This window comes from Loxodonta africana, chromosome 18 (assembly GCF_030014295.1).
Source record: "Loxodonta africana isolate mLoxAfr1 chromosome 18, mLoxAfr1.hap2, whole genome shotgun sequence".
Classification (NCBI taxonomy): Eukaryota; Metazoa; Chordata; class Mammalia; order Proboscidea; family Elephantidae; genus Loxodonta; species Loxodonta africana.
Window position 1 is genome coordinate 16,938,527 of NC_087359.1, and position 137,293 is coordinate 17,075,819.

The following is a 137,293-nucleotide window of genomic DNA, read 5'->3' on the forward strand; positions in this document are numbered from 1 at the left end:
TTTGGCCTGGGTAACATCCCAACTCAGCTCCCTGGGACATTGCCATCACCTCCCAATCTCAAAGATGAAGGACCTGAGCTGACTCCTCGCTATTGTCGGGTCGGGTGTGCTGGCTCCGGGAGCCCAAGCAGCCCCTTTCTGGAAACAGCTGATTGCAGGCATGCTACTAGTAGAAGAAAATTGTTACCCAGGAATAAAGTGCAGAGGGGCTGGGGACGGGGGCTGAGTGGCCTCTCAACTCTGGCTTCATCTCCCGACTCACACGCGCCCAGCGCGGAGGACACTAGCAACCTTCCCCATTCAGGTGCTGGCCGACCACCCTACTTCTGTTCCTACTTGGCCAGGAACCGAGGGCCAAGTTCAGCAGCTTGTCCATGGGATGCAGCCCAAGGGGACTCAGGCCTTCTCTGTCTACTGGTGAAAGTGGTCAGGCCCAGGCCACTGTCCCTAGTCTCTCCCTTGCTGGGCCCTTCATCTCCCCCCTGGCCCCCAGCTGTGTTCTGTCCTCAGCGAGGCCTGCCAGGACAGCCCCAGGGTGCCCAGCCCCCTGCTGCCTCACTCTCCCCTCCCCTTGCTACCCCTTGAACCCTCTTCCACCAAAACCGCTTGCTTTTCACAAATGAGTCCAGCTCTGCAGAAGAGGCTTCTAGAGCTGAGACGGTGAAGAGTGCATGGGGACCCTGGGACCCTCATAGAAGGAAAAGGTCAAAAAGCTGCACCCACAGCCACAAAAGTCACTGGGGCCGTGTCCAAGGTGAGGGTGGGCTGGAGGGGAGGCAGGCAGTAAACCCAAGCACAGTGGCTTCCACGTAGGGTCAATCAAGCCCTCGGCATAGCAGCACCTGGTGTGCCTGGGGCAGGGATGGATGTGGGGGGTGGACCCCCTGGAGCTGGCCTGAGAATCTGAGGGTCCCTGCCACATTCGTCCTGCTGCGTCTGGCTCCAGAGCCACATACAGGTGTGCTGACACCTGGGGAGCCAGGCTGGGTGTGGTTGACTTTTAAAATCTTTCTTGTGCCATTAGTCTGAGGGTGTGTGATCCCTTATCCGCCCTATCATGTCAGTGAGAACACAGGGCAAAGAACTGGGCTCGGTAAGCAGGGAGCCTTGCTTTCCGCCTGCCTGGGGCTGCCAGGAGCTGCCCCACCTCTCCTGGTGTGGATGGGGGCCTGCCTGATAGTGGGGCCTCCCTGTGCGGCAGGAGGCATTCATTAACCCTGAGCCTGCGCTGGCTCTCCCTGGGGGCCTCCAGGGCTGAGCCAGTCTGTCCCTGGGCCTGCATGAGTCTGTCTGGGGCGCTGTCCCTTCCAGCCAGCTGTTTTTCCATCTGGGTGTGATCTCTGGGCATGTGGGTGTAACAAGCCTGGACCTTCCCTGGGAGGCGGCAGCCTGGCTGCCCCGCCTCTGGGTGCTGCCCTTTCCTCCCAAACTGGTTGTGCTGGAGTGGGCGGGGTAGGTGCGCCTGGGTGCATGCGCGCCAGCTCCAGGCTTTGCTCACCTGCAGAGGTGCCTCCCAGAAACTGCCTGGCCCCTGAGCCCGCACCCCACCTTGCCAGAGCCAACTGCCCAGCCAGCGAGGACACACGCCGCTGCCTGCCACACGAGCTGGCTGAGCCCAGCCTGAGCCAGCACTGACTTCGCCACCATGTTCAAGGGGTTGAGCAAAGGCTCCCAGGGGAAGGGGTCCCCCAAAGGCTCTCCGCCCAAGGGCTCCCCGGCCAAGGGCTCCCCCAAGGGCTCTCCCAGCAAGCACAGCCGGTGAGCAGGGCCGGGCAGGGAATGGCTGGGGCGGGGGTGGTGCAGGCACTTCAGCCACCTGAAGGCGGAGGCCGGGAGTCCAGGACCAGCCCAGCTTTGGCATTTGGTTTCCCCAGGCCAAAGGGCCTGAGGGTGGTGCTCCTCCAACAGGGAGCTGCTGGTCCAGGCAAAACTCCAGCCCTGGGCCTCCCTGCATTCTCCAGGGGGCCTGAGTCCCAAGGCTGAGGCCACTAGGAGAGAGGTGCTGGACAGGGCCTGAGCAGATGTCTGCCCCTGTGGGCAGCTGGGAGGCTGGGGTGGGTGTCTGGCTTCCTCCCCACAGTGCTGTCCCTGGGCTCAGCTTAACCTGGGGAATGCCCCGAGAGCCTCGGTGCGGGGTGGACCCAGAGAAGCTGAGAGGGGGCGCCCAGGGGCAGGGAGGCAGGGGCTGTGCTGCCCTCCTGCCTAAGCTGCAGCTTTTCCCAGAGTTCTCACTCTGGCCTTGGGATTTTGTTAGAGTTGCGGCAACTGCTTTACTGAGTGGGTATATAAAGGGGGTGCTGTAGTGCAAAGGGGAGGGTCCCGCGGCCTGGGACACCAGCAGAGCCTCCCTCAGCCCCACTTCCTGCTCATACTGAGGGCTTCTGGGCAGCTCTCTGCTGGGGCCCAGTCTGCATGACAGCTGGGGACCAGGGCCTTGGGCTCCTGGGAGTCCCCACCCAGGAGACTTGGTTGGTGTTCTTCCCACCCACTAGCCCCCAGGCCTCTCTGCAGAGTGTAGGTGGTAGGTCACCCGGGGTCTGAGATGAGAGCAGAGATGAAAAGCTGGAGTTGAGGGTGTGGAGAGCCCATTATCCTGATAGGGATCAGGGTGATGGCGCCCAGCTGGGCTTCTGGACAGATGGGAAAGATGGCAACTAAGACTCTCTGTGGAGTAACTTGTCCTCCCTGGGGCACCTGAGCACTGCCCACAGTGGGTCATGCCTCTCCCATGGGGCCAGACCCAGGACCAGGCACAAGGGCTTAGTGCTCAAAGGCTCCTCCCCAGGCAGGGCCACTGGGCAGGATTCCTGGCTAAGCCAATCGGTCCACACGGCCATGCTGACTCTGGCTGTAGCCGCCCAGAGAGGACTCGTCATCCCCCTCACATGCAACCCACTCATTCAACAAGCATTTATTGAGCACCTACTGTTCTAGGCACTGGGGGTACCACCGTAAACAGAACCAACAGCCTTTAAGGCACGTACTGGGTACCGGCTGTGCACCAGGACCTGCACTAAACACTTCAATGCATTAATTCTTTTAACGCAAAATAACCCTTTAAGGTAGGTATTGTTATTAAAGCCCTACTTTCCAAGTGAGGAAGCAGAGGCACAGAGAGGTTAGGTAACTTGCCCAAGGTCACACAGCAAGTAGCGAGGGAGAAGGCTCAAACTTGGGCCACTTGGCTACAGAGTTCCTTTGCTGGCTGTCCCTCTGCCTGGGAGGCCTGTCTTTTGACCCCTGATTCAAATCCCAGCCTTCCACCCTTCCCCCTACCCCAGGACAGGCCTGTGACCCCACAGGGCACTGTGTCTTTTATGAGGTCTGCTGGACCCCCTAACCAATGTAGCAGGCCTTCTGTAGAGAATCCAGAATGAATGTATAGAAAAGGACCCTGGGGCCCGGCCCAGGCACATGCTGACTCCTGAGAAGCTGTGCCACCCAGAGAAAGCCAGGACCAATCTGCACCTTGAACCCCAAATCTGGAGAAAGTTGGGGTGCCCCAGCAGTCTGTGGACTCCCCTTGCTCCAGCACCGTGTGGCTCTTCCAGATGGTTGCCAAGCCTGGGCAAAGCTTTTGGGGCACAGGGCTGGAGGTGCATGGGGGCCTGTGCTGCTGCTCCCCTGTCCCCAGCAAGCCCAGCCGCCTCCCCCAGGGCCCCGCCTTGCTGTCTTGGGTGTTAGTGGCTGAGCCAGTGATTCACTTGCTCCCTGGGCCACCAGCCCGCCAACCAGAAGAAGTGGATGGGGAGCTGGGGCGGAGGCTGGGGAGCTTTCTGCTCCACGTGACCCACACAGCTGGGACAGTGGTCCGAGCTTTCTGCTCCACGTGACCCACACAGCTGGGACAGTGGTCCTTGCTTTCTGAACTCTCCTGCTGGGGACAGTGCCCCCCACCCCAAGGACTCGGTGTCTCAGAGTCTCCTGCCAGGGAAGTACCACAGAGCACCCCCAGGTCATGGGCTCTACCCTCTCAGACAGTGAGCCTGGCTGTAGGGTGGCATGGGGCAGAGGTGGGCCAGGTGACTCACCTAGGTGGACAGACCTCCTTCCCAAGGGGACCAGAGAGGCCTTTTCTGACTGTGGTACCCTCTGTCCACCCCCACCCACCAGGGCTGCCGCCCAGGAGCTGGCCTTGCTCATCTCCCGCATGCAAGCCAATGCTGACCAAGTGGAGAGGGACATCTTGGAGACCCAGAAGAGGCTGCAGCAGGTGATGCTGCATAGCTAATGGCTGGTGCAGGGGCAGCCGGATGGCACCAGGAGGCCCAATGCTATGCCTGATGACCTCTGGGGGTGCACATGGGTTACTCCCTTCTCCTGCCCATTAGCGATAGGGGAGATGGTACAACAGCCCCTAGTTCACTGCCCACAATCCCTACTGCTCCTCAGACCGCATAGTTGAAGAGAGGGCTCAGCCTTCCTTCTCTATTGGGCTCGCAACATTGGGGGCCAAAGGGGTTTGCAGAGGTGGTCCAGGCCCACAGATGCCCTGGGTCTTGAGGTTGGTCAGTGTGGCTGAGATCCCCTCAGGGTGGGGTTCAGGCCTGCAGAGCCAGGCAACAAGGATGTGGGGGCCTCTGGGCCTTGACGAGAACCCCTCCTGTCCCGGCCACGCCCCCAGGACAGGCAGAACGGTGAGTGCAGCCAGCCTCTTCAGCACCAGCAGGTGACGGGCCGCAACCTGAAGGAGGCAGAGATGCTGCTCAAGGACCTCTTTCTGGATGTGGACAAAGCCCGGCGGCTCAAGCACCCACAGGCCGAGGAGATTGAGAAGGAGTGAGTGGGGTGGTGCCAGGAGGCAGCGGGGGGCCTGGGGAGACCCCCACTCCAACCTAACACCCCCCACCCACCTCCCTGCAGCATCAAGCAGCTGCACCAGCGGGTGACCCAGGAGTGTGCCGAGTACCGTGCCCTGTACGAGAAGGTGGTGCTGCCGCCCAACGTAGGGCCCAGGGTGGACTGGGCACGTGTGCTGGAGCAGAAGCAGGTAAGACCGCCCTCAGGTCTGAGCTGCCCTCTCAGAGCCCCAAGTCATTTCCTGCAGCAATTAGAGAACAGTCCAGAAGTAGCTGTCTTTAATCACTGGCCTGCTGGGACCTGTGGATGGTTTGGGGGTCTGAGAAGGCAGAGAGCAGAGGAGGCTGCAGTTAGGGAAGTCTTCCTGCAAGAGGAGGCCTGCAAAGAGGGGTGGAGTGGTGAGGAGAGAACATTCTAGAAAGAAGAAACCAAGGCTCCTGCTGGGAGGAAGCCTGGGGTGGGATGTGAAGTGGGGCTGTCTGAGCAGGTGGGCAAAGCTGGGTCACAGGGCACCCTGAACGTCAGGTAGGGACTTGCTCTTTGATGCCACAACAGAAGGGATGCCGTGGTGACAACGAAGGAACAGTGGGGGAGGGGAAGGGCGGAGCAGAGCGTGCACAGGTGGCTGGAGGTGTCCAGGCAGGAGGCACTGAGGAGGAGGCAGGGAGGGAGGGGGCTTTTCAGAGGCTGAGCCCCAGTCCTGAGACCAGTGGGACACAGGGAAGGCAGCTAGGGTCACTGCAAGGTAGCACGTCCCATGGATGAGCTGCAGGCCCCTCACCTGGCTGCTTACCTGGCCTCCCATCCTCTGCCCAGCTGATCCACTAGCTCCATTACTCCTGGTGAGGATGCGGGTGGGCAGGCAGCGTGGGCCCTGTAGCAGGGGTTCTCTGGACCCCGCACCCTGCCTGCCGAGCACTGGCTCCTTCTGCAGAAGCAAGTGTATGAGGGCCAGTATGGGCCGGGCATGGCGGAGCTGGAGCAGCAGGTGGCCGAGCACAACATCCTGCAGAAGGAAATCGAGGCCTACGGGCAGCAGCTGCGGAGCCTTGTGGGGCCGGTGGGTGCGCCAACCCTGCCCCTTCCAGCCCCTTGGCCCATCAGAGCCTGAGTTAGGCCCCGGATGGCCTCAGGGAGAGGGATGGGGAGGAGGGCCCCAGGGTGGGCTCTCTGTGCACCCTGCCTCTCACTGGGCCTGTGTTTTCTCTCCCTTGGTTGAGGCAGGATGCGGCTACCATCAGAAGCCAGTACAGGGACCTGCTGGTGAGCAGCGGAGAGGGCGGGGCCGGGGAGGCCGGGGTGACCACAGGCAGTCTGGTCTCGGAGACTTAGTATACAGGGTGACAGAGGGCAGGGTGAGCCGGGAGGCCGGAATGATGGGATGACCATGGCAGAGTGAGCTGGGCGTGAGGTGGACCCAGTGTTTCTGAGCCTGGCTGATGGTGCTTCTTGCCACCCCCTCTCTCCTTCTGCCCATCCTGAGCGCAGAAGGCAGCCTCGTGGCGCGGCCAGAGCCTGGGCAGCCTCTACACACACCTGCAGGGCTGCACACGGCAGCTGAGCGTCCTGGCCGAGCAGCAGCAGCGCATCCTGCAGCAGGACTGGAGCGACCTCATGGCGGACCCCGCAGGCGTGCGGAGGGAATATGAGGTCAGGGGGGTGTGAGGGGGTGGAATGAGTGTCAAGGACTGACCTGGTCCTGACTGCCCCCGCACGGTTTCACCCAGCACTTCAAGCAGCACGAGCTGCTGAGCCAGGAGCAGAGTGTGAACCAGCTGGAGGATGATGGGGAACGCATGATGGAGCTCAGGCACCCAGCCATGCGGCCCATCCAGGTGCAAAGCCAGACCCTCCCACTGCCTTGGGGACCTGAATGGGGCTTCCAGGAGACTGCTGGCAGGGAGAGGGATGGCTGGGTCGGGCACAGTGGGCAGGGGGCGGATGGACAGGGCATGGTCGAGGCTCTGTGCCACTGTCCCCAGGCCCACCAGGAGGCCCTGAAGATGGAGTGGCAGAACCTCCTGAACCTATGCATCTGCCAGGAGAGCCAGCTGCAGCACGTGGAGGCCTACCACCGGGTAAGCCCGAGGGCAGGGCGGGTGCCTGGAACAGGGCCAGGCCGGAGGGGCCTAAGGGACGCCACAGGACACCAGTACCAGCTGCCTTCGAGCAACTCCAACTCATGGTGACCCCATGTGTGTCAGAGTAGGACAGTGCTCCATAGGGTTTTCAGTGGCTGATTTTTCAGAAGGAGATTGCCAGGCCTTTCTTCCGAGGCACCTGTATGTGGACTTGATCCTCCAGCCTTTCAGATAGCAACCAAGCACAGTAACCATTTGTACCACCCAGGGACCACCTCTCATAAATAAAATAGCTGCGTCATTGTGACTCGGCCCCAGAAGGAGATGCTATCATGCAGGCAGTCTCACCACTATCATCCCCAGGGGTATGACAATCGGTTCTTGGAAGTGGAAAAAAATCTTACTCTTTTTCTGTATGAAGCACAGACACACATATAGTTGTGTGCCATTGAGTCAATTATGACTCATACCAACCCTATAGGACAGGGTAGAACTGTCCCATAGGGTTTTCTAGGCTGCCATCATTACAGGACCAGATCTCCTTTGAAACAGCTGGTGGATTTGAACCACTGACCTTTTGGTTAGCAGCCAACCACTTAACCACTGCCCCACCAGGGCTCCTTAAACATAGAGTACATAAACAGATATATAGTACACCTGCGATATTAGCACTTCATTGAAAGAGGGGAAATTAGGAAAAATCACATAAAGTCTCCTTTGGGGGGCAATAATGGAAAAAGGACTGAGAAACACTGATATAAGATACAACTGGGTTTTTTTTTTTTTTTTAATTTTCACCCAAAATGTTTCATATACTTTTGAGAGAGACAAAAGCCAAGGATTTCTCTCTCATTCTTGTTTTTTGTTTAGGGGCACCCACTCCCACTGACGATAATTCCAAAATACCATCCAATGGTGGGAGTCCCTTTAAGCAGTTTCCAGCTTCCGCCCTGAGGCAGGGACAAGTTAGCCCACAAACACGCACCCCACAAACAGCTCGTTTGGATTTAGCGTGGTTTGGTTTAGCTTGTTTGGATTTCATTGGGTTGGGTTCAGTCAGTTCGAGTTTAGGAGGTTTGGGCTTATCTGGTTTGGGTTTAGCTGGGTTGAGTTCAGGCTGTTTGGATTCAGCTCAGACTGGGTTCAGCTGGTTAGCAGGGTCAGCCTGGGTTGGGCTCGGCTGGTTAGCAGGGTTGGCCTGAGTTGTGTTCATCTGGTTAGAAGGGTCAGCCTGGGGGTTGGGTTCAGGATGTTTGTTTAGGTTTAGCTCAGGTTGGGTTCAGGTGATTAGCAGGGTCAGTGGGCAGCGGGCTGCCCTGGGCTCTTCCTTGACCACCTTATAACCTCAGTTCCAGGAAGAGGCCGACTCGATCAACCAGACCCTGGTGAAGCTCAACTCCAGCCTGGACACCAAGTACAGCCCTACTCCAGAGGGCCAACCCAGCGCCCGCACAGAGCTGCTGCGACAGCTGGAGGTGAGACGGCCCCACCCAGCCACCTTCCCCCCGACTGCACCCCACTGCTGGGGACCGGGAGCGTCTGTCTGTCTGAGCCTTCCCCTCCCCCTCCCAGGTACCCAGTCCTGCCCTGAGCCTGGGCCTGCAAGGCAGAAGGGAGTCCACTCCCAGCTCTGTAATCAGCAAAACCTACCCCCCGGGCCACAGTTTCCTCAACTGTAATGTGAGGGACGCGCCTGGGACACTCTGAGAGCTCTCCAACTTCCACTCCGGAGGCCTGCGTGCTGGGAAGCTCACACCTCAGTCACACCTGGGGAGGGGCTCCTTTCCCCTTGCCGGCCTAGGCACCTTGCCTTCATGGAGGCAAGGTGTGGGAAGGTGGGTCTGGGCTTCAGTGGAGCCTGAACCCCCGCTGTCTGGACTGGTAGGCAGAGGAGAAGCAGCTAGCAGTGGCCGAGAGGACCGTGGAAAACCTGCAGCGGCAGAGCCAGGAGGTGGCCCCTCTGCCCCTGCGCAGGACCCCACCCCAGCAGCCCCTGCACGTGGACAGCATCTGTGACTGGGACTCTGGAGAAGTACGGGTGGCTGCCCCAGCCTTGCCCCACCTCACCCAGCCCCACCCCTCTCCAAGCCCTGCCCTCCCCTGATTAGTCCCCATCCCACTGGCCTGGGCCCCTTCTGCCTGTGCCCCTGCCTGAGCCCCTTTCTACCTGCCCCCAGGTGCAGCTGCTTCGGGGTGAGCGGTACACGCTGCTGGACAACTCTCACCCACACACCTGGGTCGTCCAGGGCCCCAGTGGGGAGACCAAGCATGCCCCGGCTGCCTGTTTCTGTGTCCCAGCTCCAGATCCTGATTCTGTGGCCAGGGCCTCCAGGTGGGCCACCCTCAGGGTCCCCACAGTGACACTCAGGGACAGGAGGCAGGCCACGGGCCCAGGCTAGGCCTTGTGGTATCTGAGGCCCCCTGCCCAAATGCTGTCCCCATAGCCAGCAGAGAGTGCTGGGGTTGGGAGGGGGCAGGCCTTCCTCTGACCCCCTCCTCATTCCAGGTTGGCCTTGGAGCTGCAGGCCCTTAGGCAGAAATTGGCCACCATCCAGAGGGACCTGAAGATCAACATTGAGGAGCCCATGCAGCCAGGCCAGCAGGGTGCCAGGGACTGGCCAGGGTGTGGGGTCTGGGCATAGAATATATGTCTACTTCAGCCAGTGCTGGGGGCTGCAGTGGGCAAGGGGTGGCTCTGGGTTAGAGACAATATCTCCAGGGTTGGCAAGCCCCTGGGGCCGCCTCTCCCCTTCTCCACCACACCCCGCATATGCCCCTTGGGTAGATAGGGGGTAGGCCCCGAACCCTTACCATCACCCTCTGCTCCCAGCTCCTACCAGCTCGGCCCTGGCTGACCCGCAGGCCCAGAAACTCCTGACACAGATGACCCGGCTTTATGGGGACCTGGCACAGATAGAGAAGCAGGTGCTGGATTGGGCCCGGGCCCCACTGAGACGCACCTCGCCCCTGGAGGACCTGGAAGGCCGCATCTGCAGCAGTGAGGTGGGTGAAGGCAGGACAGGTGCACGCACTTTAGCAGGGGCTAAGGCACGGATGGGAACAGCACTGCCTTGGGCTGGAGCAGAGAGAGCCTAGGGCTCAGACAAGCTGGGTCCCACCCCAGCCTCGTAGCCTCTCTGGACCTCGGTATTCTTATCTCTGACACAGACATAATACTACCTAGCTCAGTTGTGCTGAGGATGAAATGTAGTAACATCTGGGAAGGTTCTAGAAGGGGCCAGGCCAGAGTAAGTGTGTCCTGACCAGGGCCCTGAGGAACCCGGAGCATCTAGGCTTGGGGAGGGGAAGGCTTCCATCCCAGAGAGGCCACTGCACCCCGTAGACACCGCTATGAAAGCTGAACGTGTTCTCTGCAGCTCCCTGCTCCTGAAGAGCTGAAAAGAAAGCCGCCCTTGCCCACACCTGGGGGAGCAATCTGGGTGATCTCTTCCAAATCGGTTTCTATTCAAGCCTATTGTCTGTGTTTGATTTTCAAAACAGTGAATCACGCTGTTCACGTTATTGTGCAACTTGTTTCTTCCACATACTCCACGGCGTACTGTCGATTTTAGGATATCGCCTTTCAGCTGGGCCAGGGCGCCGGGTGGGGGTGGAGGTGACTTCAGAGGTAGAAAAGGGTGAAGGTGGGTGTTGCAGGTTGGGTCCTGGGGTGCACATAAGCGAGTGGGGGAGGGATGCCTGTGGAGTAGGGTGGAGGCAGGACTGCAGAAGTAGACGCTGCCCCTTGAGACAGTCTCTGAGGCCAGCCCCAGGGAGCTATGGTAGGGCAGGGGCTGAGCCTTTACACCAGTGTTCCTGAGTCACTGTTGACAAGATGTCCCTCAGCCCGGCGAACCCCACAGCGAACAGAGTTAAGCACTGCTTCTCAGCAGCACCCGAAAGGAATACATCTTTGGGTCCTGAAGTCCCAGCATCTACCGCCTCAGGGGTGTTGAAGGACCATGAGAAGTTTGATGGGAGTTAGGCAGTGTCATAACTTGTGGAACAGATGAATGAATGAGTAGAGGAATGAGTACGGGTAGACAGCCAGGGCTTGGTTGCCTCATCCAGGAATGTTACCGTAGGGGCCTGAGGTTTTGCGACCAGGTGACAACAGTAGCTAACTGAGTGCCTGATGCTGCTAAGCTCCTGACATATAGGATCTCATTTACTCCCTCCATTCTGTAGATGAAGAGACTGAGGGTCAGAGAGGCTGACTTGCCCAGGGTCATCCACATGGTAACTAGCAGGGCCAGGACTGTACCTGGCTCTCTGGCCCTGAGCCCAAGCACAGTCACCAAGCTCTCCAGTCTCCATAGGGTGAAGAGGGGTTGACCTGGCAGGAGGGCTGGGTGGAGTCTGTCTCTCCCACGTGGACCAGAGCAGAGATCCTGACCCCCACCTGCCCCTGCCAGGGCACGGCGGAGCGCCTGCAGAGCCTGGGAGCTGAGAAGGAGGTGGCCCAGCAGGAGTGTGAGGCATTCCTGTCAGCGAGGCCCATGGGTCCTGCTGCCCTGCAGCTGCCCGTGGCCCTCAACAACGTCAAGAACAAGTACAGTGACATGCAGGTTCTGTGCAGCCTCTACAGGGACAAGTGAGTGCCAGGGACAGGGCTGCAGGCGGGCGGCGCCCTGTGGCTCAAGGCTTGCCTGACCCTGGCCTCCTCCATGCAGAGCCAAGGCTGCCCTGGGTCTGGAGCGGCAGATCCGGGACACGGACCACATCATCCGGGGCTTTGAGTCTGCCCTGGCCCAGGAGGCCCCCATCCCTGATGGCCCGGGCGCACTGCAGGAGAGGGTCAGCGAGCTGCAGGTGAGGCCCAGGCGGCGTCCTGCGGGAGGCTCAGCCTGGCCAGCCACCAGGGCAGGTGGAGGGCGGACAGGGCGGTTTGCCAAACCGCTCAGGGTGCGTCGCCGCTGTGTTCCCCCAGCGCCAGCGGAGGGCGCTGCTGGAGCAGCAGGCCTGCGTCCTGGGGCTGCACCGCAAGCTGAAGGCAGCTGAGCACGCGTGCGGCGCGCTGCAAAACAACTTCTGTGAGTTCTGCCAAGACCTGCCGCGCCAGCAGCGCCAGGTGCGAGCCCTCACCGACCGCTACCATGCTGTGGGGGACCAGCTGGACCTGCGGTGAGTGCTGGGCTGTCAGGCATGCGGCACAAACCCACGGTGGACAGGCTGGGTGCTGCTTCAAACTGTGTGACCTTGGGCTGGTGACTTAACTTCTCTGTGGCTCAGTTTCCCCACCTGTGAAATGGGATGATAGCAGTACCTGCCTCCCACAGTGGTTGGTACCAGGCAGAGGCTGTCAGGACACAGTAGGGAGAGCATGGCGGGTCACTGAGGCCTCCTGACCTATCCCAGGAACGGAGGCACCCCCTAGCCACCTCCCTACACCCCTCACCTGTTCCCAGAGAGCTGCTCACCTCTGGCCTCATCCCCCTGCAGGGAGAAGACAGTGCAGGACGCTGGCCTCACCTACCAGCAGTTCAAGAACTGCAGAGACAACCTGAGCTCTTGGCTGGAGCACCTACCTGAGAACCAGGTGGGGCCCCGCGACGGGTCCAGCCACATCGCCTACAAGCTGCAGGCGCAGAAGGTACAGTGCCTGGGCCGCAGGCGACCTGGGGACCCTGCCCAGACCTGGGTCTCAAGCCACCTCTCTTGCCGCCTCCTCCACATGGCAGCTGCCTGTGTGCGTGCTGCCCCCTAGTGACCAAGGCTCAAAAGTGCTCTATTGTTAGGTGCCTATGAGTCGGTTGTGGCTCATAGTGACCCTGTATGACAAATTAGAACTGCCCCATAGGGTTTCCTAGGCTGTAAAAAAATATATATATATATATATATTTTTTAATCTTTACAGAAGCAGATAACTAGGTCTTTCTCCCATTGAGCCGCTGGGTGGGTTCAAACCGCCAACCTCTTGATTAGCAGCTGAGTGCTTAATTGTTAAGCCACTGGGGCTCCTTAAAAGTCTGTAATGCATTGGCTGGGAATTGAACCCGGGCCTCCTGCGTGGCAGGCGAGAATTGTACCAATGTACCACCAATGCAAGCAGGGGGCTCTTCAAAGCTCAGACCACCAAGCCCTCATGTTCCCACACCCCTTCCTCCCACCCCAAAATGCTCTCCTTTTCCCACATAAGCCCCTAGCCCATCCGTCTGGTCTGAGGTGGGCAGCAAGCTTCAAGCTCAGGCCACAGAGTTGCTGTGACTTCCAGTCACTACTGTGTTCTCTTCCTCATACTTGTCAGGCCCCTACTTGGTGCTAGGGGCTGGACCAGCGATTGGGGGTACAGCCCTGCTCTCAGGCAGCTCCCAGTCTGGTGGGCGGGACTACAGGTCACAGGCCATGAGGGAAAAGCACTTCTGTGGATAAGCACCCACTGCCGAGCATGGCTGGGGGTAGAGAAAGTGGTAGGTGCCGGCTATCTACCAAAAACCTGAGGGATAAATGGAGTAGCTGTGGGGGTGGAGTGAAACGTCCCAGAGGGCACGGTGAGTCAGGGGACAGGACAGACCAGAGGCGAGGACCAGGTGGTATGGCCCTTGCAGGACACAAGATGACACTGGACATCTCCGAGGGCACTCGGATGCTGCTAGGAGGGGACCCTTCAGATTTGTGTGTACTAAGCTCGCTCTGGCTGCCCAGTGGACCTGGCTAAGGGGTGCGGGGCTGAAGACAGGGAGACGTATAAGAGCCAGGGTAAAAATCCAGGGGAAAGAATGGTGCCTGGATGAGTGGGAAAGGGGCCTTAGGGTAGGAAGAGGTGGGGGGATTTGAGATATGCAGATGGCTGTACTGAAAAGTCCCAGGGTGCCCAAGGTTCTGTCTGGGACACTCGGGAAGAGGGGGTACCCCCACCTGAGGTGGGGAACACAGTGCATTCGGGGAGAAGGAATGAAGTTAGCTGGGGTCATGCTGAGCGTGAGGTGCCGGGGGAGGTGGGGAGTTGAGTTGGATCTGTGAGAGGAAGGTGTGGGCCGGGAGTTCCCATGGGGAGGCCTGAGGGCAACAGGCTGGGTCCCAGGGCTGCAGGAGACCGAGAGCGTTTAGGGAGAGAGTAGCAGGTAATGCCAGGAAGAGGGCCTGGCTGCAGATTAGAATCACCTGGGAGCTTTCAAAACACCCCCATGCCAGGAGCCCACCCCAGACCAATTAAGTGGGAATCGCTGGGGCTGGAGTATCGACATTTTTTAAAAGTTTCCCAGGCAACTATAAGGATAGTGATTCTCAGAGAGTGGTTCCCAGACCAGCAACATCAGCATCACCAGAGAACAAGTCAGAAATGCAAGTTCCCAGGCCCACCCCAGACCTCCTGAATCAGAAACTCCGAGGGTGGGCCCAGCAATCTGTGCTTTAACAAACCCTCCAGGTGCTCCCGACGCAGGCTAAAGTTTGAGAGCCACTGTGCTAGGACAGAACTCTGAGGGGCACCAGGCAGAACAGGACTCTGCTAAAGAGAGGAAGGAGGAAAACTAGGAGAATGAGGTCAGGGAAAGAAAGACTGCCAACCAGGCCTCCGGTCCCACCATTCCTGTCCTGGGCCACACTGGTTGCCTGTGCCTGGCTGGAGGGGAGTCAGGGGGAGTGGCTTCCTAGACTCCTGCTTCTTCCCTTGCAGAGGTTGGTGCAGGAGATCCAGGACCGAGAGCAGGACAGGGCCATGGCATTCCGCCTCTCCCAGGACCTGCAGACAGCTCTCCAGGTAAGCAGTTCTATGTCAGTTCGTCCATCTCCCTCCCTCCCTCCCTCTTCCACTCCCCTGCTCCTGCACACCCAGCTTCCCCCACTGACTTCCAGTCTGTTGTCTTTTCCTCCCTGCTTAGGACTATGAGCTGCAGGCAGACACCTACCGCTGCTCCCTGGAGGCCACCCTGGCAGTGTCAGCCCCCAAGAGACCCCGAGTGGCTCCTCTGCAGGAGAGCATCCAGGCCCAGGTGAGGCAGAACCCAGCAGGGCTCAGCGTCCCTCAGCGCCAGCTCCGCAGCCTCTGAGGCAGAACCTGACTGCCTCCTTCTCCCTCTCTTTGACCTCTCCAGGAGAAGGATTTGACCAAGGCCTATACTGAGGCTGCAGCTGCACACCGGCAGCAGCTGCACCAGCTGGAGTTTGCCAGAAGGATGCTGGAGAAGGTAAAGAGACAATGCCCACTCCACTCCCCTAATAGCCAGCCTGGCCTGGTCGTTAACCTGGGAGTCTTCCCTCCCGTCAGTCTGCAGCATCCAGCCTCTGGGCAGGCTCAGCAGACAGAAGGTGCTGCCTCTCTCTGCCCCCCCATCCCATCTCTCCCCATCAGTTCTAACAGGCTGGTATCCATCCCAGAGGTAGGCCCTGGGGACGTCATTCAGCGTGACCACAGCTTAGCCACTGGGAAGTCCTCCAATGGGGCCAGGACCTCTTACCCAAGAAAGCAGAGAAAATCCTCAAACTGGGCAAGAGGCCACCAAGGTCTCCATCCTTGGGAGACCAGGAGCCAGGAGCTCTCTTGGTGACTGACCAGAGGACTTGCCAGCCTTCTATGACCCTCAGCCATATTTCAGCGCCCCCAGAGGAGTATGGGGCCCATTTCTGGGAAGGGTTTGGAAGGGAGAACCTGCACTATCTGCACGTTCTAGTGCAAGCTTGGCCTGAACACCGTCTTGGGTCCTAGCCTCATGGACATTTACCAGATCCTCTCCAAGTCCTGCGACCAAGCGTCTCAGGTCTTCAGAGCCATCTCCTAGGACCTACCAGACAGTCTCAGGAAGCAGGGAGAGGTCTCTGATATCAGAGGGGGCTGGAAAGATGGGGCCCATCCATTTCCTCCACCTCACCCCAGTACCCTCCCCTCTTCCACTCTCTCGGCAGAAGGAGCTCAATGAGGACATTCAGGTGGCCCAAGATGCAAAGCAGGGGTCTGAGAGCCAGGCGAGAGCCAGGCAGGAGTCAGAGGTGCTGATGTCCCAGCTGGAGGAGGAGAGGAAGCGGGTGGCCCAGGTGCAGTGCGAGCTAGAGAAACAGAGGGACCAGCTGCTACAGCTAAGGACCCAGCGGCCCTTGGAGAGGCTGGAGGAGAAGGAGGTGGTGGAGTTCTACCGGGACCCTCAGCTTGAGACCAGCCTGTCCAAGGTCAAGTCCCAGGTAGAGGACGAGAATAAGAAACGAGCTGGCCTGCAGGCAGACCTGGAGACCGTGGCCCAGAAAGTTGTCCAGCTGGAGAGCAAGAGGAAGACCATGGAGCCTCATCTGCTGACCAAGGAGGTCACCCAAATCGAGCGGGACCCTGGCCTTGACAGCCAGGCGGCCCAGCTCAGCAGCGAGATTGGGCACCTCCGGGGGGAGAACACCACCATCTCTGCCCGGCTGGAGGAGCTGAAGAAGGAGCTGCTGGCCCTTGAGCAGAAAGAGCCAAACGTGAAGGAGAAGGTGGTGGTGAAGGAAGTGGTCAAGGTGGAGAAGGATCTGGAGATGGTCAAGGCAGCCCAGGCCCTGAGGCTGCAGATCAAAGAGGACGCCGCACAGAGGAAGGCGGCTGAGGAGGCCGGGGCTAAGCTACAGGCTCGCGTAGAAGAGCTGGAGCGAATGATCAGCTCTGTGGAGCCGAAGGTCATCGTGAAGGAGCTGAAGAAAGTGGAGCAGGACCCTGGCCTTCTCAAGGAATCCTCCAAGCTGAGAAGCCTCCTGGAGGAGGAGAGGAGCAGGAATGCAGTGCTGGCCCGGGAGCTGAAGGAGCTGCGTGGAAAGCACCACGAGGTGGAGAAGCAGAAGCCCAAAGTGGAGCTCCAGGAGCGCGTCCTCCAGATCTTCCAGGTGGACCCAGAGACAGAGCAGGAGATCGCACGGCTCCGGGTGCAGCTGCAGGAGACCGCTGGCAAGCGGAGCAGCGTCGAGAAGGAGGTGGAGAAGCTGCTGGCCGACCTGGCTGTGCTGCGGGCCCAGAAGCCCACCGTAGAGTACAAGGAGGTGACACAGGAGGTGGTGAGGCACGAAAGGAGCCCCGAGGTGCTGCGGGAAATCGACCGGCTGAAGGCCCAGCTCAATGAGCTGGTCAACAGCAGCGGCCGCTCCCAGGAGCAGCTCATCCGGCTGCAGGGTGAGCGTGACGAGTGGAAGCGGGAGCGCTCCAAGGTGGAGACAAAGACGGTGAACAAGGAAGTGGTGCGCCACGAGAAGGACCCCGTCCTGGAGAAGGAGGCCGAGCGGCTGCGCCAGGAGGTTCGAGAAGCGGCCCAGAAGAGGCGGGCCACGGAAGACGTGCTCTATGAACTGCAGAACAAGTTCCTGCTGCTGGAGAGAAGGCGGCCTGAGGAGAAGGTGGTGGTGCAGGAGGTGGTGGTCACCCAGAAGGATCCGAAGCTCCGTGAAGAGCACAGCCGGCTGGGCTGCAGCCTGGATGAGGAGGTGGGTCGGCGGCGGCAGCTGGAGCGGGAGGTACAGCAGCTGCGGGCCAGCGTGGAGGAACAGGAGGGCCTGCTCAGCTTCCAGGAGGACCGCAGCAAGAAGCTGGCTGCGGAGAGGGAGCTGCGGCAGCTGAGCTTGAGGATCCAGGAGCTGGAGACGAAGCCACCTGCAGTGCAGGAGAAGATCATCATGGAGGAGGTACTCAAGCTGGAGAAGGACCCGGACCTGGAGAAGTCCACGGGTGCCCTGCGGCGGGACCTGGAGCAGGAGAAGGCCCGGGTGATGGAATTGAATCGGGAATGCAAGAACCTGCAGGTCCAGATTGACGTCCTGCAGACCACCAAGTCTCAAGAGAAGACCATCTACAAGGAAGTGATCCGGGTGGAGAAGGACCGAGCACTGGAGAGCGAGCGGTCGCGTGTGTGGGAGCTGCTCCACAGGGAGCGGGCAGCGCGGCAGGGCCGGGAAGAGGAGGCGCGGCGGCTCCGGGAGCGCATTGACAAGGCGGAGGCGCTGGGCAGAACCTGGGCCCGGGAGGAGGCCGAGCTGCAGAAGGCACGGGAACAGGCGAGCCAGGAGCGCAGGCAGCTGCAGCAGGAGCTGCAGGAGCTGGAGCGACAGAAGCAGCAGAAGGTGCTGCACCTGGAGGAGGAGTCGCGGCTGGTCAGCCAGAAGACAGAGAGCGAGCGGCAACAAGCAGCCCAGTGTGGCCAGGCACTCTCGCAGCTCGAGGCGGCCATCCTCCGTGAGAAGGACCAGATCTACGAGAAGGAGCGGGCCCTGCGGGCCCTGCACACCAAGGTCAGCAAAGAGGAGCTCAGCCAGGAGACCCAGACGCGCGAGACCAACCTGTCCACCAAGATCTCCATCCTGGAGCCTGAGACAGGGAAGGACATGTCCCCATATGAAGCCTACAAACGGGGTATCATTGACCGGGGCCAGTACCTCCAGCTGCAGGAACTCGAGTGTGACTGGGAGGAGGTCACCACCTCGGGGCCCTGTGGAGAGGAGTCAGTGCTCCTGGACCGCAAGAGCGGGAAGCAGTACTCCATCGAGGCTGCCCTCCGCTGCCGGCGCATCTCCAAGGAGGAGTACCACCGGTACAGGGACGGCCGGCTGCCCATCTCTGAGTTCGCCCTGCTCGTGGCAGGTGAGACCAAGCCCTGCTCCTCGCTATCCATTGGCTCCATCATCTCCAAGTCCCCAATCGCCTCTCCCACCCCCCAGAGCACCAGTTTCTTCTCACCCGGCTTCTCCCTCGGGCTCGGCGATGACAGCTTCCCCATCGCCGGTGTCTACGACATGACCACAGACAACAAGTGCAGCATCAAGACGGCCGTGGCCAAGAACATGCTGGACCCCATCACTGGGCAGAAGCTGTTGGAGGCGCAGGCAGCCACAGGCGGCATCGTGGACCTGCTCAGCCGGGAGCGCTACTCGGTGCACAAGGCTATGGAGCGCGGACTGATCGAGAACATCTCAATGCAGAGGCTGCTCAACGCCCAGAAGGCCTTCACAGGCATCGAGGACCCAGTCACCAGGAAGAGGCTGTCGGTGGGCGAGGCTGTGCAGAAGGGCTGGATGCCCCGTGAGAGCGTGCTCCCCCACCTGCAGGTGCAGCACCTGACCGGCGGGCTCATCGACCCCAAGCGGACCGGCCGCATCCCTGTGGCCCAGGCCGTGCTCTCTGGGATGATCAGCGATGAGCTGGCCCAGCTCCTGCAGGATGAGGCCAGCTATGAGAAGGATCTGACTGACCCCCTCTCCAAGGAGCGGCTGAGCTACAAGGAGGCCATGGGATGCTGCCGCAGGGACCCCCTGAGCGGTCTGCTCCTGCTCCCAGCTGCGCTGGAGGGGTACTGCTGCTATCGCTCTGCCTCCCCCACGGTGCCGCGCTGCCTGCGCTAATGGGCCCAGCAGTCAAGGGTGCGTGTGTGTGTGTGTGTGTGTGTGTGTGTGTGTATATGAGGGCCAGGGTGGGGTGACGTACCCCTCCCCGCAACAGGCTGATCAATCCCAGGGAGTGGGCTTCCCACTGTGTGACCGCTGTCTCATTATTCAGCCGTTCTTGGTGTTGGGCTTCCTCCCTGATTCTGGTGCCCAATCCATCCCTGGATGCAGGCTCAAACCTATTCTTCCTTCTTCCTCCCCCACCCGGTGCTTCCAATAAACGCATCCACCAAGCCTCTCATTCCCATCTGGGGACATGGAGTCAGTTTGTCTGGGGATGGGCACTGGGCAGCACTTCTGGGCGTGAACATGCCCAGCTCTCTGTGCAGGCACCTGGAGAGGCTGTGGTTCTCTTGACTCTGGGAGGTCAAGGAAAAAGATTGTGGGGCATGACACAAACCCTCCCATAAGCCCTCCCTCCACCCTTCCTCCCCGGTTTGCCCACTGTCTCTATTCTGTTCTGGGTCTCTTGGGTCAGGAACTGCCTCGAGCCCTCTTGTCAGTCTCCCCCTTATTGGCAAGTCCCTGCATCCTCCACAGTGGAACAACCCCAGGAAATTCAGAAAGGTGTCACTTTTATTTCCTGTTCTTAAAGCCAGAGGCAAACTAACATAAGCATATCGTAGGTGAACAGACAATTCCTTGGATCAGCCACATGCTCCCTGACCCCCTCTGGGTCAGGAACACATCCTCTCCTCTCCAACACCCCGCTTCCTGTTAACTTGGGACTCACTCAACTGGAACTCAACTCTTCCCCCAAACAGTTTAAATCCAAAAAGACCTGCAGGGGTCACCCTTTCCCTCGCATCTGGATCTGCAGCTGAGGGCTGGGGCAGGTGAGAGGTGCTTGGCTACAGCCCAGGCAGCTTCCTGCCCTCTCTCTGGCTCCTGAGCCTGGGGGTACAGGCTCTAACACAAGCCCCTTCTGCATGGAGCGTCTGTGCCTCATCTTCAAGCAGCGCTGCCAGACCCAACAAACAACACAGGAACTCGCTAACCTGCTGGCGGGACTAACCCAAACTCAGCCCTCTCCTGGCTGATGCCAAATTCTTCAGAGCTTTTCTATCTCCCCAGATTCATTCTTTTTCTTGGGTAGTGGGTGGGACAGCAGCTGGAGAGAGGGCTGCAGGTGGTGAGCCTCATATTCTCAACGACAAAACCGCTCCAGCACACACTGGCGGGGGGCCAGGGAGGGCTCCGCAGAGGAGAAGTACGGGTGGGCCAGGGCCGCCTTGGCTGAGATCCGCCGACTAGGGTCGTACTGCAGGAGTTGCTGTGGAGAAGGAGATCAGGCCTGAGCGCAGTCACGGCAGAGAGGAATCAACCTCCTAGGTACCAGCTGGAGGGCCCCGAGCCCCCAAGCGGCTGCCCTCAAACCCACACCTGCACGCAGCCACCACCTCCTACCTCATGAGCCAGCTCTGGACACTCTCAGAACCTGGGGACAAAGAGCCAGTTCTGGTCCACCCCGACTGAGTAAGGCCCAGTCTCCTTCAGGCCTTCAGGCCACTGAAGCTGAGTCAACTCTCCCCTCCTTTTTGAGGGTTCCAGATCCCAGTCTGCTTCTGGTTGAGACAGACTTCTCTCTGTGCACTCGTCAGGGATTCTGGAAGCCGAGGGCCAGAGCTGGCCTAGAAGCACCCGGGAGGGTGGGGACAGGAATGTAAAGAGCAGGGAGGAGGATGGAGAAGCCCAGGCCATGCCCAGCTCTCACGTTCCCATCCCGCTGTTGTCAAGTTGATCCTGACTCACAGTGACCCCACAGCACAAGGTAGAACTGCCACATAGGGTTTCCAAGGCTGTAATCTTAATGAAGCAGATTGCCACATCTTTCTCCCGCAGCGTTGCTGGTGCGTGCCCACTGCCGACCTATTGGTTGGCAGCTGAGCGTTTAACCACTGTGCCACCAGGGCTTCTTGCTCTAGTGCTAGAGTCTCTAAATCTAGCCAGGATGTGGAGTCCCCAGGATGAGTGCTAAGTGGGAAGTCCATGCCATTCCAATGATGAAAATCCTGCCTGCTTTTCCCAGATCCAACACCAGATTCAAGAGAGAATGTGGCTTCGGGGCCTTTGTGAGCACAGACTCGGGGCTCTGCTTGACACCTCCTGGGCAATTTGGCCTGGGGCTAGCCCAAGGGGTCACGATGGGCAGCAGAAGGGGTGGGTGAGGACTGTAGCGGAGGCCCAGGCAGCAGCGACAGCCTGTTGTGCACAGACGAGCCACCGTGGAAGGCACCGAGGGGAATACCGAAAAAGGAGGAGACGGTCCCCTGCCAGGAAAAGCTGACAGCGTAGATGGGGTCATAACCTCCCCAGGGGAAAAGCACCAGAAACACAAGACAACTAGGAACAAAAGGCAATTCTCATAGTGCAAACACAAAGCTAAGTCGGAGAGAGGAGTTTTCAAAGATGAACACTGGACTCACGGGGAGAGGCTTCCAGGTTGAAGAATCAGTACAGGGGCAGAGACAAGCCAGTTGTGTACAGGGATGAGAAAAGTGATTAGCTTGGACTTACAGAAGGAGCCAGGGTTACGTAAGAGGTTGGAGGGCAAAGGGCCACTGGCTGGAGCAGCAGCTAGCCGAGAAGGCCCTTCCTGCCCTCCCCTCCCGGCCTCCTCTCCCGCCCACCTGTACCTACCATGAGCAGGTCCCTGCCCTCTGGCTCCAGACTGGGCACAATCTCCTCCAGCCCCTTCCTGGTCCACTTGGGGAAGCTGCCCTTATAGTCTGGCAGCTGGGTGACTCCTGGCCACGTGGCTTCACTGGGTGTCCCCAGGGTCCGAAAAATACGAAAGAGCTGGTCAATCTCAGAGTCGCCAGGAAACAGGGGTCTGCGAGTTACCTGGAATGGAGAAGAGGCTGTGTGGAGTCCACAGCTCTGTCAGGCCCATTCTAATGCCAGACAAACAGCCGGAACTGGAGGGGGGCCTTCAAGATCTCTTTCCAAAGGCTGTACGAAGAATCCTGGCTTTTCCTGGGATAAAGCCCACTTTATCAGTCCTTTAGCCGGTCCCAAACACCCCTTAAAACCAGCTGCCTTTGAGTCAATTCAGACTCATGGCGACCCCACGGGTGTCGGAGTAGAACTGGGCTCCACAGGGATTGCAGTGGCTGATTTTTTGGGAAGTAGGTCACCAGGCCTTTCTTCTGAGGCCCCTCTGGGAAGACTCAAACCTCCAACCTTTCGGTTAGTAGCCAAGTACGTTAGCCGTTTGCACCACCCACAGACTCCTAAGTACCCCTTAATCCACTTCTAGTAGGAATATCCAGGAGCCCTGGGGGTGCAGTGGTTAAGCACTCAGCTGCTAATCGAAAGGTCCACAGTTTGAACCCACTGGTTGCTCCATGGGAGAAAAATATGTGACAGCCTGCTTCTTTAAATATCTTAGCCTGGTCATCTCTGGAGACACCTAGGTCAACTGGGGTAACATAGCTCACAAAGAAAATGTTCTACATCCTACTTTTGTGAGTAGCGTCTGAGGTCTTAAAAGCTTGCGTGCGGTCACCTAAGATACATCTATTCGTTCCATCACGTCCAGAGCAAAGGAGAATGAAGAAAAACAAGGACTAAAGGACTACATGAACCAGAGCCTCCATCAGCCTAAGCCCAGAAGAACTAGATGGTGCCTGGCTACCACCATGGACCATTCTAACAGGAATCACAATAGAGGGTCCCAGACAAAGCCGAAGAAAAATGTAGAACAAAATTCAAATGCACAGAAAAAGACCAGACTTACTGGTCTAACAGAGACTGGAGGAACCCCTGAGGCTATGGCTGCTAGACACCCTACTAACTCAGTACTGAAGCCCTCCTGAAGTCCACCTTTCAGCCAAAGATTAAACAACACACGTTAAAACAAACAACACACGTGAGGAACATGCTTCTTAGTCCAATCAAGTATACGAGACCAAATGGGCGACACCTGCCCAAAAGCAAAGACGAGAAGGCGGGAAGGGAGTGGAAAACTGGACAAATGGACAAGGGGAACCTGGGATGGAAAGGGGGAAAGTGCTGACACATTGCAGGGGTTGTAACCACTGTCACAAAATAGTTTGCATATAAATTTTTGAATGAGAAAATAATTTGCACTGTAAATTTTCACCTAAAGCACAATAAAATTAAAAAAAAAAGATTACAGTCTGGGAAACACTATAGGTCAGTTCTACTCTGTCTATAGGGTCACCATAGTTGGAATAGGCTCAAGAACAATGGGTTTGGTTTGTTTTTTTTTTTGGTTTAGTTGGAGTAGCAGGGTGCCCCACCCCCCAACCCAGCAGGACACTGCCTGTGGCCTCCCTGTGGCCATGCTTTGTCCCTCCCTCTACCATCTCTGCAAAGATGCAACCAATGCTCCAGACATCCACAGCAGTGGAATAGAACTTGCAGCCCAAGAGGATTTCAGGGGCACGATACCACAGTGTCACCACCTATGGGGACAAGAAAACAGTATCAGTCAGGGGGACTGAGTGTGTGGGTGACATTCCTTCAGCTGCCCTTCTCCCCCCTTTGCCCCAGCAGTACCTCGTGGGTGTAGGTGCGCAAGGGTACCCCGAAAGCTCGAGCCAGCCCAAAGTCCGCCAGCTTGATGGCTCCCAACTCATTAATGAGCAGATTCTGGGGTTTCAGGTCTCGGTGGATGACCCGGTGAGAGTGGCAGAAATTCACCCCTTGCAGTAGCTGGTAGAGGTAGCTCTGGAATAGTGAGCATGAAAAGGAGGTGGCTAAGCAGAAGGGGCCTGGCTGAGAGAGGTGTTAGCTTATCTTCCCCATCAGTCCCTTGGTACCTTGACTAAGTGCAGGGGGAGCTCAGAGGCCGGGGTGGAGTCCATGTACTTCTTCAGGTCCTGGCTGAGGAACTCAAAAACCAGGTAAAGCTTCTTCTCACTATGCACCACGTCCAGCAGCCTGGCAGGGAGATGCTGGTGAAAACATGGCTCTCAGCAAGACTGAGATGGGTACAGGGTTCACTGTCTCAGCTTCCCTTTCTCCTTCCCCAACTCACCTGACAATGTTGGGGTGCTTAAGTTCTTTGAGAAGGGAGATCTCCCTGATGGCGGTGCTTGGGACACCCTCGGTCTCCCTGTAGGAAAGGAGGGTATAGAACAAGCATGGACTCAGGGAGCAAGTAACACTCTGGAGGCAGAAGGGTGTTTCTGGGGGGGGATCGTCACTTCCATGTGCCTTATTCCCTAAGGGTAGCTCATCTCCTAACGACGGGGACCCTGTGCTCCTCAGCCCATATTTATAGCTCACAGAACAGGGCCCAGGGGCAGCCCCTAGTCAGTGTGAGGAAGGGGGCAGTGAGATGGGGTAAGGATGAGGAAGGGCTGCACCTTTGCGACTGTCCCGGTATAACCGGGCAGCACTCAGAAAAGGAGCTGGATGGAAAATTCTGAGGTGAAGGAACGGACATGGCAGCCCCTGGGCTGTGGCTTGCTCCTGGGCCCAGGCGTCTCAGGGGCCATCCCAGCACTCACAGGTCCAGCCTGATCTTTTTGAGGGCCACCAGCTGCCCAGTCTCCTTGTTTTTGGCCTTATACACCACTCCATAGGTGCCCTCTCCGATCTTCTCTACCTTCTGGAACACATCCATGACCGCAGAGCTGCCCGGGAAACAGACAGCACCTGGGGCATTCGCCCCCATGCCCAGCACCCCAGCTCCCCTCTCTAGCACCCATATAACACCCCTGCCCAACTCCCAACCATATTTCCCCAGCTCCCAAGGCCTGTGGCCCAGCTCCCCTCCCCCTGCCCCCAGCCCATCCCTGGGAACCTGGCTTGCAGCCCCTGGCCTAGCCCAGGCAGGAACCCTAGTCCTCAGGCCCTGCACCCCGGGGGGGCCTGGAAGCCTGCTGCACCTGTGCCTGCTACGGCACGCAGGAGGGCCCAAACTTCCAGTGCGGCCTCCTTCTGCGCTGGCTGCCAGACTCAGGTTCTGGGGACGGGAAGGCAGCCCAGAGGGCCTGCCCAGGGGCCAAGGCCAACTCGGGTCAGAGATCAGGGATCGGAAAGAGTTTCTGAAGCCACCATCCTGTCCTAGGCTGCAATCAGGGCTGAGGGGATAGGCCCGGCCTGTTTGGCGACGCCTGGCCTCCTCTGAGGCCAGAACTTCGGTGGGGCAGCCCGCCTGCCTCCTGAGCCCCCCACCCGGCTCCTCTGCCCGCTGCACCCTCCCCTCAGGCCCCCAGCCCAGAGTTCACCAGAAACCCAGCGTTCCCTGCAGCCTCAAGGCCAGGCAGACTGCCTGTTCCACAGCTCCCCCTCCTGGCCCCAGCCGGCGCTGCACCACGTGCACACATTGAAAGGTCATGCCCCGAGGCCTTTATTCAGGAGGACCTTCTGGAACTCTCCATGACTCCACACAAGGTACAGGATGTCTGTGGCCCTGAGGGCCCCAGAGCGCGGCCTGCGGGAGTAGGGGTGCCAGGCTTTGATGACTGTTCTCCGGGCTCTCGTTGCTGGCACAATTGCAAATTAGGGGAAGGGCTGGTTTAACAAGCCCTCCTCTCTACTCTCAGGTCTCAGCCAAAGGCTGTCACTCTGGGGAGAGCTCCAGCACCTTCTGAGCAGCACACCAGAATCTCCTGTGGAGCATGTGACAAAGGAGGGAGCTGTCATTTCCTATCGGCTGCTGTCCCTCTCCTGCTGGTACATCCTCTGCTCCCGGATGGCTTGTTCCAACAAGGGTAGATTCATTCCTTCCACACAAGTCAGCACCCGGGCCTTCACCATGGCACCTCCGTCTGAAAGACAAATGCCAAGGCCACAGCAGTGATTGACTGGAGTGTCAGCGACACACTCTACAGATGCATTCTAGCTGTTTTCCCTCAATTGGCTTAGTCCTGAGTTTTGACAGGAAGGGGTGAAGGCAGAAAGGATGGCATTCAGGGTAACAGCAACTTGTCTACTTGGGCCTCAGAATGGTGGGCCTCCCACTATGTGCCTGGAACTTATGGAGTGGCCTGAAAATTCTACTTTTCCAGGGAGGGAGGGCAGGAAGTAGTACAGGATTCCTGGGCATGTCCCTCCATTGTCACCTTAATTCCTGCCATTTTCTCCTTAGGCCCCAAGAGCCCAGGGTTGAGGAGAGGGGTCTCAATCACCATCCTAGCTCTCCATTTACACTGAGGGAACGGTCCCCTTTGGCATCCTGGAACCTACTGGCATTGAACATTGGGGCAAAGAGAAACACCCATTTAATTATTTTTTTTAAGGGGCTGAGCTCAGGAGAGCTTGGCCTTATAGGGGTAACTCATCCCCACTCTGGGTGAGGGGGCTGGGGGGGCTTCTAGCAATTAGCAGGACCTGATGGATTATGGGAAGGTCTGTCAATGTTCACGTGACAGCATCTGGGGTTTGCCCTAATATACTTTTTCTTTTCTTTTAAACTCATCTTCTCTTTTGCTCTCTGGGCACTTCAACAAACACACTCACTGTTCTAGGACATTTAGTCTGTCTTCTTTTGATGCAGTTTGGAGATAAAAGCTCTCTGAAGAGATAAAGTGTACACCTGGATTTTCTTCTAGTCTAGGCCATCTCATGGATTTAACACAGCTGGGGGCCAGTCTTCAGAATGTCAGGCTGGCTAGGTCCCAGCTTTCAACACATGCTTCCCTTGGAAGATGAAGTCATTTGAATATGAGGTTGTCCATGTGTCTTCAGCTTCTTTTAGCACTACAGCCAGGCCGCAGTGACTGACAACATGGCCTTGAGTGGGTGGGCGTGGCACAGTATCTGGATCAACTGATCAGGGCAGATTGTTGATTCTCATCACTCAGGCCTCTTCAGGAATAGCTGCGTTATCTATACGATCAATCAAACAAATATTTGCCTCATCTTCCCTTAGAACTGAGAGGCCTAAATCTTCCCTTGTCGCATGTAGCCCTAAGTAATTTTCACAGAGCAGCCATAGATGCTCAGGACAACACAGAGGGAACAAGGACAAAATCTAATCGCAGTTGGAGCTGTTACAAACCTCAAAAATTGGATCCTATGTCAAATGTTTCCAAACTTCCTGTACAGAAATTTTCTTGACCTGACTAAAGTTCATAAAACTTCCCTTCCTTTGTGTACACCAGTTCCTTGTTTCTTTCTTCCCCTCATCCTGGGGAAACCCACCCCTCTAGATTTAAATTGTGGAACACGTTCCATCACTCTATGAATGGCAGAAGTTACTAAATATGAAAGCAAGCTTCAGAAACATGATTATTGTATGGGGCAAATTAATAATACAATAATTATATTTCTGAAGCTCTAATGACTGAAGACCTGATGAGTTGTGGGATGACATCAAGAACATCATATATGAAGAAAGCAAAAGGTCATTAAAAAGACAAGAAAGAAAGAAAAGACCAAAATCGATGTCAGAAGAGACTCTGAAACTTGTTCTTGAACACAGAGTAGCTAAAGTGAATGAAAGAAATGATGAAGTAAAAGAGGTGAAGATTTCAAAGGGCAGTTTGAGAAGACAAAGTATAATGAAATGTGCGAAGACCTGGAATTAGCAAACCAAAAGGAAGAACCCACTTAGCATTTCTCAAGCTGAAAGCAGTGAAGAGAAAATTCAAGCCTCCAGTTGCAATATTGAAGGATTCTATGCACAAAATATTGAACGACACAGAAAGCATCAAAAGAAGATGGAAGGAATACACAGAGTTACTGTCCCAAAAAGAATTGGTTGATGTTCATCTGTTTCAGGAGGCAGCAATGGTACAGAAGAAGTCCAAGCTGCATTGAAGGCACTGGCAAAAAACAAGGCTCCAGTGACTGACAGGATACTAATTGAGATGTTTCAAAAAACAGATGCAATGCTAGAAGTGTTTACTTGTCTATGCCAAGAAATTTCAAAGACTGCAACCTGGCCAGCCAACTGGAAGAGATGCATCCATATTTGTGCCCATTTCAAAGAAATGCAGAAATTATTGAACAATGTCATTAATATCACGCACAAGTAAAATTTTGCTGAAGATAATACAAAAATGGTTGCAGCAGTACATCGACAAAGAACTGCCAGAAATTCAAGCTGGATTCAGAAGAGGATGTGGAATGAGGGATATCATTACTGATGTCAGATGAATCTTGGCTGAAAGCAGAGAATACCAGAAAGATGTTTACCTGTGTTTTATTGACTATGCAAAGTCAGGGACTGAATTGTGTCCCCCCAAAATATGTGGCAACTTGGTTAGGCCATGATTCCCAGTATTGTGTGGTTATCCTCCGTTTTGTAATTTTCCTATGTGTTATAAATCATAGTCTTTGCCTGTGGTTAAAAAGGATTACGGTGGAATGTAACACCCTTGCTCCAGTCACAACCCTGATCCAATGTGAAGAGAGTTTCCCTGGGATGTAGCCTGCACCACCTTTTATCTCACAAGAGATAAAAGGAAAGGAAAGTAAGCAGACAGAGTTGGGGACCTCATACCATCAAGAAAGCAGTGCCAGGAGCAGAGTACATCCTTTAGACCTGAGGTTTCTGTGCTGAGATGCTCCCAGACCAAGGGAAGACTGATGATAAAGGACCTTCCTCCAGAGCCGACAGAGAAAGAAAGCCTTCCCCTGGAGCTGACGCCCTGAATTTGGACTTGTAGCCTCTAGACTGTGAGAGGATAAATCTATTAATGCCATCCACTTAGGGTATTTCTGTTATAGCAGCACTAGATGACTAAAACAGCATTCAACTGTGTGGATCATAACAAATTATGGATAACACTGCAAAGAACGGGAATTCCTGAACACTAAACTGTGCTCATGAGGAACCTGTACACAGACCAAGAGGCAGCTGTTCAAATAGAACAAGGGGATACTGCATGGTTTAAAGTTAGGAAAGGTATGCATCAGGGTTGTATCCTTTCACCGTATTTACTCAATCTGTATGCTGAGCAAATATCTGAGAAGCTGGACTATATGAAGAATAATGGGGTATCAGGATTGGAGGGAGATCATTAACAACTTGCCATATGCAGATGATAAACCTTGCTTGCTGAAAGCCAAGAGGACTTGAAGCACTTACTTATGAAGATCAAAGACTGCAGTCTTCAGCATGGATTATAGCTCAACATAAAACAAAAATCCTCACAACTGGACTAATAAATAACATCATAATAAACAGCAAAAAGATTGAAGTTGTCAAGAATTTCATTTAACTTGGATCCACAATCAACGCCCATGGAAGCAGCAATCAAGAAATCAAAGGATGCATTGCATTGGGCAGGTTTGCTGCAGAAGACCTCTTTAAAGTTTTAAAAAGCAAAGATGTCATTTTAAGGACTAAGGTACGTGTCACGGACTGAATTGTGTCCCCCGAGAAGTATGTGTCAACTTGGTTAGGTCATGATTCCCAGTATTGTGTGGTTGTCCTCCATTTTGTGATTGTAATTTTATGTTAAAAGAATTAGGGTGGGATTGTAATACCACCCTTGCTCAGGTTACCTCCCTGATCCAGGGTAAAGGGAATTTCCCTGGGGTGTGGCCCACACCACCTTTTACCTCTCGAGAGATAAACGGAAAGGGAAGCGAGCAGAGAGTTGGGGACCTCACACCACCAAAAAAGCAGCACCAGGAGCAGAGTGCATCCTTTAGACTTGGGGTTCCTGATCAGAGAAGCTCCTAGTCCAGGTGAAGACTGAAAGAAAGACCTTCCTCCAGAGCCAGCAGAGAGAGAAAGCCTTCCCTGGAACTGACGCCCTGAATTTGGACTTCCAGCCTACTAGCCTATGAGAAAATACATTTCTCTTTGTTAAAGCCATCTACTTGTGGTATCTCAGTTATAGCAGCACTAGATAACTAAGACAGTGGCCCTGACCCAAGCCAAGGTATTTTCACTCTCCTCATATGCATGTGAAAGCTGGACAATGAAGAAGGAAGACTGAAGAAGAATTGATGCGTTTGAATTATGGTGTTGGCAAAGAATACCGAATATACCATGGACTTCCAGGACAATTAATAAATCTGTCTTGGAAGAAATGCAGCCAGAATGGTCCTTAGGAGCCAGGATGGCGATACTTCATCTCCCACACTTTGGACATGTTATCAGGAGGGACCAGTCTCTGGAGAAGGACATCATGCTTGGTAGAGCATCAGTGAAAGAGAGCAAGACTGTTTACAAGATGGATTGACATAGTGGCTGCAACGGTGGGCTCAAACAGTGAGGATGGCACGGGACTGGACAGTGCTTTGTTCTGTTGTCCACAGGGTCACTGTGAGTTGGAACCAACTTGATGGCACCTAACAACAACATGGGGCGAACTGGACCGTGGTGCTGGTCCATCTGTGAAAGGCCGGTGTAAACAGAACTAAAAGGACAGCATTTGAAGAAGGGCTGCAGGGAAGTGGGAAAGGAGTTTCTGGGCAAGACAGGAAGAAAAACTATATAGATGGGGAAATGGTCATTTGGGGGATTTCTTTTTGCACGAACAATCTAGAGCAGAGGAGAAGGCACTGAGGTCAACAGTGCCGAGCAGAAGCTAAGGAAGGGCCGAGGAGGACAGGTATCCTTTTGGGAAGCTGATTGTGCAGGGAAGGAGAGCCAAAGCTAGGGGGCATATAGAGTGAAGATGACATTACTGCTGCTATTTTCAGTTTAAGATCAAAGAGGCTTGGGTGCATTATATGCTGAGAGGAAAGAACCAGTTGCGAACATTAAGGACACAGTAGAGAGAGCAAAGCCCCTGCAGGAGGGTAGGCTAGGATTGGAAGCACAAGGCATGGGCTCGGATGCCCCCCCTTCCTCTCAGACTGAAGAGGACTTAACCATGGGTGTGGGTGGATGCATATACTTTTAGGATCAGGTTCTGCTGCCTGAGGTGTCAATCTTACTTGGGATGTAAGAGGTGAGTTAATTTGCTGAGGGGAGGCAGGTGATGAAGTCAGCTGTTTTACATAACAGGTAAACGCCTAAACACACTGCTCTGGAGCCTGGAGAGGGGGTTGACTGGGACACACTGAAGGATTTCTAGGCAGTGCTGAAGGCCCAATAAGATTGAAAACACAGTTGCTGTTGACTCTGACTCATGGCAACCCCATTTGTGTCCAAGTAGAACTGTGCTCCATAGGGTCTTCTATAGCTGAATTTTCAGAAGTAGATTGCCAGGCCTTTCTTTTGAGGTGCCTCTGGGTGAACTCTAACCTCCAACCCTTCAGTTAGTGGTTGAACATGTTAACCATTTGTATTACTCAGGGCCTCCTCCAAGAGATTTAAAAACAAACAAACAAAAAACCTCTTGCCTTTGAGTTGATCTGACTCATAGCGACCCTATAGAACACAGAACTGTCCCACAGGGTTTCCAAGATTGTAATCCAAATGGAAGCAGAGTGCCTCATCTTTCTCCCGAGGAGCGGCTGGTAGGTTTGAGCTGACGACCTTTTGGTTAGTAGCTGAGCTCTTTAACCACTGTGCCACCGGGGCTCCCTTTAGAGATTGAGAAATCATTGTGCTAGGAATCCATCGAGCTTTGTGCTTCCTCCCCACTCTCTGGTGAAGGGCGGAATCAGAGAAGGTGGAGGCTGGGGTTCAATCAGGCAGGAGAGAGGGAAGGAAGGGCACAGGCTTGAGACTTCTGCCAAGAAAATGATTGAAATGATGAGCCCTAGCTGAAGAGAAGGAAAGTAAACAAGAGTGAAGCTTCAAGAGAACCAAGAAGTTAGTCCAAAGCCGACAGGTTCAGATAAGGCTGAAGGAAGATGCCTGGAGGGGAGTGAGAAAGCAGAAGGAATGCCGTCAGGTCTGGTATCGGAGGTGGGGCGGTTCCAGGGAAGAGGAGGCCTGAGGTGTGGCGAGGGTGAGGAGCAAATGGGGCAGAGGGTCTGTGGTGGAACCACTTGGCCTCAGAGGAGAAGGAGAAAGGTCTGCAACGACAAACCTGAGGAGCCAGCAGGACTCTGGAACCCCGCCTCTGGGTTCTGGGGTGTGTGTGGCTTGGAGGCTGAACAGGCTCCACATAGAAGGATGGGAGGGCAACTGCTGTCCTGGGGGAAAGCCAGATTTCAGGAAAGTTCCAGTGAAGGCAGGAGGATAATAAGGCTGGAAGGCATGGAGCAAAGGTTCCAGAGGACCCAGGAGAAAGGTTTAGGCGGGCAGGCAACAGGGCTCAGACGGGAGGAAATGAATGCAGATGATTTATGGTGAGAAGTGGGGGGCAGCCACTTGTAATCAAGTCGTCTACAGTGTGGGTATTAGGCATTACAGCAAGGACTCCAAGCAGAGCTGGGCAAAGGCTATCCCCACGGTTAGTCCCTAGACAGGAAGTCCTGCAGCCCTTGGATGGTGCCAGAAGGCTTCACAGGGCTGGCACAGCTCCACCTTCTCAGTCTCACTTAGCTCCATATGCAAAAATCTCAGAAAGGTGGCTTGAAGTAGCCTCTCTGTCCTCAGAACTGTCCAGGATTCACATCTGACAGACCTTTGCACCCCACAGGGCTTGGGGTCAGACACGCAGACTGGGAGACTCAAGGCAGCCCCACTTCCTACTGGAGCCCACACTCTGCTCTCCCCCCCACCGTCTTAGTCCATGTTCAGGTTGTGAATGATGAGCAGGTATTACTTAGAAAATCAAGGAAAAATGTTTAAGAAGGAAAAATACAGGTTGTAGTGCAAACAATGATAAGCAGTGAGGTGCAGGGCAGTTAAGAAAGCTGTTTGACCTGAGGCTGTATTAGGTTCAGATTCAAATTTTTTGGGGGGGGGCGGGGGCAGGAGAAAACTTCAAAGGAGGTGCTGGGTACTTCCAGGTGGATCAAGGCAGAGGCACGTGCCGTCCACTCTTTGCAAGGTTGGCAGTGATCAGGCAGGTCCAAGGGGGTGGCCTGACTCCTGCTTTATCCACATTCCCATCAACCTTTCACCTACTGATGTTAGTACCATCAAGGATCCTCTCCTGGGTTTATGACTTCATGAGGGCTTTTAAAGTGGCAGTGCTCTAACGTAATAATTTCTCCTGCATTTGTTCACTGTGATTCTTCTAGAAGGGATGCTCTCTTCAACTATTCGGTTTCCCTGAGACACATCCATTCAGGAAAGACAGAATAAACTCAAGGGAAATGTAAACTTTCACCGAAAACACAATAAAACATTATTTAAAAGAAAAGAATAGAAAACCCAGTGGTCCCGTCTGCAACTGGTCATGGGGATAGCACACGACCAGTCCACGTTTAGTTCCGTTGTGCAAGGTGTCGCCATGAGTTGGTGTCAACTTGAAGGCAGCTAGCAACAATAATGAATTCCAAGGGACCAGGAAAAAAAAAATAAGTAAGAGAAAGAGAAGCATGTTTAATGCAATCAGGAGGAAAACTGCCAATTCCAGGCTCCAGCAAATGCAATAGGACAAATGGCCCCGGTTCTCCAACAAATAAATGACATTTAAAAAATAAAAACAAAAATGAAGGCAGAGCTGTGAGAGCTTAATAAATTGAGAGACATGTAAACCAAACACAATGCCTGGACCCTGTCTGGACCCTGATTTAAACCAGCCAACTGTCAAAAGCTATTTTGTTTTTGCTGGCGATTGAGGGAAACTGAATATGGACAAGGTATTAGATTTTATGCTAAGTAGCTGCTATTCATTTTCTTGGGTGTGATAATGGCAGTGGGACTATGTTAGAGATACATATTGAGGTGCTTATGGGCAAAATGAAATGATGTCTTAGATTTACTTTAAAATACACCAGCAAAAAAACAAATAGGTGAGGGTGGTGTGAAGCAGAAGAGCAGGAGGGGGTCACTGTTGAACTTGGGTGATGCACATGGAGGTTCCTTATATCACTCTCTCTACTTTTATGTAGTTTGAGAGGAAAACATTAAATTAAAAAAAATACGTATTTGGGTTGAATTTATACTTGAAAGTTTTTTTGTTCTTTCTCCATTTTTCTTCCCATAAATAACCCCATATGTCTACTTCAGCCCCTGCCCATCCCCTTGCCTTCAATCCATCCCCCGTGTTTGCAACTGGGCTTAAAGTTGTAGACTTAGGGCAACTGGTTCCTCAGGGCTCCCAGCCTCACTGTAGGAGCCAGAGGGCCAGGGGAGGGCCACAGCTGATTCTGACCCATAGTGCAACGGTCCTTTGTACTCACTCTTATCCTTCCCCCTGATGCTGCTCTCAAATCAATTGTGAGGACTGGGACTCTGTGAGCTCAAAGGTTTAAGCCTGAATAAAGATTAACTTTTATTAAATAAAATTTAATTAAAGTACCTTGGAATTAAAGTAAGTACCATCTAATCACTTTTCTTTTTCTTGGTGCATTTCATCCAGAGTTAAAAACCACTGTGACTTTTAGAAACCAAATTGTTGTGTAAATCAAAAAACTTATACATGTTCGTATCTTTTAATCTAGCAATTCTACTTTTAGGAAACTACCCTAAAGAAATAATCAGAAAATGAGCTTTAAGATTAGTGAGTGAGGATGCTAATTACAGCATTAAAAAAAAAATTTTTTTTTCTCCCCATTGGCTGTAAAGGCCCCATCCTATATGAGCCTTGGTTTCTTCATCTCTAAACCAGCAGTAATAAGACTTGGATTAGGGTTACTATGCAGAGTCAAGAAGATCCAAGCAAGCCATCTAGCACCAGGCCTGTCATGTTGTAGGCCTTCAGAAATTATTGGTTTCTCTCCCCCTTTTTGCTTACCCTGGGGACCATCTCTTCACTGTCCATCCGCTTAACTTGGTACCACATGGTAGGTCCACTCTGAGTCCCTCAGTAGAGCAGATCTCTCCCCATGAGTCTATGAACTTCTACGCCACGGCGTGGTGCAAGTCAGACCCTTCCTAACAGAGTCGCCCAAAAGACTGCCCCAACTCAGGACCCAGGGTGAGAAAGGGGGTATGAGACTCTGGCTTACCCTTCTGGTGCTCAAGCTCCCCAAGAACAATGTACAGGGAGCCCACCTGGGCTTGGAATGGCTCCACCAGCTTGGTACAGACCAGGATGTGGTGCTGATCCGATCCGTGCTGAGCCATCAGGGTCACTCTGGACTGGGCCATGTCGTAGAGGCCCAACCTGGAAATCAGGGAAAATGCAGTAATTTCTGTCTATAAAAAGGTCTTGGGAAAATGTTCAGTCTCATTCTGATAGAGAAATAGAAATTGCAATAACAAATCAGGAATAATTTTTCAGTCCTCGTTATTGAGGTATAATTTACATGCAATAAAAAGCACCTGTTTTAAGTGTACAGTTCAATGACTGTTGACAAACATACAGACATCTGTAACCACCACTCCAATCAAGATGTAGTTTATTTCTTAATTACCTCCATGAACAACTGTCTCCTTTGCCACAAGACCAGAGCTGGATGGTGCCTGGCTACCATTACGGAATCTTTTAATCAAAGATTCTATAGAAGAATCCTGATAAAAAAGGAGAAAATGTAGAAGAGGATTTCAAATCCTCATGGAATCCAGACTTTCTGGAGCCGTGGAGGCTGTATGAACCCCCAAAACTATTGCCCTGAGATAATCTTTAAATGTTATACCAAAAATTATCTTCTTAAAGCCCCAAAATAGTTTAGCTTAACTAGTAAAGAACATTTGCCTTGAGCATTGTTCTCTTTCAAGAACTATCTATACAGGATAAAACTGACAACAGCCAACTCAAGAGATTAGGTAGGAAACTTAGGGGACAGTGAGTTATGTTAATAGGGGAGGAACAATTTGGAAGAGGAAGGTGAGAATGGTTGCACAACTTGAAGAATGTAATCAATGTCACTGAACTGTACATGTACAAATTGTTTAACTGGTGTATATTTTCAACAACAAAAAATAAATTACATATACGAAAAAAATGTACTATATTTCCATCACCCCCAAAAGTTCCACTGTGCCTGTTTGAAGTCAATATCCCACCCAAGGTAACCACTGATCTGCTTTTGGTCTCTATAGATGAGTTTTTCCACTTGAGAACTTCATATAAAATGGAATCATAATAAAGTGTATCCTTTTGTGTCTTGCTTCTTTCACTCAGCAAAATAATTTTGAGATTTTCAGTAGTACTTCATTGAAGGGATAAAGCACAATTTGTTTATCCATTCACCAGCTGATCTGAGCTGCTTCATGAATTTTGGAATGTAAGTTTTTGTGTAGACATATGTTTTCATTTCTCTTGGGTAAATACTTAGGAGTGGGATTGCTAGGTCATATGGTAACTGTCTGTTTAACTCTAAAAAAAACTTCCAAATTGTTTTTCAAAATAGTTGTGCCGTTTTACACTCCCACTAGCGATGTATGAAGGTTCCAGTTGCTCCACAATCTTTGTCAACACTTGGTATTGTCAGTCTTTTTTATTTTAGCTATTCTAGTGGGTGTGTGATGGTATCTCATTGTGGTTTTTAGATTTCCCTAACGAGTAATGATGCTGGACAAATTCTCATGTGTTTATTTGTTATATGTATATTTTCTTTGGCAGTATCTGTTAAAATCTTTTGCCCACTTTTAAATTGTTTTTCTTGTTATTGAAGTATAAGAGTTCTTTGCGCACTGTAGATACAAGTCAAATGTTTTCTCCTAACTCGTGGCTTGCCTTTTAATTTTCTTAATGATATCTTTTAACGAGTAGAAATTTTAAATTTTGTTGAAGTCCAGTTTATTCATTTTTTTTTCGTGGTTATTGCTTTCTGTGTCTTATCTAAGAAATCTTTGCATACCCGAAGGTTATTAAGATTTTATCCTGTTTTCTTCTAGCCATTTTATAGATTTAGCTTATACATACATCTGTGATCCTGTTCAAAATTTTTTGGTGAGGTGTGAGGTAGGGATCAAGGTTTTTGCCCCCTACACCATAAGTATATACAATAGTTTCAGCACCATTTGTTGAAATGACTATTCTTTTCCCACTGAATTACACTGATATTTTTGTCAAAAATCAATAGAAGAAAGGTAAATAAATAATGGTATATCTGCACAAATAAAGCGCACCTATTAAAAGTGATGATATAAAAAAAAAAATTTAGCATGGAACTAGGTCTACGATATACAGTTAAATAAATAAATAAATGGTACAAAATGGTAAGACAATTGTTGTTGTTGTGTGCCACTGAGCTGATTCCAACTCATAGCAACCCTATGGGACAGTTGAACTGTCCCATAGGGTTTCCAAGGCTGTAATTGTTACAGAAGCAGATTGCCACACGTTTCTCCCAAAGAGTGGCTAGTGGATTCAAACCAACAACCTCTCAATTAGCAGCTGAGTGCTTAACCACTGTGCCATCAGGGCTCCTTAATAAGACAATATGATCAAAAAATTTAACATAGGTTAGAATACCTCTATGTTATGTACTTATATGTAGTAGCCAGTCCCCAAGACGGCCCCCAGTGATTCTCTTCCCCTGGTATTCACATCCTTGTATAATGCCTACCACATTGAATAGGGTGAACCTGTGTAATCAACAGGATATTGCAGAAATGACAGAGGACAGTTTCAAGACTAGGTCATAAAAGACATAGTGGCTTTCACTTTGTTCTTTCTCTTGGATCACTTGCTCTGGGGAAAGCTACAATATTATGAGGCCCTGTGGTGCAATCCACATCGTGAAGAACTGAGGCCTCTTGGTAATAACTGGCATAAACCTGCCAAACACATGATTGAGTCACTTTATAAACAGACCCTCCAGTCTCAGTCAAACCTTTAGAAGCTGGCAGCCCCAGATGACATCTTGACTGCAACCTCATGAGTGAACCTGAGCCAGAACCACCCTGCCAAACAACCTCCAAATTCCTGACCCACAGCAAAGATGAGGTAATAAACATTCATTGTCATTTTAAGCCACTAAGTTTGGGGGTAATTTGTTATACCGCAATAAACAACAAACATAGTATATATGTCTATGCATATATTGTATGTATACACAACCACCCACATGTGCATATATACATACATATACACATGAAAAAGTCTGTAAAGATAATCACCAAAAGGTTAGCAGTGATTGGATAGTGGGATTAGAGGTGATTTTTGCTTTCTTTCTTTGCACCTTTATGGATGGTCCACATTTTTTACAATGAATACATAGTAATTGTTCAGCCTTTTTTAAATAATTAGACAAAATTATAATAAAACTATTTTAACTGTTTTTTGGGGTGGAGAAAGCCACTTAAACGTCCCCTCACCATGTGGGAAAACCACGATTCTCACCTGCCAAATGTTCTCAGTGAGCCCCCATCAGGAACTTGGCCACCACTGACCTCCCAGGGGAAGTAATAGATCCCAGGTTCAGGCAGCATCATTGGCTCCTGTAATCAAAGAGTTGAGATGGATTTTTAAAGACTCCTGATAACCTGTGAAGACCATATGACCTTGGAGATTAGCAGATCACTGAGACCAGCAGCATCTAAAAGCCTAGTTCTAGCGGGTGGCTTTTTACAGTAAAATAATATTTTAATTGGAACACAGCCATACTCATTTGTTTATGTATTGTCTATGGCTGTTTTTGCACTATGGTGGCAAAGTTGAGTACTTGAGACAGAAACCATATGGCCTGCAAGCTTAAAACTATTTACTATGTGCCCTTTACAGACCCCTGCTCTAGAGGGCTGGGGACGGAATGGGCTCCACGGGGACTGGAGTGGGAACAACACTTCTCAATGTAGATTTTACATCTTGTTTTGGGCTCAGAAGCCTTAGGGAAGGTTCACTCTTTGAGGTGAGGAAGAACATTCCAACCAAGACGCCTCATCCTTTGGCTGACCGTCCTCTGCGCAGGAAGAGGCACCTCAAGGCCTAACAGGAGGAGACGCAATGCGAACAGAAAGGCACTGGTAGGGCCACTGTCTACTGACCCACATGATCAAAGGCAGAAAAACAAACAAATGTTTTTGAAACGGAGCCTGTTCGCTGGGATGAATGACCCCTCAAAGAAGAAAAAAAGGACACGTGGCTGTTTTCTAACCAAAACCAAACCAGTTGTCAGCAACTCGATTCCAACTTGTGGCAACCATGGATCACCAGGCCTTTCTTCTGAGAAGGTTCTGGGTAGGTTCCGACCAACCTGTTGGTTAGTGGTCAAATACTTAACTGGTTGTACCACCCAAGGGCTCCTCTAACAATTAACAACCATACACTGAACAGCCCCTTGCCACAAAGCAGAGTACACTGAAGCTGCCCAGAAGGGTGGTTCCTACCACTCTCTTAGGGACACCTGGCTTTTTTGTGTCTGTATGTGTGCTTTAGGTGAAAGTTTACAGAGCAGACTAGTTTCTCATTAGACAATGAATACACATGTTGTTTTGTGACACTGGTTGCCAACCCCGTGACCTGTGAACACTCACCCCTAGGTTACCCATTTCCATTCGTGCAGCTTCCTGTCTGCTCCTGCTTTCTCGTCTCGCCCCTGGGCTGGTGTGCCCAGTTCCTAGTCTCGTATACATGGTTGTTATTGTTTGGTTTATAGACCTGTCTAATCTTTGGCTGAAAGGTGAACCTCAAGAGTGACTTCAGTACTGAGATAAAAGGGTATCTGGGGGCACCTGCCATTTTTAATGAAATAAAACATAACTAACATACCAGAGAAAGGACCTACATAAAGAATCTCTGTAGAAGTCCCTCCCTTTTTTGTAATACCCCCAAATACTGTCTCACCACATCAGTTTTCCTATACTAGATCTTCTTTAAAATACTAGAGAACTGGGGTTTGGGGAAAATTGTTCAATGAAGAAAGAAACCTGGAAGTGATAACCTTCAACCACTCCTGGAAAGGATAAACAAGTGGAGATATGAAGAAAGATAAATGGTGATTAGATAACCCTAAGTAAGATCCTCCTAGGAAGAGATGACACAGCTTCAGTCCCCAAGTTTACTATAACCTAGAATCTCAAACAATTGGTTGCCGTGTCCTCTAGCAAAGAAGTCATTGAGCAGTGCTGCAGGTCCATGTATGGTGGCCATTCCAAGAAGGAGTGCGAGAACAGGCCTGGCTTGTGCAGCTCAGGACTGGCTGGCTGAGGCTAAGCTGCCGCCCTTCTCTCAAAGCTATCCTGTACTGCTGTGACCAGGGAGAGGAGCTGTTTCTGGCACCAGAATTGAGACAGCCCCCTAGTCATTTCTGGCATGACAGAGAAGAAATAAACAAAGAAATTAAATCAATGCAGTGGTTCCTGTTTCGGATCATGGGGGCAATCCCATTCAGTTGAACAAAAAGCTAAAGCTTTAGAATCTTTTTTTAAAAGTAATTTTGCTTCCCTCAAGTGCCATCTATATTAGAAGTTAAGCTATAAGTAATTACCATGCTCTTATTTTTATTTTTTAAATTATCATACAATAAACTCCTTGCTGTTGAGTTCATTCTGACTTACAGCAACCCTTTATGGAAGCAGACTACCACATCTTTCTCCTGCGAAGTGGCTGGTGGGTTCAAATTGCCGACCTTTCAGTTAGCAGCCTAATGCTTAACCACTGCACCACATGAAAAAAACCCAAACCCATTGCCATGGAGCCGATTCTAACTCACAGTGACCCTACAGGACAGAGTTGAACTGCCCCACAGGGTTTCCAAGGAGCAGCTGGTTGATCTGAACTGCCAACCTTTTGGTTAGCAGTCAAGCTCTTAACCACAGCACCACCAGGGCTCCTTTATCACATAATAGAATTAACTTTTTTGGGTTGTGTACATTTTTATGAATTCTAACCTTATTAATTCCTTGTTAGCCTATATTGCTAAAGGCTAACAATGAATCTTTAACATTAAAACAAGTTATACCATATGTTTTCAGCTACGACCTCAAAAGGTCCCATCATACGGGAATTACCACAAATTTTAAATATAATCTCAAATAAATAAATGCCAAAGAAACCAAATAAAAGGATCATTTTTAATCCTTTAAAAAGTTTTGCAATCAACAGAGTGAAAATGAATTCAGGGAAGAATCATCAATGAATGTTAGAAATACTGGGTAAAAACTTGATGAGGAATAGGATATTTACATGGTCTCAACATACATGCCCACAGATTACTTATTAATTATAAAGGGAAAAACGGTGCATTTCCCAGTGGAGAAACCTACTGAACATGACCTTCCGGTATCTCCACTGAGAAGGACACATCACTTCTGTGGTATTCCTGCCAAAAATGCATCATCTCCCCAGATAAGTAAAGGACTATTGAAGAAGAAGAATAAAGTAGGAGGACTCACACTACCTGACTTCAGAACTATATACAGCTATAGTAGTCAGAACAGCCTGGCACTGGTACAATGACAGACACGTTGACCGATGGAATAGAATTGAGAACCCATATGTAAATCCATCCACCTATGGTCACCTGATCTTTGAAAAAGACCCAAAGTCCATCAAATGGGGAAAAGACAGTCTTTTTAACAAATGGTGCTGGCAAAACTGGATGTCTGCCTGCAAAAAAATGAAACAGGACCCCTACCTCACAGCATACACAAAAACTAATTCAAAATGGATGAAAGACCTAAATATAAAACCAAAAACTATAAAGATCACAGAAGAAAAAATAAGGTCAATGCTAGAGGACCTAATACATGGCATTAACAGGATATAAACCATAACTAAGGATACACAAACACCAGAATATAAGCTAGATAACTGAGATCTTCTAAAAATTAGACACGGTCATCAAAAGACTTTATCAAAAGAGTACTTTATCAAAAGACTAAAAAGAGAAACTACAGACTGGGGAAAAATTTTTGGCTATGACAAATCTGACAAAGGTCCAATCTTTAAAATCTCCAGGGAAATACCACACAGCTACAACAAAAAGACAGATAATCCAATTAAAAAATGGGCAAATGATATGAACAGACACTTCACTGAAGAAAACACTGAAGTGGCTGACAGATACATGAGGAAATGCTCAAGATCACTAGCGATTAGAGAAATGCAAATCAAAACCACAATGTCACCCTGTCATTACTGGCACAAATCAAAACATCAGAAAATAAATGTTGGAGAGGCTGCAGGGAGACTGGAACTCTTAAACACTGCTGGTGGGAATCTAATTTGGTTCAGCCATTTTGGAAAACGATACGCTGCTTCCTTAAAAAGCTAAAAATAGAAATACCATATAATCCAGCAATTCCACTCCTAGGAATGTACAAAGAGCCATCACACAAATAAACATATGCATACCCTTGTTCGTTACAACATTGTTCACAATAGCAAAAAGATGAAAACAGCCTAGGTGACCATCAACAGATGAATGGATAAACAAACTATGGTACAAACATACAATGGAATACTATGCAACAATAAAGAATGATGACAAATCTGTGAAGCACCTCACAACATGGATGAATCTGGAGGGTAGTATGCTTAGTAAAATAAGTCAATCACAAAAGGACAAATATTATATGAGACCACTACTATAAAAACTCATGAAAAGGTTTACACACAAAAACAAACAGTCTTTGATGGTTACGAAGGAGGGGAGGGTTGGGATAGAAAAACACTAAATAGACAACAGATAAGTGGTAACTCTGGTAAAGGGTAAAACAGTACACAATATTGGGGAAGCCAGCACAATTTGTCCAAGGCAAAGTCATGGAAGGTCCATAGACACATCCAAATTACCGGAGGGACCAATTTTCTGGGCTGAGGGCTGTGGGGACCATGGTTTCAGGGAACATCTAGCTCGATTGGTATAACATATTTTATAAAGAATATGTTCTACATTCTACTTTGGTGAGTAGCGTCTGGGGTCTTAAAAGCTTGTAACCAGCCATCTTAGATACTCGACTGGCTTTACCCCATCTGGAGCAAGGGAGAATGAAGGAAACCAAATACAAAAGGGGAAGATTAGCCCAAAGGACTAATGGACCACAACTACCACAGCCTCCACCAGACTGAGTCCAGCACAACTAGATGGTGCCTGGCTACCACCACAGACTGCTCTGACAGGGATCACAATAGAGGGTCCTGGACAGAGCTGGATAAAAATGTAAAACAAAATTCTAACTCACACACATAAAAAACAGACCAGACTTGCTGGTTTGATAGGGACTGGAAAAACCCAGAGAATATGGCCCCTGGACACTCTTACAGCTCAGTAATGAAGTCACTTCTGAGGTTCACCCTTCAGCCAAAGATTAGACAGGCCCATAAAACAAAAGTAGACCAAATGGGCACACCAGCCCAGGGATAAGGATGAGAAGGCAGAAGGGGACAGGAAAGCTGGTAATGGGGAACCCAAGGTCGAGAGGGAGAGAATGTTGACATGTCATGGGGTTGGCAACTGTCATGGATTGAATCGTGTCCCCCAAAAACATGTGTATCAATTTGGCTAGGCCGTGATTCCCAGTATTGTGTGATTCCCAGTATTGTGTGATTATCCACCATTTTGTCATCTGATGTGATTTTCCTATGTGTTGTAAATCCTATCACTATGATGTTAATGAGATGGATTAGTGGCAGTTATGTTGATGAGACCTACAAGATTAGATTGTATCTTAAGCTAATCTCTTCTGAGATATAAGAGAGAAAGGAGCAGAGAGACATGGGTACCTCATACCACCAAGAAAGCAGCTCCAGGAGCAGAGTGTGTCCTTTGGACATGAGGTTCCTGCTCGGAGAAGCTCCTAGACCAAGGGAAGATTGATGACAAGGACCTTCCTCCAGAACCAACAGAGAGAAAGCCTTCCCCTAGAGCTGGTGCTCTGAATTTGGACTTCTAGCCTCCTAAACTGTGAGAGAATAAATTTCTCTTCATTAAAGCCATCCACTTGTGGTATTTCTGTTACAGCAGCACTAGATAACCAAGACAGCAACCAATGTCACAAAACAGTATGTGTACTGTTTAATGAGAAAATAGTTAGCTTTGTAAACCTTCATCTAAAGAACAATAAAAATTTTTTTAACGCATAGTCTGCATATAATTATGAAGAAACAACTGATCAATCCAAATTAAGGGACATGCTAAAAAGCTGATGCACTTTAAAAGAGTCAAAATCATGGAAAACAATCTGTTAAGACAAAGAAGAGACTAAAGCAAAACTAAATGTAACTCATGATCCCATACTGGATACTAGATTGAGGGAAAAGATTGTGATAAAGAAATTAATGCACAATTGGCAAATGATGAAAAGATCTGTAGATTAGCCGATAGTATTGTCACAGTGTTAAATTTCTTTAATTTGATAATTGAACTGTATATAAGAGAATGTCCTTGTTTTTAGGAAATACACTTAAGCATTTAAGGGAAAGGGGCATGACTTCTGCAATGTGCTCTCAAATGGTTCAGGAAAAAAAGCCAATATACAGGGTTGACTGGCATGAGACAAAGTAAATGCAGCAAAAGGTTAACAATTGGGGGATCTGGGTGAAAGGTGTACAGATTTCTCGTTCTAGTCTGCCAATTCTTGTGTAAAATTGAAATTATTTCAAAACAAGAAGAAAAAACTCCCTAAGTCCAGGTCTTTGTCTGAGCCTATTCTACTTAATGCTGAGTATACCCATCGTTATTAGATTTGAGAGCAACTGATTTTCAAGAATGTTGGAACTAGAAAAGTCTTTGTCAATTAGCCATTCGTTAATTCAATAAAGATTTGTTGAGCATCTTCTTTGGGAAAGGCACTGGGCACTGTGCCAGGAGGGGGGAATTAACAAGACCCCATCTCTACTTATAACCCAACCCACTGCCATTGACTTGATTCCAACTCATAGTGACCCTATAGGACAGAGTAGAACTGCCCCATAAGGTTTTCAAGGAGCGGGTGGTGGATTTGAACTGCTGACCTTTTCGTCGGCAGCCGAAGGCTTAACCACTGTACCATCTCTACTTATGAAGGGTCCCAAACTGACACCTTAACATAACAAATGAGGACCCGGAGGCTTGAGTTGTCACAGTTAAAGGCAGAGCCAAAACTAGAGCCAAGTATTAAAAAATATGTTCCTGTAGAGCTCATACTCCATTTAGCTTTGGAATGTGTTGTTTTATTTCATATGATAAGAATGCTCATTTGAGATTTAGCAACAGTGGAGGGTGGAGGGGCGAAGTGCAGTGGGAGGTCCCAAACATACCTAGAGTCACCTCAGGAGCACGGGTGCTGTCTGTAAATGCCACTATTGGTGTTTCTGATGATGGTCTCTCCTTTTATCAGTTTTATTGCCAAACCACTAAAACAATATTGACACAAAGGAAATATTTACTGCAGGGAGAAATCACTTTAAAAAAAAAAAAAAAAAAGCAGGAGAAGCTATGCTACACCAAATGAAAAAACCAAACCCATTGCCGTCGGCTTGATTCTGACTCATAGTGACTCCATAGGACAAAGTAGCACTGTGCCAAAGGGTTTCCAAGGAGTGGCTGATAGATTTGAACTGCCAGTCTTTTGGTTAGCAGCCAAGCTCATAACCACTGTGCCACCAAGGCTTTCCTATGCTACACACATATTTTTAATGACATCATCCACTTTTAAATCATTGACTTTTATCAAAGGCATTGAGAAGTGGGAGTATGAAACCTACACCCTATTCCCAGCTCAGTCACTTAATAGCTATGAAATTACCTTACCTCTCTGGGACTCAGGTTCTTCTTTTACAAATTAAAGGTGCTAGTTCAAGACAGAGAATTTGACACATTGAATTGTCTACTTCTCTCTATCTCCAAGATCGCAACCCAAGCTTCATCATCTCTTCCCCTGAATTAGGGCAACAGCTTAGTAACTGGTCTCCTTATTTCCAGTCTCACCCCCTCTATATTCCTTTTTTTTTTTTGTAACAACCACAGTGATAGTTTAAAATGGAAAATATGTCATAGGAGGTATTTTTGGCAAAAATTCAAATCTATAATAAAGACTCTAGATCTATCCAATAAAAAAATAGCTTATGGAAAATACAGAAAGAGGAACATGTTAAGCATACCACCCAAAACCAAACCAAACCCAATGCCGTCGAGTCAATTCCAACTCATAGCGACCCTATAGGACAGAGTAGAACTGCCCCATAGAGTTTCCAAGGAGCGCCTAGTGGATTCTAACTGCTGACCTTCTGGTTAGCAGATGTAGCTCTTAACCACTACGCCACCAGGGTTTCCAAGGACACCACAGAGAAGGTAAAATCCAAATGTGCGAAATTCCACAGGAAAATGATCTAGTTTCTTCAACAAATAAATTGGAGAAAAAAATATATAGGGGAAATCTATACATTAAAAGAAGCTTAAAATTTGTATCAACTCCCTGAGGGACCAAGTTACTGGGCTTAGGGCTGGAGACCATGGTCTTGGGGGATATCTAGCTCAATTGGCATAACACAGTTTATAAAGAAAATGTTCTACATCCAACTGTGGTGAGTAGTGTCTGGGATCTTAGAAGACTGTGAGCGGCCATCTAAGGTACATTTACTGGTCCCATCCTGGCTGGAGCAAAGGAGAATGAAGAAAGCCAAAGACATAAGGGAAAGATTAGTCCAAAGGCTTAATGGACCACAACTACACAGCCTCCACCAGACTGAGCCCAGAATAACTAGATGGTGCCCAGCTACCACCACTGACTGCTCTGACAGGGATCATAATAGAGGGTCCAGGACAGAGCGGGAGAAAAATGTAGAACAAAATTCAAATTCACACACACACACACAAAAACCCTGGTTGGTCTGACAGACTAGAGAAACTCCAAGAGTATGGCCCCCAGACATTCTTTTAACGCAGTACAGAAGTCACTCCTGAGGTTCACCCCTCAGCCAAAGACTAGACAGGTGTTTAGGGCAAACAATAACACACGTGAGGAATGTGCTTCGTAGTTCGATCACATATATGAAACTAAATGGGCACACTAGCCCAAAAACAAAGACAAGAAGGCAGGAAGTGACAGGAAAACTAGACAAATGGAAACAGAATGCAGGGTGGAGAAGGGGAGAGAGCTGACACATTGCAGGGTTGGCGACCAATGTCACAAAACAATTTGTGTATTCATTGTTTAATGAGAAACTAATTTGCTCTGTAAGCTTTCACCTAAACCACAATTAAAAAAAAAAAAAAGATACATATCAATGGCAATGCGTGGACCTTGTTTGGGTCCTGATTTGAACAAATCAACGGTAGAACAACTTTTCAATGAAACAATTGGGGAAACTCAAATATGGACTGAATTCCATGATGATATTAAGAAATTTCTGCTAACATTTCCAGGCGTCATTATGGTATTTTGATTATGTTAAAGGTATTTTAAAGATGCATAATGAAAGTATTTATGGATGGTATGATATGGGTTTGCTTAAAGTTAATGCTGTGGGTGGGTGGGTGGATGTATAGCTGATAATTGCTGGTGTTGCGTGATGAGTACGTTGGGGCTCATTGCATTATTCGCTCTACCTTTTACACTGTTGAAATATTTCAAAACGAAGTGTTTAAAATTATAAATCAGATCACCTATTTCCCTGCTTATAATTTAATAAAAGCTTCTTTGCATTATACCTATTAAAACCCACTGTGTTTACCGTGGCCCACAACACCATGTAGGGTCTGCCCTTGCTTCCCGTCATTTTACTTTATCCTCACCTGAAGACCTGTACAGTTCCTTTCCCTCAGGCTTGGACAGTCTTCCCCTAGACCTTCACGTGGTTGGTTTGTTCACAATCAAGTCAAACACCTTTTCCTCAGCAAGGCCTTGCTTCTCTACCCCACCTAAAATGTCATTCTCCACCATGCCCTTACCTTTATTTATTTTCCCTTACCTTGATTTATTTTCTTTATAGCATTGTGATAAATAATACACAGTGTGATTCGTTTTCTTGTTTAATGTCTACGTCTCCCACTAGACTATCAGCTCTATGAGGGCAGGGATTCTGACTTATTCCCACTTTATCCTCTGTGCCTAACACACCGTCTGTCATTGCAGTGCTTAGTTAAGTTTTTATTGAATGGATGAATGGATTCATGAACAAGAGAGAAACAAAAGTGTCTACCCCTACACTCAGCCTAGACAGGAAGAATCAAAATCACATCAGACCCTATGTTAACGTGACTTCACTGTTGCTCTGCCCTCATTTGCATTTCTGTTCTTCCTGGACTGTCCTGCTCAAGCAAACGGGCAGCATCAGTAAGGGCCTTGTTGAGTATTGAAGCCTGAGACAAATACTGATCCTGTCTTACTAAAAAATTTGGTATTTTGCTCACCGTGGATTGTTTTTGCATTTTTTATTTTTAAAATGTTGCCTTGAAATACTATTTATCTTGATTCTTCTTTTTTTTTTTTTTTTGGCACTCCCTTAAATTTTGAGCCCGAGGTGGATGTCTCACTCACCTCACCCTATCCCGGCACTGGTTTTACTAAAAACCGATGCCAATCAAACGGAGGACTAAGCATTTAGTTTAAAAAACCGGGAATTTAGTACATTGACTAAAGTTACAAAGGCAAATGAGGGAGGGCTAAAGAAGGGATTAGAGTGCTGTATCTTTATTATCGTGGCATGAAGGGAAAAGATAAAACTAACAAATCGAAAGAGAGCATATAAGCATATTGTTTATCAATTACTGAGCAACTGGTTAAAAACGGCTGCCTCTGAGGATGAGGCACTGTAGGTTTTCATTGCAAACCCTCCTGTACTGAGTTTTTTAAAATACTGGATCTTATTACTTTGATGATAACGATGATAATCGTGAAAGCAAACGAAAACGTCTGGATTCCAAGACCTTTAAACACACTTCCCGCTCAGTCACATTCTAAGTCCACGCCCATCCCAAAAACAGGGGGGAGCGCCACAATCCCACACCCAGGTCCCCACAGCCAATGCCCCTAGGAGGAGGAGTGCCAGTATCTTAACAGTTCACTGGAGCCTGTCTCCATTGAGCCTCTGTCCCCGTCCCTTTTTTTCCAGTCTAGTAGGGTTTGGGGGAATTCCACGACCGCCCCATGCAATTCCGCAAAGCCCGAAGGCTCACCACCCCCAGGTCCTTCAATGTCCTTTCCCGTCTCATTTCCGGGGGAGGGGCGGGGCGAGAGAGTCCCAGAGCGCAGGCGCAGCCCTCCCACCCTCGCCCCGCCCCTCCCCGGCATCCCGCCAACCTGGTCCTGGCGTCGCCGGCCGACCGGCCTCCCGACCTGGTTTTCCGCCCCGCGCGGTCACGTGACCCACAGCGCCCGGCTTCCCTGTGCCCCCCACCCCTTGCCCGGCAATTTCTTGACCCCGCTCCTGGGTCCTCCCCGCAGGCGGCCGCTCGGAGGCCTCCGTTGGCCAAGAGCAGAGGATTGGCCGGCCGCGGGCCACGGCGCCGACGTCGGACCGCGTCCGCCTCGGCCGGTCACGCGCCGAGGCCCCGGTGAAGGAGAAGGGGCGGGCCGGGCCGGCCGGGGGCGGGGACTCCGCTGGGCCGGGCTGCTCTAAGGGCCCAGCCTGGGGTGGGCCTGCGGATAGCAGTCGTCGCCGCCAGCGCCCCCGCCACTGGCCGTCACCATGAACCCGGACCTGCGCAGGGAGCGGGCCGCCGCCAGCTTCGACCCGGAGCTGCTCACGAACATACTGGACGGCAGCGCCGAAAACACCCGGCGCCGGCGCGAGATCGGTGAGGGCGGCGGGCCCGGCCTCACGCCTTCCCTCCCTCGATGGGGGGTCGGGGGTGCTGTAGGGTGCAGCCCCCAGCCCCTCGCCCGGCTTTAGGGGAGCTGAGATCCCCCACTGGGAGGGGCGGTGGAGGGCGGGGGAGCACATCACCGCATCCCGAGAGGGGAACCTCTGCGCGCACCTGAGAATCAGCCCCTGATCCAGGGAGCCCTGAATTTGTCTTCCTCTTGGGTGCTTCAATCTCTTCCAGAGAACTTGATTCTGAACGACCCCGACTTCCAGCACGAGGACCCGAACTTCCTCACTCGCAGCCAGCGGTACGAGGTGGCGGTCAGGAAGAGCGCCATCATGGTGCAGAAGATGCGGGAGTTTGCCATCGCAGACCCTGAAGAAATCATGTGGTTTAAAAAGTAGGTGTCTTAGCATAGAACAAGTGCATATTTTCACGCCTCTTGAAAGCCATATGTGTGGAAAGTAAGATGACATGTTTGTAGAATGCTGGTAATGAATGGAAATGCTTGAGTTTTGCTTCTCAAAGATCTTACCCTGCAAAAAAAAAAATTCTGTAGTCTCAATGTAAAAGGACTTTGCTCTTTGTAAGAAGGAGGCCTGCCAAACTCAGAAGCTGAGTGTCGAAGAATTTTTGTTGTATGTTTACGTAAGTCCAGACATTTAAACATTTTGGAGCAGTAATGGATTCTATTTTCATTTGATAGTGTAGATCTTGAATTTAAAATAATGGAAAATATGGGGGTGGGTGAAGAAACATCACTCAGAACTCAGAATGAGTGTATTCTAAGAACCTAGCATTGTTGAATCTGGTGGCAGTGTTTAAACGACACTCTTGTCCATAGGAGACCGGAGAAAAACATGCCTTAGTCCTGAAGCTGAAGATAGTGTTTTTTTAGGTCATCCGTTTCTTATTAGTTTTTTAATTAAAAACAAAACGTGCAGTTTTTGCCTTAATCTAAACAACCAAAACCAAACCATACCCACTGATGTCGAGTGGATTAATCTAAACAGACATGCCATTATTACCTGATTTTAGTACAGGCTTATAGCATTTCTTTTACTTTTCATTTATTCCTGGGCATTTCCTCTTTGAAGTTTCTGCATTTTAGAAGAACTCCAGTGTTTTCATCAGTAAAGATTAAATTTTAAGAGTGGTATATATTAAAGAACCAAGAAAAGTGACGCTTATTACAAGTTCTGTTTTTATGTAGCAGTAGCCATTCTTTTGTGATAGTAGTGGTTCTATTACATTTGGTATCTAATTATTTGCAATTTGACTTGGTTATTATTAAGATAAAATAAAATGTTTTTCTTTTGGGGGTAGCCCAAATCAGAGTACTCAACCAATTTGTAGATGCTGTTTTTAAAGTTTGTAACTCCTGGCTGTGGAAGTATAGAGGTCGGGTAACTTCCTGAAGCCTGCATTTCTAAATTACCTGAGCTGATTTTTGTAAACGTTTTAAAAATAGTGAGATTTGGTCTCTCCTGAAAATGACACTCAAGAAGAGGTTTTTTCGTTTGTTTGTCTTTTAAACGTTGATAGAATATGTTGTTTCGGAGTTCTGGAGAAGATTTTCTAACCTGTAGTGATCGATGTTGTGTAACCAGACTCCAGTGATGTCACAATGAAGTAGAACAAAGTCCTTTATGCGGGTTAAAGATGAACAGATACTGGCCAGTTTGTTTTGTATATCATCTGTATGTGTGTTTGTGTGTGAAATAATGTGCAAACTTGATCACACCATTTGACACCCTTCCAATTTCACTAGGATTTGACAGGGAGATCAGTTTAGGTTAAAGAAAACCAAAAGCCAAACCCAGTGCCGTCGAGTCGATCCCAACTCATAGCAACCCTATAGGACAGAGTAGAACTGCCCCATAGAGTTTGCAAGGAACGCCTGGCGGATTCAAACTGCCAACCCTTTAGTTAGCAGCCGTAGCACTTAACCACTATGCCACCAGGGTTTCCAAGGGGATTGAAAGTTAATCTTGCCAATCAATGAATGCCATGGAGTTTAAGACTTCCATTGATTATGACTCACACCAGTGTTTTATTAAGAAAGAGAAAATGCTGCCAGTTGACTATCATAATGCCATCAATTGTGGGCTGCTTCAGGATTTCTTAAACCCTAAAACATACAGTGAAAAAGAGGGTAGAATCTAGATACGGTAATATTTCCCTTTCTGGAGATTTTTGGCATTTACTGGTCTCTCACGTTTAGTTTTCCTGTCCCAAGATAAAACTCATTTATAAGAACACTTTGAAATTGATCCAATATTAGTAAAATATTTTGAGATTCTCAACTTGAATATGAAAGAACTGTTTCCTCCAGTCCTTGAGAAAACAGACCTTGTGTTTGGGGAATATTAAGGTTTTCTTAAATCTTCTCCTTTCTTGTAAATTTTATCTATTAACTATATTGTTTACTTTGTCTTTAACTCTGTTGTTAGGAAAAAAAACTAGAATGTTCTTAAGAGTAATTTAAAATTCTGATGAAAATCAGTCATGGTTTTTGTTATCCTTTTTTAAAGCTGCTTGGGAAAAAAAAAGACTTACAGGTGATAGATATTTTTCCATCAGGAGGCATATAATGTTCTTGAAAAAAATTTTTTTAATTCTTTTTTTGAAAAGCATCTCCAGGAGGGATTAAACATAGCTGTGAAACTAGCTCTCAGATTTCGTTCTTGAATTGATTTTCAAGTGGCCTGAAAAAAATTCAGTGCATTAAAAACATAGATGTTTGACAGTCTTTATTTTGTGTCACATTTTCATTCTCAGTTTTTTAGAATTCTTTTTGTATTAGCATCATGATTTTATTATAAACCTCAGAATACTTTCCTGAGTTGCTCAGCCTTCTCAGTTCCACCACGGGTATAAGTGTCTTGTATTTCCACCATTTTTAGCACTTAAATTTCTGCTTTTATTTCTCGGAAATTCTAATGTATTTATTTCCCCTTTATAAACTTATGCAAAGAAATAGGAAAAGTGTTAAGTACTTGCTGGTTTAGTGAGACGTGATTGCTGGGGGATGCTGTGTTACTGTTGCCTTTGAGGGGGTGATTCGTACCTGCATCTGCCTACTCAGGCTCTTGGCTCCCACTGCAGCGAGGCATGGTGCGTTTGATGAAGTGGGTTACTTCCAAACCAGGGTACTGAGCTGCTGCTAATCTGAATTACTTGGAAGCTAATTAATTCACCTCTTCTTATAGTCCTCCTTTCTCTTATTTCTGTCCATTCAGTTTAAATGAACTTCTTCGTATTCAAACCAAACCCATTGCCACTGAGTCAGTTCCAACTCATGGCAGCCCTGTGTGTTTAAAGTAGAGTTGCACTCCATAGTATTTTCAAGGCTGTGACCTTTTGGAAGCAGATGGCCAGGGCACCTTTGTTCCAAGGCACCTCCACATGGGTTTGAACCACCAACCTTTTGGTTAGTATATAGTCGAGCACCTGACCATTTGCACCACCAAGGAACTAGAATCTCAGGGTTGAAAAAGGATTTTAGGCGTTAGCCAGTCCAGGCATTCCTTTGATAAATTTAAATAAGTCTGTCCCCAGCATTCCCAAAAAGTGATCTTCCACTCTAAACCTATGCCCGAACACTGTCAGCAGCAGCAGACATTTTCCACTGATGCTAATGAGCCTCTTCTGTTGAGTTTTACACATGATTTAGGACACAAGTCATTATGGAATCCATAATTATTACGTTAATTCACTTTGGTTGATTAGCAGTATCCTATATCTAAGAGCATATGTGGGGAGAGTTATTTCCAAGTGGATAATGGTAGAAGGTAGAAAAGGAAATGAGCATAGTGTGTGTTTAGGAATAGGAAAATAAGATGCTGTGTTGTGTTTACTGTTGTTTCTTTTAGGCAGTGGGATGGTTTCAGGGCCTCCCCAAAAGTGAATTGGCAGCCTGCCCTTCCTCCCCTTAATTTGTGCCCTGCTCGTTATACAGAGCAGGGTAAGCTGGCAGTGCCACCCTTCCTATTCATCCCTGAGATGTCACGAAGATCAGTTAGAAGCTTATTTTGTACCTTAAGCTCTTTGGGTAGACACTGTGTTGATACATAAAATAGACCCTGTAAAGCCTGTAATTCGACATAGCTGCTGGGTTTGTTTTAAGGCATTCTAGCCTGTGTAATTTTTGTTTTGACTGTTTCACAGATTCCGTTTTATGAGAAAATAGTCGAGGTCTGAATTTCATTGTGATGTGAGAGTCCCTTAATTTGTGATGATGCTCACAGACCATTGGGGAGTGAGTTTTTAAAATTCTCACATTACCCACTTAGTGAGTGTAAACACTGACAACCCTGGGAGATCTGTGATTCTGCCCTCAAATACGCATTTACCATCCTCGATGTTTGCTTAGGTTATCTAGGGAAAGAGAGTTTAAAATTGATCTTCTTTAGGAGCTTTTGTTAACAGCTCTGCAAATAAAAGTGTTCCTATGGAGTTCCTTTTGATCTACAAAAACAAACCTAAAAATAAAGCAAAAAAAAAAAAAACCACACTCCAAAAAATCCAACCAGTCAAATAACAAATAACGCCAACAAAACCAAAAACAAATAAAAGCTTTCTAGGTGAAAACGTGGGTAGCATTTCCTTCTTGGATTAAGTATAGAACTTAAAGAGGAATTCTGGCCCTGAAACGGCTAGGGGAGGAAGAAATGCCTCCAGGTTCTGCTGTTGTTTTTTTAGGTAGTAAAATGGTACATTTTACGTATAATTTCAAAATAAAGGGGTTTAGATTTTCCCTAGCCTTTGTTCTGAAGGCCAGAGCTGTTTGACACGAGGGGGTGGTGAGTGCAGTTTCTGGAGTAAGGCTGAGATCCTTTTCTTTTCTCTCCTGTAGACTACATTTGGGCAGTTTTGTGGAACCTGTGGGCCTCAATTACTCCATGTTTATTCCCACCTTGCTGAATCAGGGCACCACTGCTCAGCAAGAGAAATGGCTGCCTTCATCCAAAGGACTCCAGATAATTGGCACCTACGCCCAGACGGAAATGGGCCACGGTTAGTCCACCTTCAGGGTCAGTGGGGGACCCACCTCAGGACTTCAGATAACAGTGACACCTGGCGTTTGATTTTTCTGCTGCCATGCACTGGGGCTTTTATTTTTAAATTGCTAAATCTTAAATTCAGCTTCTTTTCTCGTAGGTGATTTCCCCATAACCTGGTCTAGGACTCTGGGATGTAAACCTCCTTCAATCTGATTTCTTCTAGCCTTTAAAAAAAAAAAATTTTTTTTTTTTTTTTTTTTTTTGTCATGGCAGCACTATTGTGACCCCATTTTAAGGAGCTCTGAGCTGTTTGGAAAGATGAGGCTTACAATGTGGCAGGATACCCCCTGGTGTTGATGTGTGTAATTACTGAAGACGTGGGAGTTGCTGAGAGGGTTTATGCCTCAGCAGTGTCTGGAATTTTTTTTTTAGTGTCTGGAAGGTGCCCCTTTGCTTGAAAGCGGTTACAGATGGGGGTTTTAATGGGGACAGAGGGCTATAGCAGTTAAGTGTCTTACTTTGTCTTTGTCCACTAGCAGGGTTATAAAGCAGTCTGGAAAATATTCCATGATTTTCATCATCTGATGCCAGCAGTCTTGTTTTACAGGGTTTATGTTTTGTTTTTGTGCTTCAGGTGAAGGTTTACAGAGCAAATTAGTTTCTCATTAAACAGTTAACACAAATTGTTTTGTGATGTTGATTGCCAACTTTTTTTTTAAAAAAAAAAATTAAAAAATGCATGTCCTTGGATTTTGTCTTGCCACTGATTCTTGATTAATTGTTCCTAAATGCCTGGCTACCTTCAAAAAGTTTTGTTTTTTGGTCTTGATGTGGAACAGGTTTGTTTTTGTAGACACTGGCAGGTACGAGTGTCTAGAATCTGAGCTGCCCAGCTTCATTTCTAATTATGGCAGCGAAGGAGTAAAGAAAGGGAAAAGAAAAGGAGAGATGCAACTAGTAGCAAAAATGTGTCATTTGTGTTCAATTTGGTGGTTTCTGATTTAGGAATTGCTTTAAGGAAAATGGTACTTATCATAAGCCATACGGGAACTGCAGTTTGTGGTCATGGTGTGATGTTACCAACACCCTGCTAAATAGTCCAGACTTTATCTTCAGGATGGCCCATACTGGGATAGTAAGCCTGAGCAAAGGTTTCTGATTTCCTAAGGAAGGAGGATGGCACTTATACACGTACTGTCCTTCTGTCTTGCACTGTGTATTTGTGCGTGTGTGTGTGTTTTTGAAATAGCTTTTGGCTTAGAGCTCTTTCTATTCTTATTCCTCATTGTAGAATTGATTTGACTTCATAGTCATGTGATTCATAGTAGGGGTAAGATGTGAAATAGTCTAAGCCTAGTGGGTCTGTTATGTGTCTCTTGTTGGTCTAATCTGCTGCCTCTGTTTATAAAGTGCAATTATAAGTATGTATTTGTCCTCAATTTTGAAGGGAGAGAGGAAGAAATGAGAACTTGAACTTTACTGGTTTGAGGAGTTCAGAAATTGAACTAAGAACCTGTCATGGATTGCATCGTGTTCCCCAGAAATATGTTTCAACTTGTCTGGGCCATGATTCCCAGTATTGTGTGGTTATCCTCCATTTTCTTGATTTTATGTAAATTATCCTTCATTTTGTGATGTGTTGTAAATCCTAACCTCTGTGTGTTAATGAGACAGGATCAGTGTGGAGTGTATCTTGAGCCTTACAAGACTTAGGCCACCCACTTAAGTCATACCCTTGTTTGAGTCACACCTTTTATCTTACAAGAGATAAAAGGGGAGGGACCTCACTACCACCAAGAAAGAATACCGGGAGTGGAGTGTATCCTTCAGACCTGGGATCCCTGCACTGAGAACCTCTTAGACCCAGGGGAAGCTTGATGCTGAGACACATGGAGATCTCCAAGGAGCACCAGGCCCACAGATGTTGAAAGGGGGCAAGGACCTTCCCCCAGAGCCAACAGAGAGAGAAAGCCTTCCCCTGGAGCTGGTGCCCTGAATTCAGATTTCCAGCCTCCTAAACTGTGAGAGAATAAATTTCTGTTTGTTAATGGCATCCGCTTGTGGTATTTCTGTTATAGCAGCGCTAGATAACTAAGACAGATCTTGTATTTCTCTAGGTGAGTTTGCATTTAACATTTTCTTTCCATGATTGCTTCTAGTTGTAGGATATTTTCTGGTATTTCAACCAATTTTGTCCGACTCTCTATAATTACTTATTTTGGAGAACAAAGTTTTAGCGATAGGTCTTATTTCTTGTTGGAATGGTGTTAATTCGTATCAGAGTGAGTTGTGCTTTATTAACTATGGTTCAGTTAGTTAATTTGTGTCACATGACAGTAGAGCTTTGTATACAATTCATAAAATGTCCTTCAACATCCAGGAGATTGGTGACAGAGCAACTTATATAGAATAAAGATCTTATTGTTCAAGTTCTGAGACTTTGGAAAATTAAAGATTCTGACATGATGGGCCAACAATGATTATGTAAAGTATTCTCACAGAATTAGCTGTGCTTGGAGTTCAGGTTCTTTCCCCTCTGGGTAGCTGCTGAGACGTGTAAGAACTCCTCAGAATTGCTCAGGCCCCTTCCAGGTTCCTTCAGAATCTTACAGTCCAGTCAGCTGCACAGAGTCTTGGTCGCCCAGTTTCATCTCTTCCTTCCCCTGAGGGCACACCCATCTGTGTAGGTACCTGAAAAAATCCCCCCTGTACATACCTTTCTGGGGGTCTGTGACTTGGGGCCGGGCCGGAGCTGAAGAGGGCTCCACTCCCTGGAATTCCGGCATTGAAGGGACAGCCTCCAACTGTGCTGGTCGCTGGCAGTCCAGCATTGATCATCCTGACCACACGTTTCCGAGGTCATAAGGTAGGTAGTCTGCTTGGTCTTCACAGATACTTGATCATTTCGAGTCCTGGCCACATCATAGGGATTCTTCTTGACTTTTTGTTAATATCATTATCATTATTATTATTTAGAAAAACAGGGCTCATATAATGTAGAGTTATTGTCCTTGATGATACACTATCTTTGCAAATCCCCATCATTAATACTCGGATATGAAATAAAGCAACTCCTTCTTGCTTTGAAATTTGAAAGATAGGCAATGGACTTGATTCTGAGTCATTCATCTTTCTCTCCTGCATCTTCAACTGCTATTTGCTGATGCTGGATTGTCTCTAGTTCTCTTTCCCAAATGATTCTCTTCCATGTTGGACTTGTTCCCTTGGGTATTTGGGCTGTTCTAAGTTTTCCACTGTTACTAATAATGCTACTGTCAACTTCTTTGCAAAGCTATATTCTTTGGGGTTGTACTTTTGGATAACCCCAGTTCATTCTCAGAAATGAATTGTTACATCTGCAGCTTTTGTGACATAGTTTGAGACTTTCCTGAAGCATAGAACCAGTTTATATTCAGCAAGTTATTAGTGTAGCAGTGTCTGCATAGCCCCATCAACATGGTTACTTTAGTATATCTGAGGTTTTCACTGGCTAACGCTTTTCAGAAGTAGACTGCCGGGTCCTTCTTCCTAGTCTGTCTTAGTCTGGAAGCTCAGCTGAAACCTGTCCTCCATGGGTGACCCTGCTGGTATCTGAATACCTGTGGCATAGCTTCCGGCATTGCAGCAACACGCAAGCCCCCACGGTACGACAAACTGACAGACATGGGTATTTTCAGTCGCATCATATGCATGTGAAAGCTGGACAATGAATAAGGAAGACCGAAGAAGAGTTGACGCCTTTGAATTGTGGTGTTGGCGAAGAATATTGACTATACCATGGACAGCCAAAAGAACAAACAAATCTGCCTTAGAAGAAGTGCAGCCAGAATGCTGCTTAGAAGCAAGGATGGCGAGACTGCGTCTTATATACTTTGGACACGTTGTCAGGAGGGATCAGTCCCTGGAGAAGGACATCATGCTTGGCAGAGTAGAGGGTCAGGGGAAAAGAGGAAGACCTTCAATGAGATGGATTGACACAGTGGCTGCAACAATGAGCTCAAGCATAACAATGATTGTAAAGATGGCGCGGACCGGGCAGTGTTTCATTCTGTTGTGCATAGGGTTGCTATGAGTTGGAACCGACTCGACAGCACCTAGGAACAACAACAAGTATATCTAAGAGTTAAAGCTTTGGTTTTTTTTTTTATTGTGCTTTAAGTGAAAGTTTACAAATCAAGTCAATCTGTCATACAAAAATTTATATACACTTTGCTATATACTCCTAACTGCCCTCCCCCTAATGAGACAGCCTGCTCCTTCCCTCCACTCTATTTTCGCATCTGTTCCACCAGCTTCTGACCCCCTCTGCCCTCACGTCACCTCTCCAGATAGGAGGTGCCAACATAGTCTCATGTGTGTACTTGATCCAAGAAGCTCATTCTTCACTAGCATCTTTTCCTATCCCATAGTCCAGTCCAATCCCTGTCTGAAGAGTTGGCTATGGGAATGGTACCTGTCTTGGGCTATAGGAGTTAAAGTTTTAATTTTCCATTGCCAGTGAGTCTGGACATTATGACATGTTCTGCATTTCCTGTGTATAAAATGGGCCTTTCTCCTTTGAGTACTGATTAAATAGAATCTGCATATTGACCTTCTATGATTGTCTCCAAATTTTTTTTTTATTGCCTTGTGTTTTCCTAAAATTTTGGCCTTATGTATTCAGTACATCCCTCTGATCTCTTAAGTAGCTATAAATTTTCTGCCTCCCAGAACTTGGATCATCATCTGTTTTCTTCCAGTGTCTTTGTTTGCTTTATAGTTAATGCTATGAATTGGGTAGGATATGGAGTGAGGGGTGACTCCCATATTGTTCTCTAGATTTCTAGCATGTATTAACCAGTGGCTCTTTTCCCGTTGTTATGTTTTTTCTGGTTTGTTTTAGAGTTATTTGGAAACCCTGGTGGCGGGGTCTTTACAAGTTGGGATTAGCTCAACGGCAACAATGGGTTTGTGGTTTAAATGTGTTATACTAATTTATTTGTTTCTTTGTTTTTCTCCTAGCATTATAAATTTTCGTTCCTTGCTGCTTTGTAAAATATTTTAAAATCTGGTAGGCTAAGCTTACGTTTAAATGCGTATGTTAACAGGTATTCTTGCCTACTTAGTCTTCTAGATGAATTCCAATCTCAATTTGTCAAGTCTGAAAAACTATTCTACAAGAATTTTAAATGACTGTTATATAAAATCCATGTATTTTCTTGGGCAGTGTTACTGTTACTAAATTTAAGTGCTCTCAGCCAGGAGTTAGGTACTTCTTTCCAATTATTCATACCTTCTTTTATCCATTCTATTTTTACTTACATTTTTTCCTAAGTGAATCTTTAATATCTCTATCTTAAGCCAAGTTACTTCACAAATTTTGAATATTTATTTTTTTGTAAATTGTTTTTCCCTTTGCGGGGGTTTCCACTTGGACGATACTAATAGATAAGCATGCTGTTGATTTTTTTCCCCCTTACAACCTGCAGCTTTTCTAAATTTCACTTATTAACTGCTGCTATTTGGCGTTTGTTGCTGATTTCCTAGGTTTATAATCATGGTAGGTAGGTATAATTATGCCACCCACAGAGGTGCTGTCTTTATTTCTCCCTTTCCCACGTATTATTAACCTAATCGTTTTCTCCTCAGTAATGGCTGCCAGCTTCCCATCCCAGTAGCAAGTGGAAGGAGGGATGCCTTTGGGTGTTATGATTTTCAAAGAACTGACTCTAGCACTTCACGTATAATGTTGGCACTTTTGTGATTTTTACAATAAATTATTTTTAAATAGTATGTTATCTTTTTTGTGCATAACCAACTTTTAACAACAAATACTTGATTTAAGTTAAAAAAAAAAAAAAAAGCTACCCAGATCACTTTTTCCATGTAACATTTCTAAATTTTATCTACTTCTGCATAATCCTTATCTAGTCACAAGAGACATTTTTCTCCTGAAAACATTCTCCAGTCCCAGAACAGACTCCAGTTGTAGTTGTTACACCCCCCGGCCCTGCCCTAAGTGTATTTTGTGGTGGCTCTTAGTATTCATTATCATTATTTCACAACACAGTGCATTGATAGCAGCCCCTTCCATGAATTTGATGTGGTGTTTTGTAGTGGCCTTTCCTTCACCAGAAATTGGGCTGATTTCCAGTAATTCAAAATAGCCTTGCAGTGCTAAGGGGGCTGGTCCCAGGCCACGGTTTTTGGGCCAAGTTCAAAGAGTTTTCTCCTCTCAGGTCCTAGGGCCACATTCAGCTTTCTTTGTAGACACTCTGTTCATTAAAATTGGGCACAGTTGTGATTCCTGCTGGCAAGTGACAGGCACCCTCCCATCCCATGAATGTGTCTTTTCTGAGTCTTCCACATTCTACTTTAACTTTTAAAATGATTGTAGATTCTTATGGGATTGCTATGAGTTGACAGTGACTCAGTGCTCCTCAAAACAGCGATTATTCAGAAGTTGCAAAAATAGTAGAAAGGCCCGTGTGTCTTCCCCAGCTTCCACTTGTGCTCCATGTAAGGGGAGTGCCACCGTTGACTCTGGTCTGAGCAGGCCTTTTTAGTGTCCTCACCAGAGGCCATAGCCCATGTTGCATTTGTACGATACACTGTCCAGCTGGAGGCCACCGTGATGAGGCGGTGAGGTGCTTGTCCTTGTTTCGCGATTGTCTTTTTGATGAGAACGATGTAAAATGAGGGAGTCAATCAGGCATTCTTTAAATTTTAAGTGATTTGTTAGCTTAAAGCACAGCCACCTGATTGGAAGAAATACAGGTAGTCCCTGACTTATGACCTATTGGAGTTATGGCAAACCACACTTGTGACCGTCTGTGGCTTTTTTTTTTTTTTTTTTGGTACATCTTATTGTTAGTAGCATGTACTACATACAGTGTTGCAGCACGTAATTTGCTGATATTATTCTCATATGTTCATTTGCAGATGTTCAATGCTCAAATTTATAAAGATACTGATAATAAAAGGCAAAAAAATGAAAACTAGAAAAAAAATTAGACTTATGTAAAAACCTACTTAGGACACAATTGTTGGAACGGAATCCTGTTATAGGTCGGGGATTACCTGTAGTTGATCCGTCCTGGCCTGAGTAGTATACCCTGGTGGTGTTTTGGAGTTTTTTTTGCCTCCTTACCTTACCTGGAAACCCTGGTGGTGTGGTGGTTAAGTGCTGCTGCTGCCGCTGCTAACCAAAAGGTCGGCAGTGCGAATCCACCAGGCACCCCTTGGAAACTCTGTGGGGCAGTTCTACTCTGTCCTATAGGGTTGCTATAAGTCAGAATCGACTTGACAGCAACGGGTTATCTTACCTTATGTGGAACAAACTGAGAAACGTTGGTCAGATTTATTTCCAAGGTATTAAAAAGAATAATGAGAACAATGTGAAGTGGGTTAATTTAGAGCTTAAACAAAGTATCAGTAATGTGGAAAAATACAGAGGTGTATAGAACTATTTCCTATTCTTAGAAATAGAAATGAATCCATGCAGAAGTCTAAGGCATCTGCAAATTTTAATGGAAAAGAATGACCTTCTCATAAAGTGGATTTAAAATGGACTAAAATCAAGATGTTCTTTATCATTTGTGATAATTCCCATATAATTGTGGAGAGCTTGCTATGCATGAATCTGTCACTTGTAATTATAATAGCCTTTGCTGGAAATCTTTTTATATTGGAAATATAATTGGGGTGAAGAGCACTGTCAGTTTTTGTATTGTTTCTGTAGAGGGTGGGTGAATATTTGACATCATGAATCTGAAATGATCAGAGTTAAGTGAGGAAAGTGGATCTCTGCTGGATCTTTTGTGGAGAAACAAAAGGTTCTGGCCTGGAAGCATTATTGAAATGATGTATAGGAAAAATATTATTCTGGGGGATCATAAAATTACCATTCTGAGAGAACCACTGTGTTCTCCTGTCTCACCTTCTAGTCAGAGTCAGGCACTCTACAACTTAAATTCTGCATGCCATGCCACTTTTCCAAATTGTTTACTGCCTTTGATTTAATTGCTGAGCTGTGATCCTCTGTCTTGCTCACGTGGTTTTGTGCTGCACAGGTTTTGGAATCAGCAGCCATTCACTGCCAAGATTATTTTAGAGATGAGTAGCATAAGAAAACACTCCTAGCCGACTTAAGAAAAATGGAAATTGCCAAGATGTATAAAGTAATACAGAAAAGGGCAGTGCTCCCATCCCTGCTAAAATCCACACAACTGATCCGTACTCACAGAAGGTTTTGTTTTTGTTTTTCTCCTTTCCTTATTCTGTCTGTTCAAATTGCTGGTTCTCTCCCACCTGATGGCTTCTCTCAAATGCCCACCCTTGGTATCTCTTCGAAGCTTTGTGCACCGTGGGCAGCCTGAGCCTCTGGACCTTCACTTGGGCATGTTCCTGCCCACCTTGCTTCACCAGGCAACCGCGGAGCAGCAAGAACGCTTCTTCATGCCTGCCTGGAACTTGGAGATCATTGGCACTTATGCCCAGACAGAGATGGGCCATGGTATGGTGCCTTCAGACTACCTTCTGGGCTGGGCAGGGCTCCTGCGAGCTTAGTGTGTACAGAGTGCCCACAGGGACCTGCGAAGACATCTCGACAGACACTGCCTATTTAAAAATGAGACATTTCTGCAGAGTCCAGGTGGTTCATGCATACAGGTCTTGGCATAGACATTACTCTGATCACTGGAAATGAAAGCTCATATGATCACAGAAATGTGCTGAATTTGTTTCTTTTGATTCCTATTCAGAAGGTCAAAGATTGCAAGTCAGGCATTATCTGCCAAGTGTTTTTTCAGGCTCACTGAAGTTGTGTTAGCCCTGGTGGCGCAGTGGTTAAAATGCTTGACTGCTAACCAAAAGGTCAGTGGTTTGAACCCACTAGCTGCTGCACAGGAAAAAGATGTGGCAGTCTGCTTTTATAAAGATTATGGCCTTAGAAACCCTAGGGGGAAGTTCTGCTCTGTCCTAAAGGATCTCTGTTAGTCGGAATTGACCCTACAGCAACAAGTTTGGTTTTGAAGTTGTATAGAACCGATATGAGTATAGACTCTGAACCTGTCTTTTTTGCTTTCCTCGTTTGTCTGATTGATTACCTTTACTACTGATAATCTTTATGAACTTTACAAATTCCAGAAGAAATACAAATGAACAGTATGTGCATCCTCTGACATGCTTAAGGGAAATGATTTGTTGATGTGGCTAAAATATGTCAGATTTTGTACCTTGAAGCTATTTGTACCTTAAATGCAGTAAAGCTCTGTAGGTGGCCTGACCAGAGCTTAGGGAAAATAAAATAAGCCATATTTCTTTTTTCATAATGAGGCTGGAGGCAGTTTCTCCTATCATTGGCTCTGGATCGCTCTCTGTGTTTGCCATTCTTTGGCTTCTGGCTTCTTTTTTTCTGCTTTTAGGTTTCAGAAAAACCCTTCTAGTGTATATTTGCTACTTGCTTCTCATTTCAGTATACCTCCATTTTAATTTTATAGCGAGTTTGGCTCTAGGCTTGGGTGCTGAGTAGTATCTCACAGTCCTTTCACAAGGCTCAGAGTGGGAGATATCTGCTTCAGTTATGCATTTAAAAACATTTTGTCATTGTCCCGTTTAATGTATTGCCTTTTTTTTCCTGTTTAAAAAAAAAAAAAAGGTTTCTTTGGTGAAAGTGTCTGGTTCTTTGATTCTGACTCGGGGAGGGTTGTGGATGACACACAAGCTGGCCATTTCTGTTCAACGTGTCAGAGTTTAAGGGTTTAGTGAAGGCTGGCATTATCAAAGCAGTTTGATAAAAGGTTCTAAGTATTTGCTTCAGTATACTATTATTAGGGAGAGGGCCAACTGGAAGGTTTTTCTGTAACTTTTCAAAGAATTTTGGCATATTTGTATTAGGATTTAAAACATAAATCCCTGTCCATCTCCAGTAAATATGGGAAACTGAGAACTCTTCCTAGTCACACTGGTGAACCAGCTAAGGCGATGTTAAGGCCAGGCATTGGAAATCTGCAGGGTAAACTCGGCCCTTAGGAATCCAAAGGAGCACTGTTCTAGGTGTTTTTCCCTGCAATAATTAGGCCTTATTTTCCATTCTAGCAGTTATTCTGAAATAAATACTCAATTTACAAGAACTTTAGCTGGAATCTCTTCTCATCACATGTTCTCTAATTCTTCACTGTCGTTCAGAATTGCAGAGTATTGAGTTGGAGTGGTTTAAACAAAGTTCCTATGAGCTGAGGATGGCATACTTGGAACTTACAGAGGGGGTTAAAAGGACAGTTAACTTCCCTGTTAAGTTCATGTGCTGTGATCTTAGGAAACTAAGATTCTGAGCTGCCTTTAGACTTTCTTTTGGTTCATCTAAGTAAATGTTACAAATTCACTGCAGTAATAACAGTGAGCTAAATCGAGTACAGTGCGCTTGCCATTTATATTTTCAGCTTAATGGGAAGCTATCTGATTTAAGGATAGAGAATTAAATATCTTGGTTTTCAGCCTTTTCTAGCTCATCTGCAAATGTTCTTGTTAGATTGTGTTTTCTTTGAGAGCCTAGAGCTTAAAGGACTGGGCAAGAAATTTTACCTTGTAACGATTTTTCACCATATTCTACCTAAAGGAAGTGTAATTTATTTCCTTAGGGACTCATCTTCGAGGCTTGGAAACCACAGCCACTTACGATCCCGAAACCCAGGAGTTTATTCTCAACAGTCCTACTGTAACCTCAATTAAGTGGTGGCCTGGCGGACGTAAGTGAATTTTCCAGCATTCTGCTCTGTCGGGCTTTTCTGCTCTGTCATCTGAGGTCACTGTGAGTCAGAATTGACTGCGTGGCACACAACAGCAACATGACGATTTGTTATAAGGTGGTGTTTAGAATGTGGAGCTTATTTGAAAATATCATTTTGAAATGTAGAAAACACCTTTAAATTCTTCTACACTGTTCTAGATTCTCTTGTGTCATGGTGTGTATGTTTTCCAGAGTTGACATCTCTCTTATTCTGCTTTTCTTTGTTTTTCATCTAAGCGTTCTCGTGCGTTAGCATAGTTTACATACTCTGTATTTAAACTCACTTACTATTCCACCGATTGGTTAGTCATTTCCATACTGTCAAGCATTTGACTTGTTTTCAGATTTTTATTATAAATAGTTGTGGTGTGAAACTTTAAATATCTTCTTCCTTCTGTTCTTTTTTACTGTCTTGGGATATATATTTCAGATAGAGTCAGTGGTTGAAAGCTTTTGCTGCTCATGTTACATATTTTAAAATGTGACATTACATTTTCTTATCAAAATGAGAAAAAAAAAAAAACTAACATGCAGAAAAGATCAGTCCTTCTGGATATACGAACCAAAAACCTCTTCAGGTAGACCTATCCCATAGAACTTTCTGCAGTGGTGGGAGTGCTCTTTGTCTTCGCTGTTCGATATGGTAGTCACTAGGCACACGTAGCTGTTGAGCACTTGAAATGTGACTAGTTGATTGGGGGAACTGAATTTTTTATTTAATCATGAAGAATTTAAGTTGAAATAGCTATACATGGCTATTGGCTACTCTTTTGGGCAGCACAATCTTAAGGAAGAAAAAGGATGTTATTTAAGTTAATGCTCTTATTCACCTAACATTTCTGTATGTTAATGATCTAGAAATAAGTGAAAAAGGAAGTAAAGCTGTCTTTTTTGGAATAAATTATTACTTTGCCGCAATTCAGTGAATTTTGATAAATATTAGCTTCAGTGAAGTTTCTTTCTGAAAGCGAGGTTTTGGAAAGTGGCTTTCTGGGTACTCTGTTGAGGTAGTCTGGTGTAACATTTAGCATGCTTTTTTTCCCCTTTTGTTTCTACCCTTGGAAAATGAAAGTGAACGTTTGCTCACCTCTTGTTCTCTTTGATGTTTCAGTTGGAAAGACTTCAAATCATGCGATAGTTCTTGCCCAGCTCTTCACTCAAGGCAAATGCTATGGGTTACATGCCTTCATTGTACCTATTCGTGAAATCGGGACCCATAAGCCTTTGCCAGGTAAGAATTGTTCGCCCAGTGCTGAGATGAAAAGTTAATCTGATCACTTTCCTCTGCAGAAAGTACAATACACAACTAAAGAGGAGGGGAGGAAGCCAGGCATCCCAGCACCTAAATATCTTGTGACTTTTGTCTGTGGTAGGTATTACCGTTGGAGACATCGGTCCCAAATTTGGCTATGATGAAATAGATAATGGCTACCTGAAGATGGACAACTACCGTATTCCCAGAGAAAACATGCTGATGAAGCACGCCCAGGTACCTTCAGACAGAAAATAGGGGCAGGTACATCAGACATGGGCGTTTCAGTGGTGGGTGGTAACTACAGGGTTAGAAGATCTGTTCTCTTAGGTGAAAATATATTTTTACTTCAGATGCTCCTTTTACTGTGACAGTGAAATCAGAAACAGTTGGCAGGTGTGTAGAAGCTCATGCTGGATCGCCAAACCAGTGGTTCGCGAGCTTTAGCGGCATTAGAATCGCCTGCAGGGCTCACTAAAGCGCCAGTCGCTGGGCCCCACCCCAGAGTTTGGTTGATTAGGTCAGGATGGGGACAGATTTTGTATTTCAAAGAAGTTCCCACGTGATGCTGACGCTATTGTTCTGAGGGCCACACTTTGAGAACCATTGGCCTAGCCTACCACTTGGCTTCAGCAGAGGAAGCATCAGTCACATGTTACTCTTGCAGGTGAAGCCCGATGGCACGTATGTGAAGCCCCTGAGTAACAAGCTGACCTATGGGACCATGGTGTTTGTCAGGTCCTTCCTCGTGGGCGAGGCCGCACGGTGTCTGTCTAAGGCATGCACCATTGCCATCCGGTACAGCGCTGTGCGGCACCAGTCTGAGATCAAGCCAGAGTAAGTGGGTCTGAAGTGGGGGCCGCTGAGGGCCTGGCTTTGTCCCAGGTGTGGTTTAGAGAAGACAGATTGGCTGTGCAGAACAAGCTAGGATGGCAGCGTACTAGACCTCCTACTTAATGTCTAGGTTTCTTTAAGTGGAAAGATGAGAATAACCACCTTCTTTTTAACCTAAGAAGAACAGTAATATCATTTGAGCTCTAGAAATGAAATGTTCAAAACACGTAAGGCAGTTTGAAAATTCTAATTATTCCTAAATAAACTACAAATTCAGTGTAGTGAAAATGGCATTAAATTGGATTCCCTTTTGTGTTCATGGAGCCCTGGTGGCACAGTGGTTGAGAGCTGTGGCTGCTAACCAGAAGGTCGGCAGTTTGAATCCACCAGCCACCCCTTGGAAAACCCAATGGGGCAGTTCTACTCTGTCCTGTGGGGTCACTATGAGTCGGAATCAACTTGACGGCAGCGGGTTTGGATTTTTTTGTGTTTATGGCCATGGTTTATTTTTAGTACTGCCTTTCACTTGGGCATGACTCTCTGGTAACCTTTTTACTCTCAAAGAGGGGAGAAAGTAATTGATAGGAGCAGAACTTTGATGCTCATTCTTATACTTCAAAATACGTAACTTGGATTTTGTCTTCTCCAAAGTAGTGGTCAGAATATAGTTAATTCCACCATGTGGTGTCTTAGACTTCTTTAATATTTCCTTCCTCCTATGAAGTTTGCTGACTTTGGTTTTGTATGTTGCTATGAGATATATTTTCCTTAGTCACACTGGAAAGATTAGAAAGATGGATTTCACAACTAGAAAATTCTGTGCTTCTGAAGCAATACAACAAGGTGGTTACAAGTATGGTCTCTGGAGCCAAATAGCCTAGATTTAAATCCAGGCACTACCACTTAATACCTGTGTGACCACAGGCAGGTTCTTAGCCTCTCAGTTTCCCCGTCTGTAAAATGGAGATAATAGTAGCTACTTCACAGTGTCTTTATGAGGATTAAATAGTTTAGTATGTATAAAATACTTAGAGTAGAACTTGGCACATAGTAACTTCTGTGTAAACGTTTGCTTATTTTCTTAACTTTTTTTTACATATTTTAGTGAGCCAGAGCCACAGATCTTGGATTTTCAGACCCAGCAGTATAAACTCTTTCCGCTCCTGGCCAATGCCTATGCCTTCCAGTTTGTAGGCGCATACATGAGGGAGACCTATCATCGGATCAATGGAGACATTGACCAAGGTGACCTGCGTGAACTGCCTGAGGTACACGTCTGGCCTCTCACTTGCGGGCGCCCTTCTGTTTCCTGTTAGTCTGTTGGGTAATGTCCAGAGAAAACCAAATGATGGGAATTCCTGAAAAGAACCTATATGTTCTCCAGAGAGTCACAACTTTTTCTGATTGAAAGTGGGTTGGGTGTAGAGATTTGTGGGTTTTGTTTTTGATGTTTCAGAAGTATGTCAGTCAAAGTATGTTGGTTATTTGTCCATCAAAGAGACATAAGCGGTGACTTTATTGCCGAGTAGAATAGTTCACAAGGGACTGTGGGGACGTCACTAATTCAGGCCAGTTAGAAGGCCAGGCTTCTTCAGTCTCTAGGCATGGCAAGTGATTTCACAAATGAGTAGTGCTCTTAGGTGAGGCCAAGTGTTTTCTCATCAGAACATGGACTTTGGCCACTACAGGTGTTCTGATGGCCTTGGGCTTTTCCCTTTTCAGCTTCATGCCCTCACCGCCGGGCTTAAGGCTTTCACTTCCTGGACTGCTAATGCTGGTATCGAAGAGTGCCGGATGGCTTGTGGAGGGCACGGCTATTCTCATTGCAGTGGCCTTCCTAACATTTATGTTAATTTCACCCCGACCTGCACCTTTGAGGGTGAAAACACGGTCATGATGCTCCAGACAGCAAGGTGAGAATCAAATTTCTGATTTATCTGCTACTAAGGATGCTTGAGTCCTTTTCACAGGCTCCTACTCTCATGCTTTGTCTTCACACGCATTTGTTCCTGAAAGACAGAGCTTTGCCTTCCATCCTTACCCACTGTTTTTATCTCGTGGTCAGACTAAAAACCAAAATCCAACCAGTTGCTGTCGAGCCGACTCCGACCCATAGCAACCCTAGAGGACAGAATAGAACTACCCCCATAGAGTTTCCAAGGAGCGGCTGGTGAATTCGAACTGCTGACTTTTTGGTTAGCAGCCAGAGATCTTAACCACTGTGCCACAGGGGCTCCATGGTTAGACTAGAGAGTGTGAAACACTTGTCCCATAGCTTAAAGTCATTTCAAGAGTTTGTCTTATTTTCTTTCACGAGACGCACAGTTCCTAAAGGCATGTGTACTGGTGACATTTAGGTTCCTGATGAAAAGTTATGACCAGGTGCACTCAGGGAAGTTGGTATATGGCACAGTGTCCTACTTGAATGACCTGCCCAGTCAGCGCATCCAGCCACAACAGGTAGCCGTCTGGCCCACCGTGGTGGATATCAACAACCCCGACAGCCTAACTGAGGCATACAAACTGCGTGCAGCCAGGTGAGCTCGCCCTCAGGAGCTAGAGGCGGCAGTTGTGTGCCCCTCTGGGGCAGCCTCTGGGACAGGGAGGTATGAGTGTGGGTGGGTGGTCATTTCCTCAGAGCTCAAGTTGTCTTTCACTTCTGAGCAGATTAGTAGAAATTGCTGCAAAAAATCTTCAAGCCGAAGTGATTCACAGAAAAAGCAAGGAGGTAGCATGGAACCTCACTTCCGTTGACCTCGTACGAGCAAGTGAGGTTAGTGATAGTTCTCTCTCTTTCTTTCTCCAGTGCAGAAACCCTTATCACTGTATTTTGAATCTTTTTCAAAGGCTCTCTTACTGTTTTCTTTTATCTAGGCACATTGCCACTATGTGATTGTTAAGCTCTTTTCAGAAAAACTCCACAAAATTCAAGATAAATCCATCCACGCTGTCTTAAGGAGTTTGTGTCTCTTGTATTCTCTGTATGGAATCAATCAGAAGTCCGGGGACTTTCTTCAGGTCAGTAATTTCTAAGTTTAAGCCTTACCTTCTTTTTTTTGCAGAAAGCTAATTGTGGTCTAGTGTATAGTCGTGTTATCGTTGTGTGTGTATCTGTTATTTTATACACGTATATATGTGTATGTTGTTTCTTGGTTTCTTACAGGGGAACATCATGACAGAGTCTCAAATTAGCCAAGTAAATCAGCGGATAAAGGAGCTGCTGACTACAATCCGCCCTGATGCTGTCGCCCTGGTTGACGCTTTTGATTTTCAGGATGTGACGCTTGGCTCTGTGCTTGGCCGCTATGATGGGAATGTCTACGAGAACTTGTTTGAGTGGGCCAAGAAATCCCCGCTGAACAAAACAGAGGTAAACAAATCAAGGGCTTTTCTATGAATTAAAAGTGTCTTGAGCCGTGGACACCAAAATGTTAACAGTGGTTTCCCCAAGCAGTGGAATTACAGTAGATTTGCGGGGGGGTATTTGTTTGCCTCTCTGTATTCACCAAGTTCTCTCCATTGAGCGACTAGAAATGCTATTTTGTCAGTAAATATAAAAAAAAAAATGACTAAAATTAATAAGTATGAAATGAGCGAATAAAACTAAAATGATTTTAAAAAATCAAACTTTTTTTCAACTTTTGAAAGTCTTCATTTAGAAATGTTAAGGCAGGGAAGACCACCAGAAAATGATTCATCTAGGAAAGCTTTAAAAGCGCTTGTAGCCTCTTTATTTGAGCAGCACGTTCAGAAGGGAACTGAGACATCCTTGCATTAAGCAGGTTTTCAATTCTCTCATACATTTAATAACTAATGGAGTATTTTCAAACACACAAAAATAGAGTCCTATAATGCACCCCAGGTACCGTTGTCAGGCTTCACCAACCATCACCTCATGGCCAGTGTGTTCCATTGCTTTGAATCAGGATTCAAATAAGGTCCAGATAATTTCTTGATGAAAAAATCGCAAACTCTAGTTACCAGTAGTTTCTTCTCCTCCCCTTCTCTGCAGGTCCATGAATCTTACTACAAGCACCTGAAGCCGCTGCAGTCCAAGCTCTAAGTCTGGAATGCTGTGATAATGAGTTTGATCTGCTCCAGGAGGCGTCCTTCATACCTGACACACACACATCTGGCGTGGGATCTTCATGGAATTCAAACAGCTATAGAGAAAATGATAAATTGACCCCTTTCCTTTTTTAATGAATGAACGAAAAAAAAAAAGACATTTACAAATTTCAGAGATTCGATGAAAAATGGATGTGTTTTAAGTGCAATTACCACTGGAAGAGACCCATGAAGCATTCAGACAAAGCTTTGAGAAATGCAGTGTGGCTTCCTTCTGTAATGCTGCTGATCTCAGTAGATAATTAGTAGAATGTAACTACTAAGTAGTTAATTTTCAGTTTTTAATCACTAATCACGGGATATATAAATGTTTTAAAGCAAAAGTATTTTTCAAATGGTATAGAACCTTCCAGGCTTTCCTGCTACTGTCGCACCACACCTACCATGGGGCCTGGCCTGAAAGCAGGGCTGAGGAAATGGGACTGGGGGAAAGTTAACTAATCAGGAAGCTTGATGTTGTGAATTTGTGCTTGGCAAGTTTTCTGCGTGCTCGCCTTCCTTTGCCCGTGTATTGCTCCCATCTGACTATGCATAATAGCATTTTTTCCAACACAAGAACTTCTTCAGCACAGGTCTGCTGCAGGACTATTGTCTCTCGTAATTAGGAATTGGCCTCCTGTTCGAAGGATCCCTAAATTGTCACTTCAGTAGCACAACTTCCTTTGTCCCTATCTTCTTTAAAAGGAGGAGGTAGCAAAGTCATCCCTACATGTGACTTTTGCAACCGAGGGAACTCAATGGTACTGAGATCTCGCTGTCTTTCCCTCCTTCCCTACCTCCTCATTTCTCCCTCCCTCCTGCTTTCCCTCTTGAAAGAGATACTAAAGAGGGGTTGGGGGCGGTTGTCCCGGAATCACAGTTCCTCTTTAATAGAATAAGTGTAGGAAGAGCTGTCACCTAAGGCACTGCTGTTACTTTGGTGACCTTAATTACTTGGGTTTTCTGGGACAATCCAGATTCCAAATACTCTGTCATTTTGACATAAGCTATTAAAATGCCTGAAGGCTACAGTATTGGGCATTAAAAAAGCATTGCACCTCTTACACCCAGAAGTAGCATAGCAATCCTTCCCAAACCATATGTTCTGGTTTTTGGTTTAGAAAATATAATCATTTAAACTCCGGCTGAAGGGTATATGGAGGTGCCATAGAGTCTGGTTCTTACTGTATGTCTGCCTTTGTTTTCTGTGTGTTTCTAGGAGCTTTATCTGAATTGCTAAAGGTCCTTTTGGTCGAAATGTAATTGACACAATCATTCTATAAAGGTTAAACATGTACCTCTTAATGAATTTTTTCCCTTAAAATCAATGTAAAGCAACACAAGTCATTTGATTTGTCTTAACCTGTTAAACTGTATCTTTGACATCTGCCTCTTAAAACCGGTTGTTCTAGAATCAATCTTGACAATACAGTGTAATTCAGTAGCAGTGTAATTTCTTGACTGCCACATCACGCCATTATCCCGGGACCTGATGTAAAATCCATTCCAGTGCAGCTGGTCACATGAAACCTTTCAGTTACAGCAGAAATACTGTGTGTTAACACAAGCCTTGATCTTTCCATCGGGAGAATTAATTGATAATTTCACGTTAAGATTGAAGTAGAAAGCACTCTGTCTTAATCTCATTTGGGCATTGCTTGACAGTAATTTAGATTCTGGGAAATAACTGAAAGTAAGTTTAAATTGTTTACTATTGACTTATTAAATGTAGAATTATTTCAAAATTAGTGGTTAAATACCTTGTTCACAGGTGGATATCTGTGGGCAGGATCCGAAGGTGCTTGAAACGACACTGTCTCATCCAGCAGCATACATCCAAGATCTTAGCACGTCTGAAGAAACTGTAGACATGACAGCCACCTTCAGTCCAACCAACACCTTGGGTTTTACTTAAAAACTAATCTGACATTTAACGCTGTTTTCATTAAGAATGGAATGTTTTGTCTTGAACTGTCCTCAGTGTAATCAACGAATAAAGATGCAGTAAAATCTCACTGATTTGTCCTATTAAGAGAGAAGAAGTGTGCTACGTAATTAAATGTAAGTTTACATTGTGGAGAATTTTAAAATGCAGACTTATTAGGTTTAGGTAGCAGTAAGACCAAAAACAGAAGGAATGAGGGCTTGCCTGAACAGGTAGCTGTAAAGCAGCCGTCATCACTGTAGTTGCTGCTGTAAATGGGCGATGCCATGGTGAGTTTAGGAGTCCTTGGGTCCTGAGAAATGAAGCAGCCAATCCAGTTTTTCTCCAGGCAGAGCCCCATAGTGAGGAAAATGGAAGAGTTAAGATCTAACACCCCAGCCTTAGCAGCGGGTAAGTCTGGTTTGGTCGAGCTCTTCGGTGAACCATCACACAAAAAGTGCAAACAAATTTCAACCTAGTTTTCTCCAAAATGGTAAATGCTGAGTAGAATTAATGAGATTTTTCTGTATTAGCTTTTCTTAGATTATATTGACATAAGCCTTTTTTTTAAGAGTACTTAGCAGCGTACAAAAGCTGAAAATTGGATTTTCTATCTGTAATGGCTCAAGGTTGATCATCCTGTGTTTGGAGCATGGTCTTATGCTCTACCAGGTACATACTGAGGTGTGTTTCAGTGTTGGGACGTGAGTGACCTCAAAGCACCATTGTTGCAAAAGCCTTTGGGGACCTTAATGTTCTTGTCTTTGGAATGTACCACTAAAAAAAGACCAGACTTAATGGTCTGAGACTGGAGGGACCCCAGAGGTCATGGCAGCCAGACTCTCTGTTAGCCCAAAACTGAAACCATTCTCAAAGCCAACTCTTCAAAGATTAGTCTGGCCTGTGAAACATAAGATGATACTGGTGAGGAGTGTGCTGCTTAGCTCAAGTAGACACAGGAGACTATGTGGGCAGCTCTTGTCTGGAGACGAGGTGAGAAGGCCAAGGGGGGCAGGAGCTGGTTGAATGGACTCGGAAAATACAGGGGAGAGAAGCAATGTGCTGTCACATTGTAGGGAGAGCATCTAGGGTCACATAACAACGTGTGTATAAGCTTTTCTATGAGAAACTGACTTGAATTGCAAACTTTCACTTAAAGCACAGTAAAAAAAAAAAATTGTAACTGATATGTACCAGCTTATCTTTAGAACATCTTAATTGCAATATTTTTATGTTCAAATGCTTTCTAAAAACTCACTGTAACTTCAGATTTCATATACCTAAAGGCACTTTATAGTTAGTTCCTAAAGTTAATATGTTAGATCTTAACTCTTAAGTTTTCCTCACTTGGGGGCTTTGGCTGGAGAAATACGACTAGTTTCTAAATTCATGATTCTGAGGAATCCATAATTCTTCAGACAACTTGCTTTCCTCAAAGTACCCCTCCCCCATTTCTGAAGGCTGTCCATCCATCTTAGGAAGGAAGTGAATTGGATGCAGATAGTCTATACCACCTGTTGTATGTGGAGGGTACACGTGGGCTTGCAGGGTGTCTTCCTGCAGGAGCTGCTGCTGCAGCTGGGGAGCAGCAGCGTCAGGAACTTGCTTGTTCTGAGACCAACATCCTAGAGTCTACTGACTCAGATAAAGGCTTTGATCATTTTTGTGGAATAACGCAGGGAGACCATCTCAGCTAGTTAAACATTTACTACTACAATCTCAGAGTAGAATGGTTAAACCAAGCCACACTGTAAATAACTATTTGAAATTAATTTTCATTTTAAAATATTGTTGGGGTTGTGCTTTTAGCTGTCCAAAACTACTAAAAATTTCTGTACCTATTCCTGTGGCCCCTGAAAGTAAACAGCCTTCTAAGGAACCATTAGAATTATCGGATGTGAGCTGTCACAGATCAGAAAGTTCCTAGAAGTCCAAGGGTTTTTTTAGTTTTGTTTTTGCCCTAAAAAGGGGCCATTTTGTCTTGGGAAGATGAAGTTAAATGGAGAGCGATTTTAAGAATTCTGAACCAAAATAAAAAGCTACAATACTGTTTTCATAAATTTTCGGTAATATGTGATCTTCAATATTCAGACTGCTGATAACTACTTGTAAACACTTATTTCCAACTGCTATGGTTTCCGTGAAATTACTTGTGTTCTTTGGAGCGTGTAATTGCTTTGCTACATTTTTTCTTTCACTATTGTGGTTTGAGTATGGGTCCTACTTAAGAACCTGCATTTACGATGTATTTTTACCCAACCCTGGCTGGACATGTCCTTCGGGGCTGGGAGTTCCGAGGAGGTGCCCGGGCCGGAGGGTATGAATCCCGGCGACAGCGATGACCCGCTAGCACTCCTTGGCCAGCGGTAAGCCAACGACTAACCCCTTTTGTGAAACTGAATAACCCTTAATAAAATCTGTATTTAGCACACAAGTGTACGTGTCTTTGTTGGGTGTTGGGTTACATTCTGGTTTCGCAGATTGGGGATTTCGTTAAATTGAACGTCACAGCCGCCTCCCTCAAGCTTTAAAAAAAAAAAAAAAAATCAAGCTTTAGGTGTGGGATAAATACGGTTTCACAGGTGAACCTTTCGATTTTAACCTATTTCTCACCGCCGTGCCCCGCTACCCACCGGAGTTAGCCCTCGAAAGAGAGCCGGAAGAACTTGAACTGTTCTGTCTTCCAGCCCAGTTCCTGACAGTCATTCAGGGAGGGGCGGAGAGAGAAGCCGAAGGGGCCTCCAGGCCGCGTCGCTCTTCCCTAGGCGGCGTCGAAGGAGCCCCTAGCAACGTTCGGAGGCGCCAACAGAGGCTGGGCCCAGGCTAACGGCCGCGGCGCGGCTCCCTGGGAAATGTAGTTTGTCTTGGCGCTCCCGCTCCCTTGGTTCCGGCAGATGAGTGACCCGCGGACTACAATTCCCAGGATGCCTCGCGACTCGCCTTTCTGCCAGAGGTTGGTGTTCACCGGGCTCCGAGGCGGGAGGCCTGACAGAGCCAGGTTCCAGGGGAGGTGGACCTGCGGCTATGGCTGGGGCAGTCCTCTAGGACCGCGCCTCGGAAAAGAATGGCGCGTAACGGGGGGCTCCAGGGGCTGGGAGGATAGAGGCTGCGCTCTGGGTCGAGGTAGGCTGAGCGCGCAGGGGTGGCGCATGGCTGGGCGCGGAGTCCCGGAACCGAGGGGTTCAACGGACAGGGCCTTTGCCAAGGGGCGGGGTCGGGATTTGAAAATGCCTGGCCTGGGGCTGGCTGAGTAGATGAGATGACGTGATGGGACTCTGGTTCTTTGGCTTTTGCAAAACCCAGAAAACCCACTGCTGTCGAGTGGATTCCGAGGCATGGCGACCCTGTAGGACAGAGAACTAATCCATAGAGTTTCCAAGGCTGTAACCTTTATGGAAGCAGACTGCCACATCTTTCTGCCGCGGAGCGTGGAGCGCTGGTGGGTTCCAACCGCTGACCTTTTAAGTTAGCAGCCAAGCGCTTTAACCACTGCGCCACCAACGCTCCTTTGGCCTTTGCAGACCACTTAGGAAATCTCTGTGGTTTGGGAAACTGAGGCAGATTCCCTTTGGATGGGAGATGGCAGAAGTTTCTTGATGTTATGAGACAAACTGCTTGGATTGTAGGTCGTGAAAATTGCTATTACAGACACTAACACTCAGGGTAGCCTTTGTCCATCCCCCCAGATAAACTTCAAATTCTCATAACAGGGCAGACAAACACTTGAGAAATAGTGATGACCATCTCTGACTCCTTCCTTCCAAGGCATGCCAGAGGTTGGTTTTGGTCAAGTGCGAGTGAGGAGGTATAATTCTGAGGAAGACTCTTCTCTGTTAATGAGGTGAGTGAGACTTGCAGTTAGTGTGAATGGGGGAAAAAATTCCATTGTTAGTGAAAGTAGTGTGAAGCCATGGCCAGGGATCACATCCGCTCCTCCTTGTGCTGGATTGCTATCTAGAAAGTAATCATGGGTGTTGCCTGGGAAGCCAGTAGGCCATGGGCACGTACCCACCTCCTTTCCAAAATGATACGTACCTGCCATTTCCCTCATCCTCTTCGAGAATAAGGGATGAGGACCGCTGCACTTTAATGGAGTAATCTGAGTGTAGGCCTCAGTAAACCTATCACGTTACCCAGAACACTCTGGTTCTCATCTGAATTGCTCCCCCCATAAGAAATGTGTAATTTATGTAAATAAGCTTTGATCTCTTGGATGGGTAAAGTGAGAAAAACCTGGACTGGCCTTGGACTCGAGCACTATTACAGCCACAGCATTTTTAAGCAACCACTTTAATTTTCTTCACTAGGTGAGGAGGAGCCTGATGTAGATGGAATTCAAGTGAGCTGGACAGTGCTGTGAAGCAGACCCAGAGCCTTGAGATGGTAGGTGGAATGCGGAGTAAGACGAATGGAAGCGTGGCCTCTTCTCCCCCAAGATCTTGACTAGATGCAGTAATTTGGGAGGTGGGTGACAGGACCAGGGTGTGGTCCCTGGAGGAGAGTAATGGAAAGTAACATGGCTATCAGACTTCTCATTAAGTAACGAGTAGGTTTCTTCTGAGCCTCTGAATGTCTAGCTGAAAGCGTTTTTAAACGTCTGTCAGGATCGAGGAGTCAGGTGTGTGGAATGGAAGAAAAGATGAACAATCACGTATGTTACATCCTGGCTGGAAGGGGACTCGTGTGGCGTCTGGAGGTCAGGGAAAAGGAGAGACTTCTGCCCACCTGATGACATCCCCTGCTGGCTAGTGGGGACTGTTGTCATGTTCTGAACGAGTCCATTTTCAGAAACTCTAGGCAAGCATAACAGACTTCTGTCTTAAATGCCGTTGGGTCTCCTTTTTCTCTGGTGACATGACAAAAGGCAAAACAGTTCATTCTGCATTCCCAGCCTTGGGTTTCCTCTGTTTCAACACACTGTTGACTTTTGATTTTGTTAATGTGATTTCTTTTTCCATTTTAGGCAGCAAAAGCCAGGAAGGGATTAAAAGGTAAGCAGAGAAATGGAACATCACCCTTAAGCCAAGTACGTGTGTGTGTGTATTCCTCCCCCACCCCCACCACCATGGCTTCAAAAAGAATTTAAACATGTTTGCGTTTAAATGTAAGGAGCCCTAGTGGTGCAGCGATTAAAGCACTTGGCTGCTAACCACCAGTTTGATGGTTCAAACCCACTAGCTACTTCTGGGAGGAAGATGTAGCATTCTGCTTCTGTAAAGATTTACAGCCTCAGAAGCCCTATGGGGCAGTTCTACTTGATGGCAGTGGGTTTGGTTTTGATTCGACACCTAAATATTCTTGGTGAGAGTCTTGTTGTTTTTCCCATAATTCCATAGGCAGCCTTGGTCTTTCTAGGGGACCCCTCCTTATGTTGGCTCATTGGCCCTCAGAGTAATTCAGAAATAATTAAGGGATGGGACTTTGGAGAAAATCCTTCTTGTTGGGTTCTGTATCCAGAAGTAGATGGTTGAACCATAAACCAGTAGACAGCAGTGCTGAGGTGGATACGATCAAAAATATCTGCATTCTCCTTTTCGTCTCTGTCATATGAAGCTTTATTCCAATTACTTTTCATGGAATGACATATTTCGCATAAGTAGTTTCCTTGATAAGAAAGAATATATAGAAATCTCCCTGCAATTAATTCCCAATGTTTATTTTTTTAAACTGGACTGTGGGATTTCTAAAGATGAATAATATGGAGCCCACAGTCCATTTATGTGTTCGCTGTCCTGTGGCTGAAACCACGTTTGTCTTTTAAACACTAGTTTAAAGCTCCCAATAAACATGCCTGTTGCTAACAGCACAGAAAAGTGGGAAAAGCCTCAGGCACAATCTAGCTGTTCTACTAAAGCCTTTTTAAACATGCGGTCACCTTCTGTTTGCACGTCTCTCCCCTGAGAGTCTGTGCCGGCAGTGCCATAGAGTGCCTTCTCCGTTTCCTGGGGGCAAACGATGAAGACTGCGCCTCCTCAGTCAATTGTGCTCCAGTATTTTAGTGGAAATGGATGTAAAGTATATAAATATTCAAACCCGCGGCCTGACCACCCCTAATACAGCCTTTTGAATTTGTTCCATGTACATAGTTGTTAGGTGCCGTTGATTCTATTCCGCCTGGCATGACGGAGCAGAACTGCTCCATAAGGTTTTCTTGGCTGTAATCGTTACGGAAGCAGATTACCAGGTCTTTCTACTGTGGAGCCACTGCGTGGGTTTGAACAGTCAACCTTTCCTTCAGCAGCCAAGCACTTAACTATTGCACCACCAAGGCTTCTTAGTTACTTGTATAGATAATTCTTCATTAAAAAAAAAGAAGAAAAAGAAGGAGGTGTTTGAAGTTCAGAGTGGTAAAGACCCTGAAGCTAGATACAAGTACTAACTCAGTACTCGTGCTCTACCCCCATCAGAAAGTGGGCAAGGAGGTGAGCGTCCAGACCAGTGCTGGGGAGGTCTCGGATGGAAGGATACATGGAGGCTGTTGGTGTGGCAGAAGCTTGTATGTGCCCAGAGGTCTTGGACACTTTTCCCAAAGGTCCACACCAGGCTTTGTTCAGAGTTTAGAGGATGGCGCATTGGCCAGTGTCTCATGGGGGGAGGCACATAGAATGTGGATTATACTGAAAATCTTTACCATCATTCTTTGAAAAAGTTATTTTTAATTTCTACCCTGAGGCCTTTCACCAGTGCTTCATGACTTGTTGCCAGGGGGTTAGAATATAGCATGAGCAGTGAAGGGAAAACTAAGTGTTAAGACCCAATATCTGAGAGCTCTGAACCCCTGGGGTGAGCTTGCAAGAGTTGAGGCTTGTGAGAGCCGTTCTTCTTTTCTCCTGAAATCATGACAGCTCCTTCTCTGTTGCAGGCTCCATTGATGATGTCCTGGGTGACCTCTTAGGGGATGACAGTAAGTGTCCCCTGGTCTAGGTTTATTCTTTTTTTACTTGATATATAATTCACCTACCAAAGAGCCCTGGTAGTGCAGTAGTTAAGAGCTATGGCTGTTAACCAAAAGGCCAGCAATTCGAATCCACCAGGAGCTCCTTGGAAACCCTCTAGGGCAGTTCTACTCTGTCCTATAGGGTTGCAATGAGTCAGAATCGACTCGACAGCAACGGGTTTGGTTTGGTTTTGATTTTCACCTACCATAAAATTAGCCATTTTAAAGTAAACAATTCACTGGTTTTTAGTATAGTCACTATGTTGTATAACCATCATCACTATCTAATTCCAGAACATTCTCATCAATCCAAAAAGAAACATATTAGCCCTCAGACAAATAATTGAGTTATTATTTTTTTTTCTTGTTGAGTTGTAAGAGTTCCTTATATATTGTGGATAGTCGTCTGTTATCTTGTATGTGTGTGTCTGCCATACTGAGGAGCAGGACTTCAGGGTCACCATGGACAATGAGGTTTAGGGCCCCCTCACATGGCCTGGGAGAACCCACAAAGCACCAGTCCATGTGTACCAACTTACAGTTTTGGGGAGTGGAAGTGGCATTGTTCTCCCTGCATTTCCTCGGCGTGGCGTGGGGTGGAGTGGGGCTGGGTACTTCATCCGGCATAAGCTGACATTTAGGATGGACTTCCACTTGGAGATGTACCACTTCCCCTCCATTCAGGCTTTTCAGAGAGTAACTTAGGACCTGTGGATGGAGTTAGTTCCTTCCTCCAAACAGGTCTTTCTTTCAGTAGAAGGGCCTGGGAGACAGTTTGGTGGGGGAACTGGGATCCTTTTCATTCTGACTCCAGGTGTCTTGCTAGTAACACCTTTTCTGTTTTCTCTTTTTCCAGTGGCCCTACCTGAGACGCCTGTAAAACTAGCTCCACGTGCCAGAGACACCGCAGGCAGGCCTCAGGTGCTCCCTTCAAGGGCTAGAACGAAGTAAGCAGTGGAGTGGCTTCCCAGTGATCCATTTCAGTCCACATGTGCTTGGCCCCTCCACAGCCTCACTTCTCACTTAGCGGGTACCTGCTTTCAATGTCGACAATCTCCACCCCTTTCCCTCAGCTCCTGGTCACTGAAGGAGCCTGAAGTGGTGGGAAGAGAACTAAACTGGAAGTCCCGAAGTTCTGGCTTGTAGTCCTACATCTGTTACTTACTGTGTGACTTCAGGCAACTGTCCAAACTTCTCTGAGCCTCAGTTCCCTAATCCTTAAAATAAGAGGATTGTGCTAGATCAGTGGTTTTCAAATTGTGTTTGCTCTTCTAAGGCTCTCATGATAGAGGAGAGATAAGGGGAGAGCTTTGTGACTTTAGGTGATGGGTGAAATTCCTTTTAGCAACTCTTTTCTCCCAGAGAAGAGTCTATTCAAGGTCACTGGACTCTCTAAGCCACTCTCCCTTCCTAAAAATTCCCTAATGCCGCCGGGGATGCAGGTGGAGCTGATTCCGCCACTTTGCAGGTCCCTTCCAGAAGATGATTTCCTCAGCACCATGGCAGGCCTGGCAGGAGCTGATGGTGAGGTGAGCCTGGCCCGTTCCCACTCCCTCACCCTCCTTACTCCTCACCAGAAAAAGTAAGACGTTGTGGCCAAAGAGCCCGTCACAGGAAGGTTTAGAAGTCCTTTACAAAGCCAGCTTCTTCTTAAAGCAATACCCAGGGACTGCCGAGTGGACCCAAAGCAAATTCCTCCTCCCTCCCACGAGTGAGATTAGCTAGAAAGTAGAACTCCTAGGAACTCTGGTGTCTTGGATCCTTTTCGTAATAAACTTGATATATATCCATAACATGGGTGGCAAGAAGCACCATCGGAGTGCCTGTGATGGACGCGCCCTCTCCACTGGGAGGAATGAAAAGAGGCGGTGATTTCTGGGTCTCCACAACTGGGCACCTCTGGCTTCAGGCAGCAGCTGAGTCCTACGAGAGGGGAATGGAGGGACCTTCCTGTCTATGTCCCATTGGCCAAGCTCTTCTCCGCCCTCACAGAAACAACCATGGACTCAAGCCCTGAGTTCTGTGGGTCCCTGAATAACATGTTCCTTGTCTGTGCCCTTGCCCTCCTGTGCATTTAGGTTTCAGACATCTCGGATGCAGACCCGCAGGCTTTGCTCCAGGGCATGAAGGTAAAAAAGCAGCTTACACACTTCTCAGATCCAGGGGTGGGGGTGGCGTCTTGGTGTTTTGTGCCAAGGCGTCCTTCTCCCTCTAACTTCTCCCTTTCATACTTGTGTTCCCGAGCTCCTCCTAGTGCAAGAATGGAGCTCATCCCTGAGCTGTTGCCTGTGCTGCCCCTCTGGGTATAAATCAAACCCAGGGGAGGAGGCTGTCCATCTCTTCCAAGTGGACAGAAACTCCCCAGCCTGAGATACAGTCCACGCCACAGGTCTCTGTGAGATGGGGACTCCACCACCCCCCACCACCACCTAGGGGGCAAGAAGGGAAGACCTTCTCCTCTGCTGTTGGTTCTTAACTTTTCTCAGGATTTCTCCTCACATCTCCCGCCTGTCCCCTAGCACAGCCATCCTTTCATCAGATCAAGCACAAAGCCAACCTTGGTGATAGGATTTTAAGGCACAATTTCTGAATGGCTTACAAACCATGACCTCACAGCACTTGGGTTCATAGGCCGCGATCTCACAGCCCGAAAACACTGTCATCTCTTGTCCGCACTCCCCTTCCAGTCAGCAGCAACCTCCTGCCTGCTCCTCTGGGCTCACCATCCGTTTTGGTTAACTCTTTGGTCCCCCAGCAGGGCTCTAAAGAATTGGAGCCTGGCTCCTTCTTGGCTCCAGAATCAGTTTCTTTGAAATCTCCCACCCCCAGGCCGGGTGGGACCCCTGACATGACCTTCGAGTCCTCTGACTAGGCCATTTCGGTGCTGACTTCAAGTCTCATTCTGGAACTATGACCCGAACGCCATCCCACTCAGCTTACCTTTGGTTCAATTTTCTTTCCTAACTCATCTTTTCTTCTCAACAGTTTTCTCATAGTCTTTTGTCTCCTCATCTCAAGTTCTTCCCCATGGGGCGCCAGCCCCCTTCCCCAGGTGGAACCCCCACCCCTACAGCAGCTTCCAGTGAGTCTTTATACTGAGGCCTCTGTCACGTGACCAGAGTCCCTGACTGCCTTATGTCCCTGCTTGGTCCAGGGTATTTTTTAGTATGTCATCCCACAGAACAGGCATTGACCTGAACAGCCTCCTCATCCCACCTCTGCTTCTAATGGCAGCTCAGGTGCCCTGACCCCAGGCAGACTGAGGAATCCAGAATCCCCCTTGACTTTGCACACGAGGGATCTCTTTGCCTTGGGCCCCTTCTCACTGCCCAGGGGAGGTCCCCTTGGGAGTCTTAAATCCCAGAGTCCTGCCAGTTCACTTTCACTGCAAGCTGAAAGTTCCCATATCTGCTAAGCCTTTGAGGGAAGCTGGTGGAAGCAGATTAAAGTCTTCCCTCCTGGTCCAGCATCCTGGCAGCCGTTGCTGGTCACAGCCAGTGGAACCTAATTTGCTGTGTAAACTTTCACCAAAAATGCAAGAGAATATTATCATATATTTAAAAAAAAAAAAAAGCCAGTGTAAGTACCAGTCTGAGACTATCCAGCTTCTCTGAGGCCAAGCACGTGGAGACTGTGTTTTACCCTGCCTCTGTCCTTGTTCTTTAACTGTGTCTGGGTCTATCCCCATTTGTCCCACATAGAAAATGGAGGCAGTGTCACTGCCGACTACTTGAAGTGGAAGGGGGTCAGCCACCACCAGTTGACTGAGTACCTTTGGGACTTCCTCCTGCTTTTCTAGGACATGGACGACATGGACGCCGACCTCTTGGGTCTGAAGAAGTCTAAACCAGCCTCTAGCAAAACAGCTGCAAAGGGTTCTGGAAAAGAAGAAAAAAAAAAGGAAGAGCTGCCTGTTATTCCCAAGCCTGCTGGCAACGAGAAAGGTGAGTGGAGAGAGCTCCAAGAATGAGGAAGACTGGGGACCTGGATGATGCTTGGGGGAGCTCTCATGCCCTGTGGTTCTTCTCTGCCTAGGAGGAGGAGGCTGAACGAGCTAATTATGCATGTGTGTGCGAGCTAGTTATGCATGTGTGTGCGTGCCTGTACCGGTGCACGTACGTAGAGGGGGCGGGGGGAGACAGGCTGAGCTTCCTCCCTTAGGGCTCTTCCCGTCCCTTGAAGCCCAACATGGGTAGCTCCCGGAGAAACCATTTGAGTTCAAGTGGGAAATTGTAGGTAGCTTTTGCATCTCCCAAACCCACTGCTCTGTTTGGAGTGACTTGAAACTAGAGAGGCTGTGTGACCAGGTTCAGGAAGTAGCTTCCAGACCATATTGCCCTGCCAGAAGCCTGTGTGAGAACGTCCACGGACCCACAGCTTCTTGGGAGAAAGTGCACCTCATACCAGGGTCCCTGTCTTGAGGCAGGAGAACCTTGGCCAGTGGAGACCGAGGCCTGTAACCAGGCCTTCTCTTTGCTTGGCTGCAGGAGATGCCGCTCGCACCAGGAAGCCAGCTCCCTCCCCCGGCAGCTTTAAGCATCAGTCCAGGAACTTTTCCTTTGAAGGTAGGGAGGCATCACTTCACGGTCATCTTTCTGAGACGCTCTGTAAGGCTTGCTTGCTTGCCTGAGGCAAATCCCGTGTGTATCAGACAGGGAGGATCAGACCATCCCACTGATTTAGTTCCTCTTGAGTTCAAGGAGGGACTAGTTTCATTGTATTGGCTGGAATATTTTGGGAACTTATTTGCAAGGGCTTTGAAGCCAGAAGTCAAAAGCCAGATTTTATAAATTATATGGAAAGTCCTCTTTCCTTTTGTGAACACGCTCATGTTTTCATTGCCTCCCGAGGCCTCAGGGGCATTTCCAGTGGGCTGTGCTACAGGGAGAGTCAGAGGGCCACGGGCGAGCCAGGGGTGGGCACGCTGGGATGCAGCCTGGCAGCCAGCCCCAGCTCTCCCGACTCCCTTGCCCCTTGCTGCCCAGGCCTGGCCTTCCAGATGCTGAGGGGCTTATTTGTTAGTATACCAGAAGCAGCTAATAGCCTCAACTGGAGGGATGACCCCAACTCAGGTCTTGCTTTTCCTGAACAAAGTGCTGCAGTCTGACTGTGCTTTCCCTCCTGACTGTGAGATGTGGAAGACCCATTGGCAGGACTTCTCTCAGATGACGAGGAAGGAACTGCCAAGCAGCCGCCCGTGACAGAGAGTAAAACAGCTTCTGACAAGAGCCCCAGCACCATCAGGGACCAAGGTAGGGGCAGGAGTGGGGTGGTGCCGGGGCAGGTTCAGTTGGCACAGGTGGGATGCCTGCCACCTCGCCCAAAAGGTCAGGGTTGCAGAGAGCACCCCCCATAAACCCATTCAGATATCACAGTTGGGGACTGGGAGGCTATGGGTCTCGTGCCCTGTGTTCTGTCTTGTAGGTCCCTCTATTCCTCTAACTCCTGGTGACACCCCCATCCGAAAGAAAGGAGAACTGATGTTTGATGATGGGGACGACATCATGGCTACCCTGGGGTTTGGAGACAGCCCCGAAGCAGAGAGGGGGCAGACGGGAGACCAGTAAGGAGCCTTAGGAGCGAAAGCCCCTGGCCATGCTTCAGGCTGGGGAAGCCAGCGGGGTACAGTGTGGGCCATCGGCGGTCCTCACAGTCACACGTGCCTCTCCTGTGCCCGTCCCACAGGGAAGGGCCCCGCCCCGCTCGTACCAAGCTAGATGAGCTGCTGGGTCGAGGCACTGCCGCCAAACTCCTGGCGCGCCCGGGCACCGGCGAGCACAGAGAGATCAAGCCGGACAGGAGTTACCAGAGGTTGCAGGGTGAGGTGACTCGGAGTGGGCTTCTAGACCAGTGCTTTCCCATAACCCGTAATAACAAATAAGTTTCACATTATGACACTCACGTTATTGTACATGCTTATCACTGAGGAAGATGTTTCTTGAAATAATACTTACCATTACCACATCCAGAGCCCTGGTGGCACAGGGCTCGGCTGCCAACCAAAAGGTTGGCAGTTTAAATCCACCAGCTACTCCTTAGAAACCCTATGGGGCAGCTCTGCTCTGTCCTGTAGGGTCACTATGAGTCAGAATTGACTTGACGGCGATGGGTTTGGTTTTGGTGGTTTGGTATTACCACATCCAGTATGCTGTTATTCTTTATTTATATGCTATTCGGTTTATAAATTCACTGGTGTGACAGTAAGTTGGTTTCTTGACCAGCTCATAGGTGGCCCCTCACAGTCTGAAAAACACTGCTCTGGACTAGTGTTTCTCAAAGCAGCAGCCACAGGCCTTCCAGGATCGTTACTTGTTACTTGGTACTCCCACAGCTTCTTGGGCCTTGCCCTATAGAATCTCTGGGGACAGGGCCCCGGTGAGAGCAATTTTAACAGCTCCGAGGTGATTCTTGAGCATGCTGGAGTTTGAGCAGCTGAGTTTCACACAGTGCCAGAGCCCCTTTAACGCCAAACCCCTCACCCCTGCCTCCTCAAGACAGCAAGCTGCTCATTCAGCCACAAAGGCTTTTGGTCACAGATTTCTTAATTTACAGACAAAGAAGATACCTGGGGCATTGAAGACTTCACCTTTGGGGCCTATCAGCCCACCGTGGGCTCCTTAGAGGGCCGGCACTCCCGCCGGCAGTCGGTCAGGTAAACTGGGCCTGCCAGGGGTGTGACCTCAGGGACATGTTGCCCACTGGAAAACAGGCTCCCTGCAGCCTGTTGAAGGCCATGGTGTGCAAGACACTAGGCTCCATGGGTGCTGAAGGGAGAGAGAGCTTTCCCAGGCCCTGTCAGTCCAGACAGGTAAGGGGATGGCCTCAGAAGGGAGCCTGGTCCCAGATTCTGCTCCTGGTCTGCCCATACCCAACCCGGTCTCAGAAGGAAAATGAGAAGGTGGGCCTGACCCTGCCTGAAGCACTCGAAAGCCATAGATGGCTGTGATGTCACAGTTTGTTCCCCTGAGGAACATACAGTTCACAGGACAGGTAAGGCCATTCACCTGCAGCTACCTTTCAAGCCATGTTCCCAGACAACACTGCTGGATGGGCCTGCTGTGCAGTCACCACAGTGGTCTCTTCTGAATTTGCAACAAAAAATTAAGTCTGTGGATAGAATTTTCTGAATTTGGCGTTTTTCCGCCAGTATGTATCGTAAACTTTTTATCTTGAGGCAATTTCAAGCTTAGAGAAAAGTCAGGCACAATACAAAGAACTCCCAGCCTCTCCGTCTATCCGGCAGCTCACCCATACATAGACATTTCTTCCTGGGCCCCGTACATCATTAAAGCTTAGAGCCTACTGGCCCTAGTCAGGAAGGAAAGGAGGCGAAGGCCAAGCAAATGAACTTGATCCGACCAGTTTTTCTTTGGACACGTGTGCCTGTGGTTGTGATTGGTCATATGCTCTGTGGAGGCACGTGGTCCGTGGTTCAGGCGGTGGAGTTCAAGATGTCTGTATTCAGTGGCATTCAACAGAGAGTTCTTGTCGCTGCCTTTGGAGCCTCAGGCTGGCTCTGCAGGCCCCGGGACATTACGGAGTCCGTGGTGTGGGCCTCGTAGTCAGCCCCCAGCAGTGAGGAGAGGCTTTAAGGGGGCTGCTGGGATGGGCTGCTTCCCCAGCCTCAGACACCCTTCTCTCTTGTCTTGAAGTAGGTTCTTACCAGAAAGCAGCACAGACCTCAAGGGAGACCTGGGCTCCAGACAGAGCACTCCAGCCGTGTCCAGCCCCATCCACCCCAGAAAGGGAGGTGCCGACTGGTTGGGCCTTAAGGATGATGACTTTGACCTGCTCCCACCCTCTCCCACCAGAGAGGCCCAGAGGGGCGGCTCAGCACTTTCCACGCCCTCAGTGCCCCCTCCTGCCAGCCAGCACTCGGCCCCCAGCCGACACTCAGCCCCGGCTGGTCTGCCTGTCTTAGGGGCAAAGCCTCCTGCTGAGGGTGCAGCTTCCCCTTCCAAAGCCAGCCGGGCCTCCAAGCTGGGAACATCAGAGGAGAGAGAGGAGGAGGACTGGCTGAGCCATGCCTTGTCTCGGAAGAAGTCCCAGGGCCTGGTCAGAGAGGAGCAGGCTGGGGCCTCCAGGGGCAGGTACGGACTCGGTCTGCTGTAGCTAGTGGATGGAGGCTTGGGCACGGGCACCAAGGACCAACCTTGCCCATCAGCCTCAGTTGGAGCCCAGGCAGTGCCCTGGGCACACCCCTCGTCACAGCTTTACCATCACTTCACTCTGGGCACTAGCTCTTACATTTACAGGGAGCCCCGTCTCCCTGCCTTCACCCAGGTGCAGATATGAGGGGTCAGGGTGGCTGTTGCACACCCATGTCCTGACCGCTGTTGGGACTAGGTGCTGAAGAGAAGACAGGAGCACTCCCCATGGGGCTCTGGGCCGTGCAGAAAACCCAGTATCCAAATTGTTGGTGCTTCTGCTGGCCTAAGTGGAATGCTAAAGAAGCCCAGGGGCCAAGAGGCACTCCTGAGGGATGCCACGGAACAGTGGTGCTGGAGGCAGGACAGTGAGCGACTTCGGAGGCTGGGCAGGCCGTACACACCCAGAGGTGGTGACAAGACTGCTGTGCGGCCAGAGCGAAGGGGGGGTGAACTGGGGTGGTTCTGAGATGGAATGTCACAAGTCCTGGGGCTGGCGTGACAGTGAGGGGGCAGTTTGACCTGAAACCCAGGGGGCCTGAGGCCAGAACAGAAAAAACTCTGAGAGCAGAGAGGGGAGGTGAGAATCAGACAGACAGCTAGAGAAGAGAACCACCACCGCAGGGTGGCTGGACTTGGGAGGTTGAGCAGTACCTTAGTCCAAAGCTGAGTGAAGCTAAGCGGGGTCAAAATGAGGCATTGAACTTGAACTTAACGACCGTATAACGTGTCCCTGTGACTCCTTTGACTGTCTGCAGATGGTCAGTGTCCATTCCCTGCAGTATATGGTCTTTTGGGTGGTGGGGAGGGGGAGGCATACTGCCAGGGGAGGAGGCAGCATCCCTCACATCCCAGGAGCTCAACCCTGGGAGAAGAATCCCCACAGCTAGGTGGTGGCAGCAGAGGGGAGCTGGGGGAAGCAGGACCAGGAACAGCCACGGGGCTGTACATCTGGAGCTTGTCCTGGCCTGTCCCATCCAGCCTAGCCTGGACCTTTTGCTCCCTTCACTGTTAACATTGACTTCCAGCCAACCTGCTGGCACCCAAAGGCCTGAGCAAGCAGCTCCTGAAGGGACCTCAGGAACAACAGCGCAGGAAGTGCCACCCGCTGGGCCTGACGAGTCCAGGTGCGTCTGCATTGGGGGCAGAGGATGAGTGAGAGGCTCATGGGGGTTGCCAGGATTTAGAGATGGAGGGTGGGTGGGCTCCTGACGTGGCTTGTTCGGTGCAAGGTGTTTGATACCTCATAACAGCCCTACATAGGAGTCCCTGGGTAGCACAACAGGCCCTCAGCTACTAGTGGAAAGGTTGGTCATTTGAACCCACTTAGAGGTGCCTCGGAAGACAGGCCTGGAGTTCTGCTTCCGAAAGGTCACAGCCTTGAAAACCCTATAGAGCAGCCCCACTAAGCGTTCTGAAGCGGGGTGCCCTAGCCCTTTACCCAACTACTGGACCTGACTGAGACCCTCCATCTGAGTGCACCACTAGCCTCCAGGCCTGGTCCATCAGTTATTTGCACCTGAGATTTTCCTGTACAGCCATGCCCACCCCGCCTTCTCTCCCTGTGTTCTGCACAGAATGCTTTCAACCTACACCCCCCCACCCCTGTGTCCTCAGGCCTCCTGTGACTTGGAAGCCAGCCACTACGGCTCCCTCTGCAGGCGATCCAAAGAGAGAACCAGCCCCTGGAGAGCTGTCCAGCACCGGTATGCTTTCTGCTCTGTTTGGGGTTTAACTGTGGGTCAGAAAGAGAGACTTGCGGCTTCTTTAGGGGCCACTGGAAGGTCAGTGAGGCTTCACTCCCCCAGACACATACAGGTCTGGGGTCTGGGCCTTTCAGGGCCCCCTACTCATTTCTCTGCTGTTGATTTTCCAGAACCTGCCGTTTGTTTCCCAAGCTCCCAGGAACCCCCAGGGTTTTCAGTGCCTGTACAGGTAAGGAGAGTGGACAGAGAAGGAGGTTGTGGGCCCGTGGGGCAACTCTGCCCAGCTCAGGCAGTGCCAGCAATTTGTCCTGTCAGCCAGCCAAGAGGGACATGTCTTGATGTCAAATCACTCAACTGGTGCTCCCACCACCACGTTTAGCTTGGCGGCTCCCAGGCAGAGCTGAGTGCTCATTTGCTGGCACGTGGCACAGTAGGGGATAAGAGGAGGCCCAGGTGAGGCACTGGGAGTGTTATCAGAATGCAGGGCTGCTGTCATCCTGTCACTTCATCTAGAAAGCCTCTGTCCCCACCGTCCTCCCAGCCCACCTCCGTCTGCTTCCCAGGTGTGACAGTCACCTCTGAGACCTGGGCCAGGGAGGAGCAGCTCCACAGGATCATATCTCTAGGACCCAGGAGCCCTTTGGGAGATGGTGGGTGGTGGGCAACTCAGGAACCAGGTTGGCTGCCCACATGGGACTTGGGGCCAGACAGAAAGGGCCAGTACCAAGCTTCTGTGGTAGCTAAGACTCGGCGGAGACTTAGCTGTTTGTGTAGGATCTGGAAACCTCACTGGGGAAGGTGTTTGTAGGGAGGAAACAGGACTTGTTTACCTGAGCACACCTGATGGGGGAGGCACAGTGCTGCTTGCACAGGCAGTAACTGTGACCTCCAAGGCCTTGTCCTTGGCTCCAGTTGCTTCGTCCTTGTCCACATCCAGAGCCACAGAGCAGTTGCAGGGCTTGGGATTTCCTGGAAACAGAAAGCCAAGCAGTCACTGAGCTACTGGGCCCTGTCACCACCTAACCTGGAGCATCTCTCCCCGTAGTCCCTGCACCCTGACCCCCTGCCAAGGAGCCAGATGCCTGGCGCGACGTGCCAGAGGCAGGTCCTAGCGGCACAGGCACCGCTTCAGGCAGAGCTGCTGCAGAGTCAGGCCCAGCTGGCTGAGCTGGAGGCCCAGGTGAGGGTGGGCGGCTGGCAGGGCCAGGGTGTGATGGGCAGTGTCGCTGTTCATAGTGGAAGGCCTCCCCAGCGGGGAGGAAGGATGAGAGCACCAGGTAGCATGGACCATAGACTGAGGGGCCAAGGCGCTATCGCTCTTCTGCCGTCTCCTAGGTGCGGAAGCTGGAGCTGGAGCGGACCCAGCACACGCTGCTGCTGGACAGCCTGCAGCAGCGACACCAGGCCGACCTGGAGCTCATCGAGAGTGCACACAGGTACCCGCTCCTGCTGCCTGGCCCTGCCCTCCCCTCACCCCCCAGCCCCGACACCCCTCTCCAGAGAGGCCTGGGCTCCCCACCCCACTTCCCGTCTGGCTCTGTCTTGGAGAGCCCCCTGCAGGGGCACCGCTCTGCCCCCAGAGCCCCACGGCTGGGTGTTCTGTTGGCAGAAGCCACGTTAAGGTGCTCGAAACGTCATACCAGCAACGGGAAGAGCGGCTCCGGAGGGAGAATGAGGAGCTGGTGGCTCGATACCTGTCTCACTGCCAGGAAGCTGAGCTGGCCCGCACTGAACTGGTCGCCCAGCATCAGCGGCGCTTAGCAGCTGCGGCACAGGAGAAGGACCAGGAGATGGAGCGGCTGAGGGAGCTGCAGGGGTGAGGGGCGGGGCCGAGGGGCGGGCAGGGCGAGGTAGCAGCAACCACCAGGGACCCTGACACCCCCAGCACGGCTGACAAGTGCCTGAGCACAGGGTCCATCCACTCACCTGCAACCCACCGGAGTCCAGTGGCCAGATGGACCCTGGAGAAGGACTGCACCATTGTGCCTGGTGCATCGATGTGGTTGCCTTTCATATGAGCATAAAACTACGGGGAGATGCACAAGGCCTCACTGTCGATGAGGCCAGATTAGGCCTTTAAGGCCATTCAGCTTGGCAGACACAGAAGGGTCATCGACAGACCTTTCTCTTCCTGCCTTTTCCTGATGCCATGCCCACCCTCAGCTGCTTTAATTCAGAATTCTTCCTCTGTGAAGTGTCTTTTGCTGAGGAAAAGACAGAATCTCTTCTGTAGAGAGTAGATGTGGCATTGAGGCAGCAAGTCAAATACGACAGGAGGCCAGGGAAACGGAGGCAGTGCCTGGAGTAGGGGGAGCACTGACCACTCTGGAGCTCTGGCAGGAGGAGCTGCCTAGCGGTATTCTCTGCACCACCCCATGCCAGACCTGGCTCTGTGGGTGCTCAGCCTCGTCCTGCCCACCCTTAGCCTCTCCCCACCTCCCTCGGCCTCTCACCTTCATCCTCCTTCTCACCCCCCACCCCCAAGCCTCTCCTCACCCTCAGCCTCTCCTTACTCTCTCCTCACCATTGGGTTCACCTCACCCTCAGCCTCTCATCATCCTCAGGTTCACCTCACTCTCAGCCTCTCCTCACCCTCAGCCTCTCCTCAGCCTCACCTTCTCCTCACCCTCAGTCTCTCGTCACCCTCGGGTTCACCTCACCCTCAGCCTCTCCTCACCCTTGGGTTCACCTCACCCTCGGCGTCTCCTCACCCTCACCTCTCCTCACCCTCGGGTTCACCTCACCCTCAGCCTCTCCTCACCCTCGGGTTTACCTCACCCTCAGCCTGTCCTCACCCTCGGCCTCTCCTCACCCTTGGCCTCACCTTCTCCTCACCCTCGGCCTCTCCTCACCCTCAGCCTCTCCTCACCCTCGCCTCTCTTCACCCTCGGCCTCTCCTCACCCTCGGCCTCTCCTCACCCTCGGGTTTACCTCACCCTCAGCCTGTCCTCACCCTTGGCCTCTCCTCACCCTCGGCCTCACCTTCTCCTCACCCTCAGGTTCACCTCACCCTCAGCCTCTCCTCACCCTCGGCCTCTCCTCACCCTTGTCTTCTCCTCACCCTCAGGGCATCCATCCTGGAGATGCGCAAGGACCATGAAGAGCAGCTGCAGCATCTGAAGCTGCTGAAGGACCGTGAGATTGATGCCGTCACGAGCGCCACCTCCCACACGCGGTAGGTGCCCGGCCAGGCCCTGCCCACAGAGGGATGGTGCTAGGGTTCTCAGCATGAGGTGACCTGCTCCTCTTCCAGGTCCCTGAATGGCGTCATCGAGCAGATGGAGAAGTTCTCCAGCAGCCTGAACGAGCTGTCCTCCCGCGTGGAGGCCTCGCACCTCACCACCTCCCAGGAGTGGGAGCTGGGGGTCCGGCAGCGTGATGAGCAGCTCCGAGGTACCATGTGGTGGGGTGTCCCCTCTGGCATTCTGGCTGCTACCTCACTGGAAAGGGCCCACCTGGGAGGAATGAGGTAGGCAGGCAGTGGCCTATGTGGCACCCTCAGCCCTGCAGGAGAGGCTGGGCCGGCAGCAGCGGGACATGGAGGAGGAACGGGGTCGGCTGCAGGAGGTCATCGCAAAGATGGAGGCACGCCTGGGTGAGCAGAGCCGGCTCCTGGAGCAGGTGAGGGGCCATTTCCCAGTGCCTGCCCTTGCGTCCCCTGTAGCCAGTCAGAAGGCCTGGGGGCTTCCCTCTGAGGTGCCTCTCCTGCCCTTCCTGCCCCTGTGCCTCCCAGCCAACCCGCCCCGGCCCTCAGCACCACCTGGCTGAACACACACTGGCCTCCTGACCGGGCCCCACCTGGACGCTCTCGGCCTCTTCACCCCACCACCCACACTTGCTCAACAGCCACCTCCAGGGCCACCTCCATGGTCTGGCCCCTGGCTGTCAAGCCACTTTTCCACTTGTCCTTCCCTGCAGCAGCTGACACCTGGGACATGGGAGAAAGGCACTTGCCACTAAGTGCCATTCTAGACGCCTGAGTTAGCTGACAGATTTTTAAACTTCCTACATATTTTTCATCTCTAAGAGCAAACTTTTATTTCTCTTGTAGTGATCATATCCTAATAATGTTCACTAAAAGAAAACTCAAGTATGGGCAACAATAGAGGAAAAAATAAAATTACCCACTAGCCAGAGATACCTGTGGTGACATAATATATATCCTGTAGGCACGTCACTATGTAGGAATTTTATATCTTGAGTCATATTTATTCACTCATTCATTTGTAAACCTCATCAAGCCCCTGCCTCATGCCAGGCACAGCTCAGCTTCTTAACCACAAGGACTAGCCTTGGGCCAGCACTGGGTGAAGCTGCCCTTTGTGGCTTGGTTGATGGGAGGCAGCCTGAAGCCAGCGATTCCGGGGCAGGGATGTTGCTCTTCTTTCACCCTCCTGAGCCACCAGGTGCCTCTCAGCAATGGTTCCGGGGCCTCAAGCCTTGGTGTGGTGGGAGGCCTGAGATCCAGCTGGGGCCCCGTGGGTCCTCGTCCCAGGCAGAATCCCAGGGATGGGCCCAGCAGCACCTCTCAGGCACCCCTCACTGTCGCCTCTTTGGAAAGGAGTATTTGTGGCATGGAGTGGGAGGTGGGGGTGGGTTGGCCCAGTCCCTTGAGAAGTGGGGAACGGGCGCTCAGCCTGACACGGTACCGGCAGGAGCGATGGCGTGTGAGTGCCGAGCAGTCCAAGGCTGAGTCTGCGCAGCGCTCCCTGGAGGAGCAGAGGAAGGTCCTGGTGCAGCAGACAGCCATGGAGAGGGAGGAGCTGGAGCGAGCCAAGGTGAGTCCCTGCTGCAGCTGTCCCCTGCCTCCCCCTGGGCCTACCTGGCCTCACACCATGCCCCTCTCCCCCCAGAGCGCCCTGCTGGAGGAGCAGAAGTCTGTCATGCACAAGTGTGGGGAGGAGCGGCGGCGCCTGGCCACCGAGTGGGCCGAGTTCTTCGCGCAGCAGAAGCTGAGTAAGGAGCGGGCAGAGCGCGAGGCTGAGCGGGCGCTGCAGGCGGACACCCAGCGGGAGGGCACCCTCGTCAGCCTGGCCAAGGTAGAGCCCAGGGCCTCCGGGACAGCTGAGGGCTGGGGAACCTTGCCCTGTGGCGGACCCCTTTCCCGTCCGCCCCTCTGTCCAGATGCAGCACCTCCCACTTGGGAAAGAAGCACAGAATGGGATGAGAGTATAGGTGAGAAAACAGTAGTCACATAAGAATAGTAACAACTTCCTCTATCGTCCTAAGTGTTTTACACACGTTTTCTCATTTGATCCTCGCAACGTAGACATTAGAAATAAGGGATGACATTCAGAGAAGTTGAGACCTGCCACAATCTCACGGCGTATAAGCGGCCGCACACACCTGGCCAAGGCCCCCCAGCCCCTCGTCTGAGCCCCTTGCTGCGCCACCTCCTGTGCACTCTCTGGGTGGATGGAGCTGCAGAGATGTGGAGGCCGGGCACACCAGAGGAGATGCAGCCAGGCTCTCTGTCTCCAGGAGCAGGCGGAGCTGAAGATCCGGGCCAGTGAGCTCCGGGCCAAGGAGGACCAGCTGGCAGCCGAGAGGGAGGCACTGGAGCGAGAGCGGCAGGAGCTGCAGCTGGAGAAGGAGCGAGTCAACGCGGCCGCCTTGCGTGTCCGGCTCCGCGCTGGGGAGGTGGAGGCCATGAGCAAGGTGTGCGTGTGGCCAGGGCACAACAGGGGTGCCTGAGCCCAGCCACCCCTCTGACCCCGCCGTCTTCCTGCAGGTGGCCTCGGAAAAGTATGAGGCTGGGGAGCGGGCACTGCTCGAGGCCCACCAGGTACAGTCGGAGCACCAGGCACGGCTCCGGCAGGTGCAGCAGCAGCAGGAGCAGCTGCGGCAGCAGGAGCAGCACGTGCACCAGGCAAGGCGCCGCCCCATCTCAGCCCACCCACCCTTCCTCCCTTCCCCGGCCACCCACCCTCACAGCCGCCCTTCTCTCCCGGGGGACGGGGACAGGAACATCTGAGCCTGGCCCAGCAGAGGCTGCAGCTGGATCGCGAGCTGGATCGCATCCAACAGGACCTGCCCTCCGGCCTTGTGGGGCTGCTCTCCAGGCTGCAGGGTCCAGCAGCCCCCAGCCTGAGCGGTGAGTGGGCTCTACAAGGAAGCGCGTGGGCCCGGCAGCCTTGGCAGAGCAACGGCAAGAGAAGCTGCCCGTGTCCAGCTGCAGAGTGGGGAGGCCTGCCTGCTGGGCTTTAGAACACAGCTTGTTATTGCCCTTTACACAGTAAGGCCTGTCAGTTATAGAAAACTAAGTCAGCAATAGGGGGAGAATAATTTCAAAAATTTATCACCCTCAACTCCACTCTCTAGCCTGGAGAGAACCACTGTTAACATTTTGGTGCATAACGTTTCAGGCTTTTTGTGTGTATGTTTTTAAAAACAAAAATGGGATCCTGTCATATGTTTTATAACTTCATTTTTTCATTCAATAATATACGTATGGAGTTCCTGAGTGGTACAAGCGGTTAACATGCTCAGCTGCTAAACAAAAGGTTGGAGGTTTGAGTCCACCCAGAGGTGCCTCATAAGAAAGGCCTGGCAATCTACTTTCAAAAAATCATCCATTGGGAACCCTATGGAACACAGTTCTACTCTGACACATGGGGTCGCCATGAATTGGAGTCATCTTGACAGCAACTGGTTTTAATATACACATGGGACATGGTTTCATGTCAGTAATTAAACATTTAATCATATTCCCAATCAGCATGATTTTCCATTACAATTCCCTACTGAATTTTTTCACTAAGGTAAGCACCACATCGGTGGAAATCTTTGCGCATACATCTTGCAGCCTTGTCTGATGATTTCCACTGAATAGATTCCTAGGAATGGGCTTGCCAGGTAAAAGCACCTGAGTGTCTTTAAGGGCCTTGTGCCCTCTGAAAAGTTTATCCAGGCGACCCACCCCCCAGCCCCAGCCTGGGAGGCAGCCTGGGGAAACAAGTCTGCCCATCCCGCTTTTCCCGCTCACCATCTTGTCCCTGACTTGCTCCTTGGCCTGTGCAGCCGTTGGGACTCTTGCTACCACCAGCCCTCCGTGCAGCCAGCCCCTGGCCAGCCTCGGCCCCTCACACCTCCATGCCAAGCTGGTGCTGCTGAGACACACGGCCGAGCAGGTGAGCATCCTGGAGCAGAGGCCAGCCAGGCCCGCTCCCACAGGGCTCGAGGCAAGCCCTGTACACACTGTGGTGACAAGCAGGGTCTTCCCAGCTCAGGGCAGAGGAAGGAAGGGGTGCACCTGGCCCCAGGGCAGGCCAGCACCATGCCCTGGAGGAGAATAGTAATGCAGATTGCTTAGTTAGCACATGGTAAGACCTGTCCCATTAGCCAGGCTAGCGTCTGCACCAAGCAATTGTCACTTCACAGTCCCCTGTAATGGCAATAATAAGGGTAAGCACATACTGCACATTGCCTGTGTACCAGCCTCTGTGCCCAAGCTTGATGTGCTTTTTAAATTTTTATCCTTACACAGCCCTGCATGTAGGTGGTCATCTCCATTTCACAGACAAGGAAACTGAGGCTAGGAGAGGTAAAGTCAGTACTGATAAGAACACAGCTAATAAGTGGCCTTACCAGGACTGAGGGCCTGTGTCCTCCAGGCCCTGCTGCTTCCCTGAGCCAGGCAGAGACAGGGAGGGAGTGGAAGTGGCCCCCAGGGAGGGCCAGCTTAGCCACCACCCTAGGACCCCACCTCTCACTCAGTCCGGAGAGCCGGTGTCTCTGTTCATAGAGGCATGTACAGGGGCAGCTAGAAGGTGACCACTCACCAACTCTGTCTTTCAGGACCGAGACTTCTTGGAGAATGAACAGTTCTTTCTGGAGACTCTGAAGAAAGCGCCCTACAATATGACATCGCATTCAGCCTGAGCGGCTCCCTGGCTGCACCCTCAACCTACGGCGCAGGCCTGGACTCACCCACTGCCCCAGCAGGCAACCAGCTCCATGGAGGTGGCACTGCCTCCCACCAGGTGCCCAGGGAAGGCTCCAGGTGCCTAGGACTGATTACAGCTCTTCCTGTAACGGAGTGCTGGCACTTTCTTTCTGAGCGTCTCAGCTATGGCCAAGAGCAGGCAGCCTCCTGGGCTCCAGGAGTTGGGGGTGCAGCAGCCTCTGGGAATGGCATGGTGGTGAGGGCTTCTCAGCCACACGCCCACCTTTAGCAACAGCTTCGGTTCTCCTGCCCCACAGCCATCCAGCCCCACAGCTGTCCAGCTCACACGCGAGAGTCTAACCGGCAGTGAGTCCACCCAGAGCTGCCTGGGCTCTGTGGATCCTCCCTTCCTCCACAGGCATGTGGTCCGGGGTCTTCCTCTTGCTGGGGCCCAAGGAAGGGACTGTTCTCTAGGGGTCCATGAGGAGCCCTCCACCCGACCCCATCCCTGAGGAGCTGGCAGAGATGACATGAGGCTCCTCCCGAAGGCGATGTCGTGTCTTGCAGGCCTTGTGAGGGGCCGTGAGGAAGGGGAGGCATCCCAGGCAAGGAGGGTGTGCCCGGCCCAGTGTGGCCTGGCATTTGCTGTGCTCTTGGAATTCAGCCAGCCCTAACTGTCCCAGGTTTGCCTCAGGGTGCCCTCTTCCTTCCTGGCACTGCCTGAAGAGTCTACTAGCTCAGCACAGACACTGGCCTCACGGCTTCTCCTGAGGGGTGCCCACCGGAGATGGGGTCGGTACTGTGCGACAACGACAGGGACTTGTGGGGTACAAGGAGAGAAGTCCTCTCTGGGCTCCTTGCTTATGTGAAGCCACGGCGTGCTGGCAGTGAGGGTGGGCAGCCTGAAAGCTCTGCCCTTGGGAGGAACCCCAGCATCCAGGGACCCAGGAGGTGGCCTGCTGCTCAGGCCACTGCTACCCACAGGTGCCTTCTCAGTTCTCCACTTGTGTGCCCAGGCTGCTAGCAGGGAGCCAGAGGGAGAAGGGACAGGAGAATTGGCGATTACCCCAGCAGACCCACGGACAGACCAACTCAACCAATCACCATTACTTCCAAAGCAGCTTCCATCAGAGACTAGTTTATCCCCTTCTAGTGGAGAGGAGAACACCCACATGAGCTGGCACCTACATGCCTAGTGGGCTGGAAGCTGTCAGCTTCAGAGGGATCCTGTTTATTTACCGACAATTCACAGCTTTGTTTTGGACCCATTAAATTGCTATAGTCCTAATGACCGAATTCTTATAATTTGTCATGTCTAATCAGAGTTTGTAAGGAACCCTGGTGGCACAGTGGTTAAGTGCTCAGTTGCAAACCAAAAGGTCAAGTTTCAAACCCACCAGCTGTTCGGGAGAAAGGCCTGGCAATTTGCTTCCATAAAGATTACAGCCTAGGAAACCCTATGGGGCAGTTCTGTCTCGTCCTACAATGACTATGAGTTGGAATCGACTCATCGACAACAGGTTTGTTTTTTTTTTAAATCAGAGTTTGTACTTATTTATCAGAAGTGGTCGTTTGGTAGCCCTGTTATTTGCTGAAAAGCAAGTCCCAAAGAGCAGGCCGGCATTCCTATGAAAAAAGCAGCCAGTAAAACTTGCCAGGCTTGGTGCCCCTGGCAGGCACTGACTGCTGCAGCACGCCTGTAAAACGTCCTTATCATCATCCCTGTTTCAGAGATGATGAGACAGAGGGGCAGAGATTAAATAACTTGCCCAAGATGATGTCACAGACAGCAGAGCCTGGGTTGGGCTTCTAGTTGAACAGATTCCAAAGCCCCAGGCCTCAGCCACATCTCCTTTCTGGCGCCTTCTAGAACAGCTACACACAGTGCTCCTGGCAAGTAAAATTTGTCAAGATGCTTCCCCGGTCGGTGCCTCCACTGACCAGGGAAGCTCCAGGTGCCCCGGTAGAAGCCTTTGTTGAAGCGTGGAATTCCTTCTCTCAACACACCCTTAGGCAGTGCCCGCCACGAGCCAGCCGTGTGAAGAGCTGGGATCCGGTGGTGGGCACACAGCATCGAAGCGGTGACTGGAGGATGTGGGGTGGTCCGCACATGTGTGTTGGGGGTTGGTGCGGGGAGGCCAACCTTCAAGGCAGAGGGTAAGGATTTGATCTAGAATTAGGGCCGGGTCAAGATGGACTTTGTTTATTTTATAGAGTTTGACCTTTTATCTTTAGAGCAGTGGGTAGTTGTCGAAGGACTCTGAACAAGGTTGGATCTTATTTGCATTTTAGAAAACCCATTCCAGCTATGAGGTGGCGAACAGAGGGCTGCTTGCAGCTGGGTTGGAGAGAGGACAGGCCACAGTGGACTGTGGACAGGAAGGGCCAGGAAAGGAGAGGGGTCAGGAACCCCAGGCTTCTGGGATGGGCAGCTGGGTGGTGTCAAGAACACAGGGTGCCCGTGAGATGGCCAAGCGGAGACAGTCCAGGGGCACTCATCTATAGTGACACTTTACTCAGTGCCTGTAACTGTTAAACTAGCATTAAAACGAGGCAAGTCACCTAATTGTCCCCTTGTGGATAGCACTAACTTCCTCCCAGGCCACAGACACTGAAGAGCCACGTGCAGGGATAAGTGTCCTATATCTGCTAGTCTTTCTTTTCCCTGCAGAACTGTGAACTCCTCAGGGCCGTAGGCCTAATGCTTCATTCAGTCCCCAGAACTGAGAAATACTGGTGGAGAGTAAGGAGCCCTGGTGGTGCAGTGGTTAAAGCACTTGGCTGCTAACCAAACGGTCATCGATTCAAACCCACCCGCTACTCTGCGAGAGAAAGATGTGGCAGCCTGCTTCCATAAAGATTTACAGCTTTGGAAACCCCCCAGTGAGGCAGTTTCTATTCAGTCCTATAGAGTTGCTATGAGTTGGAAGTGGCAACAGTCGGTTTGGTTTGGGTCTGGTGGAGAGTAGCAATGATAAAAGACCTGTGGAGCCACTACTTCCCGTTTCAAGTTATCATTCGTGTTATTTGCTTAAAACTGAGACGTGGGAATCTGTGCAAAGCCTTCCAAACAGTTAAATTCTAAGCAAGCCCCGCTTTTTTTTTTTTGGTGCTTTAGGTGGAAGTTTACAGCGCAAGTTAATTTCTCAAAAATTTTTACACCTACTATTTTGCGACATTGGTTGCAATCCCCACAATGTGACAGCACTCTCCCCCTTTTCCATTCCAGGTTCCCTGTATCCATTCATCCGGTTCCTGTCCCTTTCTGCCTTCTTGTCTTGCTTTTGGGCAGGAATTGCATATTCGGTCTAGTATATTTGATGCAACTAAGAAGCACCTTCTTCACATGTGTTATTGTTTTTCATAGGCCTGTCTAATCTTTGTCTGAAAAGTTGGCTTTGGGAGTGGTTTCAGTTCTAAGTTAGCAGAGTGTCCAGGGGCCATAGTCTCAGGGGTTCCTCCAGTCTCTTTCAGATCAGTGAGGGTAGTCTTTTTGTCATGAATTTGAATTCTGTTCTACGTTTTTCTCCCATTCTGTCTGGGACTCTGCTGTGATCTCTGTTAGAGTGGTTGGTGGTGATAGCCAGGCACCATCTAGTTCTTCAGGGCTCAGGCTGGTGGAAGCTTCAGTTCATGTGGACCTTTTGTCCTTTGGGCTAGTATTTTCCTTGTGTTTTGGTTTTCTTCATTCTCCTTTGCTCTGGACAGGATGGGACCAATAGGTGTATCTTAGATGGCCACTCACAAGCTTTTAAGACCCCAGACACTACTCACCAAAGTGGAATGCAGAACATTTTCTTTGTGAACAATGTTATGCCAGTTGACCTAGATGTCCCCAAGACTATGGTCTCCAGCCCCAAGCCCCACTCTTAAGGGGTTCTGGGACAGTGAGAGAACAGTAAAAATTCTCAAAACTAGGGAGCAGTGGAGGAATACCAGCACCCGGTTGACAAGCGTCCATGCCTGTGACTCTGGAGGGCCTGTGTGGCTTCCTTTCTTGAGAAGCAGGTTGGGAGAACTGGGGGCTGGACTGGGTGGGAGGAGGTGAGATTACAGGCAAGTAGAAGACAATTCAGAAACAAAAGGAAAGACAGAACAAAAAGGAAAAGGAGAGCCCAATGTAAATATAAAGTTAAGACAAGCTTCTCAAGGCCAGAGGCCCAAACCAGTGCTACCGAAATGGAAAATGAGGGAAATTCAAAGTGAGGGAGACAGGTTTAGCTGTTTGGACACTGTTTATGCAAACCAATTTCACAACTGCCACTTCTTGCTGGATAGAGAGACCCCCTCATCCTGTTGTAGCACAAATGTGAGGATCCAGGCCTCTGCTGGTGCCAGACCAACTCAGCTGGTGACACGTCCTGGCTTGAAAGCATCTTGGAGGGACCACTCCAGTGGGGCTGGGAGGTAGCCGGGCCACAGGGATAAAGGTGAGGGGGTGGAAGGCAGCAATGGCAGCATGTGCAAAGGCCCTGTGGCCACAGGGAGCAAAATGTCAGAGTGAATGAAGAAGGTTTAATGTAGCAGAAGCTTGAGTTCCAGGACAGAGGTACCAAGTTTTCCCTTAGAACTGGATCCTAAGAGCAACGCAGAGCCTTAGTTGGAAGGGTTTGGGCAGGGACACAATTTCATTTCTGTCTTCACCAGGTCACTTACGCCGCTGTGTGGATATTAACTGGAAAGTGCCAAAAGCGAACAGAAACAGTACTTTAAGTGCTTCACATAAACTTACTTCACCCTCCCAACAACCTTATTTGGTAACACTATTACCTGCTTTTTTTCTTTCAAATGAGGCTAAATCATAGCAAGGGTAATGGGAAGGTCACAATCTGGAATCTGAACTCAGGCAGTCTCCCTCCCCCATGATGCAGCACCACGGGGAGTTCGGGGTGCCCCGTTCAGGGCTTGGGCGTGTTCGCTGAACTGCACCGACAGCGCCGCGGGGCGGCTGGCTACTCGCGGCTTCTGCCTCCCCCTGGTGGCTCGCGGGAGGCCCGGCCGCTCGGAGCTCCGCCCAGCCGTACAGGCACTTCCGGAGCCGGGGCCCTCCCCCCGGGAAGGGGAGGAGTCTGGGGCCTGGGCGGAGCGTGACTCGAAGGTCGAGACGCGAGGTGGGGCGGGGCCAAGGCGGGGGGCGGGGCCGCCGCCGGCGCGCTCAGGCGCTGTGTGGCCGCCTCTGCGCGGGTCCTAGGAGCGGCGGCGTCGGCGGCGACGGGGGCGCAGAGCTGGGCGAAGATGGCGGCGCCCTGGTGGCGAGCCGCGCTGTACGGAAGTCGGAGATGGCGGGCTTTCAGCACCTCCGGTGAGGGGGCAAAGGGTGGGGGGCTGCCGAAGGACCCTAGAGCCCGAGCCCTGGGCTCGAGCCAGCGCCGCCGCGGCTCCCGAAGGGCCGACCTGACGCCCTGCTTTCCGCCCGCAGCCGCCTGCAGCCGCCGGACCGCCCCGCTGGGGCCGATGCCCAACGAGGACATCGATGTGAGCAACCTGGAGCGGCTGGAGAAGTACCGGAGCTTCGAGCGCTACCGGCGCCGCGCGGAGCAGGAGGCGCGGGCCCCGCACTGGTGGCGGACCTACTGGGAGCATTTCGGGGAGAAGTCAGGTGCGGGGCGCCCTCCGCGAGCACGGAGCGACCTTGACGGCCCTGTGGACGTGGGTCACCTGGCTGAACCCTGTGGATGCTTTTGACGATTTAGTCCCACCAGCCATCCTCACACTCCCTACTGGAGCGTTCCGTCCCGCCCCCAGTAGAGTTCCGGCTTAAATAAGTCTATTCCTAAAATCCTTTCCTGGCCCCCGAATTCCGTGTTAGGACATCCTTCTGTGTCCCTAAAATACCCTGTATGTAGCCCTGGCCACCCTGAGGCCTGACTCTCTTCTCTGCTTCCCCCGGAGTGTAAGCTCCCTGAGGACAGGGATCCTGTCGCCGTGCAGTGCCTGGCGCATTTGTGTACATTTTGCTGAATGCAGTTGGAAGGCCCTGGGGAAACTTGACTTAGGGACCCTGTCCTCAGCTTACCCTTCCTGAGTACGTCCCTTCTGAAAGCATTTATGGAACCAGTGCTTATGGTGGTACGGAGTGTAAGTAGCCTGACTTAAACTCTTGCCGCACCTTTCAGAGGTGACTTCCCTGAGCTTCAGTTTCCCCAATTGTAAAGTAGAATGATTGTATCCACGTCACCAAATTGTGAGAATTAAAGGATGTAATCGTTAGAATTCTTAGACAAATGCCGTCCCTGATAAGGGTTCAAAGAACGTTAGTTAGTATTGTCAGTGTACTGGGCAGATGGATGAAGGTGTTGGGTTCCAAGTTCTCTAGGGCCTTGCCACTCACTGTGTCACCTAGGAGACTGTTTGCAATGCAGAGTCTCAGGCCCCACCACCACCTACTGAATCAGAATCTGCATTTTAATAAATTTCCCTGTCGATTTGTATGCTTTGCCCATTAAGGGGTGGGAAGTTCTCTGAAGTCCTTCTAACCTCAGCCATTAATTCCCCCCAGGGACACAGGTGTGTCTATGCCAGCTGTGAACAGGGCTCAAATGTGATCCCAGCTGTAGTTGGGATGACCGTGCACCATGATTTCCCATGACCCAGAGAGTCCTAGGAGATGGTGTGACTCGGTTTGCCAGTTGCCGTCGAGGCGATTCCAACTCATGGTGACCTTATGTATGTCAGAGCAGAGCTGTGCTCATAGGGTTTTCAGTGACTGATTTTTAGGCAGTAAATCACCAGGTCTTTCTTTCACAGAGCCAGTGGGTGAACTTGAACCTTTCAGTTAGCAGCTGAGAATGTTAACAGTTGCACCACCCAAAGACTCCTTGTGACCTGGTTTAGGGATCTCAAGTTGTATCCAGTTTGCTGAGCAACCGGGCCCTTTTCGGGTCTGAAGCAGATTGCACAGTGTTTTAGTTGTGTGAATTAAAGACAAAGCTTTAGCAGCAGAGCATGGGGGAGTAAGGGGACTCAGCAGCCGACCTGGCCCCACTCACCCAACAGACCCCAAAGACAAGATTGACATCGGGCTGCCTCCACCCAAGATCTGCCAGACCCAACGGCTGCTGGAGCGGAAACAGGTCCTCCGGGAGCTGCGGGAGAACATGGAGGAGGAGCAGGCTGCCCGCCTCCGCACAGGTAAGCCCCCGGGGGTGGGACGGGCTGTGTGTACCTGCCCCCACCCCCACACTGCATCCCAGCTGGCATCTTCCTTCCCAGCACGGATCCCACTGGAGGAGGTGTGGGCCGAGTGGGAGAGGACCTGCGGCCCCTACCACAAGCAGAGGCTAGCCGAGTACTACGGCCTCTACCGAGATCTGTTCCACGGTGCCACTTTCGTGCCCCGCATCCCCCTGCACGTGGCCTACGCCGTGGGTGAGGAGGACCTGATGCCCGTATACCACGGCAATGAGGTCACTCCAACTGAGGTAACACACGCCCACAGCCTGGTCTCAGACAACTGCTGAGCAGGGGGATTTGTTGTGCTCCTTGTTTTTCTCATTTCCTGCTAACAATACCAGAAGGAGCCATGGCGGTGTAGCAGTTAAGCACTCAGCTGCTAACCAAAAAGTTGGCAGTTTGCACTCACCGAGGAGTTGTGCAGGAGAAAGATTTGGCAATCTGCTTGTGAAAGATTACAGCCAAGAAAACCCTATGGTGCAGTTCTGCTGTGTCACGTGGGATCAAATGAGTTGGAATCAACTTGATTCCACCTAACTACAAACAACGCCATGGTAATTTGCAAAGAAAATAATAAAAAAAAAAATGGAAGGAAAAGAAGATACATTTTCAGGCACTCCTATGACTGTCCTGGTGTTTCTGGAGTCCCCTCCCAGCCCCTGTTCCCCGGCTCTCGGGCCCCTGTGTGGCGCAGATCTATGGACAGAAACTCTGAAGGTCCCTTCCATGTACAGCTCTTTGCGCTCCGGACTGTGGGGGGCTGCCAAGAGCTCTTGGATCAGAGTGGCCTCTCCCTTCTCCCAGATTCCCTCAGGCTACCTCCCATTTGCAGGGGTCTGTTGAGGAGCCCTGATGGTGCAGTGGTTAAAGCGCTCAGGAGCTAACTGAAAGGTCAGCGGTTCCAACCCACTACCTGCTCTGTAGGAGAGAGATGTGGCAGTCTGCTTCTGTGAAGATTTATAGCCTTGGAAATCTATGGGGGCAGTTGGACTCTGTCCTATAGGGTCGCTATGAGTCAAAATCAACTCAATGGCAACGGGTTTGGTTTGCAAAGTTTGTTCCTGGCGGGGATGAGAGCTTCCCTGTTCTCTCCCCACCAGGCCACCCAGGCCCCAGAAGTGACCTATGAAGCAGACGAGGGCTCCCTGTGGACACTGCTGCTCACCAACTTGGGTAGCTGTCTGGGGCTCCCGGGAGCTGGGAAGCAGGGGAGGGGCCGGTGGAAAGCTGTAGCCCCAGCTTCTTCTAGAGGAGCAGGGCACACACTCAGTGGGTGTGTTTTTGTGCAGATGGACACCTACTGGAGCCAGACGCCGAGTACGTCCACTGGCTGGTGTGAGTACCTGGCCGGGAGTGGGTCAGGCAGGTGAGGAGGCTCCGGTTTCCCAAAAAGAGCTCTGGACCTGAATCTTACTCTTAGCCCCACCAAGGGTTAACTGTGTGATCTGAGACTTGTCTCATCTCTGAGCCCCCTTACTCATCTTTAAAACTAGGGTGATGCCTTACCCACCCTGAGGCCTGCTGTGAGGATCGCGTGGGGAAAGGAACACGAGCGTTCTTGTCAACTGTGCCATGCTTTCTGAGGGCGCGCGGAACCCCTGGGCAATCCCCGCAGCACTGAGGCTGGGCTGCCTTTTGCCTTCTCAGTAGCCCCTGGCTCTGAGTGGGCAGAGGTCAGGCATGTGACCCCAGCTTTGGGGCACATCAGGGCCAGTGGCTGAGAGGCTGGTTTCTGTCCTTTTTTATCAGCTGCACTTGTCAGCCCAGACAGCAGGGCCCTTTGGGGTCTTCCTGGGGCGGGTACAGTGGCCATCCCAGAGCCAGGCTGAACGAACATGCCCTGTTCAGACCCCAGAGCTTTCAGGAAACAAGAAAGGCAGAGCAAATGGCTGGGGCGGACCTGCCGGCTCCCCTAGTAAACAGGCAGCTGGGCCTCACTCTCATCCTGACACTTTCTGGAACCTTGTCCTCAGCCTCTGAGCCCCACCCTCCCCACGGAGCTGGAGCCGTACATCCATGGATTCTTGGAGCTCTGCCTCCTACTTTATGGGATGATAAAGATGGTTCTAGGGTCTGTCTCCAGGAGCTGCCACAAAATCTAGGGAGCCAGAGGGTGGAGTGCTCCCTCAGATGGCCATTCACAGATCTTCCTTCCCACCAGAACCAACATCCCGGGCAACCGTGTGGCCGAAGGGCAGGAGACATGTCCCTACCTGCCCCCCTTCCCTGCCCGAGGCTCTGGATTCCACCGCTTTGCCTTCCTGCTCTTCAAGCAGGACAAGCCAATCGACTTCTCCGAGGACACCCGCCCCTCACCCTGGTAATCCACACCCCCCAGGCCTCGTGCCAGCTCCCCAAGAATGTTGGTTTTGCTCAGTTCTCCTGTCTCTTGACTTTGGTCTTGAGACTGGTGAAGCATAGTATGCCAGGCAGACCCTAAGGGGCTTCTCTAGGTGGCGGGATAGGGGTACGGGGCTCCAGGGCCCCTCTCGCCACTCCCAGATGCACCCTTCTTACAGCTACCAGCTTGCCCAGCGGACCTTCCACACTTTTGATTTCTATAAGAAACACCAGGAAGCCATGACTCCAGCTGGGCTAGCCTTCTTCCAGTGCCGCTGGGATGACTCAGTCACCCATGTCTTCCACCAGCTTCTTGGTAAGCCCAGCATGGGTTGCAGGGGTGCAGCGCAACTGTGTTCACAGACCTCTCCTGGACCTACTAGGGAGAAGGTTCTGTCTAAGAGGGCCACAGGAGGCGGGAGGCTCTTGGGGGGAGGGGGGGGCATGGCGGGACTGGCTCTTCTAAAGGGCAGGCCCTGCCTAGGCCCCAGTAGCAGGCAGGGCACGGGGCTACCTGCTGCACCCTCACCTGTGCCTGCTGTCCTCTTGCAGACATGCGGGAGCCCGTGTTTGAGTTTGTGCGGCCACCCCCTTACCACCCCAGGCAGAAGCGGTTCCCCCACCGGCAGCCCCTGCGCTACCTGGACCGGTATAGGGACAGTCACGAACCCACCTACGGCATCTACTGAGGGCCTGAGTGCCTCCTACCTGTGTGGGTGGGCTGGGCCTCTCAGGCCATCCTGCGTGGTTCTGGCTGGCAGGAGCAATAAAGACGGCTCTGGAGGGCCAGGCTGGCAGAAGCAACAATGACAGGGCTCTGGAGGACCAAGCTGTAGGCTTGGGCCTGGCTTCAGGCCACCCCTCTGTGGCCCTCCCAGCAGGCTCAGGGACGGTGTAGTCAGGTAGAGGATGTGAATAAAGATGGTTTCTGCTGTAGGTGGTCTGGGTCTGTGTTCTGGGAGCGGCCAGAGCCCCCTTGGGTGGGTTGTTTTGCTTCCTGGGTGGTGAGAGGCAGCCTCCCCTCGCAGGAGGTAATGCCTCACCTGGGCCTCCTGGGGGACTGGTCCAGCCACTGGAGACGGTGCAGAAGAGAACGCAGTCAGGGCGCCTTGGCCAGTTCCCACAAGCTCTGGAAAGATTTCCAGTTTAGCATCAGCCCCTGTGCCTGGTGCTCACTGTGTGGGGGCCAGTTCCTGGCCTCCCACCTGAGGTAGGCCCTCAGCACCCACCTGTTGACAAACCTGGCACTGTTGGCTTGTTCAGGCTAGGAGGTGAGCAGGGCAGGGCTGAGCTGGCAGGCTGAAGCCTCTGGCCCCCCATGTGACCAGTGGGCCCAGGTTTCCGTTTTGGAAAAGGAGACCTGCTCCCTCCCACCTGCCTCACGAGTCACATGAGGCCAGACTGATGAGCACCAGTGAATGGAGTAGGCCCTGCTCTGGCCCACGGGTGCTGAGACGCTGTCGTGGGGCATCACCTTCATGCTTCTCCTTTCTCCCAAGGCCTGGCAGAGGCGCCACACACAAGGGTCAGAGAACAAGCCCATAACTGGTTTCCCTTGAGGAACGGGTGTGTAGCCTCCTTTCCAAAAAGTGCACAAAGGAAAACATCCTGCTTCGTTTCCTGCCTTGGCTGTCAGGGAAGCTGAGGTCCAAAGGCAAGCTCAATTTTGGCAGCCGTTAGTGTCTCGTACTTGTTTTCTTGGTGCTAGTTGTCTGTTAACATTTCTACCTTACTAGTATTGTTGTCCCTGTGGTCAAAGGATTTCTCAAATCATTTTCAGAAAGGGGCAAAAGAAGAAACCTAAAAATAGCTACTGAAAACTTAATGGCCAAAAATAAAATTTAAAAAACAAAGATACTACACACCTTCAGATATTTCTGTGGTGTGGCTCAGAGAAGGTTGAGCTGGCACCATGAGGAGACAGGGCTGGAGATGTGGGGGATGAATAGCCTTGCCTGGTGGGCAACAACAGAGCCTTCTGGGTTGACTCCCTGCTCAGCCGAGAGAGCCCTGGACCCTCCCTGCACAGTTAGGATTCGTTTTCTTCTCTAAAGGAAAAGGGTGCCGAAGTCAAGGCAAGGTCTGTGCACTTTTTCCAGAAAGATAAACTTCACATATTACAACAGAGAAGCCACATGCTTGCTGCATGGCCGAGAAGATCCACAGCCCCACCAGCCTGGTGCTAACTGTTGTCCCATTCAGGCTTGAGAATATCACCCTGGCCCAATACACTGACCAGGGAGTCAGTGGGTAAGGGTCAGGCCCCCTTCTGTTTGCTCAGCTGCAGGGGAAACCTTGAGACACCCCTCTAATATGTGGGATTCCAGAATGGCTTGGCCCTCCTGACAACCCTCGTGGAACAGGGCCCACGGCAAGGGGACTCTGACTACAGTTGAAAGTTGCTTTGGTTATCAAAGGGGCGTAGAGACACGGGGACTTTTCTGTCTTGGTGACCAGAAATTTTCATCTCACCGTTTAAAAACCAAAATCAGGCACAGCCCAGGGAAGGGAGAGACACCCCAGCCTTGGCAAATGCTTGAAACCCAGCTCCAGGAAAAAGTGCTGCGGCAGTTCCGGTGAGGAGGGGGCGTTTATCGAGCACCAACCATGTCCCTTGAGCTCTTATCACAGTTCAGCTTAATCCCCCAAACCTTGAGCGATGGGTGTTATTAGCTCCCTTAAAGATGAGGAGCCAGGATTTAAGCCTGGGCTTCTTGAGGCTGCACCAAAGGGCTGGCTGGGTGCCTGGCCCAGGAGTCGGCATTGAGGGTCCACAAAGGGGGTGCAGATGCCAGGACAGGTCCCCCAGGAGAGCCGGACCCCAACACCCAGTCTGCCTAGAGCAGGTGGAAACCGTCCAGGCGGGCAGAGGTGGACCTGGCGCGCTGCAGCGCTGGTGTGGCGGCTGCTGTGCGGCGGGCCATTGGAGACCAGCCCCGGCTGCCACCCAGGCTCCTCCCCAGGCGCCGCTCCCGGCCCCTTTAAGAGCCCGGAGCCGCGCTTTCCGGACCGGCCGCCGCCGCCGCCATGGCCGCGCAGCAGCTCGAGGAGAAGCTGACCTGCGCCATCTGCCTGGGGCTCTACCGCGACCCGGCGACGCTGCCCTGCGGCCACAACTTCTGCCGGGCCTGCATCAGGGACGGGTGGGCGCGCTGCGGGCGGGAATGCCCCGAGTGCCGCGAGCCCTTGCCCGACGGCGCCGCGCTGCGCCGCAACGTGGCTCTCAGCGGCGTGGTGGAGCTGGTGCGCGCCGCCGAGCGGGGACCCGAGCCCGGCCCCCAGCCCGCCGCCGAGCCCGGACCCGCCGCGCGCTGCCCCCGCCACGGCCGGCCGCTCGAGCTCTTCTGCCGCACCGAGGGCCGCTGCGTGTGCAGCGCCTGCACCGTGCTCGAGTGTCGCCTCCACGAGCGGGCGCTGCTGGACGCCGAGCGCCGCGAGCGCGAGGTGACGTCCCTGCCGCGGGGCAGGAGAGACGGCTGTTGGACGTTGACACCCCCAGAACTGGGAGTTAGCAGGGAGAATCCCTCGGCGGGTCCGAGGAGATGTCTTTGGGGTGTGCCAGGGGTGTTAGACAATGACTCGTGTCTGAGTATAGCAGATGTTCAGTAAACATTCAGTTTTCTGAGCACCTACTACGTATGCAGGGGCCACATACTGGTAACTAACTCAGGAGGTCTCTGCCTTTAAGAGGCTGGCAGTTTACCTAAAGGGTGAGACAAGCCGAGTAAAGACAAATTACAGCAGACTACAAGGAGAGGAGCCCCGGGTGCTGCCAGACAGACAACATAGGGCTTTGCTTAGCGGGGCCGGGAGGAGGGAGTAGGGTGGCATTTGAGATGACACCTGAAGGCTCAGGAAGCATCGCCAGGAGTACGACTAGGAAAGAGCATTTCAGGCAGAGGATGTGCTCGGGCTAAGTCTCTAGAAAAGAACCGGGCTCGTGGGTTTTCCGGAGGCAGACTCTTGAGACTCAAGGGTGGCAGGCAGGGAAAGGAGTAGGGACCAGTGGAGGCCCTCAGGGTCAGCAGGAGACAGATGACCAGGGGCCATGTGGCCATAGTGCGGCATCTGGGCCTAAGGGCAGTGGGGAGCCACTGCAGGATCTAGGCAGGGCAGCGAGGTGGTCAGATTCAGACTTTAACAGGATGGATCACCCAGGCGGGTGTGTGGTGCATGGACAGCAGGGGCAGGCGTGAGACTTGGAGGTCAGGTAGGCGTCCGTGGCAGGAAAGCAGGGAGACAGGCCAGCTGGCACCAGGGTGACCGGGTAGGGATTCACAATACCTCGTAGAGGTGGCACAGATAGGATGGACCAGACGTGGGGACTAAGAGAGCACACCAGGGAGGCCGGGTTTGGTGCTGTGTGCGAGAAGTGCAAGTGAAGAGCAGAGTTTGGTTTGGGACAGGTTGGGGCTGGAGGTGCCTGGGGGACAAACAAAGGGTCATCGGCATCTGGGACCAGAGCTCAAGAGGAGGTCCGAGCTGGGAGTAGAAACCACAGGGTCATTAGCATATGTTAGGTGCCCTCGAGTGGATTCCCACTCATAGCGACACTATAGGACAGAGTAGAACTGCCCCGTAAGGTTTCCAAGGAGCAGCTGGTGGATTCCAACTGCCAACCTTCTGGTTAGTGAAAGGAAGAAAAGTCCTGGGAAGGGGTGGGTCACCTGCGGAGTGGGGAGAGAGGAGGTGCAGCCTGGGCCGGGGCATGCCAGCCAACAGCTGGGGCAGAGGGCCCTGGCCTGCCAGTGAAATCACAGGAGCTGTCTGTGAGATAGGAGAGATACAGGAGTGGGTGGCGTGGTTCCCGGGAGATGGGGTAACAGGAGGAGAACGTGGTTAACGTGCCCCACGCTGACGAGATGTTGAGTCCAAAAAACCAAAACCAAACCCGTTGCGGTCCGGTCAATTCTGACTCCTAGTGACCCTATAGGATAGAGTAGAACTACCCCATAGGGTTTCCAAAGAGCGGCTGGTGGATTCCAACTGCCAACCTTTTGGTTAGCAGCTGAGCTCTTAACCACTGCATCACCAGGGCTCCAAGATATTAACTGAGAGGACAGAAAACACCATCAGAGTTGGCACAGCAGAGGTGGTCGGTGACCTTCGCCTGGGCAGTTTCAGCCCAGAAAGGGGAGGACCCTGCCCCAGGCAGCTCAGCCAGCACAAGGTAGAAGCAGAGCTGGGAATCAGGTCTTCTCCCAGGATTACACCAGGGCTGCCAGCCTCGCCCGGGATGGCACGAGGAGGGGACACCTACGTCTACAGGTGTTTGTTGACTGACTGAGGGGGACTGCACACCAATCCTGCCCTCTCTCTTCTCTCCTCCCGTGGATGGGTACTGCAGGCCCAGCTGAGAGCCAGGCTGGAGGTGACCGCACAGCAGGCCGCCCAGGCCAGGGCCCAGCTACAGGAGCTACAGCAGCAAAGAAGCCAGATCCAGGTATAAGGCCTGCTGGCGGTCTGCACCACGTCCAAACTCTGTGTCCTTTGGGCAGCCACCCCTGGCTGGCCCCCGGGACACTGGGCAGTCAGTGTGAGCCACCTTGAAAATGCCCCTGGCAGGAGGGATTGAGGGCTAAGCAGGAAGCCAGGCCCCAGGAAGAGGTTCCAGAGGCCTAGGCTACTCACATCCCAGTCCCCAGCCCAGCGGGCCACCCTGGCCCTGCCAACCCGGGTTCCTCCTGTGCTCCCCAGAGCTCGGCCTGCACCCTGGCCTCCAGGGTCTCCAGCAAGTTCAGCTGCTTCCTGCAGGCCCTGGAGATGCAGCGGGCCTTGGCTCTGAGGGGCATTGAGACAGCCAAGGCCCAGGCACTGGCGAAAGCCCGGGACGGGGAGCAGCGGCTACGGGGCCACCTGGAGGCCCTGGTACACCATGACTGCAAGGTTCAGGACCTCCTGGGGCAGCTGGACGACAGGATCTTCCTCCAGGTAGCGGCCTTAGGGTGGCAGGTTGGGGAGCAGCTCCCTGCCCCTTGCACCCAGGCTGACTGTAGCTGTCCCTGGGGTTCAGGAGTCACAGCTCCTGGTGCCCCCAGAGCCTCTTGGGCCGCTGACCCCTCTGCAGTGGGATGAAGATCAGCAGCTGGGGGGCCTGAAGGAGACACTGCGCCAGCTGAGTGGCCTCCTGCTGGAAGAGGGGGGCCACTCAGGGCTGCCTGCTGAGGCTGCTGACTTGGGCCCCATGGGTAAGGCGACTGGGACCCCTCCTTACTCCTCTGGGCCCACTTGTCCCTCCCACTGCGGGTGAGAGTGGGGTCAGGGTCCATCATTCCTGTGACCTCCCCTCTCCATCCATCCTCTAATGCTGCTTTGTCCCTTAGAGGCCTCAGGTCCCCTGGCACCAGTCCCAAGCCCGGCATGTCCACTGAGGAGAGAACTCTGGCAGAGTAAGGAGGTCCTGCACGTGAGCATGTGTGTGCAACATATGTGTGCACACATGTATGCGTGTACCATGACATGTGTGCACCATGTGCAGAGAGCACATGTGTGCATGTGCACGTGTGCAGTGTCTGCACGTGTGTAGGCATGCATGTGCCTTGTGCACAGAGCACATGTGTGAGTGTGTGTACATGTGTGAAGTGCCTTGTGTGCACGTTTGTATGCACGTGTGCATTGTGTGTGAACACATGTACCTGTGTGTGCGCTGTGTGTGCACACACACATGTGAGTACATGAGTGTCACACGTGCTGTGATTGGATCTGTCCAAGAGGACTTTCCTGGGTCTGGCCCCACTCCCGTGCACACCTGTTATGGACGTGAAAGATTCTGCCCCAGAGGCTGCAGCACGGACTCAGTGCTGTATGGCGTCCAGTGCTCAGCATGCCATGTGTCTGGCTGCCGTTTAGCACTTGGTAAACGGCAGCTGCGTGGCCCCCATCCCCCACCGCGGCCTGGACATATACAGGCACCCTCACCCGCTCACCTCTATCCCTCTCTCCCACAGATTACCGCAACCTGACCTTTGACCCAGATAGTGCCAACCGCCACCTCCACCTGTCCCGCCAGAACCAGCAGGTGAAGCACTGCCGCCTGCCACGGGGCCAGGCCAACCCAGGCAGCTTCGAGCTGTGGCAGGTGCAGTGTGCCCAGAGCTTCGAGTCTGGGCGGCACTACTGGGAGGTGCGTGCCTCCAACCACTCCGTGACGCTGGGCGTCGCCTACCCAGAACTGGAGCGGCACAAGTCGGGGACCCACACGGACAACATCGGCCGTGGGCCGTGTTCCTGGGGACTCTGCGTTCAAGAGGATAGCACCCAGGCCTGGCACAACGGGGAGGCCCAGCGCTTGCCAGCAGTGTTCGGGCGGCTCTTGGGTGTGGATTTGGACCTGGCCTCAGGCTGCCTCACATTCTACAGCCTGGAGCCCCAGGCCCAGGCCCTGCACACCTTCCATGCCGTCTTCACCCAGCCCCTCTACCCCGTCTTCTGGCTTCTCGAGGGTAGGTCCCTTACCCTGTGCCATCGGGCTAGGGCCAAGCTTCTTCCAGGCTCCCAGGAAGAGGCCTCAGGGCTCAGCTGAGACTGCTCGCTTCACCCCAGGAAGGCACAAGATGGCCCTCTGGGCTGGGAACAGGTGCCATCATCCTTGTGTGCCCAAGAGCTGTCCCAGCCCCTGGCCTAAGGACCAAGGTCACAGCTATCACAGGACCAACTGCTAGGCTGAAGGCTGACTCAGGACCAGGCCAGGCCATTTGGGCCATTTCCAAACTGGAAAAATAAAAACAAACCTGTTGCCATTGAGTCAGTTTCGACTCATGGTGATCCCATGTGTTACAGTGTAGAACTGCTGCATAGGATTTTCTTGGCTGTAATCTTTATGGAAGAATACTGCCAGGCCTTTGTTCCATGCCACAGCTGGGTCAGTTTGAACTGCCCCAAACTGAAACTGAGCTTAAACCCAAAGTTCACTTTTCTGGCCTCTTTGAAGGGGACGGACTAGGACGAGAGTAAAATGGAAAGTCCCCACCCCAACCAGAGGCCACTTCTGGGGACCACCTGGGCCTTAGAGGCTGGAGCGCATCTTACAGAACACGTGCAGACGGGTGCACACACAGTCGTAGACGTACCCCAGTTTACCTCCCAGCAAGACAACGTGGACAAAGGGAGCAGGCAGGGCGTGGGCTCGAACTGTGGAAGGTTTCTGGAGAAAAGAGATGGCTCACATCCTCCCTCTCTCTCTTTCTTTCTCTTTCCATCGTAAAACATTTTGGTATAGTTTAGTCCTGTTTTTTTTACTTTTATACAGCCTTGTGGTTGTAGTCTATAAGCAATTTTATTTTCTGCATTTTTGACTCAATATAAACATTTTTCACGTTATTAAAAATTTTTCCCTGAATATTTGTGTGTGTGTGTGTGTGAGAAATAGTCCTTCTAATGACTATCATACTTTTTTTTACCCATTCTTAGACACCTAGATTGTTTATTTTTGGCTATAAAAATACTGCTGTGAAGATTTTTGAGCAAAAAGATTCATCCGTGTGCGGTGTATGCGCAGAGGCTAAATGGCCTAATGTGGAATTACTCACTGCAAAACAGTGAGCACTTCGAGGTTTTTTTATGCGAGAGGACAAAATGAGGCAACCTCGAGTCAGCCTGTCACCTATCAGCTGAGCGACTTCAGGCAAGTTACTCCGCATGGTGGTGCCTCAGTTTCCCCATCATTCCTTCCTCTTAGGTTTGTGGAGATTAAATGAAGTGATGCGTGTGGGGACCACGCCAGGCACATTACCAGCTCCTTTGTTTTCGTTTGGCTTTTAGCATTGACAACATGGTTCAGCAAAGATCCCTAGACATGTTCGTCTTAGTCATCTAGTGCTGCCATAACAGAAATACCACAAGTAAATGGCTTTAACAAAGAGAAATTTATTTCCTTTCTCTCTCTGCGGCCTTCTCATCAATCTTCCCCAGACTAGGAGCTTCTCTGCTCAGGGACTCTGGGTTCAAAGGACGTGGCTCTGCTCTTGGCACTGCTTTCTTGATGGTATGAGGTCCTCCAGTCTCTGCTGGCTTCTTTTATATATCAAGACATTGTCTCCAGACACAATGCAAGCTTGTAGATTGAGTCCTGCCTCACTAACAATACTGCCACCCATCCTCCCTCATTAACATCAAAGAGGCAGGATTTACAAGGTAGAGGAAGATCACAGGATACCGGGAATCATGGCCCAGCCCAATTGATACATTTTTGGGGGGACACAATTCGATCCCTGACAATGATGTTGCTCATATTTCTAGAGGCAGGATTTCTCGAAGTGGGGCTGTTCGGTTGGACGGCAGGTATAATTTTTGCACTTAAAATGTTCCACTTCTCGATCTGAGTGGTGGTTACAAATGTATTTGCTTTATAATTCTTTACACTGTACAAGTGTTTTTTATGTACTGTATAAATATTTCACAATCAAAATATTTTTATAAAGGGTAACACATGCAAAAAGACATAACCAAAAAGCACAATATTTGTAAAAAATATAGCTCCCTGCTACAATGTTATCTGGCTCCAGCCATCTCCTGGGTCTGCTTCTCAACCTCAGGGCTCTCCGTTTAAGGTCTAGGGCAGGACAGCTCCTTGGTGCAGCCTGGACTAGAATTCCCCAAACATGGGAAGGCGTTCTAACACCAGGAAGCCCAACAGAACGACAGCCAGGAGGCGCTTGGAGGCATTTGGAACCCCTGTTGAACAGCTAGAAACCCTGGTAGCGTAGTGATTAAGAGCTACTGCTGTTAACCAAAAGGTCCGCAGTTCAAATTCACCGGGCACTCCTTGAGAACTCTATGGGACAGTTCTACTCTGTCTTATAGGGTTGCTATGAGTTGGAATTGACTTGACAGCAATGAGTTTTTTAACTCATACAAATTCGAACCATTCCTCCAGCTCCAAGGCCACAGCAGAGCATCCAACTCACGATTCGCACACTCTGCCACAGAGGGAGAATCACCCCCTTTCTGCTTCCATAGTGGAAGATGTTCAGGGTCATTTATTCCAGGAATTTCCTTTTTCTATCAGGTTGTCTGTCCCTTCCGTGTTGTTCTGTGGGAGTGCTCTATGTTGTGAACAGTAGCCTTTATTTACACAGGATGAGCTGCTACTGCCATTTTCGTGGAACATGGTCTAGAGAAGCACTTCAGAAACTCTTGGAAAGCTCTTTCAAACTAGATTAACTGCCCCACATGATCTTGCTAGAACTCCCCATCTCCTCTCCAGGAAAAATGCACTGGTCTAGAGGGGAAAAAGCATGGGCTTCGGGGTGTGGCATTTGTCAAGGGGACATGGATCAGCCTACGGGTGTTTTTAGCATTTCTGTGTCTTCCAGACTGTCTTACAATTTCTGCGTTTCTGTGAGGCAGAATTAGGAGGACAGGCATAATGAGATAGAAGAAGAGTGGGGGAGGGTAGGCAGACCTAAAAAGATAGGGGCCTTAAAGGCCAGTGGAGTTGGGGTGGACAGCAGAGAGGTGAGGGGCTGCTAAGCAGCTGCTAAGTGGGAAGGGCTAAAGAGAAACAAAATGGTGACTAAGATATGTGGTGTCAAGTGACCCCAGACAGGAAGCTAGAAGGCAATGGAACCATGCCTTCAAGATTCTGAGGGGAAGGATTTCCAATCTAGAATTTCATACCCAACCAGAGTGTCAGTGGAGAATGAAGCCTGCATAAAGAGTCTTACAGGCACTTCAGCATCCATTCTCAGGAAGCTCCCAGAGGAAGTACTTTTCAAAAATGAAGAAATAAACCAATGAAGGAAAAGGAAGGTCTGGAATCCAAGAAGCAGGAAGTTCAACACAAAAAGGAAGTGATAAACTCTCCATAAATATGAGCACAAACATCCACATAGATGTCCAAAGATTGTAAGCATGTGGTTTAGAGATGTGGAGGTAAATACTAAAAGAAACAGCTAAAAGAGTTGAAACTGGTCCATGGGAAGCAAGAATCTGGAGCAGGGTGGGGCATGGGACTGCTATTTTTTCTTACAAAAACAAACAGTTGAGTCTATTCCATCTCCTAGCAACCTCATGTGTTTCAGAATAGAACTGCACTCCATAGGCTTTTTGTTTTGTTTTGTTGTTGCCCCATAGGGTTTTCAAGCCTGTGACCTTTCTGAAGTAGGTCATTGGGACTTTCTTCTAAGATGCCTCTGGGCAGGTTTGCTCCAGTGCAGTAAATTACTTAAAATGGTCCTTCTACCCTTGGTCTTTGTAACGCCCACCAAATGACTGGGTGGGGCTATGCAAATGAAGTGCTTGTGGCCCACCAAGGTGATTGGAGAGCTTACTAATAATATAAATAAAGTATATGGCACCCTTGTGGGGCCCGGGCCATGCAAATAAGGTGTATGGAACCCTAATGAGAGAATTGGTCAGTTTTGCCATCCTACTTAAAAGAGAGCCAATTCCAAAGCAGAGAGAGACCTCACTACAATCAAGAAAGAAGAGCCAAGATGGAGTGTGTCCTGTGATCTGGGGTCCCTGCGCTAAAAGCCTCCTATATTCAGGAGACGGTGAGAGCTGTAACACAGAAGACAACAAGAGACAGTGAGAAGCAGCAGCAGAGAAATGTCAGCAGCAGAGACAGCAGAACCAGAAGACCGGCAACAGATGGCGTGGTGAGCTTCTGGACCCGCAGAGAGAAAACTGAGTACCTTCAGGTAGGAGGCTTCCTGGCAGAGTAGGGTACCTCCAGCCACTTGTTGATGGAGCTAGGCTTGCTGACTCATGGAGCTAGAGAGCTGAGCGCCTTTGGGCAGCGGTTTACTGGTGGAATGGGGTACCTCTGTGCACTTATTGGCAGAGCTTAAGAGCTTTGTAACATTTGCTTGAGCAGGCAAGAGGCCCAAGGGGCAGAGGGCTAGGGAGAGGCCTGCCTGTGGGCCCGGCCAAGAAGTTGTTGTTGCCCGATTAGGGTCCGTGCCCTGGAGCAGTCAAGCCAATGAAACGTACTCCAAGTCAGAAAGAGAAAGTTCCTTTAAGGGGTGACACCAGTGGGAAGTCTGGCAGCAACACAAGCTGTCTTTATGGAGTCTCAAAAGGAATTTTACATTAGAGCTTATATATTGCTGTTGCAAGGGTCTTTTGGCATGTAGCCCACAGATGGCGTGGCTGGATGAGTTATTCCTTACAAAATTATTACAAGAGACTATCAGACTAAAGAGAGATATGCAGATCATCTCCTTATCAGGCTAAAGATACATATGTCAGATTAAAAAAATAAAAAATTTTTTTAGCTGGGCTCTAATCTTCATGTGGAAATTGTAAATCACAGGTGGATAGACAGAACAAAGCAAAGTCGTTAACAAAAGTATGCAGGAAGGAGAAGGCAGGCAGAAAAAAACTTACAGATTCATCATGGCATTAGTTATGTCAAGCTCTCAATTACCCACTTTGAAAAGGAGAAAACACGTTGTGGAGTATTAGGGTCATACTGTCCTGATCAAAGAACTGTATCCTGAGTCCTTCCTGATCCTGAATTGTAACGTGCTACTTCGTTAAGGTTACCTCCCTAATAAACCCCATAATTGTGAGTACTGTCTGTGAGTTGTGTGTGGCCGTTGCAATGATTTATCAAACCCAGCAGAGAAGTAGAGAGCGCGTGGAAGGGACAGCTGGTACCAGAGCTGGTAAAAAGGTTGGCGGGTGGAGGCAAGTCTGACCTCTGCCACACAGGAATTAGCCTTGGGCTATTGATCTCGACTCTCCTTCCTCCTTGTGAAGTTAAAGGAAGTAAAAGGCCCCTGCCACAGCACCATTTTTCTGTTTGCACCACACGGGGACTCCTTGTTAACTTTTTAAATAAATACATTATTTTGATATACACAAAAATTAAATTTAAAAAAGTGCATCAAAGACATGCCACTCTGGGCCTCAGCTTGGATTCCCTTTCAGTTTCTTTCAGAGATACAAATAAAGCTAGGAACCAAAGAAAACACTCAGGAGACTAACATACACATAAATAAATGCTAGCGATCACTAGCCATTAAACCTAGAGCCCATTACAGAGATGCAAATCAAAACTACAATGAGATACCATTTCACCCCAGCAAAAGTGACACTGATTAAAAAAACAGCAACAAATGCTGGCGTGATTGTGGGGAGATTAGAACTCTTATACACTGCCGGTGATATTCCAAAATGGTACAACCACTATGGAAAATGGTATGGCACTTCCTCAAAAAGCTAGAAATAGAAATACCATATGATACAGCAATTCTACTCCTAGGTATATATCCTAGAGAAGTAAGAGTAGTGACACAAATAAACATATGCATACCCATGTTCATTGCAGCACTATACACAATAGCAAAAAGATGGAAACAACTTAAGTGTCCATCAACAGATGAATGGATAAACGAAACGTACATATATAAAATGGAACGCTGTGCAAAGATAAAGAATAATGATGAGTCCACAAAACAAGGGTGAATCTGGAGGACATTATGCTGACTGTAATAAGTCAATCACAAAAGGACAAATGTTTTGTGATACCACTTCTATAAACAGTCAAACTGTCAGTTTGTCGTACTGTGGGGGCTTTTGTGATGTTGAAAGCTATGCTACTGGTATTCAAATATCAGCAGCATCACCCATGGTGGACAGGTTTCAGCTGAGCTTCCAGACTAAGACAGACTAGGAAGGAGGACCCGGTGGTCTACTTTTGAAAAGAATCAGCCAGTGAAAACCTTATGAATAGCAGCAGAACACTGTCTGATATAGTGCTGGAAGACGAGTCCCTCAGGTTGGAAGGCACTCAAAATACGACTGGGGAAGGGCTGCCTCCTCAAAGTAGAGTCGACCTTAATGACGTGGATGGAGTCAAGCTTTCGAGATCTTCATTTGCTGGTGTGGCAAGACCCAAAATGAAAAGAAACAGCTGCATACATCCATTGATAATTGGAATATGGAATGTACAAAGTATGAATCTAGGAAAATTGGAAATTGCCAACAATGAAATGTAGTGCATAGACATCAATATCCTAGGCATTAGTGAGCTGAAATGGACTGGTATTGGCCATTCTGAATCAGACAATCATATGGTCTACTATACCGGGAATGACAGCTTGAAGAGGAATGGTGTTGCATTCATAGTCAAAAAGAACATTTCAAGCTCTTTTCTGAAATACAATGCTGTCAGTGATAGGATAATACCTACTAATACAAATATTATTCAAATTTATGCACCAACCACTAAGGCCAAAGATGAAGAAGATGAAGATTTTTACCAAATTCTGAAGGCAGAAATTGACTGAACATGCAATCAGGATGCACTGATAATTACTGGTGATTGGAATGCAAAAGTTGGAAACAAAGTTAGTTAGAAAATATGGCCTTGGTGATTTCACTATGAGTCGGAATCAACTCGACGGCAGTGGGTGGGTGGGACATACCAGAGATTGATGATAGAATTTTGCAAGACCAATGACTTCTTCATTGCAAATACCTTTTTTCACCAACAAAAATGGCAACTATACACATGGCTCTCACCAGATGGAATGAATACACAGGACTCAAACCGACTACATCTGTGAAAAGAAACGATGGAAAAGCTCAATATCATCAGTCAGAACAAGGCCAGGGGCCAACTGCAGAACAGACCATCAATTGCTCATATGCAAGTTCAAGGTGAAACTGAAAAAAATTAGAACAAGTCCACAAAAGCCAAAGTACGACCTTGAGCATATCCCACCTGAATATTTAGAGATCACCTCAAGAATAGATTCCATGCGTTGAACATGAATGACTGCAAACCAGATGAGTTGTGGAATGACATCAAGGATATTATACATGAAGAAAGCAAGAGGTCATTAAAAAGACAAGACAGAAAGAAAAGATCTAACTAGATGTCAGAAGAGGCTCTGAAAACTTGCTCTTGAATGTCAAGTAACTAAAGCAAAAGAGCTGGACAGAAGATTTCAAAGGGTGGCTCAAGAAAACAAAGTAAATTATTATAATGAAGTGTTCAAAGACCTGGAGTTAGAACACCAAAAGGGGAGAACGCTGAAAGAACTGAAGAAAAAATTAAAACCTCGAGCTGCAATATTGAAGGATTCTACAGGGAAAATACTGAACAACACAGGAAGCATTAAAAGAAAATAGAAGGAATACACAGAGTCACTATACGAAAAAGAATTGGTCAATATGCAACCATTTCAGGAGGTAGTATATGATTAGGAACTGATGGTACTGAAGGAAGAAGTCCAAGCTGCACTGAAGACACTGGTGAAAAGCAAGTCTCCAGGAATTGACAGAATACCAATTGAGATGTTTCAACAAACGAATGCAACTCTGGAAGTGCTCACTCATCTATGCCAAGAAATATGGAAGACAGCTTCCTGGCCAACCAACTGGAAGAGATCCATATTTATGCCTATCCCTAAGAAAGGTGATCCAACCAAATGTGGAAATTATCGAACAATATCATTAATATCACACATAAGTAAAATTTTGCTGAAGATCATTCAAAACCAGCTGCAGCAGTATATTGACAGGGAACTGCCAGAAATTCAAGCCGGATTCAGAAGAGGACATGGAACCCGGAATATCATTGCTGACGTCAGATGGATCCTGGCTGAAAGCAGAGACTATCAGAAAGATGTTTACCTGTGTTTTATTGACTATGCAAAGGCATTCAACTGTGTGGATCCTAACAAATTATAGATAACATTTCAAAGAATGGGAATTCCAGAACACTTAATTGTGCTTATGAGGAACCTGTACATAGATCAAGAGGCAGTTGTTCGAACAGAATAAGGGGATATTGCATGGTTTAAAGTCAGGAAAAGTGTGTGTCAGGGTTGTATCCTTTCAGCATACCTATTCAATCTGTATGCTGAGCAAATAATCTGAGAAGATGGACTATATGAAGATGAACGGGGTATCAGGATTGGATAAAGACTCATTAACGATCTGCACTACGCAGATGACAAAATCTTGCTTGCTGAAAATGAAGAGGACTTGAAGCACTTAGTGAAGAAAATCAAAGATCACAGACTTCAGTATGAATTACACCTCAACATAAAGAAAACAAAAATCCTCACAACTGGACCAATAAGCAACATCATGATAAATGGAGAAAAGATTGAAGTTGTCAAGGATTTCATTTTACTTGGATCCACAATCAATACCCACGGAAGCGGCAGTCAAGAAATCATTGAATCATGCAATCAAAACCAAGATTACATTGGGCGAATCTGCTGCAAAAGATTTCTTTAAAGTGTTGAAAAGCAAAGATGTTACCTTGAAGGCTGGGGTGTGCTTGACCCAAGCCATGGTGTTTTCAGTCGCCTCATATGCATGTGAAAGCTGGATGATGAATAAAGGAGACCGAAGAAGAATTGATGCCTTTGAATTGTGGTGTTGGTGAAGAATATTGAATGTGCCATGAACTGCCAAAAGGACGGACAAACCTGTCTTGAAAGAAGTACAGCCAGAATGCTCCTTCAAAGCAAGGATGGCGAGACTGCATCTCACATACTTTGGGCATGTTATCAGAAAAGATCAGTCCCTGGAGAAGGACATTATGCTTGCCAGAGTACAGGGTCAGCGAAAAAGAGGAAGCCCCTCAACGAGATGAACTGACATAGTGGCTGCAACAACGGGCTCAAGCATAACTATTGTGAGGATGGCGCAGGACTGGGCAGTGTTTCGTTCTATTATCTTTAGGGTCACTGTGTGAGTTGGAACTGACTCAATGACACCTAGCAACAACAACAACAAAGATGGAAGGGGAAACAGATGGGAGGGGAAAGAGGGAGAATCACTAGACAGTAAAAAAAAAAAAAAATTTTTTTTTTTTTTTTTATTACACGTGTTAATTCTGGTGAAGGGAAAGACAGTATGGGGGAAGCCAGCACAAGTGACCAAGGTAAACGAAGACACTGGGAGGTAAGGAAGAATAAAGGACAACTATGGTAAATGTAATAACATATACAATTCTGCAACAACTGTAATAACAACCAAAAATTTGTGAGTGGTTACATAGGTAGACAAGGATGCTATCTAGGTGTGGGAAGGCATGTGGGAGTACATGTGCTTGCGTGTATAGGTATAGTTGTGAGCGTTTGTATATATGTATTTGTATGTGCTGCATGTATGTTCAGAAACATAATAGAGCACATAGGGGCACAGTTATGGAAACTTCTTAGACATATCCAAACACCTCGTGGGACTGAGTTTCTGGGCTTGAAAGGTAAGGACCATAGTCTCAGGGGACATCTAGGTCAATTGGCATAACATAGTTCGCGACGGTAATGTTCTACATCCTAGTTTGGTAAGTAGCGTCTAGGGTTTTAAAAGATTGCAAACTGCCATCTAGGGTACAACTATGGGTCTCTTCCTGTCTGGAGCAAGAGAGACTGAAGAAAACCAAAGACTCAAGGAAGCAATTAGTCCACAGGACTAATGCCCCACAGGAACCACAGCCTCTTCTAGCCTGAGACCAGAAGAACTAGATGGTGCCTGGCTACCACTACCAACCACTCTGACCAGGGACACAATAGAAGGCCCCAGTTAGAATGAGAGAAAAATGTAGAACAAAACTCAAACTCATAAAAAAGACCAGACTCACTAGACTGATTGATAGAGACTGGGGGAACCCCCCAGACTATTGCCCTAAGACACCCTTTTAACCTGGAACTGAAGCTGCTACCAGAAGTCATCTTTCAGCCTATAAAATAGAGCGCCCCCAAGGCAAGTGCTCTTTAGAACAATCAACTATTTGAGACCAAACAGGCAACATCTGACCAAAAGCAAGCATAAGAAGTCAAGAAGGGGCAGGGAAAGTGGAGAGATGGAAAGTCCGAAGGCAGGGTGGGAACGGGGAGAGTGCTGATGCATTGCAGGGATGGCAACCAATGTCACAGAGCCATTTGTGTGAGTTGTTGAATGGGAGACTCCAACAACCGCAACAACAACCAAAAACTTGTGAGTGGTTACACAGGTTGATCTGTATAGATTTGCTGTGTAAATTTTCACCTAAAACACAATAAAATGTTCAAGAAAAAAGAATATACAAATAAAGCTAGGAATGGCTTTTTAATTACTTTCATTTGCCGGACTGTTGTTTGTTTCTGTTTCACTTTCGGCTTCTTTCTTTCTTTTTTTTTTTTTTTTAAGCAGTACTGCAGCCAGACAAAGCTGAATATGTGGGTGAGGATGATTCCCGTTGCACCTTCTGAGTCTGAATTCTGCCTCTTCTCAGGACTAGTCCTGTTCCCATCTGTTATGGACTGAAGTGTGCCCCTCAAAATATGTATCATAAATCCTAATCTCTGTACTTGTGGAGGAAACCCTGGTAGCATAGCGGTTAAGAGCTACAGCTGCTAACCAAACGTCAGCAGTTCGAATCCACCAGGCGCTCCTTGGAAACCATATGGGGCAGTTCTACTCTGTCCTATAGCGTCGCTATGAGTCAGAACTGACTCGATGGCAACACTTTTTTTTCACACGTACTCATGGAAAGGAGCTCTGGTGGCAAAGTGGTTACACACCCAGCTTCTAACAAAGATCGGCAGTTCAAACCCACCAGCTGCTCCACTGGGAGGAAGATGTGGCAGTTTGCTTTCGTAAAGATTACAGCCCTGGAAACCCTATGGGGCGGTTCTCTTCTGTCCTATAGTGTCACTATGAGTCGGTATCGACTCCACAGCAAGGGGTATACTTGTGGATAGAATCCTATTTGGTAATAGGGTTTTCTTTGTTATGTTAATAAGGCAGTATTAACGTAGGGTGTGTTTTAAATCAATCTCTTTTGAGGTACGATGTAGGAAATAATACTGGAGTCATTAGTCCCTGTCCTTGAGCGTAGAGAATGTGACCCAGCTGGAGCTGGGCTCACAAGGGCTCACAAAGACTCCCAAGGACATACCAACTGGGCCCTGAGGTATAAGGACATCAGAACACAAAAGACTTTCCACTCTTACCTTTTTCTATTAACATTTACGGGAAACGAAAACCCAGTGCCGTCGAGTCGATTTTGACTCATAGCGACTCTATAGGACAGACTAGAACTGCCCCATAGAGTTTCCAAGGAGCGCCTGGCGGAGGATCTGAACTGCCGACCCTTTGGCTAGCAGCCGTAGCACTAACCATTAGGCCACCAGGGTTTCCATCAACATTTAGTGAATAGAAATTTGTTGAACCAAAGAAGACCGTCCTGGCTGTCGTTACTGAAACCTGTACCAATGATTGTTAAGCAAGACAAATCAAAATGTAGGATGACAGTTTCTAGCCAATCTGTAAAAAGTGAAGCTTTCAGTGGTTTTGCCCATTTGTAATGTTAATGTATACTGATGACTCTGTAATGTTCTTTGGCCCCGAGCAGACATGGCTGTGGCAGCATGCTTGTCCCTTCTTCCACCTTTGACTGTTCTGTAATATTTCCTTGGATTCGTGCAGACATTAGCTCTGGCAACATGCTTGTCCACTTCCCACCTTTGCCTTTTTGAATATATGCCGAATAAAACTTTCTTTTTGCTTTACTAAATTTTGTGATTTTTTTTTTACCCTACAACAGATATAAAAGAGCAGATCAAGCAAGCAAACAGAGATGGGGAAGTAGATGTCTTAAACCACGTGAAGACTGCCAAGGAACCAAGGAATAAAACCAAAAACCAAACCAAACTCAGGGCTGTCGAGTCGATTCCGACTCATGATGATGACGAACGAGCCAAGGAATAAGAGCTGACAAAAGAGACAAAGCCTTCCCTTAGAGCCGGCACTCTGAATTCAGACTTCTAGCCTCGTGAACTGTGAGAAAATAAATTTCTGTTTGTTAAAGCCACCCCCTTGTGGTATTTCTGTTATAGCAGCACCAGGGAGCTAAAACAGTGTCCTACAGCAAACGCCTTGTAAGGATGGAGCAAGACCACAGGCGTAAACACACTCCTCCATGCTCCAATTTCTAATTACTCTTTCCCTTTAAGAGTTCATTCGTTTCTATCTCTGATACATGCTGCAACATGGACGAACCCTGAACACAGTATGCTGAGTAAAATAGGTCAGACACAAAGAACAAGTATTGTGCAATCCCGCTTATTATGAATTATCCAGAACAGGCAAATACATAGAGACCAAGGTTTATTGGTGGTTACCAGGGGCGTGTTGGAGGGGAAACAGGAGGTCCTGCCAAAGGGTACAGGGTTTCCTTTAAAGGTGATGAAAAGACTTGGAAACGGGTAATGGTGATGGCTGCACCACCTGGGGAACTTTATGTCACTGTAAATTAATTAATGCACATGTAAAAAAGGTTGAAATGCAAAGGTTTTATTGTATATATTTCACCACAGTAGAAAACATTTTAAAGAGTTAATTCATTCCCCAAAGAATTAACATATTGGGCAACTTTAAAACTATGAGGTTGGAAGTGAAGTCTCATAAGCACACTGCCCTGACGAACCACGTCTTCATGCTTTCTTGCTGGAGGAGCTGAGCTTCCCGAGCAGAGAGGACAGTGGCTGCAGGGTGGGGAGTGGAGGGCTGGCTGGGACTCATCTCTCAGTATCTCTTGACTCTCAGGCGCCCATCATCCCTCTGGAACCAGGTGGGCTGTGGTCTCAGCAAGCCCAGGCATCCTGGCTGCCACGCCACGGAGTAGTGTGGCACCAATGCCTGGGCCTCCTAACCATTTCTGTGTATTGGCAGATGAAGGACAGTCATGATCAAGTGCTCCTTGTGGAAACCAACGTATGGAACTCATTACCCTGCCTTCCTGCCAAACTGTGCACACCCAGGCCATGTCCCTCAGTTTTTCCCTCTGCCTGGAAGGCCTTTTCCCGCCCTGCTTTCTGCACTTTTGAGTCCTACCAGTCCAAGAAAGCCCGGTTGAGATGGCACCTCCGTCACATGGACCTCTGCAGTCCCCCAGCCTTTCCATGGACCCCCAGAATGTATCGTCTCTCTCATAGGTGCCCTTCCCCCAGCCAGGAGTGTGGTTATTCAGGTTTGGGACACATTTCCCCGATTGGCTGGACACCTCCTTGCCTTATTCTTCTTTGTTGCCCCCACGGCTCATCACACCCCAAAACAAAAAATCAAACCAAACCCTGTGCCGTCGAGTCGATTCCGACTCATAGCAACCCTATAGGACAGAGTAGAACTGCCCCGTAGAGTTTCCAAGGAGCACCTAGCGGATTTGAACTGTCAACCCTTGGGTTAGCAGCTGTAGCACTTAACCACTAGCCACCAGGGCTTCCAAAAGCCAAACTCGTTGATGTCGAGTCAGTTCCAACCCCCCCAGGCCATCAAAAAAGCCTGCTGGCTGACTGGGGCCAAAGGAAATACAGCAAGAAACAAAGGAGTCTATAAGAGGTTTGGGAGGACAAAGCTTTGGTGTCTACAGAGGGAAGTGGGCTCTGCCCAGGTGTGGGGTGAAGGGTAGGGGGTCCTACCTTCTTGTAGGATACGAGTAATTGTAATAACCCAGTTGCCATCCAGTCAGTTCTGACTTAGGGAGACCCCATGTGTGTCAGAGTAGAAAGTGTGCTCCATAGGGTTTTCAATGGCTGATCTATTGAAAGTAGAGCTCCTGGGTGGTGCAGATAGTTAGCATGCTCGGCTGCTAATGGAAAGGTTGTGGAGGTTTAAGTCTACCCAGAGGTAGTATGATTTTTGGCTGGGCCATGATTCTCAGTGTTTATATGTGATCACTCCCATGATGGAATCTGCTGTGAGTAGCCAATCAGTTGGAAGGGAGTTTCCTTGAGGGTGTGGCCTGCATCCAAATATAAGCAGATGTTCTGGCTTTTTGCTCACTCTGGACCCTGTGGCTGCCTCCTTTCATCTGACCTTCCTTCGGCTCTTGGGACTTGAGCTATCAGCTTATCTGCAGGTCTTGGAATTCATCAATCTTCACAGCCTGAGAGCAGGAGCCCTGCTCTCTGGCCTGCCAATCTTGGGTTCGCCAGCCCCTGCAGCTACATGACTCGAGAGAAGCCACTGTCCTGATCCACGGACTTGGGATGTTCCAGCCTCTACAATCACAATCTCTATATATATTTATACGCTTTAATAGTTTTGCTTCTCTAGAGAACCCGCCTAAGACAGGTGGCTCAGAAGAAAGGCCTGACTATCTACACCTACTCCTTACTTATCAACTATCTCATTATCCAACATTTCACATTTAGATAATAGTAAAGAATCTACGATCTGTTTTGCCCATTAACGATGTACGTCTGGCAGTAATGTTTTCATGACCAGTGGGACAGAGAGCACCCACCTATATTTTCTGCCTCTCAGGTCCAGAGGGACACATGTATCCCACATACTGTATGGTGATCTGATGTGGTCATCTTCCATTTTCACATAATGGGCTTGTTTTTGGAACTTAACCATGCCAATAAGCGAGGAATGGGTGTACTTCCAAACAATCAGCCATTAAAAACCCTATGGAGTACATTTCCACTCTGATGCACATGGGGTTGTCATGATTTAGAGTCTAATTGGCAGGAAGTGGAGTAACAATAGCTGCCCTGTATTAGCAAGGGGGAACACCTGCCATGGGCCAGGCCTTGTGCTAAAACAGCTATTCTAAACTGGGCAATTTTGTCCCCCAGAAGACATCTGGCAATGTCTGGAGACAACTTTCACTGTCATGACTGGGAGGATGCTACTGGCATCTAGTCAGTTGTGGCCAGAGATGCTGCTAAACCTCTACAATGCCCAGAACATCCCCCCACAACAGAGAGTTATTCAGCCCAAATGGCAATAGTGCCTAGGTTTAGAAGCCCTGTGCTAAAGGATTTACAGGTGTTACCTCATCTAATCCTCACAAAAACCCTACGAGGTAAGTATATTCATTTCCTAATTGTGCGGTCAAGGAAATCAAGCTCAGAGAGGTTAAATAACCTTCCCTGGGGTCACACAGCCGTAAGGTAGTGAAGCAGGCATTGGGACCCAGGTCTGGCTCTAAAAAGGTGCGGTCTTTCTTCTGCTCAACAGTTCATGGAGGTGAAAGAGGCTCTCTAGAACATGTTGCTTTTATAATATATAAGTGCCAAAATGATAACATAATAGCATTAGAATTACTGTTTCCCTGGAGAAAGCAGGGCTTTGTTGCCTCTGGAATAAAGTGTTTAGATTGGGGACCCCTGCTCTCCTGGGGCAGGAAAGGAGTTAGCAGGCCCCAAAACCAGGGCAGGAACACCCAAAACACAAGCCACAAAAGAAAAAAATAGATAAATTGGACATCAAACTTATAAAAACTTTTGTGCTTCAAAGGACACCATCAAGAAATCGAACACATGGGCCACTCCTGCCCAAAAGCAAAGAAGAGAAGGCAGGAAGGAACAGGAAAACTGGACTGACAGACAGGGAGAGCCCAGGGTGGAAAGGGAAAGGGGGAGAGTGCTTACACATTCCGGGATTGCAACCAATGTTGCCAAATAATTTGCGTATAAATTTTGAATGAAAAACTAATTTGCATTGTAAACTTTCACCTAAAACAATAAAATTAAAAAACAAAGAAATTGAAAACACAATTTTTTTTTAAATTCTGAAGACCATATATCTGGAAGGGGACTTGAATCTAGAGTATATAAAGAGCTCTTACAACTCAAGAATAAAAAGACAAATAACACAAGTAAAAAATGGGGAAATGTTCAGAATGAACGTTTGTCCAAAGAAGATATACGAATGGTCAGTAAGCACGCGAAAAGATACTTGACATTGTTAGTCTTCGGGGAGATGCGAACCAAAACCACAATGAGAAACCTCTTTATCCTACTAGATGGCTATTATCGGAAAACGGAAAACAACAAGTTTTGGTGAGAATGTAGGCTACTGGAATTGTAAAATGGTGCAGCCACTTTGGAAAACAATTTGCCGGTTCCTCACACAGTAAACAGAGTTACCATAAATTTCACACAGTAAACAGAGTTACCATAAATTCCACTCCTAGGTATATACCCAAGACAGTCGAAAACGTATGTCCACACAAAAACTCATACACGAACGTTCATACTTTCGTCACAGCTGAAGAACCAATATTGATTCATTCTTTATCCTATTCATACTTTACTCATATTTCCTTAGGTTTTCCCTAATGTCCTTTTTCTGTTACAGGATCCCACTCAGGACACCCCCTTATATTTAGTTGTCCTGTCTTCTTAGGCTCCTCTTGGCTGTGACAGTTTCTCAAACTTTCCTTGTGTTTGATGACTTGAAAATTTTGAGGAGTGCTGGTCAGGTATTCTGTAGGCTGTCCCTGAACTGAGATTTGTCTGAGTTTTTCTCTTGATTAGACTGGGGTTATGGATTTTTGGAAGGAAGCCCACAGAGGCAGAGTGCCATTCTCATCACACCATATCAAGGTGCCTACCATCTGCATGACATCACTGTTGATGTCAACCTTGATCACCTGGCTGAGGTCACGTTTGTCAGGTTTCTCCACATAAAGTTACTCCCCCCCCCCCCAGCTTACATTTTGTGCTATTGGGAAGGAAGTCACTACGCAGCCCACACTTAAGGACCGGGGAGTTGGGCTTCACCTCAGAGCAGCTACAAAAAGTATTTGGAATTCTTCTGAATGAGAAAATTTTTCTCTTCTTCCCTATTTATTTATTCCATAATTTATTTCCACCAGTATGGACTCACGGATATTTATTTTATACCTCAGGTTATAATCTAATGCTACCTTATTTGTTAGCATTCTGGTTTTTTAGTCAACATTATTGAGACATGATTTACACACAATGCACCCCGTAAAGCGCACAGATAAGGCCTTTTAACAAATGCCTGCGCTTGGAGAATCCCAGCCTCAGACTCCCGCAGGTGCCCGTGAGAAAAAAATAGATAAATTCCACTGACCAGGACTGAACTCCTCACTGAGGGCGACTTGGAGAATGATGTCAGCTTCCCTTCTAGGTCTAGAAAAGTCCTGAGTTCCCCACCAGGGCTAAATAAAAAAAAATAGAATCGCTAAACGGCAAAAACACACGCCCATCAGCAGTTTCTTTTCTCGGCAGCCAGCAGCTCCGGAACTGTGCTGAGCCGTCGGCGGGGAGAGGTCTGGAGCCCGAAGGCCCGCCCAGCGCCTCCCGAGGCCCGGACCCGGCCAAGGATGGAAGCGTAGGGAGGGAATGCAAGTGTGAACTTCCAATTCCTTCTAGGGTGTGCCACTCGCATTCTCTGCCATCCCCTCGCGCAAACCCCTTTCAGCAGCCCCTCCGAGCCGGCGGGGGTTCCTGCAGAGGGGTTGGCCGCGCAGTCTGGGCTGGGCTGAGTGTCCGCGATGGGCGGTGCTGAGGGGCGGGCCGAGCCAGGCGGCGGGGGCTGGACCCTTGGCCTCCATCCCGGGAGGGCGGTGCCGGGCGCGAACAGGTCGGTCCCTCCCAGGCGGGAGCAGAACAGGCGGTGCCCCCGGCAGCCTTGGAGCTATGGACAGCCCCGGGCCCTTCAGCTGCCCCATCTGCCTGGAGCCGCTCCGGGAGCCGGTGACCCTGCCCTGTGGCCACAACTTCTGCCTGGCCTGCCTCGGTGCGCTCTGGCCGCACCGCGGCGTGGGCGGCGCCGGCGGTCCGGGGAGCACTGCGCGCTGCCCTCTGTGCCAGGAGCCCTTCCCCGACGGCCTGCAGCTCCGGAAGAACCACACGCTGGCCGAGCTGCTGCAGCTCCGCCTGGGCTCGGGCCCGGGCAAGGGCCCGGCTCCGGGCCTGGCTCCTGAGCCATCAGCGCCCAGCGCGCCGCCCAACGCCCCGGAGCCGTCTGCTCCCTGCGCCCCTGAGTCGTGGCCGGCAACCGAAGAGCTGGTGCGATGCGATGCGTGCCCTGAGGGCGCCGCCCTGCCAGCCGCGTTCTCCTGCCTCTCCTGTCTCGCCTCTTTCTGCCCGGCACACCTGGGCCCTCACGAGCGCAGCCCCGCGCTGCGCGGACACCGCCTGGTGCCGCCGCTGCGCCGGCTGGAGGAAAGCCTGTGCCCGCGCCATCTGCGGCCGCTCGAGCGCTACTGCCGCGCGGAACGCGTGTGCCTGTGCGAGGCTTGCGCCGTCCAGGAGCACCGCGGCCACGAGCTGGTGCCGCTGGAGCAGGAGCGCGCGCTCCAGGAGGTGGGAGCCGGCAGTCCCCGCGGCCGGGCGGGGAATCCAGGGGGGGCCGGGAGGGCCTTACTTTCCTCCTCTAAATAGTGAGGATCGTTGCGTTCCCTTCCAACTTTGACAATGTCATCAGCTCACGGCCGTGGAGATGGAAATGGGGGAGATAGGAAGCCAGTGTGAACGCTAAAGGGAAGGGAAGGGCGGGCAGGGTATCGGAGCGGGGTCAACGGGGTCTAAGCCAGTAAAGGAGCCGGGTTAGGCCCGTAGGGTTCCCGGCGCATGGTTCCGCGCGGATGCACAGGGCTAACGGTCCCATCTCAGATTTGTCCTGGGCTGAGGCAGCGGGTGTGGATGGGTGTGGCAGGCGACAGGCTCTGCCGGCATCAGGGCACGCAGATCCGCTCTGTCCAGCTGTTCTGGGAGCCGGTGGTGGGGAGCATGTGCTCAGCCTGTCCCGCTACCTCCGCCCCCAGTTTCCTTTGGATTCCAGCCCGGACTTGGCGCCTCTGGCCTTGGGATTTTCCGTCTCTCCTTTTTTTTTTTTTTTTTTTCCTGCCTGGAGCTGTGACTCATAAGACCCAAGGGATTTGCCTGGAATCCCCTGTTTTCAGGTCTAGATGGTGAACCCAGACCCTTAGGGGACATTGATCCCCAGGATAGCTGGGTGTCTTCTGATACATTCCCTCTGGAACTCGCTCACCCCTGCCTCCTCCTCACTGAAGGAAGTTCTCAAATGAACTCTAGCCTCTCATCCATAGGAGACCACCAATGGCCCCTGAACTTGACCCCACTGGTCAGAGAGGGAGGCAGACAGCCCACTACCGGCCTGTGCCCCCCATTGGCATTTGGGAATGGCACCAGCCTGGACTGGAGGCACATCTGCTCCATCTGCCTGGAGCTGCTGCAGGCTTTATCAGACATCATGGTCACTCCCAGTCCAACCAGTGTGCAAAGTCACTCCTGGTCACCCCTCTCCTCTCCCCTGGCAGGGCCCCTGGTGCTGGGCTGTGGCATCTGCCAGACCGTGTCCTTACGGGGTGTCATCCACAGGCCGAGCAGCCCAAAGTCCTGAGCGCCGTGGAGGACCGCATGGATGAGCTGGGTGCTGGCATTGCCCAGTCTCGGCGCACCGTGGCCCTCATCAAGGTCAGAGCCCCCTCCCACTCCTGCAGCAGGGTCTTGACGGGAAGAGCACTCAGGGTAGAATGATCCAGTCCAATGATCCACTGGGCAGGAGAACCTCCCTGACCTGGTACAGACCCAGTCGGGCTCGGGCTGCTCCCTGTGACCTCCAAGACAAATGGGCGAGGGGGTGGTGTTGGGGAAAGATGGATCCAAAGCTGTCAACCCTGCTCCCATGTCGTCCTGTGCAGAGTGCAGCCGTGGCGGAGCGGGAGAGGGTGAACCGACTGTTTGCGGAGGCTGAGGTAACCCTGCAGAGGTTCCAGGCCGAGGTGCTGGGCTTCATTGAGGAGGGGGAGACTACCATGCTGGGCCGCTCCCAGGGCGACCTGCGGCGGCAAGAGGAACAGCGCAGCCGCCTGAGCCGAGCCCGCCACAACCTCAGCCAGGTCCCTGAGGCCGACTCGGTTGGCTTCCTGCAGGTGAGGGGCAGCTCTGCGGGCCAGAGAGGGAATAGGCTGGTGAAGGCAGGCAGGGTGGAGGGACAAAGGGCTGTGGGCCTCCTGGTGAAGCTGCCCCCTGGGCAGGTACAGCTTGGCCAGCAGAGCCTCAGCTAGCATTTGTCTGGTGCAGGAGCTCCTGGCACTACGGTTGGCCCTGGAGGAGGGGTGCGGCCCTGGGTCTGGCCCCCCAAGGGAGCTCAGCTTCACCAAGTCATCTCAGGCGGTCCAGACAGTGAAAGAGCTGCTGGCTGCTGCCTGTGCCAGCCAGTGGGAGGAGCTGCAGGGGCTGGGCAGTGACGAGGACGGCCTGCAGAAGATGGGGCCAGAAGGTGGGTGTTGCCCCTCACTGAGGTGACTCACCCTCCCCCAGGCTCTCTGCACAGGCCCCTCAGCCTGGTGCCCATTCAGTAGGGGAGAATGGAAACTGTGTGCCTGGCATGGGGTGGGGCCAAACCCGAACAGTGCCTGCAACCATCACCCATGATGACAAGGCAGCCACTTTGCCACAGCCTAGGGGGCAGGGGGGCTTCTCCTAGCCCACCCCCTAGCTCAGAGGGGTTTGAGGAGCAAGTAGACAAGAGGCAGAAGCAAGGGACTAGGGATGCACAAGGACCAGGGTGCCATATCTGGGTGTGTGTCTGTCCCCAGGTGGCTCAGGACCCTGAGAGAAAGGGGGAGGAGAGGGCATGGCAGTCACAGGTTTAGGCAGGACCTGGCCCAGCAGCCCAGCCCAGTTTCTCAGCTGCAGCATCTTGGGCAGCCTGTAGAGACGCCCCTCACTGTCCCTTCTCCTGCAGCTGAGGCTGACTTCCAGGACCCTGACAGCACTGGCCGCCTAGAGAGTGAAGCTCCCCGAGATTATTTCCTCAAGTGTAAGTGGGCGCCGGGCTCTCACCTCTGATGATCCCAGAAGCAAGCCCTAGCAGGGCCCTGGCACACTGGGGCTTGTATTCCCTTCCCTAGTTCCCGGGTGAAGGCGATCAGCTCCCCAAGTGGTCTCCTGCAAGATGGAGTTGTGCTTGTAGCCAAGGCGGGAACAGGCCTGAATTCTGGGGAGGTGGGCGCGTGGGGGAGGGTGTCCTGCCCGAGCCTGGCTCTGACCCCTGCCTCCCTCTCCTGCCCCTGGGGTAGTTGCCTACATCGTGGACTTGGACAGCGACACAGCAGATAAATTCCTGCAGCTGTTTGGAACCAAAGGCGTAAAGAGGGTGCTATGTCCCATCAACTACCCCGAGTCACCCACCCGCTTCACCCACTGCGAGCAGGTGCTGGGCGAGGGCGCCCTGGACCGGGGCACCTACTACTGGGAGGTGGAGATCATCGAGGGCTGGGTCAGCATGGGGGTCATGGCCGAAGACTTCTCCCCACAAGAGCCCTATGACCGGGGCCGGCTGGGCCGCAACGCCCACTCCTGCTGTCTGCAGTGGAATGGCCGCAGCTTCTCTGTCTGGTTCCATGGGCTGGAGGCACCCCTGCCGCAGCCCTTCTCGCCCACCGTGGGCATCTGTCTAGAATATGCCGACCGTGCCCTGGCCTTCTATGCTGTACGGGACGGCAAGATGAACCTTCTACGGAGGCTGAAGGCCTCCAGGCCACGCCGGAGTGGCGCCCCAGCCCTGCCCATCGACCCCTTCCAGAGCCGCGTGGACAGCCACTTCATGGGGCTCTTTACCCGCAGGCTGAAGCCGGCCTTCTTCCTGGAGAGTGTGGATGCCCATCTGCAGATAGGGCCCCTCAAGAAGTCCTCCATATCTGTGCTGAAAAGGAGGTGATGCTGGGAGCCAGGCAGAGGCCTCCTCTCCAGTGGTCTTAGCTCCAGAAGCTTCCTTCTCTGGACCCCGTCTCCCTCCAGGGAAGGCACCAGCCTTGGAGTCACCTCCCCCACAGCTTTATCTCTAGAGGCCCCCCCTTGCATC

General features: G+C 49.9%; 8 protein-coding genes across 26 annotated transcripts in view; 6 read left to right on the forward strand and 2 right to left on the reverse strand.

Moving 5' to 3' along the window:
• Positions 1-1,523: 1,523 nt before the first annotated feature.
• Positions 1,524-19,200, forward strand: EVPL (envoplakin). The gene is made up of 22 exons (XM_064270724.1): positions 1,524-1,758; positions 4,114-4,213; positions 4,625-4,779; positions 4,864-4,990; positions 5,735-5,860; positions 6,025-6,063; positions 6,289-6,450; positions 6,528-6,635; positions 6,783-6,878; positions 8,231-8,356; positions 8,767-8,913; positions 9,059-9,213; positions 9,388-9,485; positions 9,712-9,884; positions 11,297-11,475; positions 11,555-11,693; positions 11,812-12,005; positions 12,324-12,474; positions 14,500-14,583; positions 14,705-14,815; positions 14,918-15,010; positions 15,726-19,200. Exons 1-22 carry the CDS (start codon positions 1,646-1,648, stop codon positions 19,164-19,166), a joined length of 6,117 nt encoding a protein of 2,038 aa, XP_064126794.1. The 5' UTR covers positions 1,524-1,645; the 3' UTR covers positions 19,167-19,200.
• A 332-nt stretch (positions 19,201-19,532) lies between these two features.
• Positions 19,533-25,886, reverse strand: CDK3 (cyclin dependent kinase 3). Of its 3 annotated transcripts, XR_010318295.1 has the most exons (9): positions 25,771-25,886; positions 24,689-24,814; positions 24,214-24,291; positions 23,996-24,116; positions 23,733-23,903; positions 23,537-23,638; positions 21,849-22,052; positions 20,616-20,839; positions 20,373-20,481 (listed from the first exon to the last, which is right to left on the reverse strand). XR_010318295.1 is itself a non-coding variant. In XM_003417380.4 (8 exons), exons 1-8 carry the CDS (start codon positions 25,827-25,829, stop codon positions 20,356-20,358), a joined length of 987 nt encoding a protein of 328 aa, XP_003417428.2. In that variant the 5' UTR covers positions 25,830-25,886; the 3' UTR covers positions 19,533-20,355. The 3 variants fall into 3 exon arrangements, 2 of the variants coding, with proteins under 2 accessions (XP_003417428.2, XP_023412647.1); XM_003417380.4 differs by lacking the exon at positions 20,616-20,839 and having other exon boundaries at positions 19,533-20,481; XM_023556879.2 differs by lacking the exons at positions 20,616-20,839; positions 24,689-24,814 and having other exon boundaries at positions 19,533-20,481; positions 25,771-25,873.
• Positions 25,415-49,343, reverse strand: TEN1 (TEN1 subunit of CST complex). 2 transcript variants are annotated; one of them, XM_010596943.3, is made up of 5 exons: positions 49,153-49,342; positions 45,170-45,265; positions 38,330-38,427; positions 35,046-35,203; positions 25,415-25,954 (listed from the first exon to the last, which is right to left on the reverse strand). In XM_010596943.3, exons 3-5 carry the CDS (start codon positions 38,419-38,421, stop codon positions 25,833-25,835), a joined length of 372 nt encoding a protein of 123 aa, XP_010595245.1. In that variant the 5' UTR covers positions 38,422-38,427; positions 45,170-45,265; positions 49,153-49,342; the 3' UTR covers positions 25,415-25,832. The 2 variants fall into 2 exon arrangements, with proteins under 2 accessions (XP_010595245.1, XP_003417429.1); XM_003417381.4 differs by lacking the exon at positions 45,170-45,265 and having other exon boundaries at positions 49,153-49,343.
• Positions 49,344-49,476: 133 nt separating this feature from the next.
• ACOX1 (acyl-CoA oxidase 1) lies at positions 49,477-73,640 on the forward strand. 3 transcript variants are annotated; one of them, XM_003417251.4, is made up of 14 exons: positions 49,477-49,649; positions 49,899-50,058; positions 54,517-54,677; positions 65,284-65,391; positions 66,544-66,663; positions 66,806-66,921; positions 67,352-67,521; positions 68,624-68,786; positions 69,241-69,431; positions 69,876-70,055; positions 70,186-70,291; positions 70,393-70,536; positions 70,682-70,888; positions 71,531-73,640. In XM_003417251.4, exons 1-14 carry the CDS (start codon positions 49,541-49,543, stop codon positions 71,579-71,581), a joined length of 1,986 nt encoding a protein of 661 aa, XP_003417299.1. In that variant the 5' UTR covers positions 49,477-49,540; the 3' UTR covers positions 71,582-73,640. The 3 variants fall into 3 exon arrangements, with proteins under 3 accessions (XP_003417299.1, XP_003417298.1, XP_064126792.1); XM_003417250.4 differs by lacking the exon at positions 54,517-54,677 and adding an exon at positions 62,998-63,158 and having other exon boundaries at positions 49,478-49,649; XM_064270722.1 differs by lacking the exon at positions 49,477-49,649 and adding an exon at positions 62,998-63,158 and having other exon boundaries at positions 49,944-50,058.
• A 2,755-nt stretch (positions 73,641-76,395) lies between these two features.
• On the forward strand, positions 76,396-103,178 carry FBF1 (Fas binding factor 1). Of its 13 annotated transcripts, XM_064270716.1 has the most exons (33): positions 76,509-76,672; positions 76,853-76,988; positions 77,315-77,390; positions 77,857-77,932; positions 78,154-78,200; positions 78,513-78,540; positions 80,412-80,453; positions 81,343-81,433; positions 81,955-82,015; positions 82,565-82,615; positions 84,286-84,430; positions 84,974-85,051; positions 85,619-85,738; positions 85,911-86,049; positions 86,172-86,305; positions 87,039-87,138; positions 88,139-88,576; positions 89,662-89,760; positions 90,251-90,339; positions 90,510-90,568; positions 91,385-91,519; positions 91,675-91,775; positions 91,949-92,155; positions 93,407-93,514; positions 93,593-93,732; positions 93,842-93,960; positions 94,995-95,117; positions 95,193-95,378; positions 95,821-95,997; positions 96,071-96,208; positions 96,304-96,433; positions 97,360-97,469; positions 98,137-103,177. In XM_064270716.1, the coding sequence occupies exons 5-33, from the start codon at positions 78,177-78,179 to the stop codon at positions 98,218-98,220; spliced, it is 3,456 nt and encodes a 1,151-aa protein (XP_064126786.1). In that variant the 5' UTR covers positions 76,509-76,672; positions 76,853-76,988; positions 77,315-77,390; positions 77,857-77,932; positions 78,154-78,176; the 3' UTR covers positions 98,221-103,177. The 13 variants fall into 13 exon arrangements, with proteins under 13 accessions (XP_023412650.2, XP_064126786.1, XP_010595247.2 ...); XM_023556882.2 differs by lacking the exons at positions 76,509-76,672; positions 76,853-76,988 and adding an exon at positions 76,396-76,502; XM_010596945.3 differs by lacking the exon at positions 76,853-76,988.
• Positions 103,179-103,421: 243 nt separating this feature from the next.
• MRPL38 (mitochondrial ribosomal protein L38) lies at positions 103,422-108,673 on the forward strand. The gene is made up of 9 exons (XM_003417252.4): positions 103,422-103,526; positions 103,644-103,823; positions 105,221-105,355; positions 105,437-105,645; positions 106,498-106,570; positions 106,687-106,732; positions 107,559-107,717; positions 107,917-108,053; positions 108,290-108,673. Exons 1-9 carry the CDS (start codon positions 103,460-103,462, stop codon positions 108,424-108,426), a joined length of 1,143 nt encoding a protein of 380 aa, XP_003417300.1. The 5' UTR covers positions 103,422-103,459; the 3' UTR covers positions 108,427-108,673.
• Positions 108,674-110,759: 2,086 nt separating this feature from the next.
• TRIM65 (tripartite motif containing 65) lies at positions 110,760-117,491 on the forward strand. 2 transcript variants are annotated; one of them, XM_003417384.3, is made up of 6 exons: positions 110,760-111,181; positions 113,085-113,180; positions 113,435-113,668; positions 113,751-113,925; positions 114,061-114,126; positions 114,685-117,487. In XM_003417384.3, the coding sequence occupies exons 1-6, from the start codon at positions 110,765-110,767 to the stop codon at positions 115,257-115,259; spliced, it is 1,563 nt and encodes a 520-aa protein (XP_003417432.1). In that variant the 5' UTR covers positions 110,760-110,764; the 3' UTR covers positions 115,260-117,487. The 2 variants fall into 2 exon arrangements, with proteins under 2 accessions (XP_003417432.1, XP_023412651.1); XM_023556883.2 differs by lacking the exon at positions 114,061-114,126 and having other exon boundaries at positions 114,685-117,491.
• Positions 117,492-132,907: 15,416 nt separating this feature from the next.
• TRIM47 (tripartite motif containing 47) overlaps positions 132,908-137,293 on the forward strand; it is a 5,492-nt gene continuing 1,106 nt past the window's right edge. Inside the window, exons 1-6 of the mRNA XM_003417253.4 lie at positions 132,908-133,764; positions 134,803-134,898; positions 135,126-135,356; positions 135,508-135,706; positions 136,175-136,249; positions 136,509-137,293. The exon at positions 136,509-137,293 is cut by the window's right edge and continues 1,106 nt beyond it. Of these exons, the coding sequence (XP_003417301.1) occupies positions 133,096-133,764; positions 134,803-134,898; positions 135,126-135,356; positions 135,508-135,706; positions 136,175-136,249; positions 136,509-137,149 (1,911 nt within the window). The 5' untranslated portion in view covers positions 132,908-133,095 and the 3' untranslated portion in view covers positions 137,150-137,293. The remainder of the gene's footprint in view (positions 133,765-134,802; positions 134,899-135,125; positions 135,357-135,507; positions 135,707-136,174; positions 136,250-136,508) is intronic.

Coding starts and splice junctions, on each gene's coding strand:
- EVPL (XM_064270724.1), top strand. CDS start 1,646: ATGTTCAAGGGGTTGAGCAAAGGCTCCCAGGGGAAGGGGTCCCCCAAA. Junction 6,636..6,782: donor CAGCCATGCGGCCCATCCAG/GTGCAAAGCCAG, acceptor CACTGTCCCCAG/GCCCACCAGGAGGCCCTGAA. Junction 9,486..9,711: donor CATGCAGCCAGGCCAGCAGG/GTGCCAGGGACT, acceptor CTCTGCTCCCAG/CTCCTACCAGCTCGGCCCTG.
- CDK3 (XM_003417380.4), bottom strand. CDS start 25,829: ATGACAGCTCCCTCCTTTGTCACATGCTCCACAGGAGATTCTGGTGTG. Junction 24,292..24,688: donor AAAAAGATCAGGCTGGACCT/GTGAGTGCTGGG, acceptor CCTTTCCTACAG/GGAGACCGAGGGTGTCCCAA. Junction 20,482..21,848: donor AGGGCAGGGACCTGCTCATG/GTAGGTACAGGT, acceptor CCTTCTCCACAG/CAACTCCTGCAGTACGACCC.
- TEN1 (XM_003417381.4), bottom strand. CDS start 38,421: ATGATGCTGCCTGAACCTGGGATCTATTACTTCCCCTGGGAGGTCAGT. Junction 35,204..38,329: donor TCACTGAGAACATTTGGCAG/GTGAGAATCGTG, acceptor CCTGATTTCCAG/GTTGGGCCTCTACGACATGG. Junction 25,955..35,045: donor GGAGCTTGAGCACCAGAAGG/GTAAGCCAGAGT, acceptor TTTGTCTTTCAG/ACGGAGGTGCCATGGTGAAG.
- ACOX1 (XM_003417251.4), top strand. CDS start 49,541: ATGAACCCGGACCTGCGCAGGGAGCGGGCCGCCGCCAGCTTCGACCCG. Junction 49,650..49,898: donor CCGGCGCCGGCGCGAGATCG/GTGAGGGCGGCG, acceptor AATCTCTTCCAG/AGAACTTGATTCTGAACGAC. Junction 70,292..70,392: donor ACCTCGTACGAGCAAGTGAG/GTTAGTGATAGT, acceptor TCTTTTATCTAG/GCACATTGCCACTATGTGAT.
- FBF1 (XM_023556882.2), top strand. CDS start 78,177: ATGGAAGAAAAGATGAACAATCAC. Junction 90,569..91,384: donor GGTTTTCAGTGCCTGTACAG/GTAAGGAGAGTG, acceptor CTCTCCCCGTAG/TCCCTGCACCCTGACCCCCT. Junction 93,515..93,592: donor AGCGCCACCTCCCACACGCG/GTAGGTGCCCGG, acceptor CTCCTCTTCCAG/GTCCCTGAATGGCGTCATCG.
- MRPL38 (XM_003417252.4), top strand. CDS start 103,460: ATGGCGGCGCCCTGGTGGCGAGCCGCGCTGTACGGAAGTCGGAGATGG. Junction 105,646..106,497: donor ATGAGGTCACTCCAACTGAG/GTAACACACGCC, acceptor TCTCCCCACCAG/GCCACCCAGGCCCCAGAAGT. Junction 106,571..106,686: donor ACTGCTGCTCACCAACTTGG/GTAGCTGTCTGG, acceptor GTTTTTGTGCAG/ATGGACACCTACTGGAGCCA.
- TRIM65 (XM_003417384.3), top strand. CDS start 110,765: ATGGCCGCGCAGCAGCTCGAGGAGAAGCTGACCTGCGCCATCTGCCTG. Junction 111,182..113,084: donor CCGAGCGCCGCGAGCGCGAG/GTGACGTCCCTG, acceptor TGGGTACTGCAG/GCCCAGCTGAGAGCCAGGCT. Junction 114,127..114,684: donor GAGGAGAGAACTCTGGCAGA/GTAAGGAGGTCC, acceptor TCTCTCCCACAG/ATTACCGCAACCTGACCTTT.